Source organism: Pseudophryne corroboree, chromosome 9, assembly GCF_028390025.1.
Source record: "Pseudophryne corroboree isolate aPseCor3 chromosome 9, aPseCor3.hap2, whole genome shotgun sequence".
NCBI lineage: Eukaryota > Metazoa > Chordata > Amphibia > Anura > Myobatrachidae > Pseudophryne > Pseudophryne corroboree.
Window position 1 is genome coordinate 29,480,985 of NC_086452.1, and position 144,179 is coordinate 29,625,163.

The window sequence follows — 144,179 nt, forward strand, 5'->3', positions numbered from 1 at the left end:
TTTCAGGGCCCTTATCCAGCTTTTCCAATAAACTGAAAAGGTTCTGACAAAACAAAACATTTTCCTAGAAGTTTTCATTTTTCTAATACATGTAAGACAAGAACCTGGGACAAACATACCTGCCCTCAAACACTATTCCAGTGTTCTTGTCACATATCCCCCTCCCCTGTTTCGACCTAGGGGCCGGAACACTTGTAGCCCCCAAACAGAAGATGCGGGACAATGCATCTGCATTGGCCAATTGTGTACCCGGTCTATGTTCAACAGTAAACTTAAAATCCTGCAATGCTAGAAACCATCTAGTTACCCGAGCATTCTGACCTCTATTTACATACATCCATTTTAAAGGGGCATGATCTGTCACTAGTCTGAATTGTCTACCCAAGAGGTAATATCTCAAGGTATCTAGTGCCCACTTAATGGCCAAAGCCTCCTTTTCCACAATGGCATACCTTTTTTCATGCTCATTGAGTTTCCTACTCAAATAAATGATAGGGTGTTCTTCCCCATCTCTGGTTTGGGACAACACAGCCCCTATCCCTACCTCTGAGGCATCTGTCTGTACAACAAATTCTTTTGAAAAATCTGGTGTTATCAATACCAGTTGTGAACACAAAGCCACTTTTAATGTTTGGAACGCTTTTTCTGCATCAGGGTTCCATTTCACCATATTTGACTGCGTCCCTTTGGTAAGGTCTGACAACGGCACTGCTGTGGTCGCAAAATTGGGAATAAACCGTCTATAGTACCCAGTTATTCCCAAAAAAGCCCTTACCTGTTTTTTATTCACTGGACGAGGCCAGTTTTGAATAGCATCAACTTTATTCAATTGGGGACTAATCAGACCTCTGCCTATGGTGAAGCCCAAGTATTTGACCTCCTCAATTGCGAGGCAGCACTTCTTTGGGTTAGCAGTTAACCCTGCCTCTCTGATTGAGTCCAGTACTGCTTGTACTTTAACCAAATGGGACCCCCAGTCTGTACTGTGAATTACCACATCATCTAAATAGGTAGCTGCATATTTTCTATGGGGCCTCAAAATTTTATCCATCGCCCGTTGAAAGGTTGCTGGAGCCCCATGCAACCCAAAGGGTAACATCTTATACTGGTATAGCCCCTCCGGAACTGAAAAGGCTGTTTTTTCTTTTGCGCTATCAGTTAAAGGTGTTTGCGAGTAACCTTTGGTCAGGTCCATCGTGGTGAGAAACCTGGCTGTTCCCAGCCTTTCTATAAGCTCATCCACACGGGGCATGGGGTATGCGTCAAATTTGGACACCTCATTTAACTTACGAAAGTGATTACAGAAGCGTATGCTACCGTCTGGCTTCGGGATGAGAACTATGGGACTGGACCACTCACTGTTAGATTCCTCTATGACTCCAAGTTCTAACATGGTTTTAACTTCTTTAGAAACAGCTTCTCGCTGAGCTTCAGGAATCCTATATGGCTTTAAATGGACCCTGACCCCTGGTTCTGTGACAATGTCATGTTTTATTATGGTCGTTCGGCCAGGCAGCTCTGAAAATATCTCCCTATTTTGGATGAGAAATTCTTTAACCTGATTGTTCTGATTAGCTGATAATGTCTCTGACACCTTTACTGCGGGAAGCAACCGAGGTGAAGACACCGAAGGGCAAGGCTCCGCTGACAGAGACAACCTATCTTTCCAGGGTTTGATTAAGTTAACATGGTAGATTTGTTCGGGTTTTCTCTTTCCCGGCTGGTATACTTTGTAATTAACCTCATTCACTTTTTCCCTAATCTCAAATGGACCCTGCCATTTAGCTAGGAATTTGCTTTCCACAGTGGGTACCAAAATAAGAACTCTATCTCCAGGAGCAAATTTCCGTATCTTGGCACTCCGGTTATAAACCCTCTGTTGAGCACTTTGTGCCTGTTCCATGTGCTCTCTGACAATAGGTACCACGGCTGCAATCCTATCCTGCATTTGTGTTACATGTTCAACAATGCTTCTATAAGGAGTGGGCTGTACTTCCCATGTCTCTTTGGCAATGTCCAACAGCCCTCTGGGGTGTCTACCATACAACAAATCAAATGGAGAAAACCCCGTAGAGGACTGAGGAACTTCTCTGATGGCCATTAACAAGTAGGGCAACAAACAATCCCAGTTTTTCCCATCTCTATCAACAACCTTTTTTAACATACTTTTTAATGTTTTATTAAACCTTTCCACCAACCCGTCAGTTTGGGGATGGTAGATGGACGTCCTGAGGTGAGTGACCTTAAATAATTTGCACAATTCTTTCATGATCCTTGACCTAAATGGAGTACCTTGGTCAGTCAAAATTTCTTTTGGTATTCCCACTCTACTAAAAACCTGCACCAGCTCCCTAGCTATCGCCTTGGTTGTGATAGTGCGTAAAGGGACAGCCTCAGGATATCGAGTGGCATAGTCCATAATTACCAGAATATACTGATGGCCCCGAGCGGACTTTAACAAGGGCCCCACGAGATCCATGGCTATTCTGTCAAACGGGACCTCTATAATAGGCATGGGAACTAGTGGGCTCCTGAAATGGGGTCTAGGGGCATGATACTGGCATTCAGGACAGGAAGAACAATATTCAGACACTTCTTTATAAACCCCTGGCCAAAAGAACCTTTGTAAAACTCTTTCAGTGGTTTTTTCTGCCCCTAAATGTCCTGCTGTAACGTGACTATGAGCTAAATCTAGTACCATTCTCGGATAAGGCTGGGGAACTACCAGCTGTTCCACCACATCCTCACCCCTTTTGACAATGTGGTACAAGAGCTCATTACAGATGGCCATGTGGGGATACGTAACCCTGTCACCTGGTACCACAGGTTCCCCATTAACAACCTTAACATTCTCTCTAGCCTTTATTAAGGAAGGAACCTTTAACTGTTCAGACGCAAACAGATCCTTCTTTACCTCCAGGTCAGGCACGCTTTCAGTCCTAACTACTATGTCTCTGTTCCCAGCAAGAGGGTCCTCACTGGACTCCCCATCTGTCACTTACCCAGCCAAACTAGCAAAAGGCAAAGGGTCAGAAAGTTCTGAAGACACACGTACATCCATAAAATCACCGGTATTATCAACTGGCTCTTTACTTCTCACATCTGTTGATAAACGTGATTCCCACAGTTTCCAAAAATGAGGAAAATCCCTCCCTATTATGGCCTCATGCACCAAGGTGGGGACCAGTCCTACTTTAACAATTGCTAACCCACAACAAGTTTCAATATTCACTTCAGCAGTGACATAATGTTGGGTATCCCCATGTATGCAAGTTACCCCAATAGGTATTTGCTGGACCTTTAAGGGGTTCACTAACCCAGCTTTCAAAAGGGTAACTAAACTTCCTGAATCTAGCAAGGCCTCTACCCAGTTACCCTCTAAGAACACATCACACATTTGTTTTTCCAGCTCAGGTGAAGGTACCACAGTACAGGCTAACCTAGCAAAGAAAGACATTCTGCGACATTCAGAGGCAGCATCACATTGCATGGGTTCTTGCGTGACTGGCCAATTGGCAATAACATGACCTGGCATACCACACCTAAAACATTTAACCACATGATTATCAACCCGTTTGGGCAGCATAGACCATTCTAGCCCCATTGGCCTGTCTCCAGGGCCAGTGCTTACAGTCTCTCCAGCCTTGCGTTCTCTTAACCGCCCAGCAACGTTTCCCCACGGAACAGTCTTACCAGTCTTTACTGAAGGGCGCTGTCGAGGATCTATGGATTGCTGGGTGGTCATCAGTAGTTCCTCTGCTGCCAAATACCTCTCTACCATGTCCACTAATTGGTCAGCAGTATCCGTGTTTCCATGGCTCACCCACTTGCGCAGGACCATGGGCAAATATCTCAAATAGCGGTCCATGACGACTCTTTCAACCATCTGGGGACCAGTTAATGTCTCTGGCTGTAACCATTTTTTTGTTAGCTGAATAAGGTCATGCATCTGGGAGCGAGGAGGCTTCTCCATGGCGTACACCCAACGGTGCATCCGTTGTGCTCGTACTGACAGCGTGACTCCCAGGCGGGTCAGGATCTCAGTCATTAGTTTATCATAGTCCCGAGCCTCAGCAGGGCTTAAATCAAAGTACGCTTTTTGGGGCTCACCTGACAGAAAAGGTGCCAGCAGACTGGCCCACTGTGCTTTTGGGCAGTTCTCACGCTCGGCAGTCCTTTCAAACATGGTCAGGTAGGCCTCCACATCATCAGCCTCTGTCATTTTCTGCAGGAAGTGACTGGCCCGTATAGAACGAGAGCTGGTCGGAGCAATGATGGCCATATCTCCAATCCGGGCTGCAAGGCTCTGCACCACTTCTGTTAAGGCCTCTCTATCCTGACGCTGTTGCCTGTAAAGTTTGTCAATAGCCACCTGCTGCTGTCTCCTATTTTCCTCCATTGCCACCTGCTGCTGTCTCCTATTTTCCTCCATTGCCACCTGCTGCTGTCTGTTTGCCTCCTGCTGTAGCTTGCAGCAAGGCGTTGAGCAGTTCCTCCATATCGACAGACTTTTCAGGCAGCTTTGTAGCTGCTTTCACCCAGGACATATATCAAATCCTCAGGGCGAGTCTCAGTAACTTCACACTGGGCTGTATCTGCATAAACCACAGTTTTCTGCAGGCCTCATAAAGCTGCTGCTTTCACTTATGCGCAGAACGGCATGCTCGCATTCCCCACCATATTGTAACACTGTAAGGGTACAAGGTGCCGTTTCCTGGGGTAAATGGCAGCACGCAGCAGCTGAGGAATCACACAAGTCCAGTTTGTGGTGCAACTGGCCACAGACAGTTTTATTAAACAGAAAATAAAACAAACACCAAAAGAAAATACCTTGCCTGTCCGGCACTAACTAAACACAAGACGTTCCTAACTATCACTAAACAAAAACACAGAGTTCTCCAGTAAACACTGTATAGCTCACTTGTATAAGGATGCTCCTCTCACAGAGATTCTGCAATCTCTCCCCAGGCAATCTGCACACACTAATCAGGCTAGCAGCCCTAAAAGGCTCTTGCACAGCTGAAAGCCCTGATTAGCCCTCTGTGAGGCCAAAGACCCGAACTGGGCCCAATGTCTGGAACTTGCCCTATCTCTCTTTCAGGGCCCTTATCCAGCTTTTCCAATAAACTGAAAAGGTTCTGACAAAACAAAACATTTTCCTAGAAGTTTTCATTTTTCTAATACATGTAAGACAAGAACCTGGGACAAACATACCTGCCCTCAAACACTATTCCAGTGTTCTTGTCACAATATATATATATATATATATATATATATATAGATCAAAAATGAGGCGGCACTCAGAGATTCGTTGAAAAGCAAACAGGTGTATATTCAAATCATCACATCACATCAACGTTTCGGGGAACAAATCCCCTTCATCCTGATGAAGGGGATTTGTTCCCCGAAACGTTGATGTGATGTGATGATTTGAATACACACCTGTTTGCTTTTCAACAAATCTCTGAGTGCCGCCTCATTTTTGATCTACATATGGGGGTTGCCAAACCCAGATGGAGGGCACCAGAGTAAGCAAGCCCTAGGGGGCATCCAGAGTGCTGGTGTAACGCTGTATGGAGATATATATATATATATATATATATATATATATATATAAATGTGGGAAGGGGCATCACAGCACGGGCTTTCTCTGGGAACAATCCAGTCATGCCCCTTCACCACAATGCATACGCCTTATGTCCATATTGGAAAAATGGGGTGGAGGGCGCCAATTTTCTCTCTGGCACAGGGCACCAAAAAGTCTAATTACGGCTCTGATCTAAAGAGTGGTATCACATAAAAGATGAGTACGATGAGTGCCGCACTTCCCCTGACCATTGTCTAATTTCCATTTAATAAAAAAACCTCTGCAATTCAGACAATGCTTTGGTCTTGCAAGAGCCAAATGTTAGGATTGTCGGATGATACTCATCATTGAGAAAATGGACAAATTAAGGGGGCAATTCAGAGTTGATCGCAGCAGCAAATTTGTTAGCAGTTGGGCAAAACCATGGGGGTCATTCCGAGTTGATCGCACGCTGCCGTTTTTTGCAGTGCAGCGATCAGGTCTCTACTGCGCATGCGTATGCACCGCAATGCGCAGGCACGTCATACGTCATACAGGTACACAGCGGATCGTTGCTGAGCTATGTATTTAACGAAGAATCCATTCGCACGGGCGATCGCAAGGAGATTGACAGGAAGAGGGCGTCTGTGAGTGGCAACTGACCGTTTTCTGGGAGTGTTTGGAACAACCAGGCGTGTCCAGGCGTTTGTAGGGCGGATGTCTGACGTCAATTCCGGGAACAAAAAGACTGAAGTGATTGCAAGGGCTGAGTAAGTCCCGAGCTACTCAGAAACTGCAAAAAACTTTTTCGTCCCGCTCGGCTGTACACGCGTTCGCACACTTGCAAATCGAAAATACACTCATCCATGGGCGGTGACTATGCGTTTGCATGGCTGCTAAAAGTAGCTAGCAAGCGATCAACTCCGAATGAGGGCCATTGTACATGTGTTCAGAGATTCTTATTTTTAGCTTTCTTTTGGTGAAGTTTTTACTGACAGACTGTGGTTCCAGTGTCCGGATCCCTTCCGCTACACTCCGTGCGGCCGGTGACATCATAGCCGAGCGACGCAGCACTCAAGTTGTCTCACACAGCACCTGGCCGAAGCAGGATACCGCTGGTTAGAGTAAGGACAGGGACAGCGCAAACACAGCTCACACTGTGCCACCAACGCATCCCCAGGATTGTGCCCTGACAAATCACACTTTTTCCTAAAACCTCATGAAAAGAGCTGCAAACACACTGAAATGCATTGTTTTTATTGTATTTATTTTTCTTGACTTAGGTTTGATTTCAAATTCTGCTAAGTAGCAGACTAGCATTTCAAATTCTGCCATCCTGAATCGGTACCTTAATTGTTAATTTTCTCAATACACAGAATATCTTTTTAACAGTGCTTGCCTACTAACAAATAATTAATCCATGAGCTCTTCCTCACAGACAACCTCAACCTTCTGCCAACAACAGAAACATGGCTCCCACAATAGGACACTAACACAGTGGTCTCCACTTCCCCCACATCTCCAGGCCTGAAAGCTTGCAAGGAGGTGGGGTTAGAACACTGTTTTCTGCACGTTGCACACTTCTACTGTTCATCACTTACAATCCCATCATTTGAAGAACACAGTGCCCTGAATTTATGGACCACACCAACAATTCCTTGAACATTTCTCTTCTTGGTTCCACCATTTCTTATCCTCTGACATAGTGATAATTACTATCATCATCATAAGTGATATCAACTCCCTACTGATTATCCACATTCTGATTGTGTCTCCAAACTACTCACCCAAGCCTCCTCTCGTGGTCTCACCACTATGACCATTGTCTCCAGACTTTGCTCAGTGTCTGCTTTCCACAACTTGCATTTCCCACTCCCTGACCATCATCTGATTTCCTACAGCATGTCCTCCACCACCCCAACATCTCTGGTCTCTAATTCCAACAGGAACACTAAGAAAATTTTCTGCCTTGAATTGTCCACCTATGAAATCAATACAGGAGGGTTGATGCAACTGAGCCACGCCCCATAGGGTGGAAATCGATTTGTCCAACTTTGACTTACACACATCTCTACAAAACTAATCCTCAACCGTAAGCTAGAATGAGCCAGATCCTATCAAATAAAAATATGTATAAGATTTCTGACCACGTAAATTAAAGCAAAGGTGTATATGCGTTAGAACTAGGGAGTGACCTTGCAACATTATCCTCCCCCGTATCTGCTCCCTCCCCACCTTTATTTTAATGATCCTGCAAACCGTACCATTTCATGAGGACGCTACGGTCCTAGAGCAGCAACCCATACCTTTATTGTGGCGTAATCAGCAGGTATACACACATGCATTGCCCTCATATAACACTCATAACGCATGCTTTATATCAGTTGTACAAACAGCTTCATTTAAGGCTGTTTAGTCAGATTGTTGTGCGTTTGCGTACTTTATTTATTTATTAACAGTTTCTTATATGGCGCAGCAAATTCCGTTGCGCTTTACAATTGGAAATAATAATATAACAAAACAATGTTGTAAGAAAACTGGGTAATAACAAACAGTCATAGAGGTAGGAAGGCCCTGCTCGCAAGCTTACAATCTACAGGGAAATAGGCATGTAAAGGATCTTTAAGCTGTATTGCATGTTACTTTTTATACCGTGTCCTTTTGGTATAAGTTCAAGATACCAGCTGTCGGGATCCCAGCAGTTGAAATATCGACGCCGGAATCCCAACACCCGACAGAACACGGGGGCGCCGGAATCCAGAACAAGTAAACATCTTGACAGGGTTACTGTTTGACTGCATGTGAGGGAAGATGGGTGTGTAGGGTTTAAATGCCACCCGGGGGGAGGGTTAGGGTTAGGCACTAAAGGTGGAGGTTAGGGTTAGGCATTAAGGGTGGAGGTTAGGGATAGGCATTAAGGGTGGAGGTTATGGTTAGGCATTAAGGGTGGAGGTTAGGGTTAGGCACTAAGGGTGGAGGTTAGGGATAGGCATTAAGGGTGGAGGTTAGGGTTAGACATTAAAGGTGGAGTTTAGGGTTAGGCATTAAGGGTGGAGGTTAGGGTTAGGCACTAAGGGTGGATGTTAGGGTAAGGCACCCCCGGTGGGAGGTTAGGATTAGGCACCACCGGTGGGAGGTTAGGGTTAGGCACTAAGGGTGGAGGTTAGGGTTAGGCACTAAGGGTGGAGGTTAGGGTTAGACATTAAGGGTGGAGGTTAGGGTTAGGCATTAAGGGTGGAGGTTAGGGTTAGGCACTAAGGGTGGAGGTTAGGGTTAGGCACCCCTGGTGGGAGGTTAGGGTTAGGCACCACCGGTGGGAGGTTAGGGTTAAACACTAAGGGTGGAGGTTAGGGTTAGGCACTAATGTTGGATGTCAGGGATAGGCTGTGGTAAAGGAGGGGTAGGGTTAAGGGGGTAGGGGTTGTGTGAATACTTACCTCACCCCTGTTGGGATCGTGACTATTGGGATGCTGGCATTGGTAGTGTGACCGCTGGAATCCCATCCGCCAGTTTAGTATACCGATCCCTACTTTCTATTTAGTATAGTATGTAAGTAAGTAAAAATGTAAAACAATGAGAAAACAAAAGGAAGCAAAATAGGAAAGCAGTTACTATTGTTACTGTTATTACATGTATTTTCATTTTTATATAATTATAGTAACAGTGACTGTTTATTAGGTGGATGTGACGTGTTTCCCCCAGAATGACCTTTTTAAAATAAAATTCCTTATTTAATAGGAATAGTGCGTATGATGCATCCATTTGTTCTGTGTTTACTGCGTGTCCATCTGGCTGCCACATCCACAGCAGAAGTCACCTCCTGATCTTCTCACAGGCACGTTCCTGGGTATTTTCTCATAATGTCTCATCCTAATACCGCAACGTTATCATGATCTGGACAGTGTTGGAAGTTGGAAACGCGCCAGGATCCAGCACATGGTGCTGAAATATAATTTGAGACCACAAAATGGAAAGTCAAAGGGTTGTTTTTTTTACTATTATTTTATATTTCAGGGTTCATTCATTCACTGGTGTCTAAGTGCTCGTTATGTTCACTGTGGGTGTGTTATAACCAACCTGTGGCCAATTGAAGCTTTCGAAAATATCAAGGGGGAGATTCAAATGTTTGAAAAGTCGGTTGGGTGTCTGTTTTTTCCTGTCTATTAGATAGGAAAAAATAGACTCCCAACTGACTTTTCAAACATTTGAAACTCCCCCCAAGTGTCTGACCAACTGACTCAACGAGTGATAAAATTCATATTGAGTGATAAAACTTGTTGTGTTTGACAAATGGTGCTCCAGCCAATCAGCTCCAAACTGTCATGTGTTCAGATCCTAACTGTCATGTGTTTGAAAACTGACAGTTTGGAGCTGATTAAGACGCTTGCGCAGACTGAATAAAATCGCTCTATGCGTTCTTTTGCTCAGATAGGTCAGACTGAGGAACAGCCCCCAGTTCTAAGAAGGAGTGAAAACAAATCTGCAAATAATTAAAATACTGGCTTAGCAAATACATTTATTATAAATAATATACATCTAAGAATGAAATAAATATATATATATATATATATATATATACTGTTGTATACACCACATTAAAGAAATCTGTAGCTGTCAACATGGAGGAATATTCGCAGCTGAAGGCCATTATTTGAGTGACAATGTGCTGAATTTCCCACCTAATTCTCTATGCACATTTTAGATAACTTTGTACAGTATGTGTGAATATTGTATCATAATGGTTCTATTCGCGCCAGGTACAGCACACCTGACTGCATGTGTCATTTTTAAATTATGTTAGAACGCAAAGCATTGTTATTTTAACATCAATACTTGTTGAGAATAACTTGTCACAGCCTTTTTAATGACTGCTCATATTTCTTTTTCATAGACGGAATATTAATGGTAAACCTACTGTAAAATAACCCTTTTATTGCCAGAGGACAGTGCCAAATTTGCACTTTTGGGTGGCCAGAAAATTTTACTAATTTTTTTAACCTCTTCAGAGATACTGGCACATATGTGTACGTTTACAGTTGTTTCAATTGCAAAACATTTTGGAAGTTTGAACTAAATCGGTTAATATATATATAAAAAAATATTCTTAACTTGAAATGTATTAACTTTTCAATAAAATGTTTTTTAAAATTCTTTCAAATATATATCTCTAAAATTAAAAATTCATCCCTTAATAGGTTAATTTATTCTGACTCCTTAGATGTGTAGGAATTTGAAATATATGTAGATATTGTAATGTAATTGACTTAATTTTATTTTTTTCATTTATTGACTCTTTGAATTTTTATTTTTAATTGTGGTTTTTTATAGCTTGTGTTGTGTTAAAAAATGTATTTTTTACTTTATTTTTAATCGATGTGTGTATTTTTATTTTTAATTGATGTGGTTTTTATAGCTTGTGAATGCTTATATAGGAGCTAGCCATTTCCCAGTACAGCCATCTTTATTTATTAACAACATTTTTAACTTGCAATTCCCATACTCCATAATTTAAAATTCACATGAACACAATAAAAAGGTGCACGTTTGCCATCTGGATGAAGTTTGGAGTGAATTTTATGGCCTCAGCAAACTTTAGGTTATGTGGGTGTCCAAGGTTTTTAATTCCAAATTATGAAAGTTCTAGCACAGATGTCACTCACTTGCATTCCTATGTTAAAACATTCTCAAGAAACTACACACTGGAAAAGATGGTTATTGATCAATGGGTCGACAGACAGAAGGCCGCAAGTCTATGTCAACACCAAGTGGTCAACATGCTCAATGTCAACATGGTGAAAAGGTCGATAGGGTGGAATTGGTCGACACATGAAAATGTCAACATGAGTTTTAAATGTTTTTTTGGTATCAAAATTTCCCTTTCTAATACATATTTCCGTCTGAGAAACCCAGGATTTAATATTTGTACATTTTTATCCTACAATTTAGATAAATCTATTTTTATTTTGAAAGGATCAAAAGAAAGTACAGCAAAGTACAACAAATGACAGAAGTTTACATTGTACATAATATCGATGTTAAAATACAATATCTCCAATCTGATATTTCTAGTGTAAAAGACTAAAGTTTCACTCAATAAGAAACTGTACAAGAAGCATTATTTCATAAAAGTGGAATGCAGACATAATAGTGCAAGGAGATATTATCCTGTAATAAATGTCCCGTCGCTATTACAATAATGAGACAGCATAAAATAAGATACAATGGGGGGTATTCAATTGTTTGAAAAATCAGTTGGGTATCTGTTTTTTCCAATCTAATAGATATGAAAAAACAGACACCCAACCGACTTTTCAAACAATTGAATATTCCCCATTATATCTAAATACTTCAAAGGAAAATAGTAGTATTACACACAAGTTTAGACAAAGGGAAACACATGAGGAAGACAAGGGGTATAGTGACCTGATAGAAGGGTTACACTTTATGCTAGTGTTTAGATTCGGAACATTGAAAGTGTGCTCAAAGTTTTTTCAATCCTTAAAGTTTATTAAAACCGGAACCCCGGCTGGTCAAAGGGGAATGATTTGTAAATATACAACAATATAGAGTTAGATCAGCATAAGATTATTGTACCAGATTTGTCCTCGGAGAATGTGGAGTTGTCTGATATGTTCCTGTAAAGGTACCAATCTGTAAATTCACATATCTTGAATATACCTTGTTTGGTCTGTGCGTCAAGGAAGTCTATAAAAGGTGACCACTTAGAGTAAAACTTTTTTTACATTTTTGTTCAAGTCAGGTAGAGTAACTTTCTTATCAAAATACAGGAGCTGAAGGAGATTAGTCTTAACTTCTGCTGAAGAGGGTGTGGATATTTTTGTCCAATGACATAAAATACATTTCTTAGCTACAATAACTATTATTGTAAGAGGAATCAGGGTGGAACTTCTAAACAGGCTAATGGGTCAGGAGATAAGCCGAGTTGGCATATGTCTTTTATGAAACCTACTAATTTTCCTGCAGTCCCAGAGGCAGTGCACCAACCCACCTGAAGACATTCGACACTTCCAACACTCAACAGTTTCAGAAGCAACCATGTATTATCTTGTGCAGGGGATATATATGCCCTAAAAAAAATTTAATATGGACTTTTTGCAAGTATGACTACTGCAACCTACGCAGTGTGGGATCATAATGCTGAACTAAGTCTCCACTGTCTGACAGGGCAGGCATAGCAACAGACCAGGACAAAGCTGTTTTACATTGACAAATGTCAGCTGATGCATCCACAAACAAGACATATAAATGTTTTGTCTTGTAAGGAACAGATAAGATTCGGATCAATAAAGATATGAGACTATCCTTAATATTTAATTGTGGTTTTGTACAGGTGGATAACATGTAGTGTCTTGCTTGTAAATACATAAAAAACTGATTCCGAGGAATTTCGTATATGTGTTGCAGCTCCGAGAAGGAATATAGTGTGGCTCCAGGATCAGAGACCTTGGAGAAATTACTTAAACCTTTTTCCCTCCACATATAAAAGTTGAATTCGACATTGATGCGGGGAATGAGGGATTGCCCCATAAGGAATATAGGGAGAAGATAGATGATTTGTTCAATTTGATCCAGACATAATATGTATCCTTAAAAGGATATTGGAGAGAATAGTAGGAGGAATATATTTAAGGGGAGACTGTAGTAATGCTGGTGGAGAATATGGGTGAAACAGTACAACATCCAGACCGGGAACTGTGTAGGTAGACCTGTCAAGTAAACAATCGAAAATATATCTAAAAATTATTGAAAGGGAATAAGCCAAAAGGTCGGGAAAACCAAGACCTCCATTTTGGTGGGTCAAAGAAAGTTTAGATTGTGCTATTCTCGATCGCTTGCCTTGCCACAAGTATTTTGTCATGAGACACTTGATATGTTTGAAATCTGCTTTATGAATACTAATTGGGAGCATTTGCATCAGGTAAAACAGTTTGGGAAATATTATACTTTCTATGACATCCAAGCGACCCAGAAGTGATAAGGAAAGATGTTTCCAACCTTCCATGAGTTGAGATATTGTTTGAATGAGCTTGGTGAATTTGGCTTTGTATAGATCAGATAAGGAGGCAGTAATGTGGATTCCCAGGTATTTAATTTGTACCGCACTCAATTTAAAAGCTTTTACCTCGGCCGAATGTGTCTATACTATCCGAAATTTGGAATAATCTCTGATTTATCAAAGTTGATCTTGTAGCCTGCTATTGACCCAAATGAAGATATAATATCTAGAATATTTGGTAATGAGGTAGATGGATTAGAGATGAACAAATGTATGTCTTCAGCGAATAGGGCTACTATCAAAGAAAGTTTCCCTACAAGCATGCCAGTAACCAAAGAGGATTCACGGAGGGCAATGGCTTATGGTTCAATGGCAATGGCGAACAAGTGAGGGGACAAGGGGCAGCCTTGTCTAGTTCCTCTCTGTATAGGGAAGGGAGCCAAGAGGAATCCGTTGCAGGATACTGGAGAATGTGAACTTACATATAGAGTCTTTAGTAAGGCTATAAATTGAGGAGGAAATCCAAATTTATCCAAGGTCTTATATAAATAAGCCCATGTTATGGGTTGGGTATGCATGACCGTCGGTCACCATACCGACACCGGGATCGCAACATCGAGATAGCCAGCAGGGGGGAGGGGGTAATGGCGCAACAAGCCCCTTGCGGGTTTACAACAGGTTCTATTCCCATTTTACCAGGGAATTGTCCCTGGTAGTTGGCATGCCGACTGCCGGGATTCTAAGGGTGCATGACCACCAGTCACATAACTACATCCCCATGTTATCATATCAAAGGCCTTTTCTCCGTCTAATGATAGGATAATAGAAGATGGGGGCAACCGAAAATTGCAAAGATTGGACAGCTGATAATAGTCTACATACATTTAAGACAGAGTGTCGACCTCAAATGAATCCGGGAAGGTCGATGTGTATCAGAGAGGGTAATAGTAATTTCACTCCATTCACTAACATTTTTCTGAGTAGTTTATAATCAGAATTTAACAAAGAAATCAACCTGTAAGATGCAGGGTGCAAAAGATCCCTTCCTAATTTAGAGAGTACTTTGATAATGGCAGAGTTAAAATATAACATTAACATTATTTTTTTATGTAAGAGTAACAACAACCTTGACTTGAACCCGCTTAAAACAGTAGAGATGGTGGTGGACTTTAGAAGGAAAGCAACTGATATGCCCCCGCTTGTGATCACCAGCAGCGCAGTCCCATTGGTGGACTCCTTCATGTTCCTAGGCTCTAAGATCTCCTGAGACCTAAAATGGGGGTCCAACACTGATAGCATCGCAGGAAAGGCGCACGAGAGGCTGTTCTTCCTGAGGCAACTCAGGAAATTCAACTTCCCAAAGAAAATGCTGCTCCTCTTCTACTCTGCAATCGTAAAGTCAGTACTAAGCTCCTCAATCATAGTCTGGTACGGCTCCATCAGTGAAAAAGACAGACGCAGGCTCCAAAGAGTAGTGAGGATGGCGGAAAAGATCATCGGAACTGACATACCCTCTGTTCAAGACCTGTACCAATCCAGGCTCAAGAAACGTGCAGAGAAGATTGCGGGTGACCAGCTACATCTAGGATATGACTTGTTCAAACTGCTACCGTTGGACAGGCGCTACAGGACCATCCCGGCCAAGACTACCAGGCGCTCAAAAAGCTTCTTACCCAAAGCGGTCCACCAGCTGAACAAAGACTAGCATGCCCAAACAAGTAAACTGATAAAGTAACACTACTTTATGTATGTTGTGTGTTATATGATATGCTGTATGATGATATGCTATATGTCCCCCCCCCCTCATGTTGGGTTCCAGTATGAATGGTCGACAATGTTAAAGTCGACACTCATTAGGTCGACCACTATTGGTCAACATTGTCATGGTCGACATGGACTAATGGTCGACACATGAAAAGGTCGACATGAGTTTTTTTACTTTTTTGGTGTCGTTTTATTATTATTATTATTATTATTATCCTTTATTTATATGGCGCCACAAGGGTTCCGCAGCGCCCAATTACAGAGTACATATGCACATAATCAAAACAGGAAAACAGTGACTTACAGTTGATGACAATTTAGGACAAGTACAGGGTAACTAAGCATAAATACACCAGTAAATGACAGAGAAGTTCCAGGTGGCCAAAAAACTGCTTGATTTGGGCAGTTGAGGATTATTAAAGTAAGAAAAGGATAAGCACATGAGGGAAGAGGGCCCTACTCGTGAGAGCTTACAATCTAAGGGGAGGGGTAGACAGACAGGGGTGACACAAATGGGGTACATAGAGAGCGTAGAACAGAGGGTTAGGATGAGATTTGGCTGGGTTTGGTAAAGAAATGGGTCTTAAGAGCCCATTTGAAGTTTTGTAGAGAGGTGGAGAGTCTGAGGGGGAGAGGTAAAGAATTCCAGAGGAAGGGAGCAGCACGTGAAAAATCTTGGAGATAGGAGTGGGAGGAAGTAATCAGAAGACAGGAGAGCCGGCGTACATTAGCAGAGCGAAGAGGACGGGTGGGAGAGTAAAGGGAGATAAGGTCAGAGATGTAAGTGGGAGAGGAGTGGGTGAGTGATTTGTAAGTGAGAGTGAGAAGTTTGAATTGGATTCTGAAAGGGAAGGGAAGCCAGTGAAGGGCTTGTAGGAGAGGGGAGGTGGACGTAGTGCGTTTGGTGAGGAAGATAAGCCGGGCAGCAGCATTGAGGATAGATTGGAGTGGAGAGAGGTAATTGTCAGGGAGGCCAGTTTTCTGCATAAAGTGACGGGGAACCCCAATTAGTGCAATCCAAGTCTGATCAAAGTCTTTGCAATCTTCGGATCCATTAATTTATACAAGTCGCTACCTAGTCCAAATTCCAAAAACTCACGTCGACCTTGTCATGCATCAACCATTGTCATGTCAATCTTTTGTCCATGTTAACCTTTTGATCACATCGACCATATAGTGTCAACATTTTCACTGTCGACGTAGGCAACCCTGTCTGATGGGCGAGGGGAGAGGACATGGAGCCGCATTTTAGTAATCATGGCACCGCCCCACGCAGTCTAAAGCTGCTGTTTGCTGCATTTTAATGCCTGGGAGCTACACGTAATTTTGAGTATCCAGCCGAATGGTCAACAGTTACCATATCAACATTCATAAGGTTGACACAAAAATGTCGACATCAGAATATCAACGTGGTTCACACTGTTGACAGGTACCAGGTTGACATCCTCAAACTGATGACAGGTTCACAATGTTGACATCTGAAATGTGCCCATAACTTTACAACATTTGCAGGAGACCGACAGGGTTAGGAACCGCCGGGAGGATCAGGGTTGGGCAATGGGGAGCCGTTACAGTTAGTCTGTGGGGGGGGGGGGTATGTTTACGGATTAGGGTTAGGGATCGGGGAGAAATACTCACCGGAAAATTGCGGCATCATAAGTCTGCACTGGAAGGGACTGTCAGCACTGCTAGCATTTGCTAGAAGATACTGCCCCTACTGCCAGGAGAAGGACAAAGACCACTAGGCATGGCTTGTTGACAGGTCATTATGTTGATACAGATGGAGCCATCTTCACCTTGGCCTTTAATTAGTGATGTGCACCGGAAATTTTTCGGGTTTTGTGTTTTGGTTTTGGATTCGGTTCCGCGGCCGTGTTTTGGATTCGGACGCGTTTTGGCAAAACCTCCCTGAAAACGTTTTGTCGCATTCGGGTGTGTTTTGGATTCTGGTGTTTTTTTTACAAAAAACCCTCAAAAACAGCTTAAATCATAGAATTTGGGGGTCATTTTGATCCCATAGTATTATTAACCTCAATAACCATAATTTCCACTCATTTCCAGTCTATTCTGAACACCTCACACCTCACAATATTATTTTTAGTCCTAAAATTTGCACCGAGGTCACTGGATGACTAAGCTAAGCGACCCAAGTGGCCGACACAAACACCTGGCCCATCTAGGAGTGGCACTGCAGTGTCAGACAGGATGGCAGATTTAAAAAATAGTCCCCAAACAGTACATGATGCAAAGAAAAAAAGAGGTGCAATGAGGTAGCTGTGTGACTAAGCTAAGCGACCCAAGTGGCTGACACAAACACCTGGCCCATCTAGGAGTGGCACTGCAGTGTCAGAGAGGATGGCAGATTTAAAAAATAGTCCCCAAACAGCACATGATGCAAAGAAAAAAAGAGGTGCAATGAGGTAGCTGTGTGACTAAGCTAAACGACCCAAGTGGCCGACACAAACACCTGGCCCATCTAGGAGTGGCACTGCAGTGTCAGACAGGATGGCAGATTTAAAAAATAGTCCCCAAACAGCACATGATGCAAAGAAAAAAAGAGGTGCACGAAGGTCGCTGGATGGCTAAGCTAAGCGGCCCAAGTGGCCGACACAAACACCTGGCCCATCTAGGAGTGGCACTGCAGTGTCAGACAGGATGGCACTTAAAAAAATTAGCCCCAAACGGCACATGATGCAAAGATAAATTAAAGAAAAAAGAGGTGCAAGATGGAATTGTCCTTGGGCCCTCCCACCCACCCTTATGTTGTCTAAACAGGACATGCACACTTTAACAAACCCATCATTTCAGCGACAGGGTCTGCCACACGACTGTGACTGAAATGACTGGTTGGTTTGGGGGCCCACAAAAAAAGAAGCATTCAATCTCTCCTTGCACAAACTGGCTCTACAGAGGCAAGATGTCCACCTCCTCCTCATCGTCCGATTCCTTACCCCTTTAACTGTGTACATCCCCCTCCTCACAGATTATTAATTCGTCCCCACTGGAATCCACCATCTCAGGTCCCTGTGTACTTTCTGGAGGCAATTGCTGGTGAATGTCTGCACGGAGGAATTGATTATAATTAATTTTGATGAACATCATCTTCTCCACACTTTCTGGAAGTAACCTCGTATGCCGATTGCTGACAAGGTGAGCGGCTGCACTAAACACTCTTTTTGAGTACACACTGGAGGGGGGGCAACTTAGGTAAAATAAAGCCAGTTTGTGCAAGGGCCTCCAAATTGCCTCTTTTTGCTGCCAGTATACGTACGGACTGTCTGACGTGCCTACTTGGATGCGGTCACTCATATAATCCTCCACCATTCTTTCAATGGTGACAGAATCATATGCAGTGACAGTAGATGACATGTCAGTAATCGTTGGCAGATCCTTCAGTCCGGACCAGATGTCAGCACTCGCTCCAGACTGCCCTGCATCACCCCCAGCGGGTGGGCTCGGAATTCTTAGCCTTTTCCTCGCAGCCCCAGTTGCGGGAGAATGTGAAGGAGGAGCTGTTGACGGGTCACGTTCCACTTGACTTGACAAGTGTCTCACCAGCAGGTCTTTGAACCTCTGCAGACTTGTGTCTGCCAGAAAGAGAGATACAACGTAGGCTTTAAACCTAGGATTGAGCACGGTGGCCAAAATGTAGTGCTCTGATTTCAACAGATTGACCACCCGTGAATCCTGGTTAAGCGAATGAAGGGCTCCATCCACAAGTCCCACATGCCTAGCGGAATCGCTCCATTTTAGCTCCTCCTTCAATCTCTCCAGCTTCTTCTGCAAAAGCCTGATGAGGGGAATGACCTGACTCAGGCTGGCAGTGTCTGAACTGACTTCACGTGTGGCAAGTTCAAAGGGTTGCAGAACCTTGCACAACGTTGAAATCATTCTCCACTGCGCTTGAGACAGGTGCAATCCCCCTCCTTTGCCTATATTGTAGGCAAATGTATAGGCTTGAATGGCCTTTTGCTGCTCCTCCATCCTCTGAAGCATATAGAGGGTTGAATTCCACCTCGTTACCACCTCTTGCTTCAGATGATGGCAGGGCAGGTTCAGGAGTGTTTGCTGGTGCTCCAGTCTTCGGCACGCGGTGGCTGAATGCCGAAAGTGGCCCGCAATTCTTCGGGCCACCGACAGCATCTCTTGCACACCCCTGTCGTTTTTTAAATAATTCTGCACCACCAAATTCAATGTATTTGCAAAACATGGGACGTGCTGGAATTTGCCCACATGTAATGCACGCACAATATTGGTGGCATTGTCCGATGTCACAAATCCCCAGGAGAGTCCAATTGGGGTAAGCCATTCCGCGATGATGTTCCTCAGTTTCCGTAAGAGGTTGTCAGCTGTGTGACTCTTATGGAAAGCGGTGATACAAAGCATAGCCTGCCTAGGGACGAGTTGGCGTTTGCGAGATGCTGCTACTTGTGCTGCCGCTGCTGTTCATGCTGCGGGAGGAAATACATCTACCCAGTGGGCTGTCACAGTCATATAGTCCTGAGTCTGCCCTGCTCCACTTGTCCACATGTCCGTGGTTAAGTGGACGTTGGGTACAACTGCATTTTTTAGGACACTGGTGACTCTTTTTCTGACGTCTGTGTACATTCTCGGTATCGCCTGACTAGAGAAATGGAACCTAGATGGTTTTTGGTACCGGGGACACAGTACCTCAATCAATTCTCTAGTTCCCTGTGAATTAACGGTGGATACCGTAAACACGTTTAACACCACCCATGACTGCTGTGATATTTCATCTTCCTCGCAAAGGACAATTGGACAGTCAATTGCTTACTGGAAGTAGTACAAGTGGTCTTCCGACTTTCCCTCTGGGATGACGATCGACTCCCAGCAGCAACAACAGCAGCGCCAGCAGCAGTAGGCGTTACACTCAAGGATGCATTGGAGGAATCCCAGGCAGGAGAGGAGTGGTCAGACTTGCCAGTGACATGGCCTGCTGGACTATTGGCTTTCCTGTCTAAGGAGGAAATTGACACTGAGGGAGTTGGTGGTGTGGTTTGCAGGAGCTTGGTTACAAGAGGAAGGGATTTAGTTGTCAGTGGACTGCTTCCGCTGTCATCCAAAGTTTTTGAACTTGTCAATGACTTCTGATGAATGCGCTCCAGGTGACGTATAAGGGAGGATGTTCCTAGGTGGTTAACGTCCTTACCCCTACTTATTACAGCTTGACAAAGGCAACACACGGCTTGACAAATGTTGTCCGCATTTCTGTTAAAATAATTCCACACCGACGAGGTGATTTTTTTTGCAATTTGACCAGGCATGTCAATGGCCATATTCGTCCCACGGACAACAGGTGTCTCCCCGGGTGCCTGACTTAAACAAACCACCTCACCATCATAATCCTCCTTGTCAATTTCCTCCTCAGCGCTAGCAACACCCATATCCTCATCCTGGTGTACTTCAACAGTGACATCTTCAATTTGACTATCGGAACTGGACTGCGGGTGTTCCTTCCAGCACTTGAGAGGGCGTGTAAATGGTGGAAGGCGCCACCTCTTCCCGTCCAGTGTTGGGAAGGTCTGGCATCGCAACCGACACAATTGGACTCTCCTTGGGGATTTGTGATTTAGAAGAACGCACAGTTCTTTGCTGTGCTTTTGCCAGCTTAAGACTTTTCATTTTTCTAGCGAGAGGATGAGTGCTTCCATCCTCGTGTGAATCTGAACCACTAGCCATGAACAGAGGCCAGGGCCTCAGCCGTTCCTTGCCACTTCGTGTGGTAAATGGCATATTGGCAAGTTTACGCTTCTCATCAGACGCATTTAATTTAGATTTTTGGGTCATTTTACTGAACTTTTGTTTTTTGGATTTTACATGCTCTCTACTATGACATTGGGCATCGGCCTTGGCAGACGACGTTGATGGCATTTCATCGTCTCGGCCATGACTAGTGGCAGCAGCTTCAGCACGAGGTGGAAGTGGATCTTGATCTTTCCCTATTTTACCCTCCACATTTTTGTTCTCCATTTTTTAATGTGTGGAATTATATGCCAGTAATATATCAATAGCAATGGCCTACTGTACCGTACTGCTATATATTATATACTGGTGGTCAGCAAAATTCTGCACTGTCCTCCTACTATATATACTGCGCACAACTAAAATGCACCACAGGTAAGGATGGAGAGTATTCTTGACGACACAGAGGTAGGTAGAGCAGTGGGCTACTGTACCGTACTGCTATATATTATATACTGGTGGTCAGCAAAATTATGCACTGTCCTCCTACTATATATATACTGCGCACAACTAAAATGCACCACAGGTATGGATGGATAGTATACTTGAAGACACAAAGGTAGGTAGAGCAGTGGCCTACTGTACCGTAATGCTATATATTATTTACTGGTGGTCAGCAAAATTCTGCACTGTCCTTCTACTATATATACTGTGCACAACTAAAATGCACCACAGGTATGGATGGATAGTATACTTGACGACACAGAGGTAGGTAGAGCAGTGGCCTACTGTACCGTACTGCTATATATTATATACTGGTGGTCAGCAAAATTCTGCACTGTCCACCTACTATATATACTGCGCACAACTAAAATGCACCACAGGTATGGATGGTTAGTATACTTGACGACACAGAGGTAGGTAGAGCAGTGGCCTACTGTACCGTACTGCTATATATTATATACTGGTGGTCAGCAAAATTCTGCACTGTCCTCCTACTATATATACTGCGCACAACTAAAATGTACCACAGGTATGGATGGATAGTATACTTGACGACACAGAGGTAGGTAGAGCAGTGGCCTACTGTACCGTACTGCTATATATTATATACTGGTGGTCAGCAAAATTCTGCACTGTCCTCCTACTATATATACTGCGCACAACTAAAATGCACCACAGGTATGGATGGATAGTATACTTGACGACACAGAAATAGGTAGAGCAGTGGCCTACTGTACCGTACTGCTATATATTATATACTGGTGGTCAGCAAAATTATGCACTGTCCTCCTACTATATATATACTGCGCACAACTAAAATGCACCACAGGTATGGATGGATAGTATACTTGAAGACACAGAGGTAGGTAGAGCAGTGGCCTACTGTACCGTACTGCTATATATTATATACTGGTGGTCAGCAAAATTCTGCACTGTCCTTCTACTATATATACTGTGCACAACTAAAATGCACCACAGGTATGGATGGATAGTATACTTGACGACACAGAGGTAGGTAGAGCAGTGGCCTACTGTACCGTACTGCTATATATTATATACTGGTGGTCAGCAAAATTCTGCACTGTCCTCCTACTATATATACTGCGCACAACTAAAATGCACCACAGGTATGGATGGATAGTATACTTGACGACACAGAGATAGGTAGAGCAGTGGCCTACTGTACCGTACTGCTATATATTATATACTGGTGGTCAGCAAAATTATGCACTGTCCTCCTACTATATATATACTGCGCACAACTAAAATGCACCACAGGTATGGATGGATAGTATACTTGATGACACAGAGGTAGGTATAGCAGTGGACTACTGTACCGTACTGCTATATATTATATACTGGTGGTCAACAAAATTCTGCACTGTCCTCCTTCTATATATACTGCGCACAACTAAAATGCACCACAGCTATGGATGGATAGTATACTTGATGACACAGAGGTAGGTAGAGCAGGGGACTACTGTACCATACTGCTATATAATACTGGTGGTCACTGGTCAGCAAAATTCTGCACTGTCCTCCTACTATATATACTGCGCACAACTAAAATGCACCACAGGTATGGATGGATAGTATACTTGACAACACAGAGGTAGGTATAGCAGTGAACTACTGTACCGTACTGCTATATATTATATACTGGTGGTCAGCAAAATTCTGCACTGTCCTCCTTCTATATATACTGCGCACAACTAAAATGCACCACAGCTATGGATGGATAGTATACTTGACGACACAGAGGTAGGTAGAGCAGTGGACTACTGTACCGTACTGCTATATATTATATACTGGTGGTCAGCAAAATTCTGCACTGTCCTCCTGCTATATATATACTGCGCACAACTAAAATGCACCACAGGTATGGATGGATAGTATACTTGATGACACAGAGGTAGGTAGAGCAGTGGCCTACTCTACCGTACTGCTATATATTATATACTGGTGGTCAGCAAAATTCTGCACTGTCCTCCTACTATATATATACTGCGCACAACTAAAATGCACCACAGCTATGGATGGATAGTATACTTGACGACACAGAGGTAGGTAGAGCAGTGGACTACTGTACCGTACTGCTATATATTATATACTGGTGGTCAGCAAAATTCTGCACTGTCCTCCTACTATATATATATACTGCGCACAACTAAAATGCACCACAGCTATGGATGGATAGTATACTTGACGACACAGAGGTAGGTAGAGCAGGGGACTACTGTACCGTACTGCTATATAATACTGGTGGTCACTGGTCAGCAAAATTCTGCACTGTCCTCCTACTATATACTACAATGCAGCACAGATATGGAGCGTTTTTCAGGCAGACAACGTAGATATTTTCAGCACACTGAGCACAGATATTTGCAGCACACTGAACACAGATATTTGCAGCACACTGAGCACAGATATTTGCAGCACACTGAGCACAGATATTTGCAGCACACTGAGCACAGATATTTGCAGCACACTGAACACAGATATTTGCAGCACACTGAGCACAGATATTTGCAGCACACTGAGCAGATATTTGCAGCACACTGAGCACAGATATTTGCAGCACACTGAACACAGATATTTGCAGCACACTGAACACAGATATTTGCAGCACACTGAGCACAGATATTTGCAGCACACTGAGCACAGATATTTGCAGCACACTGAACACAGAAACTGAGAGAACGCTGCACATCCTCTCCCTATCATCTCCAATGCACGAGTGAAAATGGCGGCGATGCGCGGCTCCTTATATAGAATACGAATCTCGTGAGAATCCGACAGCGGGATGATGACGTTCGTGGGTGCTCGGGTTAACCGAGCAAGGCGGGAGGATCCGAGTCTGCCTCGGAACCGTGTAAAATGGGTGAAGTTCGGGGGGTTTCGGATTCCGAGGAACCGAACCCGCTCATCTCTACCTTTAATAGGATTAACTGAGCCAGGGCAGTCAGACTTAATCCCCTGCAGTAATGACTTAATCCCCTGATGTATTGATCTCTCTGTATTGTATTGCAGCTGAGAACAATAGATGAAGGGTTTATGGTAATAAACCATGGTGTGCCTAGGCGCAGCAGAGAAGCCAAGATGATCATGGCTCCATCTATATATCATCCGGGTAGACATGATGACTGCCGACATGGTCACTGTCAACATGCTAAGCGACCCTGACAACAGTCTCATGTCAACCTGACTGTCCACAAGTCATACCACACCGACGACCCCACCTATGCAGTATTATACAGCGGGGGCAGGGCTAGAATATGAAATTTAATGCAAATTGCATAATGTAACCTCACGCCTACTTCAGTCGGGAAGTGGTTCGGCATCGATAGTCTTACTAACTCTGTCAGGAAGCTGGGAGAGCGTCCCCCTCCCCAAATTTGGACTTTCGCAGACCTTCCAGGAGAATTGGCAAGTAGGTCTAATACTATTGCTGCTTTAAACCCAGAAACACTGACAGTTGACAGCTCTGAAAAACTGTCACTTGGTAAATAAGCCCCTAGAATTATCCCCTGGAGTAAGCAATGGCCCCCAGCAAAGCCCAGCAGCTCCTTGTGGTACACAATCACTATGGGGCAGCTGCCTCCATGTGTTCAGGAGAAGACCTGACCTCATCCTGAATGCCAGCCAGGATCCTTCTGATGAGCTGAATCTCTTAGCTGGGAATTCAGATTTTACAGCAATGGCCATTACCTAACTGTTCTGGCACCCAACAGGTTAATCCACGTTATTTAAAATAGTGAATGATGTAACGTTTCTAGTCCGTCCTATGCTAGGATTTAAATTATATAGACGTCCGGCACATTGAGTAATAACCATGACAGACAATTGTATGTACAAATTTATCAATGAATACTTACTGTGCAAGCTCTGATATAAGACTCACCACAGCATTAGTAGTCACTGACTCAATACTAGATTACCGTAAAAGTCATAATTCACAAACTCTTCGGCAGGAACATTAATCAGACCCTGGGCAGTGGTGATCCATGAATCTTATTATCTTTGCATTTTAAGTAGTTTCTGTATTTCTGAGTATCCTGGTTTAATCTAGAGATGTGCGCCAACCCCTGTGTTTTTGTTTTGGATCTGTATATTTTTCTTTAAATTGATCAAAACAGATAAAATCACATCATTGTTTTGTTCCTACAGTATTATTAACCTCAGTAACATTCATTTCCACTCATTTACGGTCAGTTTTGTCCACTTCACAGCTCCCAATATGGGGGTCATTCCGAGTTGTTGGCTCGCAAGCTGCTTTTAGCAGCATTGCACACGCTAAGCCGCCGCCTACTGGGAGTGAATCTTAGCTTATCAAAATTGCGAACGAAAAATTAGCAGAATTGCGAATAGACAGTTCTTAGCAGTTTCTGAGTAGCTCCAGACTTACTCTTCCAGTGCGATCAGTTCAGTCAGCTTCGTTCCTGGTTTGACGTCACAAACACACCCAGCGTTCGCCCAGACACTCCTCCGTTTCTCCAGCCACTCCCGCGTTTTTCCCAGAAACGGTAGCGTTTTTTCACACACTCCCATAAAACGTCCAGTTTCCGCCCAGAAACACCCACTTCCTGTCAATCACATTACGATCACCAGAACGAATAAAAAACCTTGTAATGCCGTGAGTAAAATACCTAACTGCATAGCAAATTTACTTGGCGCAGTCGCACTGCGGACATTGCGCATGCGCATTAGCGACTAATCGCTCCATTGCGAAAAACAAAATAACGAGCGAACAACTCGGAATGACCCCCATTGTTTTCATCCAGTTTAGGACAAAAGGTTGCACCAAGTTAACTGGCTGACTAAGGTAAGTGGCAGCAGTGGGTGGCACAGACATGTAGCAGTTCAACTAAACATGGCGCATCTAGAAACCAGAATGGCAGTGCAGTGGCAGACCGTGGCAGTTTAATAAACTATACCACCCCATAGAAAGTAATCAAATGTTTTCATTAAACAAGAATTAGCTCAGAGACCCGTGGGAATTACAGAGAAATGGAGGTGGAGTATATAGAGGAAGGCAGGAAAAGGAATGATTGATTGATTGATTGATTGATTGATTGATTGATTGATTCATATAAATTAACATGTGTGAGGCACCACATAATTTCTTGTTAAAAATGTGTTGCAAATTAGTAATGCAAACGTCCCCAAAAAATACTGGTATGAGTCGTTGGGTCGACACAACTTAGGTCGACAGTCATTAGGTCAACAACTATAGGTCGACACAACTTAGGTTGACAGGGTCACTAGGTCAACATGGTCATTAGGTCGACATGTACTAGGTCGACAGGTCAAAAGGTCGACATGAGTTTATTTACTGTTTTGGGTGTCGTTTTCTTCGTAAAGTGATGGGGAACCCCAATTAGTGCACCGTGTCCCCTCGCATGGATCGCTTCGCTCGCCATGCTTCGGGCAAGGTACTTCGCTCCGCTGCTGATGCGCTCAGCACAGGTTACCGTTCCCAATTGTAGTCCACGTGGATCGTAAAGTATGAAATAGTCCAAAAATTTTAAAAAAATGTGAAAACCTCATGTCGTCCATTTGACCTGTCAACCTAGTACATGTCAACCTAATGACCATGTCGACCTAGCAACCCTGTCGACCTAATGCTTTTCGACCTATCCTATAGTGGTCAACCTAATGACTGTCGACCTAAGTGGTGTCGACCTAATGACTGTATCCCAAAAATACAGCCCATTGTGAAAAGAAAAGTGGTACAAGATGGAATTGTTCTTGGGTCCTTCTACCCACTTTTATGAAGGGCATGCACAGTTTAACAAACCAAAAACTTCAGCAAAAGGGACTGCCACTTTTGTGGCATAAGTGCTTGGTTTTTTGGGCCCCCACAAAACAATAATTTTGGAAGGACTACCTCTGATCACTAATGAGGAGGTTGATGATGAGGATGTTAATCACAAAATATTATCATTTTGTAAAATAAATTTAATGAACTTGCCGCAAATGGCGTAACATGTAGGAGATGCCTAGATGGTTTACATCCCTACCTCTACTAACTCTGGCCTCACTAAAGGAGCAGACGCCTTCACAAACATTGTCAGGATTTGGGGGGAAATAATCCCACACCCAAGAGATGGTTTTATTGGTTTTATGCCCAGGCATCACAATGGCTTTCTTTTTATCAAGGGCACTGGTGGATGATTTACACAAATAACAACATCAACATCCTCATCATCCTCAGTAGTATCAGATAGTAAACAATTATCCACTTCCAAAGTACAGTAGCATCCTTAATTTCTATTATGTCATCATCTTCACTTGTACTGTTCATCCCCACATTTGCAGATGGGGCAGAAATGGTGGAAAGAGGCCAATGAGGCTTCTCTATGAGAAATGTCAGACTCACACATAGCTAACGTGGACAACCCTCAGGGATTAGTGAACACACAGTTTGTTCTCCAGCCTTGGTGTTCTTTTCTTTGGGCACTGAATTGTTGGTTTTTTAATGTAACACCTCTACCTCTTTTGTTAACAGTGTGAAATATTTTGATTTTAGGTCCCCTTTCCTAAACTTTCTGCCTCCTGGACCACCTTTACTAGATGTTGTAGTACTATTATGACTGGCAGCAGCCATAGCACTAGTGCTTGGTTGCTGCTGTTGACTGATAATGATCCATATTGACTATTTATGTGAATGCAGTGGGGTACAGCGCCTACAGCACCCACAAGGTATACATAAAAAAATCAATGAAAGTATCTCTTCCTTGAACTTTTTTTGCAAATGACAACTCACACTGCAGACTAACAGTGCCTATATTATGTGAACACAGGGGGTCATTCCGAGTTGTTCGCTCGCAAGCGGATTTTAGCAGATTTGCTCATGCTAAGCCACCGCCTACTGGGAGTGAATCTTAGCATCTTAAAATTGCGAACGATGTATTCGCAATATTGCGATTACACACCTCGTAGCAGTTTCTGAGTAGCTTCAGACTTACTCGGCATCTGCGATCATTTCACTGCTTGTCGTTCCTGGTTTGACGTCACAAACACACCCAGCGTTTGCCCAGACACTCCCCCGTTTCTCTGGCCACTCCTGCGTTTTTTCCGGAAACGGTAGCGTTTTTTCCCACACGCCCATAAAACGGCCTGTTTCCGCCCAGTAACACCCATTTCCTGTCAATCACATTACGATCACCAGAACGATGAAAAAGCCGTGAGTAAAATTCCTAACTGCATAGCAAATTTACTTGGCGCAGTCGCAGTGCGGACATTGCGCAAGCGCATTAAGCGGAAAATCGCTGCGATGCGAAGATTTTTACCGAGCGAACAACTCGGAATGACCCCCACAATGAAGTACAGCCTGTGGAGTCACAATGCAGTGGAGTATGGCCTGTAGAGTCAAAGTACTTGTATTTATGTGAACAAATGCAGTGGGGTACAGCACACAAGTTGTACAAAAAAATAACACTTTCTTTTTATTTTTTGTTAAAATGACAACTTACACTGCGGAGTCACAGTGCTTATATGTATGGACACAGTACGGCTCAGCACCTATTGAACTTTATTGAACACACAAGTTGTGTAAAAAAAAACTTTCTGTTTTTGCACAAATGACAACTCACACGGTGCTTATATGTATGAATGCAGTGGGGCAGAGCCTGGCCTGAACACACACAAGCTTTTTTTTTGGGCAGCATGGATGGCATAGTGGTTAGTATTATTGGCCAGCAATGAGGTCATGAGTTCAATTCCTGGGCATGGCACATTGGTGGAGAGTTTGCATGTTCTCTCCATATTTGTGTGTTTTCTCTAAAAACATACTGGTAGGTTAATTGACTTTTGACAATAAATTAACCATAATGTTTACTAGAGCTGGTTTGTTTATGCTAAAAACCACACACACACGAACTTTGGGGTCCCTATTTGAACTGAGTCCCAGCTCTGAACACTTTGGGGTTCCAAGTCGCTTTGGGGTCATCCCGCCAATTTGGATCTCTGATCAAAAAAAGGGATGTGTGTGTTTTGGATTGAATGTAAGTAGGGCTATTTTTGGGCCAGAACACTCCAAAACACCATTCCTGAAGGTCTTTTCTAAAATGCCGTCACCAGGAACGGCGTTCCGGAACGTCTGCGGCCCGGCCCGGCACTTCCATGCTGCTGCTATCTTCACTTCCCCTGTGTCTGTGAGCCTGCCTGAAAGAAAGAGAGTGCAGTGTAAGTCTCTCCTTCCCCTCACTGTGTCCTTCCTCCGGCGCCCAATCAAAGCTTGCGGACCAGCAGCGGCAGACCCTGATTCGCTGCCGGCCTGCAAGCTTTGATTGGCTCCTAAGCCGGGCGGCATAATACAAATAGCCACCAGAGACTGGACACATCGTGGGGAAGGATAGATGTGCACTGAGCTCTCCTCCCCACAGGCAGGCTCACAGACAGGAGACATGGAGGCAGCAGCAAGAGGGGTGAGCCCTACAACTGGTGGCTATGTGTAACTCGCACTACTGGTGGCTATGTGTAACTGGCACTACTGGGGGTTATGTGTAACAGGCAATACTGGGGGTTATGTGTAACTGGCACTACTGGGGATTATGTGTAACTGGCACTACTGGGGGTTATGTGTAACTGGCACTACTGGGGGCTATGGCCCTCATTCCGAGTTGTTCGCTCGCAAGCTGTTTTTAGCAGCTTTGCACACGCTAAGCCGCCGCCTACTGGGAGTGAATCTTAGCTTATCAAAATTGCGACCGAAAAATTTGCAATATTGCGAAAAGACTTCTCTGTGCAGTTTCTGAGTAGCTCGAGACTTACTCTTCCAGTGCGATCAGTTCAGTGCTTGTCGTTCCTGGTTTGACGTCACAACACACCCAGCGTTCGCCCAGACACTCCCCCGTTTCTCCAGCCACTCCCGCGTTTTTCCCAGAAACGGTAGCGTTTTTTCACACACTCCCATAACACGGCCTGTTTCCGCCCAGAAACACCCACTTCCTGTCAATCACATTACGATCACCAGAACGAATAAAAAACCTTGTAATGCCGTGAGTAAAATACCTAACTGCATAGCAAATTTACTTGGCGCAGTCGCACTGCGGACATTGCGCATGCGCATTAGCGACTAATCGCTCCGCTGCGAAAAAAAAATAACGAGCTTTCAACTCGGAATGACCACCTATGTGTAACAGGCACTACTGTGGGCTATGTGTAACTGGCACTACTGGGGGTTATGTGTAACAGGCACTACTGGGGGCTATGTGTAACTGGCACTACTGGGGGTTATGTGTAACAGGCACTACTGTGGGCTATGTGTAACTGGCACTACTGGGGGTTATGTGTAACAGGCACTTCTGGGGGCTAAGTGTAACAGACACTACTGGGGGCTATGTGTAACTGGCACTACTGGGGCTATGTGTAACAGGAATTACTCGGGGCTATGTGCAACTGGCACTACTGGGGGCTATGTGTAACAGGCACTACTGGGGGCTATATGTAACAGGCACTACTCGGGGCTATGTGCAACTGGCATTACTGGGGGCTATGTGCAACTGGCACTACTGGGGCTGTGTGTAACAGGAATTACTCGGGACTTTGTGCAACTGGCACTACTGGGGGCTATGTGTAACAGGCTCTACTGGGGGCTATGTGTAACAGGCACTACTCTGGGCTATGTGTAACAGGCACTACGAGGGTATATGTGCAACTCGCACTACTGGGGGCTATGTGTAACAGGCACTACTGGGGGCTATATGTAACAGGCACTACTCTGGGCTATGTGCAGCTGGCACTACTGGGGCTATGTGTAACTGGCACTACTGGGGGCTATGTGTAACTGGCACTACTGGGGGTTATGTGTAACAGGCACTACTCGGGGCTATGTGCAACTGGCACTACTGGGAGCTATGTGTAACAGGCACTACTGGGTGCTATGTGTAACAGGCACTACTGGGGGCTATGTGTAACAGGCATTACTGAGGGCTATGTGCAACTGGCACTTCTGGGGGCTATGTGTAACAGGCACTACTGGGGGCTATGTGTAACAGGCACTACTGGGGGCTATGTGTAACAGGCATTACTGGGGGCTATGTGCAACTGGCACTTCTGGGGGCTATGTGTAACAGGCACTACTGGGGGCTATGTGTAACAGGCACTACTGGGGGCTATGTGTAACTGGCACTACGGGGGGGGGGGGGTATGTGTAACTGGCACTACTGGGGGCTATGTGTAACAGGCACTACTCTGGGCTATGTGTAACTGGCACTACTGGGGGCTATGTGTAACAGGCACTACTCGGGGCTATGTGCAACTGGCACTACTGGGAGCTATGTGTAACAGGCACTACTGGGTGCTATGTGTAACAGGCACTACTGGGGGCTATGTGTAACTGGCACTACTGGGGGCTATGTGCAACTGGCACTTCTGGGGGCTATGTGTAACAGGCACTACTGGGGGCTATGTGTAACAGGCACTACTGGGGTCTATATGTAACTGGCACTACGGGGGATATGTGTAACTGGCACTACTGGGGGCTATGTGTAACTGGCACTACTGGGTGCTATGTGTAACTTGCACTACTGCAGACAATGTGTAATTGGCACTACTGGGGGCTATGTGTAACAGGCACTACTGGGGTCTATGTGTAACTGGCACTACGGGGGATATGTGTAACTGGCACTACTGGGGGCTATGTGTAACTGGCACTACTGGGGGCTATGTGTAACTTGCACTACTGCAGACAATGTGTAATTGGCACTACTGGGGGCTATGTGTAACTGGCACTACTGGGGGTATTATGTGTTTAAAAAAAAGTTTATGCACCAATTGATGCCCTGCCCTTTTTGTGCTCCACCCACATCACCGCCCACTTCTGCCCCGCCCACAGTTCCTGAACCTATTTTCCTACAAAAATAGCACTGCATGTAATTCCCTCTCTGGTGATTTCGGGTATCAAAACAGGTCAAAATTACATGATTTTAGCTGCTTTTATAAAATTGAAAAGAAATCCAGATCCAAAGCAAAAATCTATATATTTGAGGGTGGTTTTGTCAAGACCAAAACATGACGATGATTTAGAACCAAAACTTGAGGGTCTGTGCACATCGGTTTATGTGAGTCCATGTGATAGGGAATACAGAGTGTAAGCTCCACTGGGGCAAAAAAATATGATAAATAGCCACCAGTGGCGTAACTAGGGGGGTGCGAGCAGGGTACACGCCCTGGGCACTGTGGCAGTCCCAGCAGAGGGGGGCACCACTGACACTTGCATGGCCCACTCACCCACTGTATCACCATTGCGCTCACCACCGCCGGAGCTCCGCCCGTCCTCCCTCCGTAGGTGGATTCAGGGGTGGAGGTGATCGCAGCACACAGCCCCAAGCCGCCACGTAGTACTGGACTCTTCCCTGCCCTCTGTCACCGGTGCTCTCCTCCTCAGCCTGCCCTAAGAATGCGCTAAGCCCACGGCCAGCCCATGCTCCCAATGCGGCGCTGCGCGGGAAGCCGAGGCCCAAGGTGGGGAGCCGCTGTCTGCTCTGCTCTTGCAGTCTCTATACTGTCCGTGGAGGAGACACTGTTACCTCTCCAGCAGTCAGCTTGGGAGCCGAAGGGAGGTTGCTAGATGCAGCCAGGAGGTGGTGAAGCAATCTGTGTTTGCATGAGGGGTGTAGCCGGAGGCTGGGGTCTGGGCCAAGCAATGTCCCGGTGGGAGATGATGGCATGGCTGAGAGACACAGGGGGGAGATGGTGTGGCTGAGAGATGCAGGGGGAGATGGTGTGGCTGATAGACGCAGGGGGAGATGGTGTGGCTGAGAGGCACAGGGGGGAGATGGTGTGGCTGAGAGACGCAGGGGGAGATGGTGTGGCTGAGAGACGCAGGGGGAGATGGTGAGGCTGAGAGGCACAGGGGGGAGATGGTGTGGCTGAGAGACGCAGGGGAAGATGGTGTGGCTGATAGACGCAGGGGGAGATGGTGTGGCTGAGAGGCACAGGGGGGAGATGGTGTGGCTGAGAGATGCAGGAGGCAGGATGTGAGTCTGGTTGAACCGCTGTTGTATGATGCTGACCTTGTCAATATTCATACATAAACAGGCATCTTCTGGACGTTGCGATCTCCTACATGAATAGTGAATAACGACTGAAGACGCCGGCTGCCTTAGAGGATACATTTCTTCAGAGGTTCCACAGTGCGATCAACCATCATATAGGTAAGGTGCGTGTGGAATTGAAAAGAGTGTTCCCAGTGTGATGAGAAACAGGTGGCATGTCATACTGGCACGTCCCATTTTTAGTGACCACACCCATGTGTGTATGCGGTCATGTCCATTTTTCAGCACGCACATAACTTTTGGGGTATTTTTTTGGGGGGACATACTTAATCTTGCCCTGGACTCCAATAACATTAGTTACACCTCTGATAGCCAACATCTATGTTTCCTGCTCAAAGACTGCCCTCTCTGTATCACCCATGTTTGGCTATCCCTCCCCTACAGATTGTGCGCACTTATAAGCAGGGCCCTCTTGTACTCTTGAGTCTTCCTCTGCTTACCAACACCATTATCTCTTCCCACATGGCATTCTCTTTGCAATCAGTGGCCCTGACCCTCCAACTGGGGTACAGATTCAGCCCGCGCTCGTTTTCTAGAAACTACCATGTATATATTTGTTGTTGTTTTTTCTAATCTGACATGTATATATTGTATTTTTTTTACTATTATGTCTGTAATGTACTTTTGTGTACAGTTTAAGTAATCCTATGCAGTGGCAGTACTGTGGTCGGTAACACCCAGTGTGTCCAAGGAAGCACCCCCGAAAAGGGGGCATGACCTCATGGATAGGGGTGTGGTCTCGTGGACGTCCCTGCTGACATCATTACAGGGGCCATGGCCTTGTGGGAATCCCCCAATTACCTCACTACGGGGGCATGCCCAGCAACCACAGACTCTGGGGTCTATTCATAAAGCAGTGAAAAGAGTGGAGAGGTGAGCCAGTGTAGAAGTTGCCCATGGCAACCAATCAGCATTGACGTAACAGTTATAATTTGCATACTATAAAATTATACAGAGCAGCTGATTGGTTGCCATGGGCAACTTCTTCACTGGCTCAATTCGCCACACTTTCACTGCTTCATGAATAGACCCCTCTGTCTGCACTGCCAGCTCCTTCTCAGTGACAGGAGCCGAGTGCTACAGGCAGGGTCTCTATAATGGCCCTGGCATTGTAGTTAATGGGGGCGTGGTCATGGCTCAGGGGGGCATGGTTTAGCGGCACACCCCCATGTTTCTGTATGCCTGGTAGCCAAGCAGGGCGGCTGGAAGGCTACACTGCTTGGCCAACCCCGATCTCCATGTGCCAGGCAGCCGAACAGAGTGGCAGTAAGCAGCACTGCTCAGCCAGACCAGGTCTCTGTGAGGCCAGCCCTGCTCAGTACCACCGGCCTGACTGCCATGCTTGCAGCTGCTACTGTGTGAGGGGAGGAGAGCGCAGCACCTTTCCTGACCCTCACTGCTCAGTGAAGTCCGGTCTCTCGTGGCGGCGGCGTGAATCTCAAATAAGGCGCCGGTTCATTAGCCAATCAGAGCTTGCGAACCAGCAGCCACAGCTCCTGATTGGCTGCCAGTCTGCAAGCCCTGATTGGCTAACGAACCTGCGCCTCATTTGAGATTCACACCGCTGCTGGAGACCGGACTTTACTGAATATTGAGGGGCAGGAGAGGTGCTGCGCTGCGCTCTCCTCCCCTCTCCTCACACAGCAGCAGTGAGCAGCAGGGAGGAGGAGGGGAGGAAAGAGATATGCACTGTGGGGAACTTGTGCATCTGGCATTGTGGGGCATATGTGCATCTGGCACTGTGGGGAACTTGTGCATCTGGCACTGTTGATCATATGTGCATCTGGCACTGTTGATCATATGTGCATCTGGCGCTGTGGATCACATGTGCATCTGGCACTGTGGGGCATATGTGCATCTGGCACTGTGGGGTATATGTGCATCTGGCACTGTAGGGCATATGTGCATTTGGCACTGTGGGGTATTTGTGTATCTGGCACTGTGGGCATTTGTGTATCTGGCACTGGGGGCATATTTGTATTTTGCACTGTGGGGGCATATGTGTATCTGGCACTGTGGGGCACATGTGTACCTGCCACTGTGGGACATATGTGTATCTGGCACTGTGGAGTATATGTGTATCTGGCACATTAGGGCATATGTGCATCTGGTACTGTGGGGCATTTGTGTATCTGGCACTGTGGGGCATATGTGTATCTGGCACTGTGGGGAATATGTGTATCTGGCACTGTGGGGCATATGTGCATCTGGCGCTGTGGATCATATGTGCATCTGGCGCTGTGGATCACATGTGCATCTGGCACTGTGGGGCATATGTGCATCTGGCACTGTGGGGCATATGTGCATCTGGCACTGTGGGGCATATGTGCACCTGGCACTGTGGGCATTTGTGTATCTGGCACTGGGGGCATATTTGTATCTTGCACTGGGGAGGCATATGTGTATCTGGCACTCTAGGGGCATATGTGTACCTGGCACTGTGGGACATATGTGTACCTGGCACTGTTGGGCATATGTGTATCTGGCACTGTGGGGGCATATATAACATAGTAACATAGTATCTGAGGTTGAAAAAAGACAATTGTCCATCGAGTTCAACCTATTTGGGGTCTCCTATGCATGATGATTTGACTAAAATTTCTGACTGATGCTGCTGTCAGCCATTTTATCCCTATTTATAGTAACGATAATGCATGACTATGCACCATACCCCTGGATATCCTTATCCATTAGGAATTTATCTAACCCATTCTTAAAGGTGTTGACAGATTCCGCCATTACAACTCCCTCCGGCAGGGAATTCCAAACATGTATTGTCCTTACCGTGAAAAAGCCTTTACGCCGTATTGTGCGGAATCTCCTCTCCTCTAACCTGAGCGAGTGTCCACGAGTCCTCTGTGTTGATCTAACCAAAAACAAGTCCCGCGCAAGCTCTGTGTATTGTCCCCTTATATATTTGTAGATGTTGATCATATCCCCTCTTAGTCTCCGCTTTTCCAATGTAAACATGCCTAGTCTTTCAAGCCTTTCCTTGTATTCCATCATCTCCATGCCCTTAATTAGTTTGGTCGCCCTCCTCTGTACCTTTTCAAGCTCCAGGATATCCTTTTTGTAGTACGGTGCCCAGAATTGTACACAGTATTCAAGGTGTGGCCTCACTAGTGATTTATATAACGGGAGTATAATACTCTCGTCCCTAGTATCAATACCCCGTTTATGTGTATATGGCACTGTGGGGCATATGTGTATATGGCACTGTGGGGCATATATGTATCTGGCACTGTGGGGGCATATTTGTATCTGGCACTGTGGGGGCATATCTGGCACTATGGGGTCATATCTGGCACTGTACGAGCATATCTGGCACTGCTGGGGTCATATGTGTATCTGGTACTGTGGGAGCACATATGGCCCAGTGGGGGCATATGTGTATCTGGCACTATTGGGGTCATATGTGTATCTGGCCCCCCTAAGTGTATCACACCCCCATTTTCATTGACCACACCCCATGTGGCATCTGGCCACACCCATTTTTTGTCACGTGCGCACACACAGTACCACTAAGAATTTTTCTTCTACTTGCACCACTGAGTAAGCAAGCACCTTTTCTGATGCTGCAGACCCCTTGCAGCATTTATAAGAAAGGATAATACTAATGATAACAATGATGATTATACAGCATTTCAAAATACCATAAGTCTTAGCTATTACTTAGAGAGAAAGCAGGCAGAGCGTGTCATACTCACATTTATATGTCTGGTGAAGTTGTCTCACCCCCGATTGATGGTATAAATATTCTATGTTCCTTTATTCCCTGTCCTGGAAGAAAGAATTGGCCTGATTTTCACCTCATAAACTTTCACAACAGCAACTGGTAAAGTATATGAAACTTTTGCATTAGTAATAGATTAAGTGGAAATATTATGCGTGCAGAAATTAGAAGATCCTATGAATTGGTGTCTCGTTCAAAATATGCTGATTTTAAACTTAAGGACATTTCCCAATTATGTTCTGTAAAAATAGACTGCAGCATTGGATGACACACATCTTCTCCCACTGGCAGTTGTATAACTATTGCCTGTCTAATGTTACAATAATTATAGATTATAGACTTACGGTAGCTGTAGTGGCTGCGAATCATGGGGTCATTCCGAGTTGATCGCTAGCTGAAAATGTTCGCTGCGCAGCGTTGATGCAAAAAAAGGCACTTCTGCGCATGCGTTTGCGGCGCAATGCGCACGCACAATGTACTTTCACAACGGCGATGTAGTTTCACACAAGGTCTACCGAAACTTTTCAGTCGCACTGCTGGCCGCAGAGTGATTGACAGGAAGTGGACGTTTCCGGGTGTCAACTGACAGTTTTCAGGAAGTGTTCGGAAAAACGCAGGCGTGGCAGGACAAATGCAGGTGTGGCTGGGCGAACGCAGGGCGTGTTCATGACGTCAAAACAGGAACTGAGCAGTCTGAAGTGATCACAAGCGCTGAGTAGGTCTGAAGCTACTCTGAAACTGCACAAAATTATTTTGTAGCCGCTCTGCGATCCTTTCGTTCGCACTTCTGCTAAACTAAAATACACTCCCAGTGGAAGGCGGCATAGCGTTTGCACGGCTGCTAAAAACAGCTAGCGAGCGATCAACTCGGAATGACCCCCATGTCCCTCTGGCTGCTGTTGTTGCTGCGGCTATTCACTGTTCTCGTCAATGCACTAACTTTTCCCATAACCCGAGGTTGTCAGAGTATCTCTCTGTGAGACAGATGCATCACAGCTTGGAGAGATGGGGTCTATTCAGAGCCGGCCCTAACCAATATGATGCCCTAGGCAAGATTTTGGCTGGTGCCCCCTAGCACCACCGCTAGTTCTGCAGAAGATGCCTGGCATGAGTCAGCTGGCAGCTCTGCTAACGTCGGGCACCTTTTGTCTATGAAAATGCATCTTATTTGCATTACTATGTGGCTAGGCTGCACAAGCAGCTTCTGCTGATTAAAATGATATGCGGCATGCCTATATTCTGTGTGCGTCTGCGGCTGTATCTGCATACGAAATGCTACATTACAGTGATTTCCAGGAATACACTGCAACGTAGCATTCGTATGCAGATACAGCCGCAGTCACACACAGAATATAGGCATGCCGCATATCATTTTAATCAGCAGAAGCTGCTGATGCCCTTTAAGCATACCAAATGCCCTAGGCATTTGCCTAGTTTGCCTATGCCTAAGGCCGGCTCTGGGTCTATTTACTAAGCCTTGGGTGGAGATAAAGTGGACGGAGTTAACGTTCCAGCCAACCAGTACCTGACAATCTATTTTATCTTCAAACGTTGATACATCTCACTTAAATTCTATGTAAATAAAAATGTATGTGCACACTATATGTACTTAGGCAAGATCATAGAACAGTGCCACAATGACCCTGGACATTAATGTAAACAATGGTCTTTTTATATACTGTATACTGTATTGAATACAGTTTTAATATGTAACACTATAGATTGTCTTTAGTATAGGCTGTATCAAACATATTTAAATCTTTTAAATAAAATAAGTGGTCAGGAAAAGGTTAAACATACCATAATAAATAAACAAATAAACAAACAAACATAATATAACCAGTATTGCACTTTCTATGCACACATTCTCCCACCTCATGGTACGGCTCCTGTCTCTTCTTCCTGCTAGCTAGTTTCTGGTCCAGTGCACTGATTGAGGACTCAGATCCATACACACAGCATACTTGGTAGAAGAAGTTGCTACCACTGGACATATGCAGCAGCTCTGCTCTGTCCCTTACACTGCATGATGTGGCGGAAGTTCTAGTACTCGTATTATATACCATTGCTATTTTTGTCAGAATTCAAGCCACTTGCCTAGAGGAGGGGGTTTCTGGGCAACTGGAAACCCTCCCTGCGTTTGCCTATGAGGTCACTTCTGTAGAAACACTCAGAATATCTGTACAATGCATAGAAGGGGGTATATGTACTAGATGCTTAGGAATATGGGCCCTCATTCCGAGTTGATCGGTCGCAAGGCGAATTTAGCAGAGTTACACACGCTAAGCCGCCGCCTACTGGGAGTGAATCTTAGCTTCTTAAAATTGCGACCGATGTATTCGCAATATTGCGATTACTAACTACTTAGCAGTTTCAGAGTAGCTTCAGACTTACTCTGCCTGTGCGATCAGTTCAGTGCTTGTCGTTCCTGGTTGACGTCACAAACACACCCAGCGTTCGCCCAGGCACTCCCACCGTTTCTCCGGCCACTCCTGCGTTTTTTCCGGAAACGGTAGCGTTTTCAGCCACACGCCCCTGAAACGCCGTGTTTCCGCCCAGTAACACCCATTTCCTGTCAATCACATTACGATCGCCGGAGCGAAGAAAAAGCCGTGAGTAAAAATACTTTCTTCATAGTAAAGTTACTTGGCGCAGTCGCAGTGCGAACTTTGCGCATGCGTACTAAGCGGATTTTCACTGCGATGCGATGAAAAAGAACGAGCGAACAACTCGGAACGAGGGCCATGATCAGATAAATCTTCTTACTTAAGTAAAATATAACAGGTATCAGAATCAATAATCTTTGGAATATTAATAGGGCTAGACCAACCTGTAGCCAATCAGAACATTAGAACTCAAACACGGTTTGGTCAACCTGTAGCCAATCAGGGCATCAGAACACACACACAGGACTAGACTAACCTATAGCCAATCAGAACAGGGCTAGACAAAAAGTAGCCAAACAAATCATTAGGGGTGGGATGTACTAAGCCTAGTTTTTGTGGGTATTTACCACATTTCCAAATATACTAAAGCCCCGACGGTGGGGCTCTGATGCAGGGGGTAACGCTAGCTATAGCTGCCATTACCCTATAGAAGCTTGTGGGCATCTTACCACATTGTGCTGTTTGAGGGATCGGATCCATCACAGCATGCCTCTCGGCCGCCAGTTCCTTCTGCGCATTTGCAGACGGACCTCCAGGTTATAAACCCAGAAGCAGGCCCGGCGCTACCCGCTCAGCGAAGGGATGCAGTGCAGGGAGGCGCTGGGACGGATAGGCGCTTCCCCTGCTCTGCATCCCTTCCCTGCTGCGCCGTCCTGTCCTGTCCCCCCCCCCCCCCCTCCTGCTGCTGCTGCTGCCAGTGCTGTGTCTGTCACTGTATGACAGGCACTGGCAGCGGGCACCTGCAGCATGAAAAGCCTCCTCCCTCCCCTCCCCTCCCCCATACCTCCCAACTGTCCCGATTTTCGCGGGACAGTCCCGTTTTTTGGGGACTGTCCCGCTGTCCCACCCGCGGGTCGCAGTGTCCCGCGGTGGGGGGGGACAGTTGGGAGGCTCTGTCTCTCGCTGCCCTGCTTAGCAGAGCAGCGGTGAATAGACGCTGTGCGCATGCGCACAGCGTCTATTCAGTGCAGACAGGGGGAGAGCAGGCATGCCAGCGGCTCACGGAGCGCTGGGCATGCCCCCTCAGTGACGAAATCGGGGGCGTGGCTCGCGATCGCGGATCCAACCGTGAAGCCACGCCCCTTTTCAACAGGCCACGCCCCCTTTCGGGAGCGCTTCGCCGCGCGTGTGTCCCTCTTTAAAGCAGCACAAAGTTGGGAGGTATGCCCTCCCCTGTGCTGTCACTGCTGTGTGACAGCGCCGAGTACGGGACAGAAGGGGGCGGAGCTACACGGGACGGGAGGGGCGTGGCTAAACGGGCCAGAAGGGGGCGGAACTACACAGACCAGGCTGCTGTACAGAGGGAGACTGGCTTAGGTAAGTAGAGGGTGAGAGAGAAGTGTGTGTGTGTGTGTATATGCCTGAATTGTGTGTGTGTGTGTGTGTGTGTGTGTGTGTGTGTGTGTGTGTGTGTGTGTGTGTGTGAGGTATGTCTGTGCGCGCGCTTTATGGACGCTACTACTGCGGGGGCATTACGTATGACGACGCTACTACTGGGGGGGCATTACATGTAAGAACGCTACTACTACTGGGGGGGCATTACGTATAAGGACGCTACTACTACTGGGGGGGGCATTACGTATAAGGACGCTACTACTACTGTGGGGGGGGCATTACGTATAAGGACGATACTACTACTGGGGTGCAATACGTATAAGGACGCTACTACTACTAGGGGGGGCATTACGTATAAGGACGATACTACTACTTGGGGTCATTATGTATAAGGACGCTACTATTACTGGGAGGGCATTACGTATAACAATGCTACTACTGGGCGGAGCATTATGTATAAGGACGGTACTACTACTGGGGGCGCATTACGTATAAGAACGCTACTACTACTGGGAGGGCATTACGTATAAGGACGCTACTACTACTGGGGGGACATTACGTATAAGGACGCTACTACTTCTAGGGGGGAATTACGTATAACGACGCTGCTACTGGGGGGGGCATTACATGTAAGAACGCTACTACTACTGGGGGTGCACTACGTATAAGGACGCTACTACTACTGGGGGGTATTACGTATAAGGACACTACTACTACTGGGGGTGCACTACGTATAAGGATGCTACTACTACTGGGGGGCATTATGTATAAGGATGCTACTACTACTGGGGGGCATTATGTATAAGGATGCTACTACTACTGGGGGGCATTATGTATAAGGATGCTACTACTACTGGGGGGGATTATGTGTAAGGATGCTACTACTACTGGGGGGCATTATGCATAAGGATGCTACTACTACTGGGGGGGATTATGTATAAGGATGGTACTACTACTACTGGGGGGCATTATGTATAAGGATGCTGCTACTACTACTGGGGGGGATTATGTGTAAGGATGCTACTACTACTGGGGGGGCATTATGTATAAGGACACTACTACTACTGGGGGGGCATTATGTATAAGGACGCTACTACTACTGGGGGGGCATTATGTATAAGGACGCTACTAGTACTGGGGGGGCATTATGTATAAGGACACTACTACTACTGGGGGGCATTATGTATAAGGACGCTACTAGTACTGGGGGGGCATTATGTATAAGGACACTACTACTACTGGGGGGCATTATGTATAAGGATGCTACTATTACTGGGGTGCATTACATATAAGGACGCTACTACTACGGGTGGGGCATTACGTATAAGATTAATAAGATTGTGCTACATTGTGACGTAATTTTAAATGGGGGTACTATTGTATGGCCATGCCCCTTACTTGTGAGACCACACCCCTTTTCCCGGCGCGCGCCAAAGGAATATGGGAGGGCGCAAATTTATAGTTTGCAGGGGGGCGCCGAACACCCTAGCACCGGCCCTGCCCAGAAGTCCAGAGACCAGAGGGCATCTCTTATCAGGAGAGCTGTCCTGTGTGATACTAGCTTTGTGCTGGGCTGAGGAGAAGAGCTGCTGCTGCCAGGTAAGGGGGAGGGAGGGCTGGGTAATTAGTATCCTCTCCACCCCCCCTTCTCGACACAACTGCCCCTGAGTAGCCACCATGAGACTGCTCATCAGTCCTGTCAAAGACATCAGAAGCCAATGAAACATATCTAAAGACCCTTAAATGGGTGTGTATCGTGTTACCGACGGCCAACGCCGCAATCCCGGTTGCAGAGTGCCGGCGTGGGGGGAGTACAAGAAGCCCCTTGTCAGCTCGCTGCGGGCTCGGTGGCGACCTGCGGTCACCACCTTTTCTATTCACACTCTATGGGTGTCGTAGACACCCACGAGTGGGAATAGTCCCTGTTGGTCAGCATGCCAACTGTTGGGATTGTGAAAGGGTGGGATGTAGGGGGAGGACATGTGACCGGTGGTCTCCCGACCGTCGGTCACATAACCACATCCCCTTTAAACAAGTCTTCACTCTACCCTTACATAAAAGCCTGAGAGCAGAAGCAGAGGCCTGGGATTGGAAATATATATATATATATATATATACTAGCTGGTGTACCCAGTATGAATGCCAAATTGATTTCTCACAAATATTTAAAATGCCCGCTCTAATATATATTGTAAATGCCTGCACATCTTATTACCAAATCCCATAAATGTGCGCTGTACATCGCACAACACTGCATCCCATAAGAGAAAACAATACACCCACACATTATCTGAGTTCCAAAGCTCATTGATGTATATATTTGTTGTTAAAAGGATATGGATTCAATATATATTACAAAGTACAGTATACCTATAGTTTCATGAATACAACTCACACAGTAAACAGTTAGAACATAGTTAAAACACAGTTACATATAAATACAGTTAAATTCCAGCGATACAATTACCAGATCTTTCTCATATAAGTTTGTCCCTCCATATGACTCTCTCTTCCTCTCTTTCCTCTGTAAAATCATGCAAGACCTCCATCTCTGTCTGAGTTCAAAAAGCAAGTAAGTCTGAGCCCACCAGAGACAGGAACTACCTTCCTGTGTGACTAGTTCCTGGGGGAGGGGTCTCTCTCTCCTTCATGATTGAGTCACTATTCTCTTTGTATATGCTGATCAGGTTCAGCCCTGAAGACTGCCAAAGGGGCTGACCTGAGTTCTCTGTCCACTGTATCATTCATTGTTCTAACAAAGTGATTTTAGCTTTTATACATTAAATCATAATTATCCGCTGCAATGTCCTACAACTTAATAACAAGTATCAAATTAATCTACACACCAATCTGCTTGTTTTAAAAGTAAACATGACAGGTGTATCTAGTTCCGTTCAAATAATACACATTCATGACAATAATTCATTAGGTGATTTTAAATCACCATGATGTCTGGCACTTGATATTATTATAATTATGTACTGTATGAAATAAGTGTCGAATCCATTTCTGTGGCATGTCCGTGTAAATGCGTGTGTTACCATATATTGCTGTGCTCGCTGCGCATATTTGCAAGTATAGCGACTTAAATGTGTGTGGTTTGTATGTTCTCTTTATGTAATATTTTTGACTTTGACAGTCCACCCTTTGGCAGTAAAAAATAACTGCCATCAATTATTAACATAAGAAAAAAATATTTCATACCATTATCGGTGACCTAGAGACAAGTATGTATGCACTTCGCAAATCAGACACTTGACTATATTTGGGGAAGACAGGGAGGAGGACGAGACATCCTCTATATGCACTCGGCGGTCACGGGACCACTGGTTGGGTGTGGGACAACATTCAACCTATAGAGTATGCTGGGACAGTGCTTTGGCCTATAATGTCTGATTTGCGGCGAACATTTCACACATACATGTACCTACGTCTTTGTACACTGATGTTTGGATTCTATTGAGGTTCTGCTGGGTAGGTAAAAAAGACACAAACAAATCGTGACAGTGACATATAAAATTTTCGTGATCTACATATTCCTATCATTTTCTGAACATTGTTTCCATTTCTGGAATGTATGCTAGGTCTGTTTAATCATTGAACAAGGGTTATAAGTAGTGTCCTTCCTAAATAACATAAACCTTCGGAGTTCGGGGAGAGCCACTCATAAACCTTTCTTCCACATATGTTAGTGAGCTCTTTATCTGCAGTGTGTGAATAGCCATTGTCTGACTGTTCCTGATTACCTCTGAACTCCATAACTACTAGGCCTTTGATTTTCTCTGACTTTAACAAACTGATCGGCTAATCGTGGGATCCTATAAGGAGATCACTCCTTCCTACAGAACCAGTTCCAGTCCCACACTCGACTCCTCATAAAAAAACCTCGCAAAAATAGAATATCCTGAAAGAAAATGTTTGTCAGCGGGAAAGAGAGAAAAGAGAAATGGAACAAAACAACTCTTGTTCATAACAAATCAATTACAATGACTGGTCTTTCTGCAATCCTTTAGTACGCTCAGGTAGTGTTCAACAGTGCCGTCTCTCAGTCTTCATGGAACAGAGTCTCTGGTGATACTTTTGCGATCTCTTTGCCTTGCTCTTTGAATACACAGTTCACTTGGAACACACAGTTCACTTTGCTCTCCATCTTGCTCTTTGAACACACAGTTCACTAACTCGATGAATGTGAGCAATAAACTACTTTGTCACAAGTTCTCTCCGGGTCAGCGACCTTCTTGCAGTGGGACGAGTGGACCCAAATCTCTCTTTCGGCGACCTTTAGTGCTGTCAACAAATCTTGGTATGGTCCTTCCCACCCGTCTATTAGGCAACCTGAGCGTAAGGACAATCACACAGTCTCTTGGTTCATAATCAATACAGTTAGCATTTGGCAAACCAGCAATCAACAGTTTCAAGTTCTTTTGTCAAGTTATCAAATGCTGGCTCATCTCAACAAGGTACTATACTGTCACCTCATTGGTGTATTTCTGATCATTGTGCGGATCAATCATGACATGAGGTTGTCTTCCAAAAACAACCCAACAAGACACAAATACCAAAACAAAAACAAATTTCGAAGAGGGTGATTCGTTGAGTGAAGATCTGGGAGTGGTTCAGAAGCTACATAATACTAGTGGCAGTATCTATGATCACAATAGTACAATTTCAAGCTTTGCTAAACCTTTAGGGGTACCATTATCTACACACAAATTTCTGCGCAATTTTTCTTTGCGGTAAACACAGCAGCATCCGTGGCGGCAGGAAATGCCTCTACCCAGTTTGAGGAAACATCAGTGCACACCAATACATAACAATAATTCCTAAAGGGTGTTAACTGTACGAAGTTTATTTGTATTTCCTGAAAAGAGCCGTCTGCAGGAGGGATATGGGATGGCTCTGTTGGTATTGCTTTACCAATATTCTTCCACAAGCAAGTAAGACAGGTCATTGCTCTCTTACCTGTATGAGAATAGAATCCTGGTGCACACCAGTAGGCTCTCATCAGCCTGTACCTACCCTCTTTGCCTAGATGAGTCAGACCATATGCCACCTCAGCTAGACTTGGAAGGTATGCTCTGGGGGCTACTGGCATACCGTGTCCACCTGCCCACAGTCCTGAGGACTCCTGGCCATACCCCTTTGTCCTCCAGACTGCCTCTTCCTGCAGGGAACACAAATATTTGTATCTTAATTTAACTATCGTGTGTTTGCAATGTAGAGTACCATGAGCATAACTCAAAAAGAAAAGAAAAAAAAAACATCTCTAGAGGAGAGAAAGAAGAAGAAAATGAAAAAGAAAATGTCAGGTTTGCCATTCACCAACAGGCATATCAGTGTCTATACGAAATTTCCCTTCACCAGTATTCCCATTCTCCACCCTTTGTGCATGACAAGGCACACTGCAGTAATACTGGTGTCATCGTGCTGTTGAGATATACTGGGTTTGGGCAGAACTCTGAAGGACCTAGGCATGTGGAGTTTGAACTGTACTTGGGTCCATGTATTGTACCACCCTGTGTGAACGCAAAAGATGAAGAGGAAACTGTAGAGAAACAGAATAGAGGTTGGTGACAGATGAGTTTTGTAGAGGTGAAGAAGATTTTATAAAAATTTGACAACTGGATTGGGCACTACGAGGAAGTGATTCTCTACTTGGTCTACTCCCCTTAAAAAAACATTTCTGTGTGTCTTATCTCTACTGGGACTATCCCAGCCATCAATCCAGTGTCCTGTCCATCCTAAGTTCATAGGGAACCCGGTATCTGTGAGTTAATTTCCTCTACCTGTGATGGACATGCATCTAGAACAGCGAAATGTAACATTAGTAAGTTGCATTTATTCTGTTCTTCCCATTAACCGAATCTGTGTTTTCTATATGGCTCGTGATTCTTTACTATATGTCCCTTGGTCCCGTCTATGTGTTTAATAATGTGGCTTGTGTTTTCTGTCTAGGGGATCTATATTGACTATGTGTCCTACTACTCCTACAATCTCTGGCAAAATGCCCTTCCTTCGTACAAGTGTAACATATTATTGACCATTAGGGATCTGGGGTTTGGACTGATGGGTCTTTCCTGTATGTGCCAGTATACTTATCGTCCTCAACCTCTCCACCTGTTGTTCTCTGCGCCTAACACTATTCTTGTGATGTTCAATAGCACACTATCTAAGATTAGCTACTGTGACCTTTCCAATTTTGCAAAGAAGTCTGCACCCTGAAACTCAATGCCTTATTGAGCCCGTCCATTTGCAGAGACAGCCACCTTCCATTTGCCAAATTAGTGTTTACCAGTCGTCTTATCCAGATGGAGAGTTTTCTATTACTGCAAAAGACAAAAAAAAATAAAAAAATGAACAAGCTTCTAGGTCATGCGAAGTATTCATTCAATCCTTCTCATCCCGTATTAAGGGTCTGTACATGGTCCATCAAACATTTCCGAGCTCATCTTTACTAGGGGCATTACTAGGAACGAATTCTTCTTATATGGTAACTGAAAGAAATACCCAGGGGTTACCTTGTCTCTGCCCGTTTTCCTGCTGGCAAATACTAATGTGCGGACAGGTTTTTCTCCATTTCTGACGTTACTTTCTTGATTTTTTTTTTTTTTTTAATTTTTGGATTTTACTATATATGTACACGAATGATACCATACTTACCTGTTCCACTGGTCTCAGCCACTTCCCCCACAGGCTACTGCTGTTCTTTTACCGGTTGGATACTCCTCTGGGTGCATGAGAAATGGCTGAAAACGATCAGGTCACCTTCTCCTCCTGAATAAAACTTCAACATTCATTAGTATATATATATATAGGTTACAGTCATATTTTTCATTTTTTTTTTATTATTTTCTATAGTTTGTACGCTGGCCGTAACTGCTTCCACATCTACATAAGGCGGTGTACTTGCATTCTCTTTATTTCCTCTTCCTACTTATTTATTGTTGCTACAAGTTCAAACAGTTCTCATATTTCCATTCTTGTCTTATATGACTTTGGTTAAACATACCACCTGCAATACCTTTGGATCAAACTCACCAAACCCTCTTGCTGTCACAGGTTTAAACAATTTGTATGTCTGACCCTTTGTTTTTGGGATTTTATCAGATATATTCTTATCCTTAAATTCTGCAATACCTCTGGTTCAAAACTGCCTACCTTAGGGAATGGTTCCCTATCTCCCGCAGTCATACGTTCCCATTCATTGCATAAAACTTCTGTGTGTGGTCCATGCTTCTCACACATTATGAACCTCACTGACCCCCTGGGCCGCGGTATGTCAACCTGAACCCTGGTTGAACGTCCCTTACTTGAGCAACTGGCCCCCATATTTTGCAGGTATTGCCCTTTCGGCTAATCCCACAAAAAACCAAAATACTCAATATAAGGCAAGGTGAAAGTTCTCCGAGCGCTCTTCACCCGCTCACCGCCCACGTTGGCCAGTACTACCATACACTGTCGATAGCGAAGGCAATTTACCCAATTTAGGGCCCTATGTAACCTCTATTTACTGGAAGTTTCTGGGAATAACTTAGCCTTTCCAGTAAATATAAGCTGTTGGAGATTTCCTAAGAGAGACCAGCGAAAACTCCCTAAACCTTTATTATACACAAATCACGCTTGCGTATGCTATATACAGCGCTAATGATACCGCGATATTACGCAAAGCTCGTAAAAAGGGTATCACGTTGCGCTAAATATTGCACCCATGAACGCGCGGTCCAATCGCACAGCGTATAGGTACTTGTTACTTATCCGCCGTACGACCACTGGAATCGATTTTCAGGCTGCGAGACCTCAGCCAGAGCGTATAAAAAAAACTAAATGGGTAAACCTTCGCTAACCCCCTGGGCCGCGGTACTCTAACACAATTGCCTACCTTGCTCCTTTGTACTTAAATCTATATTAACATGAGTCAGCTGCCTCACGCCACCAAGTCTCCACTCACTTGATGTACCACTCGACGGGATCCCGAATTCCCTGGGTCCACTACGTTCTTTGTTACGTTCGCTCACTAACGTTCGCTCACTCAAATACACTTTGGTTTTTTTTTTTCTGTACAGAAAATTATCTTTCATTCAGATAAACAGCTTTACTCCCAGAGGCAATACAGTAAAAAAGGTTTTAATTAAACTAAATCTTGGAAACCGAGCAATTTGTGCTAATGAAGCGTGACTACTGTCCCGCCCCTAAACTAAACGATGCTATTGTGTAATTTGTACTAAGCGGTCGTACCCTTACGCACGTTGCGTAAACACGCGACCGTGCATATGTATTTACGTTGCGTATGCAGTCCCGTACTTTGTCCGAGACACGTGTACAAAAACCGTACGTCCGCAATAGTATAAATCCCACACTTCTATAAATGTAAGCGATATTACCTATAATCGCTCACTTAACACAACACAGTTTCTTTCTGTATAAACCTTTTTAACCAGGCCAGACTGTGTTTGTGTTTTACGGTTACTTCCTTAAATATTTATTTTAGTTTTAACTATATAGCAACAAATATATCCGGTTTCACACAGATCTATAATGACTCTAGCAATAATCAATAATTTAAATGATATGATTCAGATTGGATAGCCATCTTGCAGAACATACATTGATATAAACACCCACATAATTATAATAATATTATATATATGTATCATTCACTGGTCTCCTGTGAAACTTATTTACCCATTTAGTGCTTCTAATTTGCATATCAAAGCTGTTTGCTTTTGACTGCCTGTTCAAGAGGTTGTTCACTGCTAAGAAAAAGCAGTTACACAGGTTAATTAACATTTCAATGGCTATCTTATAGCAAGCAGAGTTACCTAAATCCTAGAGGTAAAAGAAAAAAAAAAAACTTTGTTTTTTTATCTGTGTGTACTTCTTACATCAAGTATTCATCTCACTATTAACTTTCACTAAGCCCCATTGAAACTATTTGTAATTGTCTATGGCATGGGTTAAATAAATGCATTGGTAACTCATAAATTGTGTTTCATGTGACAAAGGAAAGCTGATTATTCTTGAGCAGACTGAAAATCAGCCATTTAGAAAAAATGACCTTCCCAAAATGGCCGCTGCTCCTCCCCCTTCCACATCCATGAGGGTTACACAAAATGGTGGACAGGCCATGTGGTTAGTCCAAAATGGAGGACAGACCATGCGGCTTCCTTTGTCACAAAGAAATCACACACCATGCAAGCACCTGAAGTTATTTTAGGCCTGAGTTAAAAAAAAAACACTATATCAAGGCTATTGCAGCAACTTTTAAATGTACTTTTAACCCTACTTAACAGATAAGCAATCCAATCTGAATCAAACACAATATGACTTATTTGAACCTTGTTTTGCAACAATAAAAATAAATTTTAGCATCTTAAATATTATGAGAAACGCATTGTCCCTTAAATTTCATATCAGCATCTTACTAATAACACAACACAATACACGTGGATGTGATTCGTCAGCATTTTGCGATGCGTCCATCATTAGCCGGTCGATCACAGCCGCGTTTGTAATGTACAGTGCATCATTAATAACGTGATATCCCGTGAGAGCCCCATCTATGAATGCCAAATTGATTTCTCACAAATATTTAAAATGCCCGCTCTAATATATATTGTAAATGCCTGCACATCTTATTACCAAATCCCATAAATGTGCGCTGTACATCGCACAACACTGCATCCCATAAGAGAAAACAATACACCCACACATTATCTGAGTTCCAAAGCTCATTGATGTATATATTTGTTGTTAAAAGGATATGGATTCAATATATATTACAAAGTACAGTATACCTATAGTTTCATGAATACAACTCACACAGTAAACAGTTAGAACATAGTTAAAACACAGTTACATATAGTTACAGTTAAATGCCAGCGATACAATTACCAGATCTTTCTCATATAAGTTTGTCCCTCCATATGACTCTCTCTTCCTCTCTTTCCTCTGTAAAATCATGCAAGACCTCCATCTCTGTCTGAGTTCAAAAAGCAAGTAAGTCTGAGCCCACCAGAGACAGGAACTACCTTCCTGTGTGACTAGTTCCTGGGGGAGGGGTCTCTCTCTCCTTCATGATTGAGTCACTATTCTCTTTGTATATGCTGATCAGGTTCAGCCCTGAAGACTGCCAGAGGGGCTGACCTGAGTTCTCTGTCCACTAAATCATTCATTGTTCTAACAAAGTGATTTTAGCTTTTATACATTCAATCATAATTATCCGCTGCAATGTCCTACAACTTAATAACAAGTATCAAATTAATCTACGCAACAGTCTGCTTGTTTTAAAAGTAAACATGACAGGTGTATCTGGTTCCGTTCAAATAATACACATTCATGACTAATTCATTAGGTGATTTTAAATCACCATGATGTCTGGCGTTTGATATTATTATAATTATGTACTGTATGAAATAAGTTTCGAATCCATTTCTGTGGCATGTCCGTGTAAATGCGTGTGTTACCATATATTGCTGTGCTCGCTGCGCATATTTGCAAGTATAGCGACTTAAATGTGTGTGGTTTGTATGTTCTCTTTATGTAATATTTTTTGACTTTGACACCAGCGTTGCCCGGGATTTTAAGACTGTCTTTTTACAAAATTAATTGTAAATATTAAACACAGTATAAATAACATTGTAGATAGCTGAATACCCGTGCTTTGCTACGGGATGAGGATGGTAAATTAGAATGTTAGTTGTTTGTTAATTTACATTGGTTGGAGATCTAGTATATAAGCATATCTCGCTTCCCTGACGCACTTTAGGGTATATTCAATTGCAGTCAAAAACTGCCATCTGTCGAAAAGACGGCACTTTTCGACTTTTTGAGGTCGAATCCTGATTCGACCTATTCAGAGCTTTTCGACAAGTCGAGGCATTTGACTTGTCGAAAAGCACGTGGCTCGGCGGAATAGCTGCCGATCCACGTGTTGATGTCGAAAAACGGGGCCAAATCCGACAGGTTTTGGCCACCTTTTCGACTATCTCAATCTGACATCAAAATGATGTCAGAATGAGATGGACCCGGAGGAGGCGAGGGGGGGGGGGGGGTAGCCGCTGGGAGACGGGGTGACAGGCTGCGGGCATACAGGAGATCAGCGCTACGATCAGCGCTGCAGCTGGATGTCACTCACCCGCCCGACCTCACGGCAGCTTCCACTCCATAGCGCTGATCTCCCCCCCCCCCCCCACCCCCGCGTGGTTCGCCCCCCCCCCCTCTCCTCCTCTGGGTCCCATCTAAAATTCGACTTGAAAAAGTCGAGTTTTTGATGGGATTGAATACATGTCAGAATGGATCCGACTTTAATTGAATATACCCCTTTGTGTAGTGGCCGGACCCCTTTTTGGTCCCCCAAGGGACCCTGCTCTTCCCACTATACAACTCTCAGTCTGTGGCTTCTTGCTGCCTCCATTCCCCTCCTCACATCATGTCACTGCTCCATTCTGTGCTGCTGGGGACCCTGCTCCTCCCACTGTATAACTCTCAGTCTGTGGCTTCCTGCTGCCTCCATTCCCCTCCTCACATCATGTCACTGCTCCTGTCACATGCAGCCCTGTCCTCACTGACACATCACTCAGCTCCTGATATACTCTGTGCTGCTGGGGACCCTGCTCCTCCCACTGTATAACTCTCAGTCTGTGGCTTCCTGCTGCCTCCATTCCCCTCCTCACATCATGTCACTGCCCCTGTCACATGCAGCCCTGTCCTCACTGACACATCACTCATCTCCTGATATACTCTGTGCTGCTAGGGACCCTGCTCCTCCCACTATATAACTCTCAGTCTGTGGCTTCCTGCTGCCTCCATTCCCCTCCTCACATCATGTCACTGCCCCTGTCACATGCAGCCCTGTCCTCACTGACACATCACTCAGCTCCTGATATACTCTGTGCTGCTGGGGACCCTGCTCCTCCCACTATATAACTCTCAGTCTGTGGCTTCCTGCTGCCTCCATTCCCCTCACATCATGTCACTGCCCCTGTCACATGCAGCCCTGTCCTCACTGACACATCACTCATCTCCTGATATACTCTGTGCTGCTAGGGACCCTGCTCCTCCCACTATATAACTCTCAGTCTGTGGCTTCCTGCTGCCTCCATTCCCCGCCTCACATCATGTCAGTGCCCCAGTGAAATTATCGATATTTTCACAGTTTCCTATATAGCGCAGCACATTATGTATCTCCTGATATACTCTGTGCTGCTGGGGAACCGTGCTACTTTTACTATATAACTATCAGTGTGTGGGTTCATGCTGCCGGCATTCCCCTCCTCACATCATGTCACTGGCCCTGTCACATGCAGCCCTGTCATCACTGAAATACAGTATCATGCATGTCTGTGCTGATGGCCCACCCCTAGGGGTGCTAGTGGTGTGTTAGCCCCACAGTGTGTGTTCCCAGAGTATAAGGTGTGTTCCCAGAGTGTAAGTCATATGTGTAGCAAATTTGGTGTAAATTGCTCCAGGCATTCCAAAGTTATGCTGTCTGCTGAAAAACTGTGTGCTGCTGCCTCACCCCTAGGGGTGCTAGGGGTTACTTACCCCCACAGTGTTTGTTCCCAGATTGTAAGTCAGATGTGTACCAAGTTTTGGTGTAAATTGCTCCAGGCCTTATTTGTATCTTGCACTGTGGGGGCATATGTGTATCTGGTACTGTGGGGGCATATGTGTACCTGCCACTGTGGGACATATGTGTATCTGGCACTGTGGGGTATATGTGTATCTGGCACTGTTGGGCATATGTGTATCTAGCACTGTTGGGGTATATGTGTATCTGGCACTGTGGGGCATATGTGCATCTGGCACTATGGGGCATTTGTGTATCTGGCACTGTGGGGCATATGTGTATCTGGCACTGTGGGGCATGTGTGTATCTGGCACTGTGGGGCATATGTGCATCTGGTGCTGTGGATCATATGTGCATCTGGTGCTTTGGATCAGATGTGCATCTGGCACAGTGGGGCATATGTGCATCTGGCACTGTGGGGCATATGTGCATCTGGTACTGTGGGGGAATATGTGCACCTGGCACTGTGGGGCATTTGTGTATCTGGCACTGTGGGCATTTGTGTATCTGGCACTTTGGGGCATATTTGTATCTTGCACTGTGGGGGCATATGTGTATCTGGCACTGTGCGGGCATATGTGTACCTGCCACTGTGGAACATATGTGTACCTGGCACTGTTGGGCATATGTGTATCTGGCACTGTGGGGGCATATGTGTATATGGCACTGTGGGGCATATATGTATCTGGCACTGTGGGGGCATATTTGTATCTGGCACTGTGGGGGCATATCTGGCACTATTGGGGCATATCTGGCACTGTACAAGCATATCTGGCACTGCTGGGGGCATATGTGTATCTGGCAGTGTGGGGGCATATCTGGCACTGTGGGGGCATATGTGTATCTGGCACTATTGGGGTCATATGTGTATCTGGCCCCCCTATGTGTATCACCCCCCCATTTTCATTGACCACACCCCATGTGGCATCTGGCCACACCCATTTTTTGTCACGTACGCACAGACAGTACCACTAAGAATTTTTCTTCTACTTACACCACTGAGTAAGCAAGCACCTTTTCTGATGCTGCAGACCCCTTGCAGCATTTATAAGAAAGGATAATACTAATGATAACAATGATGATTATACAGCATTTCAAAATACCATAAGTCTTAGCTATTACTTGGAGAGAAAGCAGGCAGAGCGTGTCATACTCACATTTATATGTCTGGTGAAGTTGTCTCACCACCGATTTATGGTATAAATATTCTATGTTCCTTTATCCCCTGTCCTGGAAGAAAGAATTGGCCTGATTTTCACCTCATAAACTTTCACGGCAGCAACTGGTAAAGTATATGAAACTTTTGCATTAGTAATAATAGATTAAGTGGAAATATTGGGGGTCATTCCGAGTTGTTCGCTCTGTAAAAATCTTCACATCGCAGCGATTTTCCGCTTAATGCGCATGCGCAATGTCCGCACTGCGACTGCGCCAAGTAAATTTGCTATGCACTTAGGAATTTTACTCACGGCTTTTTCTTCGTTCTGGCGATTGTAATGTGATTGACAGGAAATGGGTGTTACTGGGCGGAAACAGGCCGTTTTATGGGCGTGTGGGAAAAAACGCTACCGTTTCCGGAAAAAACGCAGGAGTGGCCGGAGAAACGGGGGAGTGTCTGGGCGAACGCTGGGTGTGTTTGTGACGTCAAACCAGGAACGACAAGCACTGAACTGATCGCAGAAGCCGAGTAAGTCTGGAGCTACTCAGAAACTGCACAGAGATGTGTAATCACAATATTGCGAATACATCGTTCGCAATTTTAAGATGCTAAGATTCACTCCCAGTAGGCGGCGGCTTAGCATGAGCAAATCTGCTAAAATCCGCTTGCGAGCGAACAACTCGGAATGACCCCCATTTTGCGTGCAGAAATTAGAAGATCCTATGAATTGGTGTCTCGTTCAAAATATGCTGATTTTAAACTTAAGGACATTTCCCAATTATGTTCTGTAAAAATATACTGCAGCACTGGATGACACACATCTTCTCCCACTGGCAGTTGTATAACTATTGCCTGTCTAATGTTACAATGATTATAGATTATAAACTTTCTATTGGTAGCTGTAGTGGCAGCGAATCATGGGGGTCATTCCGAGTTGATCGCTAGCTGCTTTCGTTCGCTCTGCAGCGATGAGGCAAAAAAAACGGCACTTCTGCGCATGCGAATGCGGCGCAATGCGCACGTGCGTCGTACTATTGCAACGAATGATGTAGTTTCACACAGGGTCTAGCGAAGCTTTTCAGTCGCACTGCTGGCCGCAGAGTGATTGACATGAAGTGGGCGTTTCTGGGTATCAACTGACCGTTTTCAGGGAGTGTTCAGAAAAACGCAGGCGTGGCTGGGCGAACACAGGGAGTGTTCATGACGTCAAAACAGGAACTGAACAGTCTGAAGTGATCACAAGCGCTGAGTAGGTCTGGAGCTGCTCTGAAACTGCACAAAATTATTTTGTAGCCGCTCTGCGATCCTTTTGTTCGCACTTCTGCTAAGCTAAGATACACTCCCAGTAGGAGGCGGCATAGCGTTTGCACGGCTGCTAAAATAAGATTTTAAACCTACCGGTAAATCTTTTTCTCCTAGTCCGTAGAGGATGCTGGGGACTCTGTAAGGACCAAGGGGTATAGACGGGCTCCGCAGGAGACATGGGCACTATAAAGAACTTTAGAATGGGTGTGCACTGGCTCCTCCCTCTATGCCCCTCCTCCAGACCTCAGTTAGAGAAACTGTGCCCAGAGGAGATGGACAACACGAGGAAAGGATTTTGTTAATCTAAGGGCAAGATTCATACCAGCCCACACCATCCACACCGTATAACCTGGAATATACGCAACCAGTTAACAGTATGAACAAAAATTAGTATCAGCTAAAGACTGATCTCAACTGTAACATAACCCTTATGTAAGCAACAACTATATACAAGCCTTGCAGATTTTGTCCGCACTGGGACGAGCGCCCAGCATCCTCTACGGACTAGGAGAAAAAGATTTACCGGTAGGTTTAAAATCTTATTTTCTCTTACATCCTTGAGGATGCTGGGGACTCCGTAAGGACCATGGGGTTTATACCAAAGCTCCAGACCGGGCGGGAGAGTGCTGACGACTCTGCAGCACCGACTGAGCAAACGCAAGGTCCTAATCAGCCAGGGTATCAAACTTATAGAACTTTGCAAAAGTGTTTGAACCTGACCAGGTAGCTGCTCGGCAAAGCTGTAAAGCCGAGACGCCTCGGGCAGCCGCCCAAGAAGAGGCCACCTTCCTAGTTGAATGGGCCCTTGCCGAATTAGTTAACGGCAAACCTGCCGTAGAATGAGCCTGCTGAATCGTGTTACGGATCCAGCGAGCAATAGTCTGCTTCGAAGCAGGAGCGCCAACTTTGTTGGCTGCATACAGGACAAACAGTGCTTCTGTTTTCCTCACCCGAGCCGTCCTGGCTACATAGATTTTTAAGGCCCTGACTACATCCAGGGACTTGGAATCCTCCAAGTCACCCGTAGCCACAGGCACCACAATAGGCTGGTTTATATGAAATGAAGAAACCACCTTTGGCAAAAATTGAGGACGAGTCCTCAACTCTGCTCTACCCACATGGAAGGTCAAATAGGGGCTCTTGTGAGACGAGGCCACCAATTCGGACACCCGCCTTGCAGATGCCAAGGCTAATAACATGACCACCTTCCAAGTGAGAAATTTCAATTCAACCGTTTGAAGAGGTTCAAACCAGTGAGACTTCAGGAACCGTAACACCACGTTAAGGTCCCAAGGTGCCACTGGGGGCACAAAAGGAGGCTGGATGTGCAGCACTCCCTTTACAAAAGTCTGGACTTCTGGGAGAGAAGCCAATTCCTTCTGAAAGAAAATAGACAGGGCCGAAATCTGTACCTTAATGGAGCCTAATTTTAGGCCCATATCTACTCCTGTCTGTAGAAAGTGGAGAAAACGGCCCAGATGGAAATCTTCCGTAGGAGCATTCTTGGCTTCACACCAAGAAACATATTTCCTCCAGATACGGTGATAATGTTTTGCCATCACCTCCTTCCTAGCCTTTATCAGAGTAGGGATGACTTCCTCCGGAATACCTTTCCCAGCTAGGATTCGGTGTTCAATCGCCATGCCGTCAAACGTAACCGCGGTAAGTCTTGGAACACGCAGGGTCCCTGTTGTAACAGGTCCTCCCTGAGAGGAAGAGGCCATGGATCTTCTGTGAGCATCTCCTGAACATCTGAATACCAGGCCCTTTGAGGCCAATCTGGAACAATGAGGATTGTTTTCACTATTTTTTGTCTTATGGTTCTCAATATTTTTGATATGAGAGGAAGAGGGGGGAACACATAAACCGACTGAAACACCCATGGTGTCTCCAGGGCGTCCATCGCTACTGCCTGAGGGTCCCTTGACCTGGCACAATACCTCAGAAGCTTCTTGTTGAGGCGTGACGCCATCATGTCTATGTGAGGAATTCCCCAAAGACTTGTTATCTCTGTAAAAACGTCCTGATGAAGTCCCCACTCTCCTGGATGGAGATCGTGTCTGCTGAGGAAGTCTGCTTCCCAGTTGTCCACTCCCGGAATGAAGACCGCTGATAGAGCGCTTATGTGATTTTCCGCCCAGCGAAGAATCCTGGTGGCTTCCGCCATTGCCACTCTGCTCCTTATCCCGCCTTGGCGGTTTACATGAGCCACGGCTGTGACGTTGTCTGATTGAATCAGAACCGGTAGGTCGCGAAGAAGATTCTCCGCTTGTCGTAGGCCGTTGTATATGGCCCTCAATTCCAGTACGTTGATGTGTAGACAAGCCTCTTGGCTTGACCATAGCCCCTGAAAATGTCTTCCTTGTGTGACTGCTCCCCATCCTCGGAGGCTCGCGTCCGTGGTCACCAGAACCCAGTCTTGAATGCCGAACCTGCAACCCTCCAGAAGGTGAGCACTTTGCAGTCACCACAGGAGAGACACCCTGGCCTGGGGGGACAGGCTTATCTTCTGATGTATTAGTAGATGGGACCGGACCACTTGTCCAGGAGGTCCCACTGAAACGTTGTTGCATGAAACCTGCCGAAGGGGATGGCCTCGTAGGCTGCCACCATTTTCCCCAGAACTCGAGTGCATTGATGAACAGACACACTTTTTGGTTTTAGCAAGTCTTTTACCATGTTCTGGAGGTCCTGGGCTTTTTCCATCGGGAGAAAAACCCTCTTCTGTTCCGTGTCCAGAATCATGTCGAGGAATGATAGTCGAGTCGTTGGAATCAATTGTGACTTTGACAGATTGAGAATCCAACCGTGTTGTTGTAGCACTCTCAGGGAGAGCGACACGCTCTTCTGCAATTGATCTCTCGATCTTGCTTTTATCAGGAAATCGTCCAAGTATGGGATAATTGGGACTCTCTGCCTGCGCAGGAGCACCATCATCTCCGCCATCACCTTGGTGAAAATCCTCGGGGCCGCGGAAAGCCCAAACGGCAACGTCTGAAACTGGTAATGACAGTCCTTTACAGCGAATCTCAGGTACGCCTGATGAGGAGGATATATGGGGACATGAAGGTATGCATCCTTTATGTCGAGTGACACCATAAAATCCCCCCCTTCCAGGCTGGAGATCACAGCCCGGAGCAATTCCATCTTGAATTTGAACTTTTTCAAGTACAGGTTTAGGGATTTTAGATTTAAAATGGGTCTGACCGAACCATCCGGCTTCGGGACCACGAACAGGGTTGAATAGTACCCTTTTCCCTGTTGGACTAGGGGAACCTTGACAATCACTTGCTGTTGACACAGCTTTAGAATTGCAGCTAACACTACTTCCCTCTCTGGGGAAGAAGCTGGCAAGGCCGACTTGAAAAATCGGCGAGGGGGCACCTCTTCGAATTCCAGTTTGTAGCCTTGGGATACAATATCCATCGCCCAAGGATCCACGTCTGACAGAACCCAGACCTGGCTGAAGAGTCGAAGACGTCCCCCCACCGGTGCGGACTCCCTCAGTGGAGCCCCAGCGTCATGCGGTGGATTTAGTAGAAGCCGGGGAGGATTTCTGCTCCTGGGAACTAGCCGGAGCAGGTGCTCTCTTCCCTCTACCCTTACCTCTGGCGAGGAAAGATGAGCCCCGACCTCTTCTGGACTTATGCGACCGAAAGGACTGCATCTGATATTGTGGAGTTTTCTTTTGCTGTGGAGGAACAAAAGGCAAAAAGGTAGATTTACCCGCGGTAGCTGTGGCAACCAGGTCCGCGAGACCTTCCCCAAATAAAACTTCACCTTTGTATGGCAAAACCTCCATATGCTTCTTTGAGTCGAGATCAACCGTTCATTGGCGGGTCCACAGGGCTCGCCTAGCAGAAATCGCCATGGCGTTGGCTCTCGAACCCAGCAGCCCAACGTCTCTTTGAGCGTCCCTCATATATAAGACTGCGTCTTTAATGTGGCCTAAGGTCAACAAAATGGTATCCCTGTCTAGGGTATCAAGGTCAGCTGACAAGGTATCTGTCCAAGCTGCAACTGCACTACACACCCATGCCGATGCTATTGCCGGTCTGAGCAAAGCACCTGTATGCGCATAAATAGATTTTAAAGTAGTTTCCTGTCTGCGATCAGCAGGATCCTTGAGGGCTGCCGTGTCCGGAGACGGTAGCGCCACCTTCTTGGACAGGCGTGTTAAAGCCTTGTCCACCCTGGGTGAGGATTCCCAGCGTACCCTGTCCTGTGCAGAGAAAGGATACGCCATAAGAATCCTTTTGGGAATCTGCAGTTTTTATCTGGAGTTTCCCAAGCTTTTTCAAATAACTCGTTAAGCTCATGGGATGGGGGAAAGGTTACCTCAGGTTTCTTTTCCTTATACATGCGCACCCTCGTGTCAGGGACCGAGGGGTCATCTGTGATATTCAAAACATCTTTTATTGCAATAATCATATAATTAATACTTTTGGCCACCCTTGGGTGTAACCTCGCATCATCGTAGTCGACACTGGAGTCAGAATCCGTGTCAGTATCAGTGTCTGCTATTTGGGATAGGGGATGTTTTTGAGACCCAGAAGGGCCCGGTGACCCAGTCAAAGCCGTGGATTGACTCCCTGCTCTTTCCCTGGACTCTGCTTTATCCAATCTCTTTTGCAATAAGGTCACATTTGCATTTAAAACATTCCACATGTCCATCCAATCATGAGTCGGCGTTGCCGACGAAGACACCACAATCATCTGCTCCACCTCTTTCTTAGCTGAGCCTTCCGCATCAGACATGCCGACACACTCGTACCGGCACCCCCACACACACACAGGGATATAGTTATAAGGAGACAGATCCCCAATAAGGCTCTTTGGAAAGACAGAGAGAGAGTATGCCAGCACACACCCAGCAACAACTGACACTGGAAAATAATCTCCCAGATAATAGCGCTTTTATGTTAATACACTCACTGCGCCTTACAAGTGCCCCCCCCCTCCCCCTCCTCTTTTCAGCCTTGTGTCACCGTGTTCAGCAGAGGAGAGTCCGGGGAGCCAGCTTCTCTGCAGATCTCTGTGGAGAAAATGGCGCTGGTTAGTGCTGAGGGACCAAGCTCCGCCCCCTCCAGCGGCGGGCTTTGGTCCCGCTCAAAGTATCACAAAACTAGTGGGGGATTTATAGAATTTTACTGCCTCCGCAGCCTCTAACCTTATAAATGCCAGATTTAGAGGTGTTTATTGCTGCCCAGGGCGCCCCCCCTGCGCCCTGCACCCATCAGTGCCCGCTAATCATACTTGCCTACCTGACCCTCTCCATGAGGGAGAAAATTATCTATTCCTGGACTTTCCTGGTAATGTATGATTGCCATCACCTGTGGTGAGCTAGGTAATTGATAAGAAAGGTGTTTCACCACAGGTGATAGCAATCATACATTACCAGGAAAGTCCAGGAACAGAGCATTTTCTCCCTCATGGAGAGGGTCAGGTAGGCAAGTATGCCGCTAATGTGTGTAGTGTGTGGGATGGCGCACAGCGTTACCGCTTACCTCAGGGAAGATCTGAAGTCTTCTGCCGCCTCTGAAGTCTTCTTTTCTTCTTATACTCACCCAGCTTCTGTCTTCCGGCTCTGAGGAGGACGGCGGCGCGGCTCTGGGACGAACACCGAGGGGAGACCTGCGTTCCGACTCCCTCTGGAGCTAATGGTGTCCAGTAGCCTAAGAAGCAGAGCCCATCACTTAAGTAGGTCTGCTTCTCTCTCCTCAGTCCTAGATGCAGGGAGCCTGTTGCCAGCAGAGCTCCCTGAAAATAAAAAACCTAACAAAAAGTATTTTTCAGAGAAACTCAGGAGAGCTCCCCTGTAATGCACCCAGTCTCCTCTGGGCACAGGATCTAATTGAGGTCTGGAGGAGGGGCATAGAGGGAGGAGCCAGTGCACACCCATCTAAAGTTCTTTATAGTGCCCGTGTCTCCTGCGGAGCCCGTCTATACCCCATGGTCTTTACGGAGTCCCCAGCATCCTCTAGGACGTAAAAGAAAAACAGCTAGCGAACGATCAACTAGGAATGACCCCCCATGTCCCTCTGGCTGCTGTTGTTGCTGCAGCTCTCTGCCAATTACACTATTCACTGTTCTCGTCAACGCACTAACTTTTCCCATAACGCGAGGTTGTCAGAGTATCTCTCTGTGAGACAGATGCATCACAGCTTGGAGAAATGGGGTCTATTTACTAAGCCTTGGGTGGAGATAAAGTGGACGGAGTTAAAGTTCCAGCCAACCGGCTCCTAACTGTCATTTTTCAAACCCAGCCAATCACCTCCCGTTAGGAGGTTATTGGCTGATACTTTATCTCCGCCCACTTTATCTCCATCCGAGGCTTAGTAAATAGACCCCAAAGTACCTGCCAATCTATTTTATCTTCAAACTTTGATACATCTCCCTTAAATTCTATGTAAATAAAAATGTATGTGCACACTATATGTACTTAGGCAAGATCATAGAACAGCGCCACAATGACCCTGGACATTAATGTAAACAATGGTCTTTTTATATACTGAATACTGTATTGAATACAGTATTAATATGTAACACTATAGATTGTCTTTAGTATAGGCTGTATCAAACATATTTAAATCTTTTAAATAAAATAAGTGGTCAGGAAAAGGTTAAACATACCATAATAAATAAACAAATAAACAAACAAACATAATATAACCAGTATTGCACTTTCTATGCACACATTCTCCCACCTCATGGTACGGCTCCTGTCTCTTCTTCCTGCTAGCTAGTTTCTGGTCCAGTGCACTGATTGAGGACTCAGATCCACACACACAGCATACTTGGTAGAAGAAGTTGCTACCACTGGACATATGCAGCAGCTCTGCTCTGTCCCTTACACTGCATGATGTGGCGGAAGTTCTAGTACTCGTATTATATACCATTGCTATCATTGTCAGAATTCAAGCCACTTGCCTAGAGGAGGGGGTTTCTGGGCAACTGGAAACCCTCCATGCGTTTGCCTATGAGGTCACTTCTGTAGAAACACTCAGAATATCTGTACAATGCATAGAAGGGGGTATATGTACTAGATGCTTAGGAATATGATCAGATAAATCTTCTTACTTAAGTAAAATATAACAGGTATCAGAATCAATAATCTTTGGAATATTAATAGGGCTAGACCAACCTGTAGCCAATCAGAACATTAGAACTCAAACACGGATTGGTCAACCTGTAGCCAATCAGGGCATCAGAACACACACACAGGACTAGACTAACCTATAGCCAATCAGAACAGGGCTAGACCAAAAGTAGCCAAACAAATCATTAGGGGTGGGATGTACTAAACCTAGTTTTTGTGGGTATTTCCAAATATACTAAAGCCCCGACGGTGGGGCTCTGATGCAGGGGGTAACGCCAGCTATAGCTGGCATTACCCTATAGAAGCCTGTGGGCTTCTTACCACATTGTGCTGTTTGAGGGATCCGATCAGATCCGTCACAGCATGCCTCTCGCCCGCCATTTCCTTCTGCGCATTTGCAGACGGACATCCAGGTCATAAACTCAGAAGTCCAGAGACCAGAGGGCATCTCCTATCAGGAGAGCTGTCCTGTGTGATACTAGCTTTGTGCTGGGCTGAGGAGAAGAGCTGCTGCTGCCAGGTAAGGGGGAGGGAGGGCTGGGTAATTCGTAGCCCCTCCACCCACCCTTCTCGACACAACTGCCCCTGAGTAGCCACCATGAGACTGCTCATCAGCCCTGTCAAAGACATCAGAAGCCTATGAAACATATCTAAAGACCTTTAAACGGGTGTGTATTGTGTTACCGGCGGGTTTTGTTCACACTCTATGGGTGTCGTAGACACCCACGAGTGGGAGTAGTCCCTGTTGGTCAGCATGCCAACTGTTGGGATTGTGAAAGGGTGGGATGTAGGGGGAGGTCATGTGTCCGGTGGTCTCCTGACCGTCGGTCACATAACTACATCCCCTTTAAACAAGTCTTCACTCTACCCTTACATAAATGCCTGAGAGCAGAAGCAGAGGCCAGGGATTGGAAATAAATATATATATATATATATATATATATACTGTGTGTGTGTGTGTGTGTGTGTGTGTGTGTGTGTGTGTGTGTGTGTGTGTGTGTGTGTGTGTGTGTGTGTGTGTATATATATATATATATATATATACTGTGTGTGTGTATTTATATATATATATATACTAGCTGGAGTACCCGGCGTTGCCAGGGATTTTAAGAATGTCTTTTTACAAAAATATACGTAAATATTAAACACACAGTATAAATAACATTATAGATAGCTGAATACCCATGCTGTGCTTTGCTATGGGATGAGGATGGTAAATTAGAATGCTAGTTGTTTGTTAATTTACATTGGTTGGAGATCTAGTATATAAGCATATCTCGCCTCCCTGACGCACTTTGTGTAGTGGCCGGACCCCTTTTTGGTCCCCCAAGGGACCCATCTCTTCCCACTATACAACTCTCAGTCTGTGGCTTCTTGCTGCCTCCATTCCCCTCCTCACATCATGTAACTGCCCCTGTCACATGCAGCCCTGTCCTCACTGACACATCACTCATCTCCTGATATACTCTGTGCTGCTGGGGACCCTGCTCCGTCCACTATATAACTCTCATTCTGTGGCTTCTTGCTGCCTCCATTCCCCTCCTCACATCATGTCACTGTCCCTGTCACATGCAGCCCTGTCCTCACTGACACATCACTCATCTCCTGATATACTCTGTGCTGCTGGGTACCCTGCTCCTTCCACTATATAACTCTCATTCTGTGGCTTCTTGCTGTCTCCATTCCCCTCCTCACATCATGTAACTGCCCCTGTCACATGCAGCCCTGTCCTCACTGAAATACAGTATCATGCATGTCTGTGCTGCTGGCCCACCCCTGGGGGTTCTAGTAGTGTGTTACCCCAACAGTGTTTGTTCCCAGAGTGTAAGTCATATGTGTAGCAAGTTTGGTGTAAATTAGTCCAGGCATTCGGGAGTTATGCTGTCTCCTGAAATACTCTGTGCTGCTGTCCCACCCCTAGGGGTGCTAGGGGTGTCTCTCTCCCACAGTATTTGTTCCCAACTTGTAAGTCATATGTGTACCAAGTTTGTTGTAAATTGGTCCAGGCATTTGGGAGTTATGCTGTCTCCTGAAATACTCTGTGCTGCTGCCCCACCTCTAGGGGGTGCTAGGGGTGTCTAACCCCCACAGAGTTTGTTCCCAGATTGTAAGTCAAATGTGTACCAAGTTTGGTGTAAATTGCTCAAGGCCTTCCACAGTTTTGCTGTCTGCTGACAAAGTCTGTGCTGCTGTTCCACCTAGAGATGTGCACCGGAAATTTTTCGGGTTTTGTGTTTTGGTTTTGGGTTCGGTTCCGCGGCCGTGTTTTGGGTTCGAACGCGTTTTGGCAAAACCTAACCGAATTTTTTTTGTCGGATTCGGGTGTGTTTTGGATTCGGGTGTTTTTTTCAAAAAACCCTAAAAAACAGCTTAAATCATAGAATTTGGGGGTCATTTTGATCCCAAAGTATTATTAACCTCAATAACCATAATTTCCACTCATTTTCAGTCTATTCTGAACACCTCACACCTCACAATATTATTTTTAGTCCTAAAATTTGCACCGAGGTCGCTGGATGACTAAGCTCAGCGACCCAAAAGGCCGACACAAACACCTGGCCCATCTAGGAGTGGCACTGCAGTGTCACGCAGGATGGCCCTTCCAAAAAACACTCCCCAAACAGCACATGACGCAAAGAAAAAAAGAGGCGCAATGAGGTAGCTGTGTGACTAAGCTCAGCGACCCAAGGGGCCGACACAAACACCTGGCCCATCTAGTAGTGGCACTGCAGTGTCAGGCAGGATGGCCCTTCCAAAAAACACTCCCCAAACAGCACATGACGCAAAGAAAAAAAGAGGCGCAATGAGGTAGCTGTGTGACTAAGCTCAGCGACCCTAGTGGCCGACACAAACACCTGGCCCATCTAGGAGTGGCACTGCAGTGTCAGGCAGGATGGCCCTTCCAAAAAACACTCCCCAAACAGCACATGACGCAAAGAAAAAAAGAGGCGCAATGAGGTAGCTGTGTGAGTAAGCTCAGCGACCCTAGTGGCCGACACAAACACCTGGCCCATCTAGGAGTGGCACTGCAGTGTCACACAGGATGGCCCTTCAAAAAAACACTCCCCAAACAGCACATGACGCAAAGAAAAAAAGAGGCGCAATGAGGTAGCTGTGTGAGTAAGCTAAGCGACCCTAGTGGCCGACACAAACACCTGGCCCATCTAGGAGTGGCACTGCAGTGTCACGCAGGATGGCCCTTCAAAAAAACACTCCCCAAACAGCACATGACGCAAAGAAAAAAAGAGGCGCAATGAGGTAGCTGTGTGACTAAGCTCAGCGACCCAAGTGGCCGACACAAACACCTGGCCCATCTAGGAGTGGCACTGCAGTGTCAGGCAGGATGGCCCTTCCAAAAAATACTCCCCAAACAGCACATGACGCAAAGAAAAAAAGAGGCACAATGAGGTAGCTGTGTGAGTAAGCTAAGCGACCCTAGTGGCCGACACAAACACCTGGCCCATCTAGGAGTGGCATTGCAGTGTCACGCAGGCTGGCCCTTCAAAAAAACACTCCCCAAACAGCACATGACGCAAAGAAAAATTAAAGAAAAAAGAGGTGCAAGATGGAATTGTCCTTGGGCCCTCCCACCCACCCTTATGTTGTATAAACAGGACATGCACACTTTAACCAACCCATCATTTCAGTGACAGGGTCTGCCACACGACTGTGACTGAAATGACGGGTTGGTTTGGACCCCCACCAAAAAAGAAGCAATTAATCTCTCCTTGCACAAACTGGCTCTACAGAGGCAAGATGTCCACCTCATCATCATCCTCCGATTCATCACCGTGTACATCCCCCTCCTCACAGATTATCAATTTGTCCCCACTGGTATCCACCATCACAGCTCCCTGTGTACTTTGTGGAGGCAATTGCTTCTGGTGAATGTCTCCATGGAGGAATTGATTATAATTCATTTTAATGAACATCATCTTCTCCACATTTTCTGGAAGTAACCTCGTACGCCGATTGCTGACAAGGTGAGCGGCGGCACTAAACACTCTTTCGGAGTACACACTTGTGGGAGGGCAACTTAGGTAGAATAAAGCCAGTTTGTGCAAGGGCCTCCAAATTGCCTCTTTTTCCTGCCAGTATACGTACGGACTTTCTGACGTGCCTACTTGGATGCGGTCACTCATATAATCCTCCACCATTCTTTCAATGGGGAGAGAATCATATGCAGTGACAGTAGACGACATGTCCGTAATCGTTGGCAGGTCCTTCAGTCCGGATCAGATGTCAGCATCAGCAGTCGCTCCAGACTGCCCTGCATCACCGCCAGCGGGTGGGCTCGGAATTCTGAGCCTTTTCCTCGCACCCCCAGTTGCGGGAGAATGTGAAGGAGGAGATGTTGACAGGTCGCGTTCCGCTTGACTTGACAATTTTCTCACCAGCAGTTCTTTGAACCCCTGCAGACTTGTGTCTGCCGGAAAGAGAGATCCAAGGTAGGTTTTAAATCTAGGATCGAGCACGGTGGCCAAAATGTAGTGCTCTGATTTCAACAGATTGACCACCCGTGAATCCTTGTTAAGCGAATTAAGGGCTCCATCCACAAGTCCCACATGCCTAGCGGAATCGCTCTGTGTTAGCTCCTCCTTCAATGTCTCCAGCTTCTTCTGCAAAAGCCTGATGAGGGGAATGACCGGACTCAGGCTGGCAGTGTCTGAACTGACTTCACGTGTGGCAAGTTCAAAAGGTTGCAGAACCTTGCACAACGTTGAAATCATTCTCCACTGCGCTTGAGACAGGTGCATTCCACCTCCTATATCGTGCTCAGTTGTATCGGCTTGAATGGCCTTTTGCTGCTCCTCCAACCTCTGAAGCATATAGAGGGTTGAATTCCACCTCGTTACCACTTCTTGCTTCAGATGATGGCAGGGCAGGTTCAGGCGTTTTTGGTGTTGCTCCAGTCTTCTGTACGTGGTGCCTGTACGCCGAAAGTGTCCCGCAATTCTTCTGGCCACCGACAGCATCTCTTGCACGCCCCACTCGTTTTTTAAATAATTCTGCACCACCAAATTCAAGGTATGTGCAAAACATGGGACGTGCTGGAATTTGCCCAGATTTAATGCACACACAATATTGCTGGCGTTGTCCGATGCCACAAATCCACACGAGAGTCCAATGGGTAAGCCATTCTGCGATGATCTTCCTCAGTTGCCGTAAGAGGTTTTTAGCTGTGTGCGTATTCTGGAAAGCGGTGATACAAAGCGTAGCCTGCCTAGGAAAGAGTTGGCATTTGCGAGATGCTGCTACTGGTGCCGCCGCTGCTGTTCTTGCGGCGGGAGTCCATACATCTACCCAGTGGGCTGTCACAGTCATATAGTCCTGAGTCTGCCCTGCTCCACTTGTCCACATGTCCGTGGTTAAGTGGACATTGGGTACAACTGCATTTTTTAGGACACTGGTGAGTCTTTTTCTGAGGTCTGTGTACATTTTCGGTATCGCCTGCCTAGAGAAATGGAACCTAGATGGTATTTGGTACCGGGGACACAGTACCTCAAACAAGTCTATAGTTGGCTCTGCAGTAATGATGGATACCGGAACCACGTTTCTCACCGCCCAGGATGCCAAGGCCTCAGTTATCCGCTTTGCAGCAGGATGACTGCTGTGATATTTCATCTTCCTCGCAAAGGACTGTTGGACAGTCAATTGCTTGGTGGAAGTAGTAAAAGTGGTCTTACGACTTCCCCTCTGGGATGACCATCGACTCCCAGCAGCAACAACAGCAGCGCCAGCAGCAGTAGGCGTTACACGCAAGGATGCATCGGAGGAATCCCAGGCAGGAGAGGACTCGTCAGAATTGCCAGTGACATGGCCTGCAGGACTATTGGCATTCCTGGGGAAGGAGGAAATTGACACTGAGGGAGTTGGTGGGGTGGTTTGCGTGAGCTTGGTTACAAGAGGAAGGGATTTACTGGTCAGTGGACTGCTTCCGCTGTCGCCCAAAGTTTTTGAACTTGTCACTGACTTATGATGAATGCGCTGCAGGTGACGTATAAGGGAGGATGTTCCGAGGTGGTTAACGTCCTTACCCCTACTTATTACAGCTTGACAAAGGCAACACACGGCTTGACAAATGTTGTCCGCATTTCTGTTGAAATATTTCCACACCGAAGAGCTGATTTTTTTGGTATTTTCACCAGGCATGTCAATGGCCATATTCCTCCCACGGACAACAGGTGTCTCCCCGGGTGCCTGACTTAAACAAACCACCTCACCATCAGAATCCTCCTGGTCAATTTCCTCCCCAGCGCCAGCAACACCCATATCCTCCTCATCCTGGTGTACTTCAACACTGACATCTTCAATCTGACTATCAGGAACTGGACTGCGGGTGCTCCTTCCAGCACTTGCAGGGGGCGTGCAAATGGTGGAAGGCGCATGCTCTTCACGTCCAGTGTTGGGAAGGTCAGGCATCGCAACCGACACAATTGGACTCTCCTTGTGGATTTGTGATTTCGAAGAACGCACAGTTCTTTGCTGTGCTTTTGCCAGCTTAAGTCTTTTAATTTTTCTAGCGAGAGGCTGAGTGCTTCCATCCTCATGTGAAGCTGAACCATTAGCCATGAACATAGGCCAGGGCCTCAGCCGTTCCTTGCCACTCCGTGTGGTAAATGGCATATTGGCAAGTTTACGCTTCTCCTCCGACGATTTTATTTTAGATTTTTGAGTCCTTTTTTTACTGATATTTGGTGTTTTGGATTTTACATGCTCTGTACTATGACATTGGGCATCGGCCTTGGCAGACGACGTTGATGGCATTTCATCGTCTCGGCCATGACTAGTGGCAGCAGCTTCAGCACGAGGTGGAAGTCGATCTTGATCTTTCCCTATTTTTGGAACCTCAACATTTTTGTTCTCCATATTTTAATAGGCACAACTAAAAGGCACCTCAGGTAAACAATGGAGATGGATGGATACTAGTATACTTATGGATGATGAGTGACTGCCGACACAGAGGTAGCTACAGCCGTGGACTACCGTACTGCGTCTGCTAGTATAGACTGGATGATAATGATATAAAAAATATATATATATCACTACTGCAGGACAGGTATATATTATATAATGACGGACCTGCTGGACACTGTCAGCAGCAGACTCCTAAACTACTAGTATGAAGAAAATAGAAAAAAAAAAACCACAACAGGTAGGTATACAATTATGGACGAGCACTGCCGACACAGAGGTAGCTACAGCCGTGGACTACCGTACTGCGTCTGCTAGTATAGACTGGATGATAATGATATAAAAAATATATATATATCACTACTGCAGGACAGGTATATATTATATAATGACGGACCTGCTGGACACTGTCAGCAGCAGACTCCTAAACTACTAGTATGAAGAAGATAGAAAAAAAAACAACCCACCACAGGTAGGTATACAATTATGGACGAGCACTGCCGACACAGAGGTAGCTACAGCCGTGGACTACCGTACTGCGTCTGCTAGTATAGACTGGATGATAATGATATAAAATATATATATATATCACTACTGCAGGACAGGTATATATTATATAATGACGGACCTGCTGGACACTGTCAGCAGCAGACTCCTAAACTACTAGTATGAAGAAGATAGAAAAAAAAACCCCACCACAGGTAGGTATACAATTATGGACGAGCACTGCCGACACAGAGGTAGCTACAGCCGTGGACTACCGTACAGCGTCTGCTAGTATAGACTGGATGATAATGATATAAAAAATATATATATATCACTACTGCAGGACAGGTATATATTATATAATGACGGACCTGCTGGACACTGTCAGCAGCAGACTCCTAAACTACTAGTATGAAGCAGATAGAAAAAAAAAACCCACCACAGGTAGGTATACAATTATGGACGAGCACTGCCGACACAGAAGTAGCTACAGCCGTGGACTACCGTACTGCGTCTGCTAGTATAGACTGGATGATAATGATATAAAAAAATATATATATATCACTACTGCAGGACAGGTATATATTATATAATGACGGACCTGCTGGACACTGTCAGCAGCAGACTCCTAAACTACTAGTATGAAGAAGATAGAAAAAAAAAACCCACCACAGGTAGGTATACAATTATGGACGAGCACTGCCGACACAGAGGTAGCTACAGCCGTGGACTACCGTACTGCGTCTGCTAGTATAGACTGGATGATAATGATATAAAAAATATATATATATCACTACTGCAGGACAGGTATATATTATATAATGACGGACCTGCTGGACACTGTCAGCAGCAGACTCCTAAACTACTAGTATGAAGAAGATAGAAAAAAAAAACCCACCACAGGTAGGTATACAATTATGGACGAGCACTGCCGACACAAAGGTAGCTACAGCCGTGGACTACCGTACTGCGTCTGCTAGTATAGACTGTATGATAATGATATAAAAAATATATATATATATCACTACTGCAGGACAGGTATATATTATATAATGACGGACCTGCTGGACTTTGTCAGCAGCAGACTCCTAAACTACTAGTATGAAGAAGATAGAAAAAAAAAACCACCACAGGTAGGTATACAATTATGGACGAGAACTGCCGACACAGAGGTAGCTACAACCGTGGACTACCGTACTGCGTCTGCTAGTATAGACTGGATGATAATGATATAAAAAATATATATATATCACTACTGCAGGTATATATTATAATATAATGAATGACGGACCTGCTGGACACTGTCTGTCAGCAGAATGCGTTTATAGAATTAAAAAAAAAAACACCACACGAGTGTTTAACTTTTTCAGGCAGACAATATACTGGTGGTCACTGGTCAGTCACACTGGCAGCAAAAGTGTGCACTGTTATGTACTCCTGCTATAACTGCTCCCCAGTCTCCCCCACAATTAAGCTGTGTGAGCAGTGAGCACTCAGCACAGTCAGATATACATTAGAGATGAGCGGGTTCGGTTCCTCGGAATCCGAACCCGCCCGAACTTCAGGGTTTTTTACACGGGGCCGAGCAGGCTCGGATCCTCCCGCCTTGCTCGGTTAACCCGAGCGCGCCCGAACGTCATCATCACGCTGTCGGATTCTCGCGAGGCTCGGATTCTATATAAGGAGCCGCGCGTCGCCGCCATTTTTCACACGTGCATTGAGATTCATAGGGAGAGGACGTGGCTGGCGTCCTCTCCGTTTATAGAGATTCGAGAAGAGAGTGAGACAGTCTCACTAGAGAGAGACACAGTAGTAATTTTGGGGAGCATTAGGAGGAGTACTACTACTACTAGTACTTGCTGAAGTGAAGTGATAGATAGTGTGACTGTATTGTATTATCTGACTTGTGGGGGAGACACTGACAGTGGGGAGCAGTTAGAGTCTGAGAGCAGGACTCAGGACTCAGGAGTACATATACTACATATAACGTACAGTGCACACTTTTGCTGCCAGAGTGCCACACCAGTATAATATATATTGTGATTGTATGCTTAGGAGTACTACTTGCAAGTTGCTGATAGTGTGACCAGTGACCTGACCACCAGTTTAATAATCACCACCAGTTTAATTAATATATATATATATAATTGTATATAATTAATATATATATAATATTATAATTGTATACCACCTACCCGTGTTTTTTTTTTTTTTTCTTTCTTCTTTATACTTACTACTATAGTAGCTTACTGTAGCAGTCTGCGGTGCTGCTGAGCTGACAGTGTCCAGCAGGTCCGTCATCAGTCATTACATAATAAATATATATACCTGTCCGGCTGCAGTACTAGTGATATTATATATACATATATATATTGATTTCATATCATTATCATCCAGTCTATATTAGCAGCAGACACAGTACGTTAGTCCACGGCTGTAGCTACCTCTGTGTCGGCACTCGGCAGTCCATCCATAATTGTATACCACCTACCCGTGGTTTTTTTTTTTTCTTTCTTCTTGATACATACTACTATAGTAGCTTACTGTAGCAGTCTGCGGTGCTGCTGAGCTGACAGTGTCCAGCAGGTCCATCATCAGTCATCATTACCTAATAAATATATATCTACCTGTCCGGCTGCAGTACTAGTGATATTATATATACATATATATATTGATTTCATATCATTATCATCCAGTCTATATTAGCAGCAGACACAGTACGGTAGTCCACGGCTGTAGCTACCTCTGTGTCGGCACTCGGCAGTCCATCCATAATTGTATACCACCTACCCGTGTTTTTTTTTTTCTTTCTTCTTGATACATACTACTATAGTAGCTTACTGTAGCAGTCTGCTGTGCTGCTGAGCTGACAGTGTCCAGCAGGTCCGTCATCAGTCATCATTACCTAATAAATATATATCTACCTGTCCGGCTGCAGTACTAGTGATATTATATATACATATATATATTGATTTCATATCATTATCATCCAGTCTATATTAGCAGCAGACACAGTACGGTAGTCCACGGCTGTAGCTACCTCTGTGTCGGCACTCGGCAGTCCATCCATAATTGTATACCACCTACCCGTGTTTTTTTTTTTCTTTCTTCTTGATACATACTACTATAGTAGCTTACTGTAGCAGTCTGCTGTGCTGCTGAGCTGACAGTGTCCAGCAGGTCCGTCATCAGTCATCATTACCTAATAAATATATATCTACCTGTCCGGCTGCAGTACTAGTGATATTATATATACATATATATATTGATTTCATATCATTATCATCCAGTCTATATTAGCAGCAGACACAGTACGGTAGTCCACGGCTGTAGCTACCTCTGTGTCGGCACTCGGCAGTCCATCCATAATTGTATACCACCTACCCGTGTTTTTTTTTTTTTCTTTCTTCTTGATACATACTACTATAGTAGCTTACTGTAGCAGTCTGTGGTGCTGCTGAGCTGACAGTGTCCAGCAGGTCCGTCATCAGTCATCATTACCTAATAAATATATATCTACCTGTCCGGCTGCAGTACTAGTGATATTATATATACATATATATATTGATTTCATATCATTATCATCCAGTCTATATTAGCAGCAGACACAGTACGTTAGTCCACGGCTGTAGCTACCTCTGTGTCGGCACTCGGCAGTCCATCCATAATTGTATACCACCTACCCGTGGTTTTTTTTTTTTCTTTCTTCTTGATACATACTACTATAGTAGCTTACTGTAGCAGTCTGCGGTGCTGCTGAGCTGACAGTGTCCAGCAGGTCCGTCATCAGTCATCATTACCTAATAAATATATATCTACCTGTCCGGCTGCAGTACTAGTGATATTATATATACATATATATATTGATTTCATATCATTATCATCCAGTCTATATTAGCAGCAGACACAGTACGGTAGTCCACGGCTGTAGCTACCTCCGTGTCGGCACTCGGCAGTCCATCCATAAGTATACTAGTATCCATCCATCTCCATTGTTTACCTGAGGTGCCTTTTAGTTGTGCCTATTAAAATATGGAGAACAAAAATGTTGAGGTTCCAAAATTAGGGAAAGATCAAGATCCACTTCCACCTCGTGCTGAAGCTGCTGCCACTAGTCATGGCCGAGACGATGAAATGCCAGCAACGTCGTCTGCCAAGGCCGATGCCCAATGTCATAGTACAGAGCATGTCAAATCCAAAACACCAAATATCAGTAAAAAAAGGACTCCAAAACCTAAAATAAAATTGTCGGAGGAGAAGCGTAAACTTGCCAATATGCCATTTACCACACGGAGTGGCAAGGAACGGCTGAGGCCCTGGCCTATGTTCATGGCTAGTGGTTCAGCTTCACATGAGGATGGAAGCACTCAGCCTCTCGCTAGAAAAATGAAAAGACTCAAGCTGGCAAAAGCAGTAGCACCGCAAAGAACTGTGCGTTCTTCGAAATCCCAAATCCACAAGGAGAGTCCGACTCCAATTGTGTCGGTTGCGATGCCTGACCTTCCCAACACTGGACGTGAAGAGCATGCGCCTTCCACCATTTGCACGCCCCCTGCAAGTGCTGGAAGGAGCACCCGCAGTCCAGTTCCTGATAGTCAGATTGAAGATGTCAGTGTTGAAGTACACCAGGATGAGGAGGATATGGGTGTTGCTGGCGCTGGGGAGAAAATTGACCAGGAGGATTCTGATGGTGAGGTGGTTTGTTTAAGTCAGGCACCCGGGGAGACACCTGTTGTCCGTGGGAGGAATATGGCCACTGACATGCCTGGTGAAAATACCAAAAAAATCAGCTCTTCGGTGTGGAAGTATTTCAACAGAAATGCGGACAACAGGTGTCAAGCCGTGTGTTGCCTTTGTCAAGCTGTAATAAGTAGGGGTAAGGACGTTAACCACCTCGGAACATCCTCCCTTATACGTCACCTGCAGCGCATTCATAATAAGTCAGTGACAAGTTCAAAAACTTTGGGTGACAGCGGAAGCAGTCCACTGACCAGTAAATACCTTCCTCTTGTAACCAAGCTCACGCAAACCACCCCACCAACTCCCTCAGTGTCAATTTCCTCCTTCCCCAGGAATGCCAATAGTCCTGCAGGCCATGTCACTGGCAATTCTGACGATTCCTCTCCTGCCTGGGATTCCTCCGATGCATCCTTGCGTGTAACGCCTACTGCTGCTGGTGCTGCTGTTGTTGCTGCTGGGAGTCGATGGTCATCCCAGAGGGGAAGTCGTAAGACCACTTTTACTACTTCCACCAAGCAATTGACTGTCCAACAGTCCTTTGCGAGGAAGATGAAATATCACAGCAGTCATCCTACTGCAAAGCGGATAACTGAGGCCTTGGCATCCTGGGTGGTGAGAAACGTGGTTCCGGTATCCATCATTACTGCAGAGCCAACTAGAGACTTGTTGGAGGTACTGTGTCCCCGGTACCAAATACCATCTAGGTTCCATTTCTCTAGGCAGGCGATACCGAAAATGTACACAGACCTCAGAAAAAGAGTCACCAGTGTCCTAAAAAATGCAGCTGTACCCAATGTCCACTTAACCACGGACATGTGGACAAGTGGAGCAGGGCAGGGTCAGGACTATATGACTGTGACAGCCCACTGGGTAGATGTATGGACTCCCGCCGCAAGAACAGCAGCGGCGGCACCAGTAGCAGCATCTCGCAAACGCCAACTCTTTCCTAGGCAGGCTACGCTTTGTATCACCGGTTTCCAGAATACGCACACAGCTGAAAACCTCTTACGGCAACTGAGGAAGATCATCGCGGAATGGCTTACCCCAATTGGACTCTCCTGTGGATTTTTGGCATCGGACAACGCCAGCAATATTGTGTGTGCATTAAATATGGGCAAATTCCAGCACGTCCCATGTTTTGCACATACCTTGAATTTGGTGGTGCAGAATTTTTTAAAAAACGACAGGGGCGTGCAAGAGATGCTGTCGGTGGCCAGAAGAATTGCGGGACACTTTCGGCGTACAGGCACCACGTACAGAAGACTGGAGCACCACCAAAAACAACTGAACCTGCCCTGCCATCATCTGAAGCAAGAAGTGGTAACGAGGTGGAATTCAACCCTCTATATGCTTCAGAGGTTGGAGGAGCAGCAAAAGGCCATTCAAGCCTATACAATTGAGCACGATATAGGAGGTGGAATGCACCTGTCTCAAGCGCAGTGGAGAATGATTTCAACGTTGTGCAAGGTTCTGCTGCCCTTTGAACTTGCCACACGTGAAGTCAGTTCAGACACTGCCAGCCTGAGTCAGGTCATTCCCCTCATCAGGCTTTTGCAGAAGAAGCTGGAGACATTGAAGGAGGAGCTAACACGGAGCGATTCCGCTAGGCATGTGGGACTTGTGGATGGAGCCCTTAATTCGCTTAAGGATTCACGGGTGGTCAATCTGTTGAAATCAGAGCACTACATTTTGGCCACCGTGCTCGATCCTAGATTTAAAGCCTACCTTGGATCTCTCTTTCCGGCAGACACAAGTCTGCTGGGGTTGAAAGACCTGCTGGTGAGAAAATTGTCAAGTCAAGCGGAACGCGACCTGTCAACATCTCCTCCTTCACATTCTCCCGCAACTGGGGGTGCGAGGAAAAGGCTCAGAATTCCGAGCCCACCCGCTGGCGGTGATGCAGGGCAGTCTGGAGCGACTGCTGATGCTGACATCTGGTCCGGACTGAAGGACCTGACAACGATTACGGACATGTCGTCTACTGTCACTGCATATGATTCTCTCCCCATTGAAAGAATGGTGGAGGATTATATGAGTGACCGCATCCAAGTAGGCACGTCACACAGTCCGTACTTATACTGGCAGGAAAAAGAGGCAATTTGGAGGCCCTTGCACAAACTGGCTTTATTCTACCTAAGTTGCCCTCCCACAAGTGTGTACTCCGAAAGAGTGTTTAGTGCCGCCGCTCACCTTGTCAGCAATCGGCGTACGAGGTTACATCCAGAAAATGTGGAGAAGATGATGTTCATTAAAATGAATTATAATCAATTCCTCCGTGGAGACATTGACCAGCAGCAATTGCCTCCACAAAGTACACAGGGACCTGAGATGGTGGATTCCAGTGGGGACGAATTGATAATCTGTGAGGAGGGGGATGTACACGGTGATATATCGGAGGATGATGATGAGGTGGACATCTTGCCTCTGTAGAGCCAGTTTGTGCAAGGAGAGATTATTGCTTCTTTTTTGGTGGGGGTCCAAACCATCCCGTCATTTCAGTTACAGTCGTGTGGCAGACCCTGTCACTGAAATGATGGGTTGGTTAAAGTGTGCATGTCGTGTTTATACAACATAAGGGTGGGTGGGAGGGCCCAAGGACAATTCCATCTTGCACCTCTTTTTTCTTTAATTTTTCTTTGCGTCATGTGCTGTTTGTGGAGTGTTTTTTGGAAGGGCCATCCTGCGTGACACTGCAGTGCCACTCCTAGATGGGCCCGGTGTTTGTGTCGGCCACTAGGGTCGCTTATCTTACTCACACAGCTACCTCATTGCGCCTCTTTTTTTCTTTGCGTCATGTGCTGTTTGGGGAGTGTTTTTTGGAAGGGCCATCCTGCGTGACACTGCAGTGCCACTCCTAGATGGGCCCGGTGTTTGTGTCGGCCACTAGGGTCGCTTATCTTACTCACACAGCTACCTCATTGCGCCTCTTTTTTTCTTTGCGTCATGTGCTGTTTGGGGAGTGTTTTTTGGAAGGGCCATCCTGCGTGACACTGCAGTGCCACTCCTAGATGGGCCCGGTGTTTGTGTCGGCCACTAGGGTCGCTTATCTTACTCACACAGCTACCTCATTGCGCCTCTTTTTTTCTTTGCGTCATGTGCTGTTTGGGGAGTGTTTTTTGGAAGGGCCATCCTGCGTGACACTGCAGTGACACTCCTAGATAGGCCCGATGTTTGTGTCGGCCACTAGGGTCGCTTATCTTACTCACACAGCTACCTCATTGCGCCTCTTTTTTTCTTTGCGTCATGTGCTGTTTGTGGAGTGTTTTTTGGAAGGGCCATCCTGCGTGACACTGCAGTGCCACTCCTAGATGGGCCCGGTGTTTGTGTCGGCCACTAGGGTCGCTTATCTTACTCACACAGCTACCTCATTGCGCCTCTTTTTTTCTTTGCGTCATGTGCTGTTTGGGGAGTGTTTTTTGGAAGGGCCATCCTGCGTGACACTGCAGTGCCACTCCTAGATGGGCCCGGTGTTTGTGTCGGCCACTAGGGTCGCTTATCTTACTCACACAGCTACCTCATTGCGCCTCTTTTTTTCTTTGCGTCATGTGCTGTTTGGGGAGTGTTTTTTGGAAGGGCCATCCTGCGTGACACTGCAGTGACACTCCTAGATGGGCCAGGTGTTTGTGTCGGCCACTAGGGTCGCTTAGCTTAGTCATCCAGCGACCTTGGTGCAAATTTTAGGACTAAAAATAATATTGTGAGGTGTGAGGTATTCAGAATAGACTGAAAATGAGTGGAAATTATGGTTTTTGAGGTTAATAATACTTTGGGATCAAAATGACCCCCAAATTCTATGATTTAAGCTGTTTTTTAGGTTTTTTGGAAAAAAACACCCGAATCCAAAACACACCCGAATCCGACAAAAAAAAATTCGGTGAGGTTTTGCCAAAACGCGGTCGAACCCAAAACACGGCCGCGGAACCGAACCCAAAACCAAAACACAAAACCCGAAAAATTTCCGGCGCTCATCTCTAGATGATATTATCATGCAGCACACTGAGGCTGAGCACAGATATGGTATGTGACTGTGTATCGTTTTTTTTCAGGCAGAGAACGGATTTTAAATAATAAATAAAACTGGTGGTCACTAGTATAACTATCAGCAAAACTCTGCACTCTCTGAGTACTCCTAATGCTCCCCAAAATTACTAAAATTAAATTACCAGTAAATCAAGTGTCTCACTCTCTATCTAAACGGAGAGGACGCCAGCCACGTCCTCTCCCTATCAATCTCAATGCACGTGTGAAAATGGCGGCGACGCGCGGCTCCTTATATAGAATCCGAGTCTCGCGATAGAATCCGAGCCTCGCGAGAATCCGACAGCGGGATGATGACGTTCGGGCGCGCTCGGGTTAGCCGAGCAAGGCGGGAAGATCCGAGTCTGCCTCGGACCCGTGTAAAAAGGCTGAAGTTCGGGCGGGTTCGGATTCCAAGGAACCGAACCCGCTCATCTCTAGTTCCACCCTTAGGGGTGCTAGGGGTCAGGGGTTAAAGTGAGGGGGAATGAGGTGGAACTGCGTTCCACTGCCTCTAATGGTAGGGGGAACTAGTTCCACCACCTCCTTTTCCCTGCACAGTAATTCCAACAGAAAAATCTGCCCCATCACCTACATCAATAGATGTGTTACTGATGAGCTGCAGCCACCTCCCCCTTCCTCAGTTCCTGGTGGCTCCATGGTCCTCCTCCATCTACAGACCACCCCTCCTGGTACTCACGCTGTGTCTGTTGGACAACATTCATCCCCTCCTCAAGGCCCAGTAGCTTCCTTTTCCGTTAAGGCGAATGTGAGGTTATGCTGTCATCGATGATGAAGTGAAGAGGAGCCATGAAGAGGAGCAGGCTCTGTGCATCTTGAAGACAAGATGAGAGGGGGCTGGAGCGACAATAGAAGTGGGATACAGGCCATGGAGCTGCTGGAGGGACACAGGCGGTGAGCTGCTGGAGTGATAGAGGCAGAGATGTGTATAAGGGGCACTACTATTGTGGACATTATGTGTAAGAGGCACTACTACTGTGGGCATTCTGCATATAAGCAGCACTACTACTGGGGGCATTATGTGTAAGAGGCACTACTACTGTGGGCATTCTGCATATAAGCAGCACTACTACTGGGGGCATTATGTGTAAGGGGCACTACTACTGTGGTCATTATGTGTAAGGGGCACTACTACTGTGGGCATTCTGCATATAAGCGGCACTACTACTGGGGGCATTATGTGTAAGGGGCACTACTACAGTTGGCATTCTGTATATAAGTGGCACTACTACTGTGGGCATTTTGTGTGTAAATGGCACTTCTGTGGCCATTATGTGTATAAGTGGCACTACTGTGGTCATTATGTGTAAGGGGCACTGCTACTGTGGAAATTGTGTATAAGGGGCACTACTGTGGGTACTGTATATAAGGGGCACTACTGTGTGGCATAACATGTATAGAGGTACCACTGTGTAGTGCAGTGTGCATAAAGGTCACCACTGAGTGATGTAACCTGAATAAGGGGCATTACTATGCGGTGTAATGTGAATAAAATTGTGCTACTGTGTGGTGTAATTTGAATTGGGGATACTATTATGTGACCACGCAGCATCTTTGTGAGATCAATGTCCCTTTATAAAGTATGGGAAGTAGGGCACTAATTTATAGTTTGCAGGGGGGTGCCCAAAACACTAGCACTGGCCTTTGCTCCGCTTAATGTTGGGGGGGGCTGGGTAAATGAGTTCCACCACCTCTCCAGGACCACATTTTAAGCCCTGCTAGGGGTGTATTCCCCCCATAGTGTTTGTTCCCAGATTGTAAGGCATATGTGTACCAATTTTTGAGTACATTGCTCCAGCAATTCCGGAGTTATGCTGTCTCCTGATATACTCTGTGCTGCTGTCTCCCCCCTAGGGGTGCTAGGGATTTCAAATTGTTTTAGTTGCCTCCGCCGTGTTTTAATACGCTCGTATGTCAAATTTCACGATCTTCACTTGTAAACTGTGGATTTGTATAGAAATACAGACAGAAGGACAAATTTTCGCATTTATATAGTAGATAAATACATAGAACATTATTTTCCATATAAAGTGTGTTTAAACGCAGCATTATCCAGGATACACTAACATAACTGTTTTGTGCTAGATCACTATTAAGGAATGAAGTATATTCCTGTACAGCATATTTTTTAATTAGTTTTATTTATCTCCATATTTGTTAAATGCTGCAGAAAATAATGTGAGGTGCCAACATTTTTAACCACTGGTATATTTTCTTACACATTTATAGAGAAGCCGATATGCCTGGTATGTAATGGGAACTTCATTCCAGGATATACATCAGTTTGATGGAAAGTCACAATAAAAGTCTCCAGACGGTTATCTAATGCAGTGCTTTGTACTGTGGAGACATGAGCTAGCTTGGGTTAGGGCAGAGAAGAAGATATCCCAGAACTCCTTAAGGAACAACTAAGAAAGTAAAAGCATTTTTTTAAATGTACAGTATCCTCTAAAATGTTTTCTTTATTGGTGTTGTGTGCAGGAACGATGAGTTTAAATAATGGAAGTAGGGCTGTAACTACGTGTGTGCCAGCGGTGCCTGGCACACAGCGCAGTTGCCTTGAGGGCGCAACTGCCCGCATCCTTGACCTAAAGTCAGCGGCATTGCACTGAGTCAAACTGACTCATTACAAGCCGCTGTATGTGCTGCTGCCGGAGAAGAGCAGCTCTGGGGGCAGGGGAGAAGGAGGAGTGTTGGGGGACTCGGGAGCCGCAGCAGCACACTGTAATTGGTGGCGGCGCCGCTGCAGCTGTCCCTCTCCTTCCACATTGGCTGGCTGTGATCACTCCCTCCCTGCTCCCTGACGGAAGTTCCACGATCGCTTCCTCCCGCTCCCTGCCCCACACATGGACGCTGGCCAGATGCGACCACCAGCAGCCAGAGCCGACCCCATGCATACTTCCCTGACGCCAGACAGAAGACCCTCTCAGTCTCAGCGGCGGTGGGCAGCGGTAAGCAACACTGCTGGGGCTGGGGGAATATGTGTACCTGGCACGGGGGGGGGGGGTATTTGTGTACCTGGCACTGGGGGACATATGTGTACCTGGCATTGGGGCCATATGTGTATCTGGCACTGGTGGCATATGTGTACCTGGCACTGGGGGCATATGTGTACCTGGCTCTGAGGGCACGTGTAGGGAATGAACGGGCGGCCGCGGCAGTGACTAATGCCCATTATACATTATGCAACACACAGTAATGCCCATTACACATTATGCCACACCGTAATGCCCATTACGCAATATGCCACACACTGTAACGTCTATTACATATTATGCCACACACAGTTATGGCCCTGACACCATTTTATGCCCCACACACAATAATGCCCCTTACAAATTATGCTTCTAATTACTTTTAAATTACCTGCCTGTTGTCAGGGGTTTCATGCTTTGGGTTGCATGCTTGCTGGGGGCTCCTGCGCATTGCCAGAGGTCTCCAACACATTGCATGGGGCTTCATGCGCATTGTCAGGGGTCTCTTGCGCGTTGCCAGGGTTTTCGTGTGCATTGCCATGGGCTTAATGCGTGTTTCCAGGTGTATCCTGCACATTGCCAGCAAAGTATGGGAGGGTGGGTGCAGGCAGGCATCACTAAGTATACTGTGCTGCTAGCCCAGGGGCAAATGCAGGATTTTCCTGGGGGGTTTCTGTACATGATTGTTAGGTGTAAATGCTGGTTTTGTAGGGGAGGGGTGGTAGGTGAGTTTCATACACGTTACATAGAACACATACATGTACACACTCAAACTCAGACATACATGTACACACACATAGAACACATACAAATGCACACAGACAAACATATAACACACACAAACACATAGAACACACACACACAAAGACACACATATAACACATACACACAAACACATAGAACACACACACATAGAGCACAGACACACCTACATATACAGTATACAGTACCTGTCTCTCCCCCGTGCGCTCAGCCCCCGCAGTGGATTGAGATGCGCTGGGGGCTGCGCAAGGGCTTCTGTACATTGCATGTAAAAAAAAACTTAAAATGCCCGCCACTGGGGAGACAAGCGCTAGAGGTCAAATGCGACCTCTAGCGTTTGTCTCCTCCTTGGCGGTGGCCATTTTTGGTAGGACTTTTTACACTGTAATGTACGGAAGCCCTTCCGCAGCCCCCAACGCGTCTCAATTAAGCTTTAGTGGGTGGCTGGTTCCGTGGGTGCTCCTCTGTGTCCGTGGGTGCTCGGGCCTGGGAGCACCCACGTAATCGGTGCCTATGCTGGGGGTATATGTGTATCTGGCACTGCACACAACACATATGCTGTAATGTGTAAAAGGGGACTATACCTGCCGTAATGTGTAAAAGGGGAGCCTGCCTGCTGTAATGTGTTAAAGGGGACTCTGCCTGCCGTAATTTGTAAAAGGAGACTCTACCTGCCGTAATGTGTAAATGGGGACTTTAATGTGTTTAATGTGTGTAAGTGGCACTACTGTGTGGCATAATTTTAATAATATAGACTTCTGTGCACCGTAATATGAATTGGTATTACTTTGTTGCCACGCCCCTATATTTTTGGCACGTGCCTCCAGCGCGCACTCGTCATATTTAATTAGGGGGGTGCCAATGCCGTTTCTTGCACACAGTGCTAAAATGTCTAGTTACGGCACTGCCTGGAAGTACTCGCTAGTCAGAGCAGATGACAGCTTCCAGTTTGTGTTCCACAGTGGAACACAAATACCAGAAGTGGTCTGTGGTAGGACCGTCCCAGCGGTACATTTCCCACTGCCCCGGTGGGCCAATCCACCCCTGTAAATAGGCTCCTAAATCTCTCTGCACATGTTACATCGCCGCCACCTGCAGTATAGCATGGTGTTACCCAGGTGCAAAGTTGCTTGCACTTTTTGCTCTTCTCCCACCATTAGGCCCTCTGTGTTTAATACAGTATTTAGATAATGATATTGATGTGTAAGACACATAGGGGATACTTATCAGCCAGAACCCAATTAAAGAGCCAGTTTACAGCGATTGCTGTGAAAATGAACAGTGTTGCGCTGCTTTGCTGCTACTGTGACACTGGTTCGGAGTTGTTAGGGTTAACACCTGACAAAAGCAACCCTAGTGAATGCGTGTACATGTCGTATGGAATATAAATAGCACAGCAGTACAGGGTTTTCATGCAATGGCAAGTTTTATAGTGCAGTATAAAACAAAACATAAAAATAAATCCTAGACCATCTGGGCACTAACTGCACATTATAGATTCCCTCTCTCACTATGGTAGGACCTAATGCCCCTACGAATCCGCTCATCTCTACCACAAACACAGGCATATGCAAAGTACTTACAGTCAGTAAATTACAGTGTCTCATAACAGGCCTGCTGCATATTTCTCCAGGTAGTGAGAACCTGAGCCAAAATATATAGCCTTGTACAGGTGCAGGCACTAAATTATCCTGCCCTCATATACTGTACTTGATGTTCTACCCGTTCTTCGCACGGGAATTTCTGATTTTCATGGTTGTAAATATAAATAAGTGTTGAAAATTTGGTAAATCTATATAAATGTAAATTTAATACGTCTTAATGTAAGTAAATATTAATCCGTGGTTCTTGGCATTACCCAAGGAGCACCCATAGTAGATACGATAAATAGTGACAGGACCATTTTTGTAGTTTATTCATTTCTACACACTGGAGGTGCAATCCAAATTGTTATCCGATTCTTCATTTGGGCGTTATCGTTCAAACAATACAAGCCATGTATCGGTAATGACACCCCCCTTTTCATCCCCTTAAGGGGAGGTTTATTAAAATTCTGACAACGTCTCGGAGGAAGCTGCTGACTTGATTAGAGGTGGAGAAATGCGTAAGACGTCATCTACTGTGTCCGGTACCGGCACTCTCCACACGGTTACTTCACCCTTTACAAGCCCCAATTTAGACACTCCGGATATGGCACCATTAATGCGCTGAAGGCACCAGGAGCCGGGAGATCTCATTTCTGCCCATTTGGGGCTAACGAACTAGGTGATATCTAAATACCGATGTGTTTTATTGCTTCAAACATCTTTGATTGCAAACTCTGTCTTCATTCATTTTCAACTAACATTGTTCGAATACAAAAATTGGACTAAGAAGCTGATTAATCTCAGTGCATTGAAAAAGATACTGAAACAGCTGACTATAATTGCATGAAGTCCATAATCATTAGGACTAACGAACCATATGTGCATGACTACTAACCAGCTATCATAATTAAGTTTTAATTTGTTATGCTTATACATTACTCTATATGCGTATATAGCTTGTTTATTTAAAACTGGCCGGCACCTGTACATTTAGTTTTAATTGTTTTCATTAAAATGTACACACTCTTTTATTAGCGCTGTTGGGTGTCTGTTTGTCTTGAGTAACACGGGTTATTGCACATGAACGTGCATAACCCTTGTGGCTTACTGGTGTAAAAGGGTCGAGTTGGAATAGTCTGGGTCGAGTGACCCGGTATTCCAACTCGGGAAGTTTGCGGGGTTGAATACGTGTTCAACCTGGCAAACTGTGCAGTGTAAACAGTAGCCGGGTCGATGCGACCCGGCTTCCCGTTTACATTCTATGTGCAGGCAGCGCTTGGAGATCATGTGATCTCCAAGCGCCGTCCCCCGTCGCGTCACCGGCAACTTCACCAACCCGGCAATATGCCGGGCTGGCGAGTCCGGTCTAAAAGGGGGCTGACGCGGGTCGCAGCCGGGTAGCACCTATGTCAGGCTCCCGGCTGCAACCCGCGATTTCAGGTCTAAAAGCGGTATAAATGATCTTTAGGGGAAATTCAAATAGTTTTTTGGATGCTGGTGTAATACTCGACTTTACACTCATGTAAGTTGTCGGTATCAGGGACTGGGGGTAGGTACTGTATAACCATGGATCACCCAGGTAAGTACTTACTCCCAAGGATTAACTTTGCCGGGCCTTCAACCTTCGGTCTTTGCAGAGAGGCGAGCATAAATATTATCATACACCCTTCTTGGACGACACAATGTGTTAGCTACCTGGTACTGTACATTTTTAAGAGGAATACCCGTTTTGGTAAAGACTAATATACCGCAAACAGAGTTGCTACCACAGAACCCAATAAGTCAGTACTGTAACGTAACTAAAAACAAAACTTATCTAACTGCAATCGCGTTGTCTCCCTTCACCAACATTCCATGGGGTAACCTAGGCAAGGATTGTCACAGCAATAATACACTCTATAACGCTTTAAAATGGTTCAACATTCAACAATATTCTCTGAATATCTATGTTATTTTGCTATCTAGACCGTACAGAAAGCAGCGTCTACAGTGTCAACATTCCAGTCCGAGTACTCTTACTATCTCGTTGGTGCACATATGGTGAAGACGTTGTGGTACCAAATAAAGCAAGCATAAATCCTAGCTACGGGGTTGCTGTATCCTTCTGATCCAGCCTCAGTCAGTAGTCTCTAGAGACGCTCCCTATCCCCACCTACCGGGATGGTCGATCACGCCTCCCGCTGATGTCACCGGCGCCTCCGCAATGTCCCTGCTCTGCCTGGGTACCCCGCACACCAGAGATCACCGCCGCAGCCCTTCACCGATCGCCTGCGTCCTTCCTTCTCCAGCTCCGGTAACTGCTCGCGCTCCCTACGCAGCTCTCCCTTCAGTTCTCTCCCAGCAGCCACCGCGGGACTTCAACCGCCCCATCGCGAGCGGTCCTCGAGTCTCCTTCCCGCGCACGCTGCCAGCCTGTAAGCCCTTCTCCGGAGAGTTACTGTCTGTGAGTCCGTTCCCCTCTTTTTCTCAGCTTCATGCATCCCGGGCATTATTAGCTACAGTCTCGGTGATGTGGCCAGTGTCAACTCCCCTCCATGAGGAGGATATTAGTTAGGGGGATTTCTCTCCATGGGCGGGATGTATTAAGATACATCGCCACCCCTCGCCGCTTACCGCAGCGATGTTGATCAATATCGCAATGCGGTGACGGAGGCCCCGCGCGATACCTGTGAGGTGGTCTGCGGGGGGTCTTTGTCATCTCCCTCGGCTCTCCAGACTGCCAAGACGCCGGGAAGCAGCAGCAGGCTGCCCCCGGCACCTCCTCCTCCCCCATGCAGCCGGAAGGACCTCCGGCTGCATTGCTAGGGGGAGGAGGAGATTACCTTCCATGACCAGGGCTGCCTGGAGGAAGGTGTGCCGGGGGGAGGGGGGAGGCATCTGTGGCGGGGGCGGTGGTGTCGGTGGGTCGCGGCGGTCGGCGATAAGAAGCCCATAGGCTTCTATAGGATATAGCCATCCAGAGATGGCGATACCCTTGACGGCGAGGGGGTTTTACCGCATTTTTCTTTTAGTACATCCCGCCCCATGAGAGCAACTATAGTAACACTCCAGCATCTCTCCTGTGAAGGCATTTGTGTGTATGTATATATATATATATATATATAAGTGCTGGGCAAGATAACGCGTTATTAACGCGTTAACGCCATAAGGCAATAACGGCGATAATATTGTTAACGCCGTTAACGCTGCTGCGCCGGAAGAAGCCGCCGGAAGCAGTAATTCATCTGACCCCCTTGATGGAAAAGCCGCTGGATGCCACCGGAGAAGAGGAAGCGACCGGATGCCGCCGGAGAAGAGGAAGCCGCCAGCCGCCATAACCTTTTGAGACTGAGACATCTTGACAATATCTCTGTGAGTACTGGTTTTATACAGGGCCCTAGCAAAGGCTCAGGATTCCCTTATAGCTGCTCTTTAGCATTTAGTTTTTAGTTAGATAGGTAGCGATTAACTTAGAAGTTCTAACTAAGTTACCCAGCTCCGGCCATGCGCGCGCTACGGGATCCCACTCACCCAGTCCCACCGCGGCGCAGCTCCCGCTTGTGTTCTAAGCTAGAACACAAGCGGGAGCTGCGCCGCGGTGGGACTGGGTGAGTGGGATCCCGTAGCGCGCGCTGGCCGGAACTGGGTAACTTAGTTACGCGGCTGAGGAGAAACCTCGGTCGCGTGGGTTGCAGCGAGCAGGGCAGCCCTTCTCTTCTCTGGCGGGCGCCGCTGTGGGACTGGATGAGAATGGTCCCGCAGCGTGCGCGCTGACCGGCGCGCAAGTATCAGAGACAGCGCAGGAAGCACTTCTTATCACCAGGAAGCACTTCTCACCGGCGGCTATTCACTGTGGAAGCAACAACATCAGAGCCACCAAATAAAAAGTTAGCCCTATTGGCTGCTTCATCAGAGTCTGATTCTGAACAGGAGGAAGATTCAGTTGAGAACAGCGTGCGTCGATTCAGAGCGGAGCCCACCATCAGTACAGAGTCCTGTCCATTAGAGTGGTGGTCCAAACATGCAGGCTCACACAGCAGGCTGGCCTCCATTGCACAGAAGTACTTGGCCACACCTGCAACATCAGTACCCTGTGAAAGGTTGTTTTCTCTTGCTGGTCATATTGTACAGAAGAAGAGAGTTTCTTTATCATCTGAAAATGTAAATAACATTGTGTGTCTTAGCAACTGGCTTGGTGCAGAGCAGTAAATAGGTTACACACTAATATATCTGTCCAATCTGGTGGGAACAAAAATCTGGGAAAGAAAACAGATTTAGATTCTCAGAAAACATATTTTATTTTTTAATTTTAATTTTTAAAGTTTTTTAAATGCTACTGTGTTAAGGGAAAACTGCAAACCAAATGTTTTTGCAGTGTTGTTCATATAGAAGTATTAAAAGTGCGCAATACACCACTTTTGAATTCATTATTGACTTTAGTCGGCTAACAATACGATTAATCGCTATTAATCGCATGAAATCCTGCGATTAATTGCGATTAAAAATTTTAATCGTTGCCCAGCACTAATATATATATATATATCTCCTATATAATAGCCCAGATCTGTGACTTTGTGATTCATTTGCTAATGCTGGGCGGAGTCACAACAGTGGGCGGAGTTAGTCAAATGAGTCACAGATCTGGCCAAATCTACAGGAGACTAGGAGCAGAAACAGATAGTATGGGCATGGCACAGGCAGGGGTGCATACCTCCCAGCTTTCTGCAGGAGCTTTCTTCAGACAGAAGGAGGGACACACACTCGGCGAAAAGGGGGCGTGGCTTCACGGGAGGGCCCCGTTTTCGTCAGTGAGGGGGCATGCCCAGTGCTCTGTGAGCTGCTGGCATGCCCCCAGGGGCTGATTATGAGTCCGGGGGGGCCAGGGCACTTGAGACAGGGGAGCCCTATCTCATTGCTGTGCCTGCTGTGGGTTGGGGGCGTGGCCTAATCGCGGGACGCGAGGCCACGCCCCCTTACGCAAATTCCGGTTGTTGTTTTTTTAAATGGAATTTTGGCCCCTCAGCTAGGGGTAAATCCAGAGGAGGTGGTCGCTCCCACCTACACACCCGCACAGGCAGAAGAAAGCAGGGAGACTGCTGCCTCCCTGCAACACCACAGACCTGCCAATACGCAGCAGCGTGTGCTGACAGTAGCACAATGCTGCCGTTGTTGCTGGCAGGACGGGGGGGGGGGGGGGGGCTTCTGAGCTGGGACAGAGCTACTCGAGCCGTGGGGGCCCCTAAAACTGTGGGGCCAACGGTACGTACCCCCTGCCCCCCCCCCCTTAATCCGGCTCTGCTGCTGGAACCCCCCCTTAATCCATACCCCCTAATGCCCCCTCTCCCTCTGTCTCCACTATTCACCGCTGCTCTGCTAAGCAGAACAGCGAGTACAGGAGCTTTCCAACTGACCCCCCCCGTTACCGCGGGACACTGCGACCTGCGGGTGGGACAGCGGGACAGACCCCAAAAAATGGGACTGTCCCGCGAAAATCGGGACATTTGGGAGGTATGGGGGTGTGTGAGGGGGTATGCCGTACAGACAGACGGGCACCGGCTCACTGTGTGCTTGACCCCTCCCCTCTCTGGCGCAGAGGAGCGTCACTTTCTGGCACACTCCGCGCTTCTTAGCTGCAGTTTTGTGGGGCACCTGCCGCTGTGCAGGTTCCGTACTGCCTCTGTTATCTCCAGCCCCGGCAACCCCACCGCTAGCTGCAGCGCTGCCACCCACAGTGAGGTGCGCCCAGCTCCTTCACACACTTTAGCCGGCGGGTAACGCTGCAGAAGTCCGAGCTGCTTGCAGGCTCCGACCCCCTCCTCCCTCCAGCCGCAGCATCTCCTGGGGGCTAACCAGTCTCCCCTTACCACAGTGCCCGGCAGCTGCGCGAGGTCTGCGGTGTGTGACTGAGGAGGGGGGGAGGGATGCGGACGGGCAGAGGAAGCAGGACTCCAGCCTAAGAGAGTCAGCCATGCCAAGTCTCCACCAGCAGCAGATCCCAACAGGTTGGAGTGGAACAGCAGCAGCCAGCAGCAGTGACTCCGGTAAGACACATCTGTCTGTCACCACTGTTTTGTCCCTAATACCAATCTCTCCCGTGCCCTGTGTTCTGTCATGTCCCTGTCACCCCTGGCCTTGCCCTGCCACCCTTATCCGGGCCCTTTCACCCTTATCCTGGCCCTGTCACCCTTATCCTGGCCCTGTCACCCTTATGCTGGCCCTGTCACCCTTATGCTGGCCCTGTCACCCTTATGCTGGCCCTGTTACCCCTATCCTGGCCCTGTTACCCCTGTGCTTGCCCTGTCAACCCTATACTGGCCCTGTCACCCCTGTCCTGTTCCTGCCACCCCTACCCTGGCCTGTCACCACTATCCTGTCCCTGTCATTTCTGTCCTGGCCCCGTCGCCCCTGTCCTGGCCCTGTCGCTCCTGTCCTGGCCCCGTCGCCCCTGTCCTGGCCCCGTCAACCCTGTTCTGACCCTGCTACTGCATACCCTCCAACTACCTTTTTGGCAGGTACAGTACCCGCAGCGCCTCCAGACCTCTCCCCAATGCACCACACCTCCGCACCTTCCCCTCCACCCCTCCCCCACACGCTGTGCCTCCAGACCCCCTACACCACCCGCGGCTCCCACTCCTCCGCCCCTTCACCACCCACAGCACCTCCAGGCCCCCTCCACCATCCACCCCCTTTATATGTCTCCCCCCACACCTGCCCCCCTCCACCCGCAGCATCTGCAGACACCCTCCTCCATCCGTGGTCCCCCCCTCACCAACCCCTCCCCCACCAATGGCACCACCGCACCTGCCCCTCCACCACCAGCAGCCCCTCCGGACCTCCTTCCCTATGCGCCGTACCTGCCCCTCCCCTACCCATGGCGCCTGCGGACCCCTACCCCACCCCAGGCACTCCCGCCCCTTCCCATCCCACAGCACCTCCGGAACCCTTCACCCATCCACAACATCCCCACACCTGCCCCTCTCCCACCCATGGCACCCCTGCCCCTCCCCCACCTGCAGTGCCTCCGGACCCCTCCCCAATCTGCATCCCCCACTCCTCTGCCCCTCCCCCACCCGCAGCACCTCCCGACTCTTCCCCATCCGGGCCCCACCCCCACTTCTGCCTCCCCTCCACCCGCAGCATCTGCAGACACCATCCGCAGTCCCCCCCGCACCCGCTACATTCTGTACATCGTGCCCTGCAGGTGCTGTTCACGCCGTCGCAAGGGGCTGCGCCTCCTTCACCATTGCATGCCCTTTCATTGTGCAATATTTAACCACTAACAAAGGAATGCAGGTAATACTTTATATAATACAAATATTGAACCCCAGAAAGGCATGCAAGGGTTAAGGGGGCGTAGCCCCTTGCGACGGTGTGAAGAGCGCCCGTAGGGCGCGATGAAGCACCTAGTATATATATATATATATATAATCACTTTTCACTCTTCTTATTTATGCACACACAGAACACTTTTAAAAACACCGTAACTATGAATTATAGCGTGTATCACACACGCAGGGACTTAGCAGGGTATTACATAGGCGGCCGCCCATTACTTGGATGCACCCAAACACAACTGAATCTCCCCCTTCCCCCCAAGTGTCTTAATAATGAGAAACATTCTTGAAAAATGGAAAAATTTTAAGTAACAATCTTGATGTAAAAAAAACAACTTCTTTTCAAGCATTAAATCCATATTTAGTTTTCATTCCGGATAAGAGAATTAGAATAAAAGGTTTCTTGAGTGTTAACTTTTAAATAATAAAAAAATAGTAAACAAATGTGTGAATAAAATATCGAGCATATGTGACATCCAGGTAAGTGTGGGTGCGAGATGGTTGTGACTCTTTTCAGACGGAAGAAAAGAAGTTCTATTTATTAATATACTCCAAACAATAAACCATTTCATTTTACCATGCAGGAACACTGGAATACAAGCTGTTTAAGGCAGAGTGGTTACAGTAGCTCAGTAGCAAAACACTCTACTATGTCAGAACACAGAATGCCGAAACCAAAGGATTATTTTGTAAAGCACAACGTAAGCAGTTTTGTCTTAACAGAACAAATACATTTGTTACAAATAATTACAAATAAGATACAGTGTTACATTACTGAAAAGTAAACATGTTTACCAAAGGTTTCCGATAGTTTAACTCTTGCTCGGTTTAAACATTATGCTAATTTAACCCCTTTGCCTCCCCCCAAAACAAACACAAGTTACTTTCAGTTCAGTATACAGCTCCTACTGTATGTTTTTTTGGAGAGTAACAATTGTAGAGACCATTAAAGTGACGCTTTCTTATATCCGATAGAGTCCTAATGGTAGCTGCAAGCAGGGCTGTCTTTTTGAACAGAAGAAAGTTGGGTAGAACATATAGGGCGCTCCTTGTAATATGGACCTCCTGCTGCCTCTTTCTGACACCCCTGGATTAATCCCAAAAAACCCAAAATTGAACAAAGCTAGAAGGAGTGGATGGGTGCAGCAAGTTGGCGCTGGAATGAAAAAAGGACCTTGGTGGCTGATGATTCAGCCAAATGTTATTGGACTACATAAATTGGTATGATAAAAAGTGAAAAAAAAAAATAAAGAATACTTATCCTAAATGATTGGTTTGCTGAATCTTCTGGTCGTCGAGATGAAGGGGTTTTTTCTCCAAGAAGAATGAAATCGCAATTGTGGAATGATATAAAAAAAATAACAAATAATGGGTTTTGAGTCAAGGCCTCTTAAAAGTTTCAAATAGCACACTTCTGATAGTGAATTCAATAGGAAGATGGACTGCTTCCACTACAATGAGCCTCACTTACATAAAGTGGGTGAGGCTCAAAACATGTAAAGGTATCTTTCAATAGCAGTAATGTTGAAGCTTTAGGCGTACCAAATTAACAATAAGGCAGGTAGGTATACACTCATAAAGGTATCTTTTAGCTGAACTGCGTACCGGTACTCACTGGTAAAGGTGTCTTCCGTCTGCGCATAAAGGTATCTTTATCCAATCAGCATTCATAATGGAACACCCATAATTAAAACAGGGGGCTTTATTGGATAAAACAAATTAATACAGATTATAACAAATTATAAAAATGTAGCAGTGTCCCTTACTCATGTTTAGGCTACTCAGTACCCCTTATACACAATGCCCACAGTAGTGCCCCTTATCAGAGGTGTAGCTAGGTGTCATGGTGCCCGGAGCAAGGGTATCTTTTGAAACCCCCCTCCCCTGTATTGAATTGGGGGCATGTTACATTTGAAAAGAAAAGAAAAATGTAAATCCTAAATTGGTGCAGGCCCAGTTTCCTTTGACCAGAGGCGTACCTAGGGTTCTTGGAGCCCAGGGCAAGATGTAAAATGCCCCCGCGCGCGCCAAAAAAAATGGGCGTGACCACACACCAGAAAGGGTGTGGCCACGCTGCAGAAAGGGTGTGGCCACGCTGCAGAAGGGGTGTGGCCACTGAAAATGGCCCACAGTGCCAGTTACATTGCCCCACAGTGCCAGATACAATGCCCCACGGTGCCAGATACAATGCCACACAGTGCCAGTTACATTGCCCCACAGTGCCAGATACAATGCCCCACAGTGCCAGTTACTTTGCCCCCCAGTGCCAGATACAATGCCCCACAGTGCCGGATACATGCCCCACAGTGCCAGTTACATTGCCCCACAGTGCCAGATACATGCCCCACAGTGCCAGTTACATTGCCCCACAGTGCCAGTTACATTGCCCCACAGTGCCAGTTACAATGCAGTGTCAGATACATTGCCCCACAGTGCCAGTTACATGCCCCACAGTGCCAGTTACATTGCCCCACAGTGCCGGATACATGCCCCACAGTGCCAGTTACATGCCCCACAGTGCCAGTTACATTGCCCCACAGTGCCAGATACATGCCCCACAGTGCCAGTTACATGCCCCACAGTGCCAGTTACATTGCCCCACAGAGCCGGATACATGCCCCACAGTGCCAATTGCATTGCCCCCCAGTGCCAGATACAATGCCCCACAGTGCCGGATACATGCCCCACAGTGCCAGTTACATTGCCCCACAGTGCCAGATACAATGCCCCACAGTGCCAGATACAAGCCCCACAGTGCCAGTTACATTGTCCCACAGTGCCAGATACAATGCCCCACAGTGCCGGATACATGACCCACAGTGCCAGTTACATTGCCCCACAGTGCCAGATACAATGCCCCACAGTGCCAGTTACATTGTCCCACAGTGCCAGATACAATGCCCCACAGTGCCAGTTACATTGCCCCACAGTGCCAGATACAATGCCCCACAGTGCCAGATATATGCCCCACAGTGCCAGTTACATTGCCCCACAGTGCCAGATACAATGCCCCACAGTGCCGGATACATGCCCCACAGTGCCAGTTACATTGCCCCACAGTGCCAGATACATGCCCCACAGTGCCAGTTACATTGCCCCACAGTGCCAGTTACATTGCCCCACAGTGCCGGATACATGCCCCACAGTGCCAATTGCATTGCCCCCCAGTGCCAGATACAGTGCCCCACAGTGCCGGATACATGCCCCACAGTGCCAGTTACATTGCCCCACAGTGCCAGATACAATGCCCCACAGTGCCAGATACAAGCCCCACAGTGCCAGTTACATTGCCCCACAGTGCCAGATACAATGCCCCACAGTGCCAGATACATGCCCCACTGTGCCAGTTATATTGTCCCCCAGTGCCAGAAACAATGCCCCACAGTGCCAGTTACATGCCCCACTGTGCTCTCTCCCCCCCCTCCTCCTCCCCCCCAGTCACTTACCGAGTCACCGGCGCGGCGGCGCCGCTTGTTCTATGTGAGGGGAGGAGAGCGCCTCTCCTTCCCCTCACCGCTCCAGGACAGGTCTCCGGCGGCTGTGTGGCGCCGGTTCGCTAGCCAATCAGAGCTCGCGGACCGGCAGCCAATCAGGGCTTTCAGCGGCGATGAGGGGAGGGAGAGACGGTGCGCTCTCCTCCCCTCACATCTCGACTTTCGGTGTGACGGGGGCGAGTGGGGCATGATGCCCTGGCCGCAGGCGGCGCCCCCCTCTCCTCTCGCCCTACCCTAGATATGCCTCTGCCTTTGACGCCCACCATGCTCAAAACAGGAACAGTACATGCCGAAGGCATGCGTCAAAAATGTAGTGGTGTGGCCACAGAGTAGTACCAATTCACATTACACCATGCAGTAGTGTCCTTTAGTCACATTACACTGCATAGTAGTACCCTTATACACAACGCCACACAGTAGAGCCCCTTATACACGTTACACCACACAGGAGAGTCACTTATACATGTTATGCCAGAGCAGACCTGCTTATACGTGTTATGCCACAGTAGAGCCCCTTATACACATTATGCTAGTTAAAGCCCAATCCACACATTATGCCAGGTACAGTCCATTATTCACATTATGGCAGGTTGAGCCACTTATACACATTATACCAGGTAGAAATGATTATTCACAATATGCCAGGTAGATAATTTTTTACACATTATGCCAGGTAAAGCCTATTATACACATTACACCAGGTAGAGCCCATTAAACACGTTATGCCAGGTAGAGAATTTTATACACATTATGACAGGTAGAGCCCATTATACACATTATTTCAGGTAGATCCAGTTATACACATTATGCCAAGTAGAGCCCAATATGACAGATAGAGCTGCTTATACACATTATGCCAGGTAGACCCAGTATACACATTATACCAGGTAGATTCCATTATACACATTATGCCAGGTAGACCCAGTATACACATTATACCAGGTAGATTCCATTATACACATTATGCCAGGTAGACCCAGTATACACATTATACCAGGTAGATTCCATTATACACATTATGCCAGGTAGAGTATTTTATACACATTATATTAGGTAGAGCCAGGGCTTAAAGTGGTCCTGGAGAGGTGGTGGAACTCATTTCCCCCGTCACCTACTCCCCACCCATTAAGCATGGCCAGGGCTGATGGGAGGATGTTCATCCACCCTGCAAACTACAAATTTGTGCCCTAACCCACATAATGTATAAAGGGACAGTGTGCGCTGTAGGCCCCACAATAGTAACAATTCAAGTTCCGTCACACAGTAGCACAATCTTTATTACACTTCATAGTGCCCATATTTCATATTACAGCACAGAGTAGTACCCCTTACTCACATTATGATGACACACAGTACTGCCCCTTATATACAATGTGATGGTAGCAGTGCCCCTTATACACATAATGCCCACAGTATCAGTCCCACTTATACACATAATAATGCTCATAGTATCAGTGCCTTTTATACACATGCCCACAGTATCAGTGCCTACACATGCGCAGTTTAGACCTGATCGCCCGCTGTACATAAACGCAGCCTAACAATCAGGTCTGAATTAGCTTGTATGTACACTGCAGGGGGAGCAGATGTAACATGTGCAGAAAGAGAGGTAGATTTGGGTGGGTTATTTTGTTTCTGTGCAGGGTAAATACTGGCTGCTTTATTTTTACACTGCAATTTAGATTTCAGTTTCAGCACACCCTCACCCAAATTTAACTCTCTCTGCACATGTTACATCTTTCCCCCCCCCCCCCCTGCAGTGCATATGGGCCCTCATTCTGAGTTGATCGCTCGCTAGCCGTTTTTTGCAGAGCAGCAATCAGGTAGTCGCCGCCCACAGGGGAGTGTATTTTCGCTTAGCAAGTGTGTGAACGCCTGTGCAGCCAAGCAGTATGAAAAAGTTTTTTGCAGTTTCTGAGTAGCCCAGAACTTACTCAGCCCTTGCGATCACTTCAGCCTGTCCGGTCCCGGAATTACGTCAGACACCCACCCTGCAAACGCCTGGACACGCCTGCGTTTTCCCTACCACTCCCACAAAACTGTCAGTTGACACCCATAAACGCCCTCTTCCTGTCAATCTCCTTGCGACCGGTTGTGCGAATGGATTCGTCGCTAGTAGCCTTGCACAGCAACGATGCTGTTTGTACCAGTAAGATGCACATGTGCATTGCGGAGCATACTCATGCGCAGTAGTAACCTGATCGCTGCGCTGCGCAAATCTGCAGCGAGCGATCAACTCGGAATGACCCCCATGGTTTGCCCAACTGCTAACAAATTTGCTGCTGTGATCAACTCTGAATTACCCCCAGTGTAACTTATTTCAGCTGCAGGAAGAGACTTTGCAACTGCCACTGTCTTGTTGGATACTATCGGAGGTATCATGGAGAAAAAGGGATAGCCATCGACCATCGATGATTCGAAATCATCGATGGTCTATGACTGATGGTAACTACTTTTACCATCAATGGGGGAGAACCAGATGGTTTCCCACCATCGAAAATAAAGAGCTATCTATATCTATATATTTTTTTTCTTTTTTGTCCAGGGTGTCAGGAACTCAGAGCATAGCCCCACCCCCTGACACCCATGAAGCCACACCCCCAGGCCCTGATTGGCCCGCGTCTAGTTCAATACTAAAGTATTGGTTATCATCGATGGGCAAAACCATTGATGTTTCCCTTACAGATTGTTTTCCACCATCGAGGTTATCCACCGATGGTACCATCTATGGTAACCATCAATGGATAACCCACCGATGCCATCCCTATGAAGAAAACAGATGGGGAATGTTTCTAGTCTTTTCTGTATCCCTCTGGACGCTGCAATGCAAGGTAACTGATAGCATCTGAGTTGGTATCAGGATCCCAGCGCTTGGGACAGCGGACAGAAAACCGGCAGCGGCATCCTGACACATGTTCGGTAGGTATACTACCACTAATCCCTACCCACCTAACCCAAACCACCACTCCTCCCAACCACCGCAACCTAAACCTAACCTTCCCTCCCCACAGCCTAAACCTAACCTCCCCTCCCCACAGCCTAAACCTAGCCCACCCTTCCCCTGGTGGTGCCTAACCTTAACTCCCCTCCCTGCAGCCTAACCCTAACCTCCCCCCTCTCCCTGCAGCCTAACCCTAACTACCCTCCCTACAGCCTAACCCTATCCTCCCCCCTCTCCCTGCAGCCTAACCCTAACCCCCCCTCTCCCTGCAGCCTAACCCTAACCTCCCCCCTCTCCCTGCAGCCTAACCCTAACCTCCCCCCTCTCCCTGCAGCCTAACCCTAACTACCCTCCCTACAGCCTAACCCTAAACCTCCCCCATCCGATGCAGCCTAACCCTAACCACCCTCCCTGCAGCCCAACCCTAACCTCCCCCATCCCCTGCAGCCTAACCCTAACCTCCCCCATCCCCTGCAGCCTAACCCTAACCTCCCCCATCTCCTGCAGCCTAACCCTAACCTCCCCCCTCTCCCTGCAGCCTAACCCTAACCTCCCCCCTCTCCCTGCAGCCTAACCCTAAGCTCCCCCCTCTCCCTGCAGCCTAACCCTAACCTCCCCCCTCTCCCTACAGCCTAACCCTAACCTCCCCCTCTCCCTGCAGCCTAACCCTAACTACCCTCCCTACAGCCTAACCCTAACCTCCCCCCTCTCCCTGCAGCCTAACCCTAACCTCCCCCCTCTCCCTGCAGCCTAACCCTAACTACCCTCCCTACAGCCTAACCCTAACCTCCCCCCTCTCCCTGCAGCCTAACCCTAACCTCCCCCCTCTCCCTGCAGCCTAACCCTAACCTCCCCCCTCTCCCTGCAGCCTAACACTAACCTCTCCCTGCAACCTAACCCTAACTACCCTCCCTACAGCCTAACCCTAAACCTCCCCCATCCGATGCAGCCTAACCCTAACCACCCTCCCTGCAGCCCAACCCTAACCTCCCCCATCCCCTGCAGCCTAACCCTAACCTCCCCCATCCCCTGCAGCCTAACCCTAACCTCCCCCATCCCCTGCAGCCTAACCCTAACCTCCCCCCTCTCCCTGCAGCCTACCCCTAACCTCCCGCCTCTCCCTGCAGCCTAACCCTAACCTCCCCCCTCTCCCTGCAGCCTAACCCTAACTACCCTCCCTGCAGCCTACCCCTAACCTCCCCCCTCTCCCTGCAGCCTAACCCTAACCTCCCCCCTCTCCCTGCAGCCTAACCCTAACCTCCCCCCTCTCCCTGCAGCCTAGCCCTAATCCTCCCTCTGCACCCTGGCCCTAACCCGGCCAGGCATACTTACAATTGGGATACGGGGCCGGCATTTTGATCTTTGTCGGAGTTCCAGCGCCGGTCATCTGACCAGTGTCGGCATTCTGAATGCTGGCATCCCAATCGCCGGTATGGTGGCCGGATCCCCGGTATCCAGCCAGCAGCTGATTTCTATAATCAAGCTGTTACTTGCACAATGTTAGTCAGTAGTAAAATGTCAGATTGACATTTATTAGAATGGGTGAGTGCTGCACCATAGCGCTGGATGAGGGTGATTACACACATGTCCTGTCAATGTTACTGTGTTCCAGATCCTCATATAGCCCTAACGCTAGACACGGTGCATAGGTTTTGTTGCAGGTTCTTAGTGTGAGATGTATCAAATCTTTGAAAAGGACAAGTGGAGAAGTTTCCCATAGCAACCAACCAGCTCCTGGATATCATTTTATAGAATGTACATGATAAATAATAGCTAGGAGCTCATTGGTTGCGATAGGTAATTTCCCCATTTGTCCTATTTAGAAGGTTCCTATCCAAGTGTATCTGCAAATATAATTCTCGGACGAGTGGGTCCCATTAAATGCACAGGGCACGACCCAATTTCTGCCATCCTAGTGTGAAAAAAATGCAACTTCTGAAGATTGTTCTGCCTCTCCGCCCATTGTCATTTACTAAGCCCTAGATGGAGATAAAGTGGATGGAGGTAAAGTACCAGCCAATCAGTGTCTAACTGTCATGTCACAGGCTGGGTTTGAAAAATGACAGTTAGGAGCTGATTGGCTGGTACTTTATCTCCATCCAACAATAACTGCTGTGCCGGCCCACAGGGCTGCCCATAGCTGTCAGCAGCAAAGGATAATTAACTGCAAAGATAAACAATGTTTCTGTGTCTACGTTTCATTTCCAGGACCTCTCATTGTAAAGTAATGTGTTTATAAATGCAATATATTTGCAAGTACACTTTGATGTGAGTTAGCACTACGTGAAATATACAGTATCTGTGCCAAGCCTTGGCAGTGAAATGAATATAGAGCTGTACACACACACATGCGTCGGTTTCCTTTGTATACAGCTGCACACCGGCCGCACGCTTACTGACAAAGAGAAAGTTCAACTAAGACATGTTTCTCATTTGGAGCGAGATGTTCAGCTGCCTCCAAAGCCTGGAATGTAAGAATCCCCCGGTCTAGACTCATGAGCCGGATGCTGGGAAGGGGACACAACCCTGCACAGCCGATCTTTATATGAAGAGATCATTTGTTTCAATCTATACCTCATCTGTTGGGAAACTAATCAGCTCTTTCTGATTTAAGTATTATTTGTATGCGGATGATACTCAGATCTACCTATCCTCCCCTGATTTGTCACCATCTGTATTGGGCCGTGTCACTGAATGCCTTTCTGCCATTTCATCTTGGATGACATCTCGCCACCTCAAACTTAATATTTCCAAAACAGAGTTAATTATATTTCCACCGGTCAATAGTAGTTCCCAACCTGATGTCTCTATCATTGTTGAGAACTCGGCAATCACCCCTACCCCACAAGCTCGCTGCCTAGGTGTCATATTTGACTCAGAACTGTCCTTTGCTTCCCACATTCAATATGTCTCAAAATCATGTTACATACGTCTAATCTAAGAAACATCCATACTACGACCACACCTTGGCCCTCATTCCGAGTTGTTCGCTCGCAAGGCGAATGTAGCAGAGTTACACACGCTAAGCCGCCGCCTACTGGGAGTGAATCTTAGCTTCTTAAAATTGCGACCGACGTACGCGCAATATTGCGATTACAAACGAGTTAGCAGTTTCTGAGTAGCTTCAGACTTACTCTGCCTGTGCGATCAGTTCAGTGCTTTTCGTTCCTGGCTGACGTCATAAACACACCCAGCGTTCGCCCAGGCACTCCCACCGTTTCTCCGGCCACTCCTGCGTTTTTTCCGGAAACGGTAGCGTTTCCAGCCACACGCCCCTAAAACGCCGTGCATCCGCCCAGTAAAACCCATTTCCTGTCAATCACAATGCGAACGTCGGAGCGATGAAAATGCCGTGAGTAAACTTACTTTCATCATAGTAAAGTTACTTGGCGCAGTCGCAGTGCGAACATTGCGCATGCGCACTAAGAGAATTCTCACTGCGATGCGATGAAAATCTCCGAGCGAACAACTCGGAATGAGGGCCCTTACACAAGACACTGCAAAAACTCTAATCCATGCTCTCATCATCTCCCGCATTGAAAATTGCAATAGTCTCCTGACTGCTCTTCCCAAACATAGGCTCTCACCACTACAATCCATTCTGAATGCAGCTGTGAGGCTAATCTTCCTCGCTAGATGTTCATCTTCTGCAGATCCGCTCCGTCAGTCCCTCCATTGGTTACCTGTATTCTACCGTATTCAATATAAAATACTTTTACTCACACATAAGGCTATTAACCAAACTACACCACCATCTCTTCACTTATCTCAAAATATCTCCCAACCCGGCCCCTTCGCTCTTCACAAGATCTATGTCTCTCATCTACACTCATTACTTGCTCCCATGCGCGATTGCAGGACTTTCTTCGAGCTGCACCCACTCTGTGGAATGCCCTCCCACGCACAATAAGACTCTCCTCTAGTCTTCAAACCTTCAAGTTTCAGAGTAGTATGCAAACTAGAGATGAGTGGGTTTGGATTTACTCGATTCTTTTCGCCAAACTAGCGCAAGTTTGGCTTTATCTCATTGGCTATCCAAAACACATGAGAGATGATAGCCAATAACATGCTGTTTTTGAGATCTGAGTAAATCTGAATGGATGATTTCTAATGCAAACCTAATGATTTGCGAAATACTTCGATTGTTGGCCTCATCGGGCGACCAACGGACATTTTCATGGTTCCTTCATATGGAAGGAATGGGGAACTGTCTCCACCCCGGGGCCGTAGCGCCAACATCACGGCCAATACACTATGAGAAATCTCACTCTGTATGCCCGGCGGTATCTGCAGTGTCAGATAAAATTCCTCTCGGTCTGCACCCCCGTGGCAACTAATAACATTCTAGCTATAGAATGTAGAGATGTGCACTTGAAATTTTTCGGGTTTTGTGTTTTGGTTTTGGGTTCGGTTCCGCGGCCGTGTTTTGGGTTCGACCGCGTTTTGGCAAAACCTCACCAAATTTTTTTTGTCGGATTCGGGTGTGTTTTGGATTCGGGTGTTTTTTTCAAAAAACACTAAAAAACAGCTTAAATCATAGAATTTGGGGGTCATTTTGATCCCAAAGTATTATTAACCTCAAAAACCATCATTTCCACTCATTTTCAGTCTATTCTGAACACCTCACAATATTATTTTTAGTCCTAAAATTTGCACCGAGGTCGCTGGATGACTAAGCTAAGCGACCCTAGTGGCCGACACAAACACCTGGCCCATCTAGGAGTGGCACTGCAGTGTCACGCAGGATGGCCCTTCCAAAAAACACTCCCCAAACAGCACATGACGCAAAGAAGAAAAAAAGAGGCGCAATGAGGTAGCTGTGTGAGTAAGCTAAGCGACCCTAGTGGCCGACACAAACACCTGGCCCATCTAGGAGTGGCACTGCAGTGTCACGCAGGATGGCCCTTCCAAAAAACACTCCCCAAACAGCACATGACGCAAAGAAGAAAAAAAGAGGCGCAATGAGGTAGCTGTGTGAGTAAGATAAGCGACCCTAGTGGCCGACACAAACACCTGGCCCATCTAGGAGTGGCACTGCAGTGTCACGCAGGATGGCCCTTCCAAAAAACACTCCCCAAACAGCACATGACGCAAAGAAGAAAAAAAGAGGCGCAATGAGGTAGCTGTGTGAGTAAGCTAAGCGACCCTAGTGGCCGACACAAACACCTGGCCCATCTAGGAGTGGCACTGCAGTGTCACGCAGGATGGCCCTTCCAAAAAACACTCCCCAAACAGCACATGACGCAAAGAAGAAAAAAAGAGGCGCAATGAGGTAGCTGTGTGAGTAAGATAAGCGACCCTAGTGGCCGACACAAACACCTGGCCCATCTAGGAGTGGCACTGCAGTGTCACGCAGGATGGCCCTTCCAAAAAACACTCCCCAAACAGCACATGACGCAAAGAAGAAAAAAAGAGGCGCAATGAGGTAGCTGTGTGAGTAAGCTAAGCGACCCTAGTGGCCGACACAAACACCTGGCCCATCTAGGAGTGGCACTGCAGTGTCACGCAGGATGGCCCTTCCAAAAAACACTCCCCAAACAGCACATGACGCAAATAAAAATGAAAGAAAAAAGAGGTGCCAGATGGAATTGTCCTTGGGCCCTCCCACCCACCCTTATGTTGTATAAACAGGACATGCACACTTTAACCAACCCATCATTTCAGTGACAGGGTCTGCCACACGACTGTGACTGAAATGACGGGTTGGTTTGGACCCCCACCGAAAAAGAAGCAATTAATCTCTCCTTGCACAAACTGGCTCTACAGAGGCAAGATGTCCACCTCATCATCATCCTCCGATATATCACCGTGTACATCCCGCTCCTCACAGATTATCAATTCGTCCCCACTGGAATCCACCATCTCAGCTCCCTGTGTACTTTGTGGAGGCAATTGCTGCTGGTCAATGTCTCCACGGAGGAATTGATTATAATTAATTTTAATGAACATCATCTTCTCCACATTTTCTGGAAGTAACCTCGTACGCCGATTGCTGACAAGGTGAGCGGCGGCACTAAACACTCTTTCGGAGTACACACTTGTGGGAGGGCAACTTAGGTAGAATAAAGCCAGTTTGTGCAAGGGCCTCCAAATTGCCTCTTTTTCCTGCCAGTATAAGTACGGACTGTCTGACGTGCCTACTTGGATGCGGTCACTCATATAATCCTCCACCATTCTTTCAATGGGGAGAGAATCATATGCAGTGACAGTAGACGACATGTCCGTAATCGTTGTCAGGTCCTTCAGTCCGGACCAGATGTCAGCATCAGCAGTCGCTCCAGACTGCCCTGCATCACCGCCAGCGGGTGGGCTCGGAATTCTGAGCCTTTTCCTCGCACCCCCAGTTGCGGGAGAATGTGAAGGAGGAGATGTTGACAGGTCGCGTTCCGCTTGACTTGACAATTTTGTCACCAGCAGGTCTTTGAACCCCAGCAGACTTGTGTCTGCCGGAAAGAGAGATCCAAGGTAGGTTTTAAATCTAGGATCGAGCACGGTGGCCAAAATGTAGTGCTCTGATTTCAACAGATTGACCACCCGTGAATCCTTGTTAAGCGAATTAAGGGCTCCATCCACAAGTCCCACATGCCTAGCGGAATCGCTCCCTTTTAGCTCCTCCTTCAATGCCTCCAGCTTCTTCTGCAAAAGCCTGATGAGGGGAATGACCTGACTCAGGCTGGCAGTGTCTGAACTGACTTCACGTGTGGCAAGTTCAAAAGGTTGCAGAACCTTGCACAATGTTGAAATCATTCTCCACTGCGCTTGAGAAAGGTACATTCCACCTCCTATATCGTGCTCAATTGTATAGGCTTGAATGGCCTTTTGCTGCTCCTCCAACCTCTGAAGCATATATAGGGTTGAATTCCACCTCGTTACCACTTCTTGCTTCAGATGATGGCAGGGCAGGTTCAGGCGTTTTTCATGGTGCTCCAGTCTTCTGTACGTGGTGCCTGTACGCCGAAAGTGTCCCGCAATTCTTCTGGCCACCGACAGCATCTCTTGCACGCCCCTGTCGTTTTTTTAAAAATTCTGCACCACCAAATTCAAGGTATGTGCAAAACATGGGACGTGCTGGAATTTGCCCATATTTAATGCACACACAATATTGCTGGCGTTGTCCGATGCCACAAATCCACAGGAGAGTCCAATTGGGGTAAGCCATTCCGCGATGATCTTCCTCAGTTGCCGTAAGAGGTTTTCAGCTGTGTGCGTATTCTGGAAACCGGTGATACAAAGCGTAGCCTGCCTAGGAAAGAGTTGGCGTTTGCGAGATGCTGCTACTGGTGCCGCCGCTGCTGTTCTTGCGGCGGGAGTCCATACATCTACCCAGTGGGCTGTCACAGTCATATAGTCCTGACCCTGCCCTGCTCCACTTGTCCACATGTCCGTGGTGAAGTGGACATTGGGTACAACTGCATTTTTTAGGACACTGGTGAGTCTTTTTCTGACGTCCGTGTACATTCTCGGTATCGCCTGCCTAGAGAAGTGGAACCTAGATGGTATTTGGTAACGGGGGCACACTACCTCAAGAAATTGTCTAGTTCCCTGTGAACTAACGGCGGATACCGGACGCACGTCTAACACCAACATAGTTGTCAAGGCCTCAGTTATCCGCTTTGCAACAGGATGACTGCTGTGATATTTCATCTTCCTCGCAAAGGACTGTTGGACAGTCAATTGCTTGGTGGAAGTAGTAAAAGTGGGCTTACGACTTCCCCTCTGGGATGACCATCGACTCCCAGCAGCAACAACAGCAGCGCCAGCAGCAGTAGGCGTTACATGCAAGGATGCATCGGAGGAATCCCAGGCAGGAGAGGACTCGTCAGAATTGCCAGTGACATGGCCTGCAGGACTATTGGCATTCCTGGGGAAGGAGGAAATTGACACTGAGGGAGTTGGTGGGGTGGTTTGCGTGAGCTTGGTTACAAGAGGAAGGGATTTACTGGTCAGTGGACTGCTTCCGCTGTCGCCCAAAGTTTTTGAACTTGTCACTGACTTATTATGAATGCGCTGCAGGTGACGTATAAGGGAGGATGTTCCGAGGTGGTTAACGTCCTTACCCCTACTTATTACAGCTTGACAAAGGCAACACACGGCTTGACAAATGTTGTCCGCTTTTCTGGTGAAATACTTCCACACCGAAGAGCTGATTTTTTTGGTATTTTCACCAGGCATGTCAACGGCCCTATTCCTCCCACGGACAACAGGTGTCTCCCCGGGTGCCTGACTTAAACAAACCACCTCACCATCAGAATCCTCCTTGTCAATTTCCTCCCCAGCGCCAGCAACACCCATATCCTCCTCATCCTGGTGTACTTCAACACTGACATCTTCAATCTGACTATCAGGAACTGGACTGCGGGTGCTCCTTCCAGCACTTGCAGGGGGCGTGCAAATGGTGGAAGGCGCATGCTCTTCACGTCCAGTGTTGGGAAGGTCAGGCATCGCAACCGACACAATTGGACTCTCCTTGTGGATTTGGGATTTCGAAGAACGCACAGTTCTTTGCGGTGCTTTTGCCAGCTTGAGTCTTTTCATTTTTCTAGCGAGAGGCTGAGTGCTTCCATCCTCATGTGAAGCTGAACCACTAGCCATGAACATAGGCCAGGGCCTCAGCCGTTCCTTGCCACTCCGTGTGGTAAATGGCATATTGGCAAGTTTACGCTTCTCCTCCAACAATTTTATTTTAGATTTTGGAGTCCTTTTTTTACTGATATTTGGTGTTTTGGATTTTACATGCTCTGTACTATGACATTGGGCATCGGCCTTGGCAGACGACGTTGCTGGCATTTCATCGTCTCGGCCATGACTAGTGGCAGCAGCTTCAGCACGAGGTGGAAGTGGATCTTGATCTTTCCCTAATTTTGGAACCTCAACATTTTTGTTCTCCATATTTTAATAGGCACAACTAAAAGGCACCTCAGGTAAACAATGGAGATGGATGGATACTAGTATACTTATGGATGGACCAGCGACTGCCGACACAGAGGTAGCTACAGCCGTGGACTACCGTACTGTGTCTGCTGCTAATATAGACTGGATGATAATGAGATGAAATTAATATATATATATATATATATATATATATATATATAATATCACTAGTACTGCAGCCGGACAGGTATATATATTTATTATGTAATGACTGATGACGGACCTGCTGGACACTGTCTGCTCAGCAGCACCGCAGACTGCTACAGTAAGCTACTATAGTAGTATGTATCAAGAAGAAAGAAAAAAAAAAAAAACACGGGTAGGTGGTATACAATTATGGATGGACCAGCGACTGCCGACACAGAGGTAGCTACAGCCGTGGACTACCGTACTGTGTCTGCTGCTAATATAGACTGGATGAAAATGAGATGAAATTAATATATATATATATATATAATATCACTAGTACTGCAGCCAGACAGGTATATATATTTATTATGTAATGACTGATGACGGACCTGCTGGACACTGTCAGCTCAGCAGCACCGCAGACTGCTACAGTAAGCTACTATAGTAGTATGTATCAAGAAGAAAGAGAAAAAAAAACCACGGGTAGGTGGTATACAATTATGGATGGACCAGCGACTGCCGACACAGAGGTAGCTACAGCCGTGGACTACCGTACTGTGTCTGCTGCTAATATAGACTGGATGATAATGAGATGAAATTAATATATATATATATATATATATATATATATAATATCACTAGTACTGCAGCCGGACAGGTATATATATTTATTATGTAATGACTGATGACGGACCTGCTGGACACTGTCAGCTCAGCAGCACCGCAGAATGCTACAGTAAGCTACTATAGTAGTATGTATCAAGAAGAAAGAGAAAAAAAAAACCACGGGTAGGTGGTATACAATTATGGATGGACCAGCGACTGCCGACACAGAGGTAGCTACAGCCGTGGACTACCGTACTGTGTCTGCTGCTAATATAGACTGGATGATAATGAGATTAAATTAATATATATATATATATATAATATCACTAGTACTGCAGCCGGACAGGTATATATATTTATTATGTAATGACTGATGACGGACCTGCTGGACACTGTCAGCTCAGCAGCACCGCAGACTGCTACAGTAAGCTACTATAGTAGTATGTATCAAGAAGAAAGAGAAAAAAAAAACACGGGTAGGTGGTATACAATTATGGATGGACCAGCGACTGCCGACACAGAGGTAGCTACAGCCGTGGACTACCGTACTGTGTCTGCTGCTAATATAGACTGGATGATAATGAGATGAAATTAATATATATATATATATATATAATATCACTAGTACTGCAGCCGGACAGGTATATATATTTATTATGTAATGACTGATGACGGACCTGCTGGACACTGTCAGCTCAGCAGCACCGCAGACTGCTACAGTAAGCTACTATAGTAGTATGTATCAAGAAGAAAGAGAAAAAAAAAACCACGGGTAGGTGGTATACAATTATGGATGGACCAGCGACTGCCGACACAGAGGTAGCTACAGCCGTGGACTACCGTACTGTGTCTGCTGCTAATATAGACTGGATGATAATGAGATGAAATTAATATATATATATATATATATATATATATATAATATCACTAGTACTGCAGCCGGACAGGTATATATATTTATTATGTAATGACTGATGACGGACCTGCTGGACACTGTCAGCTCAGCAGCACCGCAGACTGCTACAGTAAGCTACTATAGTAGTATGTATCAAGAAGAAAGAGAAAAAAAAAACCACGGGTAGGTGGTATACAATTATGGATGGACCAGCGACTGCCGACACAGAGGTAGCTACAGCCGTGGACTACCGTACTGTGTCTGCTGCTAATATAGACTGGATGATAATGAGATGAAATTAATATATATATATATATATATATATATATATATATAATATCACTAGTACTGCAGCCGGACAGGTATATATATTTATTATGTAATGACTGATGACGGACCTGCTGGACACTGTCAGCTCAGCAGCACCGCAGACTGCTACAGTAAGCTACTATAGTAGTATGTATCAAGAAGAAAGAAAAAAAAAAAACACGGGTAGGTGCGGTATACATATACAATTATATATATATTATATACAATTATATATATATATATATATTAAACTGGTGGTGATTAATTAAACTGGTGGTCAGGTCACTGGTCACACTATCAGCAACTTGCAAGTAGTACTCCTAAGCAGACAATCACAATATATACTGGTGGTCAGTGTGGTCACAATGGCAGTGTGGCACTCTGGCAGCAGAGTGCCAGCAAAAGTGTGCACTGTACGTTAAAATATGTACTCCTGCTCTCAGACTCTATCTGCTCCCCACTGTCTCCCCCACAAGTCAGATATACAGTCACACTATCACTTCAGCAAGTAGTAGTACTCCTCCTAATGCTCCCCAAAATTACTAAAGTAAATAATACTGTGTCTCTCTCTACTCTAGTCTCACTCTCTATAAACGGAGAGGACGCCAGCCACGTCCTCTCCCTATCAATCTCAATGCACGTGTGAAAATGGCGGCGACGCGCGGCTCCTTATATAGAATCCGAGTCTCGCGATAGAATCCGAGCCTCGCGAGAATCCGACAGCGGGATGATGACGTTCGGGCGCACTCGGGTTAACCGAGCAAGGCGGGAAGATCCGAGTCGCTCGGACCCGTGTAAAAAAACCTGAAGTTCGGGCGGGTTCGGTTTCCGAGGAACCGAACCCGCTCATCTCTAATAGAATGTACTAGATAAATGATACACAGGGGTAAATTTACTAAGATGGGAGTTCTATTTAAGATGGGATGTTGCCCATAGCAACCAATCAGATTCCAGGTATTATATTTTAGAAGGTGCTAGATAAATTAGAAGTAGAATTTGATTGGTTGCTATGGGCAGCATCCCATCTTAAATAGAACTCACATCTTAATAAATTTACCCCACAGTCTTTGTTTGGTTGCTACCGTCAACTTTTCCACTTTAGAAAGTTTGATAAATCTCTCTCTACGTCACTCATTCAAAAAAAATATATGCCGCTTAATCATCATCACCCTAACATCACCCTAGGTGACCGCCTAAGTTACAATCCATTTACAGTATAATGGAAATATTCCCTCAACAAGTACAATTTGTAACTAATAATTCCCCTTTTAGGGTACATTTTCTCTTAACATGCAAATGATTTTTGTAGCGCTCAAAACCTCAGGGTGTAATATATGAATTGATATGGAAGGAGAAGAGTAATGTAAAAGGCAAATGTTTTATTTTTCAATATACACCATATAAATGAAAATGAAAAAAAATGAAAAAAATGAATAAATGAAAAAATGAAATATGAAAAAATATATAGAGAAATATATAAAGTAGATACAATAGAGTTCATGTATCTCCGTGTAAGTCAGCGAGCACTGGTACTTTTACATTACTCTTCCCCTTCCATATCAATTCCTATATTACACCCTGAGGTTTTGAGTGCTACAAAAATCATTTGCATCTTTGTATCTTTAGGGTGGTCACCCTTCCTACATTTCCTCTTAAGCCTTTTCAAATAATAACAGCCGGCATAAAATAATTTCCAGTTCAGGGTCATTAATTGTAACTGAGCGGCCAGGTGTGTCTTGCAAGATAACGCAGTATCTATGTCTCATGCTTTTATTTTGATTTAATTCATTCTGTGCTGTAAAACGTTGTCATCATGACGAAGCAGTTTCAGTGCAGAATATAGTCCTTGTTTTCCTCTATATTCTCAGGCACCAGAGATTGAGTGCATACTCTGGCCGAGTACAAGCCAGCCTCCGCCTGACTCTTACCGTCATAAACACCTGGCTTTTACCATGGATATTTGCGGACTTACAATGAGTGAGTCTTGCACAGTCTCACGTGTCCTTGATTCTTTGCAGTTGTGGATGCTAAGCCTTCTAGACCCCATTAATATAAATTAATAATGACATGTTAAATAGGACCGCCGTATGGAAAATATCTTTTCCCACTAGGCGTCACATTCTACAGCACGTGGATGACAGAAGGTGGGGGGACGATTTCCTGTGGGCCAGAATTGTTTCATATCTCGTGTTAAGAACGAGAACATCTATTTTTGTGATTTTACAATTCCTAGGTTCTGTTTGCTGATCCGCCCGGGTTGTTTGACTTAAAAAGGTAATGCGGTTGGGCAATTATTATCAATGTAGCAACAAGATAAAATTGGAACAAACGGGACAAGTTCAGTAACTGGTTGCATTCCAAAGTTATTTGAAAATAGAATTAAGAATCTTCATTTACTGTAAGTGTAGTATTAGAAAAGCAGATGAGATTGTTTTCCAAAGCCTTTGCCAAGAGAAATTACACAGATTACAGATTACGATGTTCATAAAATACAGAGGATGAGTGTTAGAACAGAGGAAAATTCATCTAGCAACAGGAAAGAGAAACGTTAGGTATACATACAACATGAACGTATATTTTGTATCTTGTTTCAATAACTATATATAAAGCTGTGTCTTTCATCTTTGCCGCTAGCTACGCCAAACCCGCGTCATTTGCTACGACTAGCATGCCCGCAGGTGTACGTTTACACTGTTGATTCGTAGGATTGTGTGGGTGCCTACACGCCTGTGAACGGGTCACATCCGGGCGCAGCTAGTTGCAATCACGTTGCGCCACACAAGCGACCATTTCATGGGTAAGCTGAAGGTGAAGGCCCAGAAATTAGAAGAGATGCCCATCACTGCCATCGCAAACGCCTCCGCAATTGCGTACACATTCGCAGCCTATGCGCAACAATGAGAAACACTGAGGCTAAAGGTTGGCCTATGGCTATGCAGACAGGGTGCGGCAATATTGACACAGGCACCGTGTTTTTGCATATACAATCTCGCACCGGACGGCAGATACATGCCTGCATTTTCCTAACCACTCCCTGTAAACTCCCCATTCACACCCACAAGCGGTCACCTCCTGTCAATCACTTGTCCATGAAATCTTTGTTGCGAGCGGGATTGCAGGAGGTCCTTGCAGCATGTGCATTACGATCGCAGCACATGTGCAATCTGCAGATAATAGCTCTGTTGCATGGACATTGGGGGTGATTCCGAGTTGATCGCTCGCTAGCTGCTTTTAGCAGCATTGCACACGCTAGGCCGCCGCCCTCTGGGAGTGTATCTTAGCTTAGCAGAATTGCGAACGAAAGATTAGCAGAATTGCGAATAGAAATTTCTTAGCAGTTTCTGAGTAGCTCGAGACTTACTCCTACACTGCGATCAATTCAGTCAGTTTCGTTCCTGGTTTGACGTCACACACACACCCAGCGTTCGCCCAGACACTCCCCCGTTTCTCCAGACACTCCCGCGTTTTTCCCTGACATGCCTGCGTTTTTCCGCACACTCCCAGAAAACGGTCAGTTTCCGCCCAGAAACAGCCACTTCCTGTCAATCACACTACGATCTGCAGAACGATGAAAAAACTTTGTTACGCCGTGAGTAAAATACCAAACTTTTGAGATAATTTACTTGGCGCAGGTGCGCTGCGTACATTGCGCATGCGCAGTTTGCGACTAATCGCTCCGTAGTGAAAAAAAATAACGAGCGAACAACTCGGAATGACCCTCTATTGGCCGTTGCGTACAAACATGAATTAGGGCCAGAGTCATCTACCACCTGGCAATACAGAATATCTTTTGCTGGAGTGGAAAAACAAAAGGCAAAAACAAAATAAAGTCGCACTCACTACATAAGTAATTGGATGTTTCTGAACATGTGCAGTACATACAAAAAAATAGGTAACAGAATTAAATTTTGCTCTCAATACGCATTTTGGAGATATCTCCGTCTTCACCCTGCACATTATAGACACTTTCTGTATTGTATAGCAACTGCTAGTATACTCTGTGTAGTGCACTCATTAAGAAGCTGTCTGTTGCTTTCAAGTCTCAAGAATGCTCTCTGTAATGTATATCAGTCATTAGAATGCTGTCTGTATTGTATGGCAGTCACTAGGATGCACTCTGTATCGTATGGGGGTCATGGGGATGCTCTCTGTAAGGTATAGTGGTCTGTAGGTTGCACGCTGCATTGTACAGATGTGTCCTCACACAGCTAACACAATATGCTAGATACTTGGTGGAATTGAGCCCCCAGGTCCTGTCTAGTGGCAGGTTTTTTTTGCGTATCTTTACACAAAAATGCATCTTTGTTGCACTGCGATGTGACTAGGATGGAATAGGAGACTGTGCTGATTAATGTGATATGCGACACTTCTATATCTGTGTGCAACTGACACCCCTTTTCCACTAGTGATGCGGGTCGCAGCCGGGAGCCTGACACGGGTGCTACTCGGCTGCGACCCGCATCAGAGCCCCCTCTCCCTTTATTGCATATTGCCGGGTTGGTGACGCTGCTGGCAACGCGGCAGGAGCGGCGCTGGGAGATCACATGATCTCCCAGCGCCGCCCTTCCATACACTGTGAACGGGAGCCGTGTCGCATCGACACGGCTTCCGTTTACACTGCACAGCTTACCGGGTTGAACTCGTCCTTGCAAAGGGAGCCGTTTCCACTAGCAAAAAACACGGGTAAATGCGCGCCTTGTTTTTTGAGCTAGTGGAAAAGGGGTATGAGTCTGTCTACGAAGCACAACCAATTTTGGTGTGGGGAAAAACGCAGCCACTTCATTGTAGCACTTCATATACAGATTCAGAGACTCAGTCGCACGCAGATATACAAGTGTCATGCTTCACATTACTCAGCGCAGTCTCCTGGTCCAGGGCCACTTGTAGTTCCTAATCTGGCACTGTGTGTTTCTAGTTGTGGTCATAAAGTAATACATACACAGGGTCCAATTTGAAGCACAGATACTGGATTTCCATCCTGGGAAAACGGTTCTTTATTGGGTACACTCCATTTTCACTAAGATTCTTTAATATTTCAGGAGCAGTTCCCATCTAAGAAGCAATCCCCTTTAAAAATGAGTTGTGTTTCTTTAATATAAATCAATCTGGTTACCTGTAATTGCAAATATAATTTTACAAAACTTTCCTTTGAGTTGTTATTCAAGATGCTATTAACAATTTTACATTTTGCTTACTGTCATGTGATCACCATGACAACCATAGGCACATGACACATGATTAGGCTTACCATACCATCTCTTTAATCCGTAACGTTTATGGATGACACAGATTCTGCGGCTGATGAAAACCAGGTGAAATGCAGGCCTGAAGTCAGCAGCCACAGATCCTGGTACCGACAACAATTGACTGACAGTCAAAATACCGAGGTCAAAATACCAACAAGGTCAAAATCCTGACATTTAAAATACTGACAAGGTCAAAATACCGACATTTAAAAAGTTGACAGGGCAAAAAGTCGACAAAAGTTTTTCATTGTTTTTGTGTGTGTGTGTGTCGACATAGGCCGACATGCGCACCGTATAAGTATTCCACGTCCACTCACCTGGCTCGCTGAGCTCACCATGTTCGGGAACGGAGCCTCGCTGCGCTCGACACACTATTATATTCCCCCTCCAGGTCCAATGGGATGGTAAAGTATGAACAAGTCGGTTTCAATGAAAAAATCATGAAAAACTCATGTCGACTTTTTCACCTGTTGACATTTTAAATGTCGTTATTTTGACCTAGTTGGTATTTTAAATGTCGGTATTTTGACAATGTTGGGATTTTGACCTTGTTGGTATTTTAACCATTGGTCATTTTGTAACACCCTAAGGGTATTAGAGGATGGACTGGCGTGGTTTGCCCACTGTTGTGGTCGTTTCTGGGGTTTCTTCCAGACTTAGCGCACACACAGCAGAGAGGGAGGCGGTGCCACAAACCCAACTCAGTAATTGACTCAATAAATAAAAATGTCTGTTGATTAATTGGAACTGTTCTGCAATCCAGCTTTAACATATGCGAATGGGATACGGTCGTTAGGTCGACACAGATTAGGTCGACAGTTATTAGGTCGACCACTGAAGGTCGACATACATTAGGTCGACATGAACAATAGGTTGACATGGTCATTAGGTCGACGGGTTAAAAGGTCGAAGTGAATTTTTCAAATTTTTTTATTTTTTTATTTTTTCATACTTATCGATCCACGTGGACTACAATTGGAAGTGTAACCTGTGCTGAGCGAAGTGGTAGCGGAGCGGTAGCGGAGCGGTAGCGGAGCGAGGCACCTTGCCCGAAGGTGAGCCATGCGTGGGGACACGGTGCACTAATTGGGGTTTCCCTTCACTTTACAAAGAAAACGACGCCCCAAAAAGTACGAAAAACGTGTCGACCTTTTGACCTGTCGGCCTAGTACATGTCAACCTAATGACCATGTCGACCTATTGTCCCTGTCGACCTAATGCATGTCGACCTTCCGTGGTCGACCTAATGACTGTCGACCTAAGTTGTGTCTACCCAACAACCCATACCCGTAACAAGTCTCTGTGTTATACTGATTTATTTAAGTGTTGTTACTACCAGATACCAATTCAGTAACTAGTTAAAATCCACAACAATCTGTAACTAAACTATGAGACTACATCCATCACTTGTACGATATTAACTTTTACAGCAAGGATATATGGCCCATGTATCTGTATTAAACGTTTGTGAGACCCGGGTTATAATCGTTTATTGGGGGTCATTCTGACACGTTCGCTCGCTGCTTTTTGTCGTAGCCGAGCGAACGGGTCCCCACTGCGCATGCCAGATGGCTGCGATTGCCTCTGCCTGATTGACAGGCAGAGGCAATCGCTAGGCGGGAGGGGGCGGAACGGCGGCGTTTGGCCGCCGTTTCGTGGGAGCGGTCCGGCCAACGCAGGAGCACTGGCCAGGAGCTACTCTTGAAGTGCAAAGGCATCGCCGCTGTGCGATGCCTTTGCACTTCTGCGGGGCGGAGGGCAGCACTGACATGCGGGGCGGACTAGCCCTGTGCTGGGCGTCGCCCCGCATGTCAGTGTAAATGATCGTAGCTGTGCTAAATTTAGCACAGCTACGATCAACTCGGAATGACCCCCATAATTTGTAGTGAAGTGAGGAGGAATAACCTTGGATATTAGTTAAAGAGCTGGTACAGTCCACTTGTGTCTCCTTGCTGAACCTGCCTGGAAGTATGTATAGCAGAGCTGACTGACTGAAAGTTTACAAGTGACCTGCTGGAGGTGGCGGCTGCAGCTGTCACTGGATATGCTGTAACACTGCAGTGGAGATGTCTGAGAATATCCCTGAAGAAGTACAATGTTCTGGTATCAACGTCTCTGTATACCATTAGCATTTTCCAGTGTCCTCTCTCAGAGCTACTTGACTGCAATTTCTCTGTTGAAGTGAAGTCAGTGGCACCTGAATGTACTGCAGCTATATCAGCAGTTAGATATATAATATTAGAAGTGCCTCTTTAGGATGTAGTGCTGTGTATAGAGTTAACAGATCTGATGCAGAGCGCTGCAGACGATTCACACAGATGCTGCAATCAGTCCTTCCTTCCCAGGCAGCCTGCAATCAGCTGGGCAGGGGCACACTACGTCACAGGCAGCCTGCAATCAGCTGGGCAGGGGCACACTACCTCACAGGCAGCCTGCAATCAGCTGGGCAGGGGCACACTACGTCACAGGCAGCCTGCAATCAGCTGGGCAGGGGCACACTACCTCACAGGCAGCCTGCAATCAGCAGGGCACGGGCACACTACCTCACAGGCAGCCTGCAATCAGCTGGGCAGGGGCACACTACGTCACAGGCAGCCTGCAATCAGCTGGGCAGGGGCACACTACCTCACAGGCAGCCTGCAATCAGCTGGGCAGGGGCACACTACGTCACAGGCAGCCTGCAATCAGCTGGGCAGGGGCACACTACCTCACAGGCAGCCTGCAATCAGCTGGGCACGGGCACACTACCTCACAGGCAGCCTGCAATCAGCTGGGCATGGGCACACTACCTCACAGGCAGTCTGCAATCAGCTGGGCAGGGGCACACTACCTCACAGGCAGCCTGCATTCAGCTGGGCAGGGGCACACTACCTCACAGGCAGTCTGCAATCAGCTGGGCAGGGGCACACTACCTCACAGACAGCCTGCAATCAGCTGGGCAGGGGCATACTACCTCACAGGCAGCCTGCAATCAGCTGGGCAGGGGCACACTACCTCACAGGAAGCCTGCAATCAGCTGGGCAGGGGCATACTACCTCACAGGCAGCCTGCAATCAGCTGGGCAGGGGCACACTACCTCACAGGAAGCCTGCAATCAGCTGGGTAGGGGCACACTACCTCACAGGCAGCCTGCAATCAGCTGGGCAGGGGCACACTACCTCACAGGCAGCCTGCAATCAGCTGGGCACGGGCACACTACCTCACAGGGCTGACTATTACACTGGGATCGAGATGGCCCACCTCCGGCTCTACCTAGCAAGTGAGCAGCACTTCCTAATCCACCTCTGGGATGTCTCTATCCATGGCTGCTGTTACTCACATGGACCTCCCACCAAAATGGTTACCTTAGCTCTCAGTCCTGATCAACTGTCTTCCCTCCAACTGTCACTGGTCATGTGACCTGCCCCTGACCTCCAGAGCTGCTGCCAAGGATGCTGGGAATTATCTGCCTGTATAATCAAATGTACATACTCTGCAGCGTGCCACACGTAATACCTCATAATACAGGGTATTACAAATGGTTGTCGGTATTTTTAACCATTGGGATTTTGAGTGTAGGTAAATTGACCGCATCCCCATGATGTAGTGAGCAGAGAGATCTTGAAACAACAAAGCAGAGTGAGCAGAGAGATCTTGGAAAGGTGTGGGACTTTTTTTGAAAGGATGCTTTAAAAAAAAAACAGGCAGACTCGCACAAAGGGGGTCTCTCAGACCTGATCGCACGCTACGTTTTTTTGCAGCGCTGCGATCAGGTCAGAACTGCACATGCATATGCTCCGCAATGCGCAGGCGCATCGCCTCCCCCCTGGCGATGGCGGTCGCCGGACAGCGACGGAATGAACGAAGAAAGCGATTGCACAGGCGATTGCAAGATTGACAGGAAGAGGCCATTTGTGGGTGTCACCTGACCGTTTCCAGGGAGTGTCCTGAAAAACCGCAGGCGTGTCCAGCCGTTGGAAGGGAGGTTTTCTCTGGGCCGGATAATCGCATTGGAAGAGTAATTCCTGAGCTGTGCAGAGACTGTACAAACTTTTGTTTGTGCAGCTCTCTGCACATGCGATCGCACCCCTGCACAGCGACTACCCCCCTCCCCCTGTAGGCGGCGACTATCTGATCGCAGGGATGCAAAAAACGCAGCCCAGCGATCAGGTCTGAATTAGGCCCAGTCCACACTTCCGGCAACTGGCTGTTACTTTATCCCATTATCTCTCTTCTATCATCAGATGACACTAGGGGGTAAATTTACTAAGATGGGAGTTCTATTTCAGATGGGATGTTGCCCATTGCAACCAATCAGATACCAGGTATTATCTTCTAGAAGGTGGAAGATAAATGAGAAGTAGGATCTGATTTGTTGCTATGGGCAACATCCCATCTGAAATAGAACTCCCATCTTAGTAAATTTACCCCCTAGGTGAGATCTACAACTGACTGACTCATACAGAATTCAAGTTACACTCTTTTTACAAAGAAAAAGAAAATCAGTTCTTCAGGTTGCTGTTCAGATTATTTTATTTTTTTGTACTTCACAGTCCTATAAATCTGCTGCACACATCGATTTTGCAAATGGACAAATGAGTTATAGGAGAATACTTTGGAATTAGCCTCATGTTTCAATGTTGCAAAGAGAAATTTCTATGGCATTGCACCTTTACAAAGTTCAGCCTTGGGGGGGGGGGGGGGGGGGGGGTGCGTGCGTGCGTGCGTGCGTGTGTGTTTTATGGTGAGTCTGGTTTCAAATCCAAGCTACAGTATATATTCCTAGAAGGAGAGCGATGTGATTTGTATAATTTTCTGGAATAAGTGGGATATCTAGGGATTACACCAAATAGCCAGAGCAGACATAATGATAAAAAGCTGACACATATTGGGCTTAATTCAGATCTGTTCGCTCACTAGCGTTTTTCGCTGCGCAGCGATCAGGTAACTACTGCGCATGCATATGCACCGCAAAGCGCAGGCATGCCGTATGGTTACAAAGCGGATCGTTGTTGTTCACTGGTTCTAGCGAAGAAACCATTGCACAGCCGTTCGCAAGGAGACTGACAGGCAGAGGGCGTTTATGGGTGGCAACTGACCATTTTCTGGGAGTGGGTGGAAAAACGCAGGCGTGTCAAAGCGTTTGCAGGGCGGGTGTCTGACGTCAGTTCCGGGCCCGGACAGGCTGAAGTGATCGCAGAGGCCGAGTAAGGTCAGAGCTACTCAGAAACTGCACAAGCTGTTTTTGTACCGCTCGGCTGCACATGCGTTCGCACACTTGCAAAGCTAAAATACACTCCCCTATAGGCGGCGACTATCTGATCGCAGCGCTGCAAAAAATAGCTAGCGAGCGATCAGGTCTGAATTAGGCCCCTTGTCTGTACTGCCGGCCAGAAGAGGAATGTAAATGAGAGTGGCAGCACAGAGGGAAACAGAGGGTCTGGAGCTGAGATCTTTCATAGGTGAAGAAGACGAGGAAGCTACAGAGGAGCGGATGGCAGCTCGTTAGCTGAGGCTACAAATCAATATTTTGCAGCCGCCAGGAGAACAACGGCAAATATACTGAGTGCTAGGGAAGCGCCTACTACCATCCTCTCCACTCCTCATAGAATACTACAATGTAAAAGTATGAAGCCGAGATCGTATCAGAAAATGATATATATCATGTGCGGCACAAAAGTTTCTTTGTGATGTTGACCCATTAATTTTGCATATAAACACACAAATTTATGGGGAAGCCGATGGACTGGGAGGCCAACATGGTTGTGTTTGTTATTAAAGCGCAACAGAATTTACTGCGCTATATAAGAAACTGTTAATAAATAAATAAAATCACCTGATGAAAAATTCATGTGATGGATGCAAGCATGAGGATGGAAACGGGTAGGACAGCAAAGCCGAAGGTCGATACACACTAGCAGGGTCAGACTGGCCCACAGGGGTACAGGGAAAACCACCAGTGGGCCCCACTGCCTGGGGCCTCACTCCTTCCTCTAGGTATCAGGTTTCAGACTGTACACTTGTATTATACATAATAGATATTGTAACAGGAGTCTTGCTAGAATGTGCTCTGCTACAAAAATTCCACCAGCGACCGACTCCAGGCTTGTGCAAAAACAACAAATACCTTTTATTCAGGTAGCTCAAAAACAAAGATATACATAAAAGAAAGATCACTGTCTTTAGTATAAACAACAAGGGAGGTTAGGCCCTGCCTCACTCCCTCTTACTAAATAAGGAACCGTTCAGGTCCCGGCATCCTGACACTAGTGACCCAGCCCTCCGGATCCCACTGTCCCTAGCAGGCCTATCACCTGGACACTAATTGCCATCAGGAGCCCTGACTCGTGGGATGGAGACTCTGCTTTATACCCAGCAGCCAGGTGCTGGCTGATGAAGCAGCTTCTTGGGCTAAGAAGCCTATTAGAATTGGTCTGGGCCAAATGGATGGGAACCCGGTCCATCCACACTTCCCACCTACCCCCAGGACAGTGTGAGTAGCTTCCAGGTGGCAAAGTACCTCTCCTGCCACAATATGTTTCATTACACTGCACAAGTCTATTGTGTATTTCAAGCCCCTATGGAGGCTGGCCACACTCCTTTTGTAGACTGGCCACACCCATAAGTAGGGGCCCCTATCAATGCATTCCCCCAGTGGGCCCTTCATGCCAGAGTCCGACACTGCACACTATACAGTAGTGCCAGAACCAATGGCAAATTTATAATGTGTGCATTGTGTCTGGTGCACAAGGGCCCCTGAGTCCAGCGGGGCCCACACTGCACACCCTGCCCCCATTTCTTAAATACTCACCTCTCCAAGTCCCCCATCGGCATGGGTTGTGGCTAAATTCAGGTGATCTAAAGGACCTCTGACACAGAGCCGGCCCTAACCAATATGATGCCCTAGGCAAGATTTTGGCTGGTGCCCCCTAGCACCGCCGCTCATTCTGCAGAAGATGCCTGGCATGAGTCAGCTGGCAGCTCTGCTAACGTCGGACACCTTTTGTCTATGAAAATGCATCTTATTTGCATTACTATGTGGCTAGGATGCACAAGCAGCTTCTGCTGATTAAAATGATATGCAGCATGCCTATGTTCTGTGTGCGTCTGCGGCTGTATCTGCATATGAAATGCTACATAACAGTGATTTCCAGGAATACACTGCAACGTAGCATTCGTATGCAGATACAGCCGCAGTCACACACAGAATATAGGCACGCCGCATATCATTTTAATCAGCAGAAGCTGCTGGTGCCCCTAAGCATACCAAATGCCCTAGGCATTTGCCTAGTTTGCCCATGCCTAAGGCCGGCTCTGCTCTGACATCACAACCATGTGACCCGCGATGCCAGGTGAAGGAGCATAGTCGGCTCAGGTTGCTGCGATTGTGATTGTTGAGACACCTGTTCTTGCGGGAGACTGGCCTACTCTTTTGTGATGGCCCCCTGAACTTCAGGAGAGTTGGCGAGCAGGGGTAGAAGACGTATAAGAACTCATTGACCTCTTAGCTTGGGTTTACCAGATGTTTACGTTATCTCATGTACAGATTTTTGGGTGAAAGAATGGGGACAGCCCTGCAAAAAATGGGGTTTATGGGAGTCCCAAGCCTGCAGAGAGAAGGCGCGCATTTGTGCAATATTAGCTGTTTATTTTTCCTAAAAGAAAAGATATACTCATGTTGTGTGATTGTGCTACAGATATACTTGAATATAAGGTAGGAAAAAAATGACCACTAACACTAACCCAACAATATCGATAGAAAAGGTTATTGAAATCAAAGTAGAAATGTTTTCCAACCACAGAGCAAATTGGCTTTTAAAAGCCTAATCGCAACAGACAGTTTCTTAGTGTCCCGTGTAATCCGCCCCTCGGCGTGGATGTGACTGTCGATGCTTCGTACTGGATTGCATCAGTTTATTATGGTTTTAGAATTACCAGCAAAAGTGACATAACATCAGGAGCATTATGCGAGCACAATACCCGCAGCACTTATATTATATTATACCATGTTTATTTCGGGAGATGAGCATTTTCATTTCAATTCTAACTGAAAGTGTTATCTCCACTTAGGAGGCAATTCCAAGTTGATCGCAGCAGGAAATTTTTTAGCAGTTGGGCAAAACCATGTGCACTGCAGGGGGCACTGCAGGGGGGGGGGGGGGGCAGATGTAACATGTGCAGAGAGAGTTAGATTTGGGTGGGTTATTTTGTTTCTGTGCAGGGTAAATACTGGCTGCTTTATTTTTACACTGCAATTTAGATTGCAGATTGAACACACCCCACCCAAGTCTAACTATCTCTGCACATTACATCTGCCTCCCCTGCAGTGCACATGGGGGGTCATTCCGAGTTGTTCGCTCGTTATGTTTTTCTCGCAACGGAGCGATTAGTCGCTAATGCGCATGCGCAATGTTCGCACTGCGACTGCGCCAAGTAAATTTGCTATGCAGTTGGGTATTTTACTCACGGCATTACGAGGTTTTTTCTTCGTTCTGGTGATCGTAATGTGATTGACAGGAAGTGGGTGTTTCTGGGCGGAAACTGGCCGTTTTATGGGAGTGTGTGAAAAAACGCTACCGTTTCTGGGAAAAACGCGGGAGTGGCTGGAGAAACGGAGGAGTGTCTGGGCGAACGCTGGGTGTGTTTGTGACGTCAAACCAGGAACGACAAGCACTGAACTGATCGCACTGGCAGAGTAAGTCTCGAGCTACTCAGAAACTGCACAGAGAAGTCTTTTCGCAATATTGCGAATCTTTCGTTCGCAATTTTACTATGCTAAGATTCACTCCCAGTAGGCGGCGGCTTAGCGTGTGCAAAGCTGCTAAAAGCAGCTTGCGCGCGAACAACTCGGAATGACCCCCATGGTTTTGCCCAACTGCTAACAAAAATCCTGCTGCGATCAACTCAGAATTACCCCCTTAGGTCCTCATTCCGAGTTGTTCGCTCGCTAGCTGCTTTTAGCAGCATTGTAAACGCTAGGCCGCCGCCCTCTGGGAGTGTATCTTAGCATAGCAGAATTGCGAACGAAAGATTAGCAGAATTGCGAATAGAAATTTCTTAGCAGTTTCTGAGTAGCTCGAGACTTACTCCTACACTGCGATCAACTCAGTCAGTTTCGTTCCTAGTTTGACGTCACACACACGCCCAGCGTTCACCCAGCCACTCCCCCGTTTCTCCAGACACTCCCGCGTTTTTCCCTGACACGCCTGCGTTTTTCCGCACACTTCCAGAACACGGTCAGTTTCCGCCCAGAAACACCCACTTCCTGTCAATCACACTATGATCAGCAGAACGATGAAAAAACCTTGTTAGGCCGTGAGTAAAATACCAAACTTTTGTGCAAATTTACTTGGCGCAGGCGCACTGCGAACATTGGCCCTCATTCCGAGTTGATCGGTCGCAATGCGAATGTAGCAGAGTTACACACGCTAAGCCGCCGCCTACTGGGAGTGTATCTTAGCTTCTTAAAAGTGCGACCGAAGTAATCGCAATATTGCGATCACAAACCTCGTAGCAGTTTTGGAGTAGCTTCAGACTTACTCTGCCTGTGCGATCAGTTCAGTGCTTGTCGTTCCTGGTTGACGTCACAAACACACCCAGCGTTCGCCCAGGCACTCCCACCGTTTCTCCGGCCACTCCTGCGTTTTTTCCGGAAACGGTAGCGTTTTCAGCCACACGCCCCTGAAACGCCGTGTTTCCGCCCAGTAACACCCATTTCCTGTCAATCACATTACGATCGCCGGAGCGATGAAAAAGCCGTGAGTAAAATTACTTTCTACATAGCAAAGTTACTTGGCGCAGTCGCAGTGCGAACATTGCGCATGCGTACTAAGCGGATTTTCATTGCGATGCGATGAAAAATACCGAGCGAACAACTCGGAATGAGGGCCATTGCGCATGAGCAGTTTGTGACTAATCGCTCCGTAGCGAAATAAAATAACGAGCGAACAACTCAGAATGACCCCCTTAGTCACATACTAGGTTTTATATTTTTTTTTCACCTCCCCATAATGTCTGATATATTTACTTTTCTCTGGCAATTCCCAGGAAATGTCAATATTTAATGGTATAAGGGGGGAAATATATTGTAGTTGCCGTATATATGTAATGTACAGGCTATAATGATGCTGCACTTTATACACCAGTGCTGGCATGTGTAAGCTCACCAGTCCCCGCAGGTGATCACTGAATAGATGCTGCACATGCCATGAGCTTGAGACTGCCCAGCTGCTCGGGGAGCGCTGGGCATGCCCCCCAAAATTATGATAACGGGGCCGCGCAGTGAGGTTACACCCCCTCAAAAGAGACCACACCCCTCACAAGAGGCCACACACCCTTCTTGGTCCCGACTTCAAAAGTTGGGAGGTATGCACGGTTACATTACAAGACTCTTCAGCAGAAGGGGAATACAAAGGAGGATTGCGCCCTTGGACAGCATTCAGCAGTGACTGTAGCAAATCACTATGAAATGAGTGGAGAGAGATCTGTCCTAGTTCAGCAGCCCCCTTTGTCTTTCTTTGTGCTCCTCTGGCAGCTGGAGCCCGGCGGCCAGTGCCTCCAATGTCTCTGGGAGTTATGCCACTGCACACAGTGGCAGATTAGCTCTGCAGTCAGTGGGTGTCTCAGTTGGAAGACCACCAGCTGCAGCATAAGAGACACAGTAGAGACTGCATAAAAAGTAGAGATGAGCGCCTGAAATTTTTCGGGTTTTGTGTTTTGGTTTTGGGTTCGGTTCCGCGGCCGTGTTTTGTGTTCGAACGCGTTTTGGCAAAACCTCACCAAATTTTTTTTGTCGGATTCGGGTGTGTTTTGGATTCGGGTGTTTTTTTCAAAAAACACTAAAAAACAGCTTAAATCATAGAATTTGGGGGTCATTTTGATCCCAAAGTATTATTAACCTCAAAAACCATAATTTACACTCATTTTCAGTCTATTCTGAATACCTCACACCTCACAATATTATTTTTAGTCCTAAAATTTGCACCGAGGTCGCTGTGTGAGTAAGATAAGCGACCCTAGTGGCCGACACAAACACCGGGCCCATCTAGGAGTGGCACTGCAGTGTCACGCAGGATGTCCCTTCCAAAAAACCCTCCCCAAACAGCACATGACGCAAAGAAAAAAAGAGGCGCAATGAGGTAGCTGTGTGAGTAAGATTAGCGACCCTAGTGGCCGACACAAACACCGGGCCCATCTAGGAGTGGCACTGCAGTGTCACGCAGGATGGCCCTTCCAAAAAACCCTCCCCAAACAGCACATGACGCAAAGAAAAAAAGAGGCGCAATGAGGTAGCTGACTGTGTGAGTAAGATTAGCGACCCTAGTGGCCGACACAAACACCGGGCCCATCTAGGAGTGGCACTGCAGTGTCACGCAGGATGTCCCTTCCAAAAAAACCCTCCCCAATCAGCACATGATGCAAAGAAAAAGAAAAGAAAAAAGAGGTGCAAGATGGAATTGTCCTTGGGCCCTCCCACCCACCCTTATGTTGTATAAACAAAACAGGACATGCACACTTTAACCAACCCATCATTTCAGTGACAGGGTCTGCCACACGACTGTGACTGATATGACGGGTTGGTTTGGACCCCCCCCAAAAAAGAAGCAATTAATCTCTCCTTGCACAAACTGGCTCTACAGAGGCAAGATGTCCACCTCATCTTCACCCTCCGATATATCACCGTGTACATCCCCCTCCTCACAGATTATCAATTCGTCCCCACTGGAATCCACCATCTCAGCTCCCTGTGTACTTTGTGGAGGCAATTGCTGCTGGTCAATGTCTCCGCGGAGGAATTGATTATAATTCATTTTAATGAACATCATCTTCTCCACATTTTCTGGATGTAACCTCGTACGCCGATTGCTGACAAGGTGAGCGGCGGCACTAAACACTCTTTCGGAGTACACACTTGTGGGAGGGCAACTTAGGTAGAATAAAGCCAGTTTGTGCAAGGGCCTCCAAATTGCCTCTTTTTCCTGCCAGTATAAGTACGGACTGTGTGACGTGCCTACTTGGATGCGGTCACTCATATAATCCTCCACCATTCTATCAATGTTGAGAGAATCATATGCAGTGACAGTAGACGACATGTCCGTAATCGTTGTCAGGTCCTTCAGTCCGGACCAGATGTCAGCATCAGCAGTCGCTCCAGACTGCCCTGCATCACCGCCAGCGGGTGGGCTCGGAATTCTGAGCCTTTTCCTCGCACCCCCAGTTGCGGGAGAATGTGAAGGAGGAGATGTTGACAGGTCGCGTTCCGCTTGACTTGACAATTTTGTCACCAGCAGGTCTTTCAACCCCAGCAGACCTGTGTCTGCCGGAAAGAGAGATCCAAGGTAGGCTTTAAATCTAGGATCGAGCACGGTGGCCAAAATGTAGTGCTCTGATTTCAACAGATTGACCACCCGTGAATCCTTGTTAAGCGAATTAAGGGCTGCATCCACAAGTCCCACATGCCTAGCGGAATCGCTCCCTTTTAGCTCCTTCTTCAATGCCTCCAGCTTCTTCTGCAAAAGCCTGATGAGGGGAATGACCTGACTCAGGCTGGCAGTGTCTGAACTGACTTCACGTGTGGCAAGTTCAAAGGGCATCAGAACCTTGCACAACGTTGAAATCATTCTCCACTGCGCTTGAGACAGGTGCATTCCATCTCCTATATCGTGCTCAATTGTATAGGCTTGAATGGCCTTTTGCTGCTCCTCCAACCTCTGAAGCATATAGAGGGTTGAATTCCACCTCGTTACCACTTCTTGCTTCAGATGATGGCAGGGCAGGTTCAGTAGTTTTTGGTGGTGCTCCAGTCTTCTGTATGTGGTGCCTGTACGCCGAAAGTGTCCCGCAATTTTTCTGGCCACCGACAGCATCTCTTGCACGCCCCTGTCGTTTTTTAAAAAATTCTGCACCACCAAATTCAAGGTATGTGCAAAACATGGGACGTGCTGGAATTTGCCCATATTTAATGCACACACAATATTGCTGGCGTTGTCCGATGCCACAAATCCACAGGAGAGTCCAATTGGGGTAAGCCATTCCGCGATGATCTTCCTCAGTTGCCGTAAGAGGTTTTCAGCTGTGTGCGTATTCTGGAAAGCGGTGATACAAAGCGTAGCCTGCCTAGGAAAGAGTTGGCGTTTGCGAGATGCTGCTACTGGTGCCGCCGCTGCTGTTCTTGCGGCGGGAGTCCATACATCTACCCAGTGGGCTGTCACAGTCATATAGTCCTGACCCTGCCCTGCTCCACTTGTCCACATGTCCGTGGTTAAGTGGACATTGGGTACAACTGCATTTTTTAGGAGACTGGTGAGTCTTTTTCTGACGTCCGTGTACATTCTCGGTATCGCCTGCCTAGAGAAGTGGAACCTAGATGGTATTTGGTAACGGGGGCACACTGCCTCAATAAATTGTCTAGTTCCCTGTGAACTAACGGCGGATACCGGACGCACGTCTAACACCAACATAGTTGTCAAGGACTCAGTTATCCGCTTTGCAGTAGGATGACTGCTGTGATATTTCATCTTCCTCGCAAAGGACTGTTGAACAGTCAATTGCTTACTGGAAGTAGTACAAGTGGGCTTACGACTTCCCCTCTGGGATGACCATCGACTCCCAGCGGCAACAACAGCAGCGCCAGCAGCAGTAGGCGTTACACGCAAGGATGCATCGGAGGAATCCCAGGCAGGAGAGGACTCGTCAGACTTGCCAGTGACATGGCCTGCAGGACTATTGGCATTCCTGGGGAAGGAGGAAATTGACACTGAGGGAGTTGGTGGGGTGGTTTGCGTGAGCTTGGTTACAAGAGGAAGGGATTTACTGGTCAGTGGACTGCTTCCGCTGTCACCCAAAGTTTTTGAACTTGTCACTGACTTATTATGAATGCGCTGCAGGTGACGTATAAGGGAGGATGTTCCGAGGTGGTTAACGTCCTTACCCCTACTTATTACAGCTTGACAAAGGGAACACACGGCTTGACACCTGTTGTCCGCATTTCTGGTGAAATACCTCCACACCGAAGAGCTGATTTTTTTGGTATTTTCACCTGGCATGTCAACGGCCATATTCCTCCCACGGACAACAGGTGTCTCCCCGGGTGCCTGACTTAAACAAACCACCTCACCATCAGAATCCTCCTGGTCAATTTCCTCCCCAGCGCCAGCAACACCCATATCCTCCTCATCCTGGTGTACTTCAACACTGACATCTTCAATCTGACTATCAGGAACTGGACTGCGGGTGCTCCTTCCAGCACTTGCAGGGGGCGTGCAAATGGTGGAAGGCGCATGCTCTTCACGTCCAGTGTTGGGAAGGTCAGGCATCGCAACCGACACAATTGGACTCTCCTTGTGGATTTGGGATTTCAAAGAACGCACAGTTCTTTGCGGTGCTTTTGCCAGCTTGAGTCTTTTCAGTTTTCTAGCGAGAGGCTGAGTGCTTCCATCCTCATGTGAAGCTGAACCACTAGCCATGAACATAGGCCAGGGCCTCAGCCGTTCCTTGCCACTCCGTGTGGTAAATGGCATATTGGCAAGTTTACGCTTCTCCTCCGACAATTTTATTTTAGGTTTTGGAGTCCTTTTTTTACTGATATTTGGTGTTTTGGTTTTGACATGCTCTGTACTATGCCATTGGGCATCGGCCTTGGCAGACGACGTTGCTGGCATTTCATCGTCTCGGCCATGACTAGTGGCAGCAGCTTCAGCACGAGGTGGAAGTGGATCTTGATCTTTCCCTAATTTTGGAACCTCAACATTTTTGTTCTCCATATTTTAATAGGCACAACTAAAAGGCACCTCAGGTAAACAATGGAGATGGATGGATTGGATACTAGTATACAATTATGGACGGGCTGCCGAGTGCCGACACAGAGGTAGCCACAGCCGTGAACAACCGCACTGTACTGTGTCTGCTGCTAATATATAGACTGGTTGATAAAGAGATAGTATACTCGTAACTAGTATGTATGTATAAAGAAAGAAAAAAAAACCACGGTTAGGTGGTATATACAATTATGGACGGGCTGCCGAGTGCCGACACAGAGGTAGCCACAGCCGTGAACTACCGCACTGTACTGTGTCTGCTGCTAATATATAGACTGGTTGATAAAGAGATAGTATACTCGTAACTAGTATGTATGTATAAAGAAAGAAAAAAAAAACCACGGTTAGGTGGTATATACAATTATGGACGGGCTGCCGAGTGCCGACACAGAGGTAGCCACAGCCGTGAACTACCGCACTGTACTGTGTCTGCTGCTAATATATAGACTGGTTGATAAAGAGATAGTATACTCGTAACTAGTATGTATGTATAAAGAAAGAAAAAAAAACCACGGTTAGGTGGTATATACAATTATGGACGGGCTGCCGAGTGCCGACACAGAGGTAGCCACAGCCGTGAACTACCGCACTGTACTGTGTCTGCTGCTAATATATAGACTGGTTGATAAAGAGATAGTATACTCGTAACTAGTATGTATGTATAAAGAAAGAAAAAAAAAACACGGTTAGGTGGTATATACAATTATGGACGGGCTGCCGAGTGCCGACACAGAGGTAGCCACAGCCGTGAACTACCGCACTGTACTGTGTCTGCTGCTAATATATAGACTGGTTGATAAAGAGATAGTATACTCGTAACTAGTATGTATGTATAAAGAAAGAAAAAAAACCACGGTTAGGTGGTATATACAATTATGGACGGGCTGCCGAGTGCCGACACAGAGGTAGCCACAGCCGTGAACTACCGCACTGTACTGTGTCTGCTGCTAATATATAGACTGGTTGATAAAGAGATAGTATACTCGTAACTAGTATGTATGTATAAAGAAAGAAAAAAAAACCACGGTTAGGTGGTATATACAATTATGGACGGGCTGCCGAGTGCCGACACAGAGGTAGCCACAGCCGTGAACTACCGCACTGTACTGTGTCTGCTGCTAATATATAGACTGGTTGATAAAGAGATAGTATACTCGTAACTAGTATGTATGTATAAAGAAAGAAAAAAAAACCACGGTTAGGTGGTATATACAATTATGGACGGGCTGCCGAGTGCCGACACAGAGGTAGCCACAGCCGTGAACTACCGCACTGTACTGTGTCTGCTGCTAATATATAGACTGGTTGATAAAGAGATAGTATACTCGTAACTAGTATGTATGTATAAAGAAAGAAAAAAAAAACACGGTTAGGTGGTATATACAATTATGGACGGGCTGCCGAGTGCCGACACAGAGGTAGCCACAGCCGTGAACTACCGCACTGTACTGTGTCTGCTGCTAATATATAGACTGGTTGATAAAGAGATAGTATACTCGTAACTAGTATGTATGTATAAAGAAAGAAAAAAAAACCACGGTTAGGTGGTATATACAATTATGGACGGGCTGCCGAGTGCCGACACAGAGGTAGCCACAGCCGTGAACTACCGCACTGTACTGTGTCTGCTGCTAATATATAGACTGGTTGATAAAGAGATAGTATACTCGTAACTAGTATGTATGTATAAAGAAAGAAAAAAAAAACACGGTTAGGTGGTATATACAATTATGGACGGGCTGCCGAGTGCCGACACAGAGGTAGCCACAGCCGTGAACTACCGCACTGTACTGTGTCTGCTGCTAATATATAGACTGGTTGATAAAGAGATAGTATACTCGTAACTAGTATGTATGTATAAAGAAAGAAAAAAAAAACCACGGTTAGGTGGTATATACAATTATGGACGGGCTGCCGAGTGCCGACACAGAGGTAGCCACAGCCGTGAACTACCGCACTGTACTGTGTCTGCTGCTAATATAGACTGGTTGATAAAGAGATAGTATACTACTAATATTATATATACTGGTGGTCAGGTCACTGGTCACTAGTCACACTGGCAGTGGCACTCCTGCAGCAAAAGTGTGCACTGTTTAATTTTAATATAATATTATGTACTCCTGGCTCCTGCTATAACCTATAACTGGCACTGCAGTAGTGCTCCCCAGTCTCCCCCACAATTATAAGCTGTGTGAGCTGAGCAGTCAGACAGATATATAATATATATAGATGATGCAGCACACTGGCCTGAGCCTGAGCAGTGCACACAGATATGGTATGTGACTGACTGAGTCACTGTGTGTATCGCTTTTTTCAGGCAGAGAACGGATATATTAAATAAACTGCACTGTGTGTCTGGTGGTCACTCACTATATAATATATTATGTACTCCTGGCTCCTGCTATAACCTATAACTGGCACTGCAGTAGTGCTCCCCAGTCTCCCCCACAATTATAAGCTGTGTGAGCTGAGCAGTCAGACAGATATATAATATTATATATAGATAATAGATGATGCAGCACACTGGCCTGAGCCTGAGCAGTGCACACAGATATGGTATGTGACTGAGTCACTGTGTGCTGTGTATCGCTTTTTTCAGGCAGAGAACGGATTATAAATAAAAGTGGTGGTCACTGGTCACTATCAGCAAAACTCTGCACTGTACACTACTGAGTACTCCTAATGCTCCCCAAAATTAGTAAATCAAGTGTCTAAACGGAGAGGACGCCAGCCACGTCCTCTCCCTATCAATCTCAATGCACGTGTGAAAATGGCGGCGACGCGCGGCTCCTTATATAGAATCCGAGTCTCGCGATAGAATCCGAGCCTCGCGAGAATCCGACAGCGTCATGATGACGTTCGGGCGCGCTCGGGTTAACCGAGCAAGGCGGGAAGATCCGAGTCGCTCGGACCCGTGAAAAAAAACATGAAGTTCTGGCGGGTTCGGATTCAGAGAAACCGAACCCGCTCATCTCTAATAAAAAGACCTTTGAATGAGGCCCATTGTAGCTGTTGTTTGCGCTATCTCTACCTATGTGCATTGTAAGGTGCTGTGGACACCTTGTGGCGCCAAATAAACGACAGAAGATAATAATGATTGTGTATTTACGGTGTAACATATGTGTGCTACATGAAACATACTATTTTTAGCTCTACACCGAGCCGCAGTCCTACTCTGATTTTTGGCTGGAGATAAAGACGTTAAAACCCAGATGCAGTAGATCTTTCGGCTGCCTGACATCTTCCAGACACGCTCAGCGCATACAGTATAATGCAAGCACAGTAAGCGCACAGCTGTCTGACAGTCTCTCTAAGACAGAGTGGGAGGTTGCTAGGAGCAACCACAGAGCACTGATCTGCAAACTGCCAGGTTCTGGGAGGATGTGAAGCAAAGTGAGAGGGGTGAATTCAGGGGTCACAGTTTTCTCAACAAGAAGGGCAATGACTGTGTGATAGTAAGAGACCACCGCAGACATCAAGAGCCCTCAAAGGCAGGAGCTTGTCAGCCAAGTTCTTCTTTCCGAGCAAGAAGACGTTCAGCTAAGCCAGAGCTGAGGTCAATGTCCAACTTGTTTGTTGGTCCCTAAGTGGGGATTTCAAAGAGTACTGAATATAAGAGACGGGACACGCATGGGACACTGACATGGGAACCACTGGGAAACGGTTCTTGTAGATTAAGGGAAAACTATTAAATTATTATATATATTATGCTCCGAAGAGCGCAGTGTCATAACACAATAAATATTTGGACTGTAGAGAGCAAAGTGCAATATCAGGAATGTACCAGGTCGGGTGGTTATTAGTTACGACATCTGTAGGATCTGGGAAAATGTAGAATGTTGATTGTATATTAAAAACTGAAATTTGTGTTTGTTTGAAAATAATTAATAAAGAGATTCAATAGACTTTGGTCAGAGAAAGCATATTGAATATAGGGGGTCATTCCGAGATGATCGTAGCAGTGCCCCCCCCCCCCCTTCCCCAGCAGAAGTGCAAAGGCATCGCAAAGCGGCAATGCTTTTACACTTCAAGAGTAGCTCCCAACCAGCGCAGGTGTAGCGTGCTGGCCGGGAGCTACTTAACGCTCCAAGGCCCACAGCGGCTGCGTGTGACGTCACGCAGACGCTGTGGCCCGTCCCCCGTTCGGTCTGGCCACGCCTGCGTTGGCCGGACCGTGCCCTGACAGGCAGTGGCATTCGCAGGGAGGGATGGGGGCGGCCCGCGTTCGGGAAAACGGCGGCATGATGCCCCTGTTTTCCAGGAGTGGCGAGGCTAAGGACTGCGTTACGAGAAGAAGTTATCTTGGCCACGCAAGCTGCACTGCGATGGCAAGGCTGAGTAAACTGAACCGATGGTGGCAATGTTCATCTGAGATGCGATCGCATTGCAAATGCAGGGAGGAGGTGGTGTGCAGGGAGGAGGTGGCATGCAGGGAGGAGGTGGTGTGCAGGGAGGAGATGGTATGGAGGCTGGAGGTGGTATGCAGGGAAGAGGTGGTATGGAGGGAGGAGGTGGTATGGAGGCTGGAGGCGTTATGCAGGGAGGAGGTAGTATGGAGGCAGGAGGTGGTATGGAGGGAAGAGGTGGTATGGAGGGAGGAGGTGTTGTGCAGGGAGGAGGTGGTGTGCAGGGAGGAGGTGGTATGTAGGCTGGAGGCAGTATGCAGGGAAGAGGTGGTATGGAGGGAGGAGGTGGTATGGAGGCAGGAGGCGTTATGCAGGGAGGAGGTGGTGTGCAGGGAGGAGGCGGTATGGAGGCAGGAGGCGGTATGCAGGGAGGAGGCAGTGTGCAGGGAGGAGATGGTATGGAGGCAGGAGGCGGTATGCAGGAGGAGGCGGTATGGAGGCAGGAGGTTATATGCAGGGAGGAGGTAGTACGCAGGCAGGAGGCGGTATGCAGAGAGGAGGTGTGTGCAGGGAGGAGGCGGTATGGAGGCAGGAGGCGGTATGCAGGGAGGAGGCGGTATGCAGGGAGGAGATGGTATGGATGCAGGAGCTGGTATGAGGGAGGAGGCGGTATGGAGGCAGGAGGTGGTATGCAGGATGGAGGTTGTGTGCAGGGAGGAGGTAGTATGGAGGCAGGAGGCGGTATGCAGGGAGGAGGCGGTGTGCAGGGAGGAGGTGGTATGGAGGCAGGAGGCGGTATGCAGGAGGAGGCAGTGTACATTTAGTAGGTGGTATGCAAGGAGTAGGTGGTGTGGACGGAGGAGGTTGTATAGAGGGAGGAGGTGGTATGGAGGCAGGAGGTGGTATGCAGAGAGGAGGTGGTTTGGAGGGAGGAGGTGGTATGGATGCAGGAGCTGGTATGAGGAAGGAGGCGGTATGGAGGCAGGAGGTGGTATGCAGGATGGAGGTTGTGTGCAGGGAGGAGGTAGTATGGAGGCAGGAGGCGGTATGCAGGGAGGAGGCGGTGTGCAGGGAGGCGGTGGTAAGGAGGCAGGAGGCGGTATGCAGGAGGAGGCAGTGTACATTTAGTAGGTGGTATGCAGGGAGTAGGTGGTGTGGAGGGAGGAGGTTGTATAGAGGGAGGAGGTGGTATGGAGGCAGGTGGTGGTATGCAGGGAGGAGGTGGTTTGGAGGGAGGAGGTGGTTTGGAGGGAGGAGATGGTGTGCAGGGAGGAGGTAGTATGGAGGCAGGAGGTGGTATGGAGGGAAGAGGTGGTATGGAGGGAGGAGGTGTTGTGCAGGGAGGAGGTGGTGTGCAGGGAGGAGGTGGTTTGTAGGCTGGAGGCAGTATGCAGGGAAGAGGTGGTATGGAGGCAGGAGGCGTTATGCAGGGAGGAGGTGGTGTGCAGGGAGGAGGCGGTATGGAGGCAGAAGGCGGTATGCAGGGAGGAGGCAGTGTGCAGGGAGGAGATGGTATGGAGGCAGGAGGCGGTATGCAGGAGGAGGCGGTATGGAGGCAGGAGGTTATATGCAGGGAGGAGGTAGTATGCAGAGAGGAGGCGTGTGCAGGAAGAAGGCTGTATGGAGGCAGGAGGCGGTATGCAGGGAGGAGGCGATGTGCAGGGAGGAGATTGTATGGATGCAGGAGCTGGTATGAGGGAGGAGGCGGTATGGAGGCAGGAGGTGGTATGCAGGATGGAGGTTGTGTGCAGGGAGGAGGTAGTATGGAGGCAGGAGGCGGTATGCAGGGAGGAGGTGGTATGGAGGCAGTATGCAGTAGGAGGCAGTGTACATTTAGTAGGTGGTATGCAGGGAGGAGGTGGTTTGGAGGGAGGAGGTGGTGTGCAGGGAGGAGGTTGTATGGAGGGAGGAGGTGGTATGGAGGGAGGAGGTGGTGTGCAGGGAAGAGGTGATATGGAGGGAGGAGGTGGTATGCAGGGCGGAGGTGGTATGAAGGGAGTATGTGGTATGCAGGGAGGAGGTTGTATGGAGGGAGGAGGTGGTTGGAGGCAGGAGGTGGTATGGAGGCAGGAGGTGGTATGCAGGGAGTTGGTGGTGTGCAGGGAAAAGGTGGTATGGAGGCAGGAGGTGGTATATAGGCAGGAGGTGGTATGGAGGGAGGAGGTGGTGTGCAGGGAGGAGGAGGTGTGCAGGGAGGAGGTGGTGTGCAGGGAGGAGGTGGTGTGCAGGGAGAGGTGGTATGGAGGTGGTTGTGTGCAGGGAGGAGATGGTATGGAGGCAGGAGGTGGTGTGCAGGGAGGAGGTGGTATGGAGGCAGGAGGTGGTGTGGGAGGCGGTGAGCAGGGAGGAGGTGGTATGCAGGGAGGAGGTGGTGTGCAGGGAGGAGGTGGTATGGAAGCAAGAGGTGGTATGCTGGGAGGATGTGGTATACAGGGAGGAGGTGGTATACAGGGAGGAGGTGGTGTGCAGGGAGGATGTGGTATACAGGGAGGAGGTGGTATGCGGGGATGAGGTGGTATGCGGGGAGGAGGTGGTATACAGGGAGGAGGTGGTATGCAGGGAGGAGGTGGTCTGCAGGAAAGAGGTGGTGTGCAGGGAGAGGGAGGACGTGGTGTGCAGGGAGGAGGTGGTGTGCGGGGAGTAGGTGGAGTGCAGGGAGAAGGTGTGTGCAAGGAGGAGGTGGTGTGCAGGGAGGAGGTGGTGTGCAGGGAGGAGGTGGTGTGCGAGGAGGAGGTGGTGTGCGGGGAGGAGGTGGTGTGCGGGGAGGAAGTGGTGTGCAGGGAGGAGGACTGTGCAGGGGGTGGTGGTATGGAGGCTGGAGGTGGTGTGCAGGGGGTTGTGGTATGGAGGCAGGAGGTGGTGTGCAGGGGGTGGTGGTATGGGGGCAGGAGGTGGTGTGCAGGGAGGAGGTGGTGTGTAGGGAGGAGGTGGTGTGGGAGGTGGTGTGCAGGGAGGAGGTGGTGTGCAGGGAGGAGGTGGTGTGCAGGGAGGAGGTGGTATGCAGGGAGGAGGTGGTATGCAGGGCGGAGGTGGTGTGCAGGGAGGATGTGGTATGCAGGGAGGAGGTTGTATGGAAGGAGGAGGTGGTTGGAGGCAGGAGGTGGTATGCAGGGAGTTGGTGGTGTGCAGTGAAGAGGTGGTATGCAGGAAAGAGGTGGTGTGCAGGGAGAGGGAGGAGGTGGTGTGCAGGGAGTTGGTGGTGTGCAGGGAGAAGGTGTGTGCAGGGAGGAGGTGGTGTGCAGGGAGGAGGTGGTGTGCGGGGTGGAGGTGGTGTGCTGGGAGGAGGTGGTGTGCAGGGAGGAAGTGGTAAGCAGGGAGGAGGTCTGTGCAGGGGGTGGTGGTATGAGGCAGGAGGTGGTATGCAGGGGGTGGTGGTATGGAGGCAGGAGGTGGTGTGAAGGGGGTGGTGGAATGGAGGCAGGAGGTGGTATGCAGGGAGGAGGTGGTGTGCAGAGAGGAAGTGGTGTGCAGGGAGGAGGTGGTGTGCAGGGGATGGTGGTATGGAGGCAGGAGGTGGTGTGCAGGGGGGTGGTGGTATGAAGGCAGGAGGTGGTGTGCAGGGGGTGGTGGTATGGAGGCAGGAGGTGGTGTGCAGGGAGGAGGTGGTATGCAGGGAGGAAGTGGTGTGCAGGGAGAAGGTGGTGTGCAGGGAGAAGGTGGTGTGCAGGGAGAAGGTGGTATGCAGGGAGGAGGTGGTATGGAGGGAGGAGGCAGTGTGCAGGGAGAAGGCATTATGGGTGAAGGAGGTGCTATTCATTGAGGAGGTGTTATGCAGGGAGGAGGTCTGCGCAGCGGGGAGGTGGTATGGAGGCAGGAGGTGGTGTGCAGGGAGAAGATGGTGTGGAGGGAGGAGGTGGTGTGCAGGGAGGAAGTGGTATGGAGTGAGGAGTTGGTATGCAGGAAGGAGGTGATATGGAGGCAGGAGGTGGTATGCAGGGAGGATGTAGTATACAGGGAGGAGGTGGTGTGCAGGGAGGAGGTGTTATGGAGGCAGGAGGTGGTATGGAGGGAGGAAGTGGTATGCAGGGAGGAGGTGGTGTGCAGGGAGAGGGAGGTGGTGGTGTGCAGGAAGGAGGTGGTGTGCAGGAAGGAGGTGGTGTGCAAGGAGGAGGTGGTGTGCAGGGAAGAGGTGGTATGCAGGAAGGAGGTGGTGTGCAGGGAGAGGTAGGTGGTGTGTCGGGAGGAGGTGTTGTGAAGGGAAGAGGTGGTATGCAGGGAGGAAGTGGTGTGCAGGGAGGAGGTGGTGCGCAGGGAGGAGGTGGTGTGAAGGGAAGAGGTGGTATGCAGGGAGGTGGTGTGCAGGGAGGAGGTGGTGTGCGGGGAGGAGGTGGTGTGCAGGGAGGAAGTGGTGTGCGGGGAGTAGGGGGTGCTCAGGGAGGAGGTGGTGTGCAGGGAAGAGGTGGTATGCAGGGAGGAAGTGGTGTGCAGGGAGGAAGTGGTGTGCAGGGAGGAGGTGGTGTGCAGGAGGAGGTGGTGTGCAAGGAGGAGGTGATGTGCGGGGAGGAAGTGGTGTGCGGGGAGGAGGTGGTGTGCCGGGAGGAGGTGGTGTGCAGGGAAGAGGTGGTATGCAGGGAAGAGGTGGCATGCAGGGAGGAAGTGGTGTGCAGGGAGTAGGTGGTGTGCGGGGAGGAGATGGTGTGCAAGGAGGTGATGTGCGGGGAGGAAGTGGTGTGCTGGTAGGAGGTGGTGTGCAGGGAAGAGGTGGTGTGCAGGGAGGAGGTGGTGTGCGGGGAGAAGGTGGTGTGCAAGGAGAAGGTGGTGTGCGGGGAGGAAGTGGTGTGCGGGGAGGAGGTGGTGTGTCGGGAGGAGGTGGTACGCAGGGAAGAGGTGGTGTGCAGGGAGGAGGTGGTATGCAGGGAGGAAGTGGTGTGCAGGGAGGAGGTAGTATGGAGGCAGGAGGTGGTATGCAGGGAGGATGTAGTATACAGGGAGGAGGTGGTGTGCAGGGAGGAGGTGGTATGCAGGGAGGAGGTGGTGTGCAGGGAGAGGGAGGTGGTGGTGTGCAGGGAGGAGGTGGTGTGCATGGAGGAGGTGGTGATCAGGGAAGAGGTGGTATGCAGGAAGGAGGTGGTGTGCAGGGAGAGGGAGGTGGCGGAGTGCAGGGAGGAGGTGGTGTGCAAGGAGGAGGTGGTGTGTGGGGAGTAGGTGGTGTGCAGGGAGGAGGTGGTGTGCAGGGAGGAGGTGTGTGCAGGGAGGAAGTGGTGTGCAGGGAGGAGGTGGTATGCAGTGAGGAGGTCTGTGCAGGGGGGAGGTGGTATGGAGGCAGTGTGCAGGGAGAAGGCTTTATGCGGGAAGGAGATGCTATTCTGTGAGGAGGTCTGCGCAGGGGGGAGGTGGTATGGAGGCAGGAGCTGGTTTGGAAAGAGGAGGTGGTGTGCAGGGAGGGGTTAGTATGGAGGGAGGAGGTGGTTTGGAGGGAGAAGGTGGTGTGCAGGGAGGAGGTTGTGTGCTGGGAGGAGGTGGTATGCAGTGAGGAGGTCTGTGCAGGGGGGAGGTGGTATGGAGGCAGGAGGCAGTGTGCAGGGAGAAGGCTTTATGCGGGATGGAGATGCTATTCTGTGAGGAGGTGGCATGCAGGGAGGAGGTCTGTGCAGGGGGGTGGTGGTATGGAGGCAGGAGGTGGTGTGCAGGGGGAGTTGGTATGGAGGCAGGAGGCAGTGTTCAGGGAGAAGGCTTTATGCGGGAAGGAGAAGCTATTCTGTGAGGAGGTGGCATGCAGGGAGGAGGTCTGCGCAGGGGGGAGGTGGTATGAAGGCAGGAGGTGGTTTGGAGGGGTGTGGTTCGTTTTATCGACAGTGTCTAGGTCGACAATGTTTAGGTCGACCACTATAGGTCGACAGTCACTAGGTCGACATGGATGGAAGGTCGACAGGGTTTCTAGGTCGACATGTGTTAGGTCGACAGGTCTAAAGGTCGACATGAGGTTGTTTTTTTTTGTCGTTTTCTTCGTAAAGTGACCGGGATCCCAAATTAGTGCACCGCGTCCCCTCGCATGGCTCGCTTCGCTCGCCATGCTTCGGGCATGTTGCCTTCGCTCCGCTACCGCTTCGCTCGGCACACTTTACAGTTCCAATCATAGTCCACGTTGATCGTTAAGTATGAAAAAATCCCCCCCCAAAAAATGTGAAAAACTCATGTCGACCTTTAGACCTGTCGACCTAGAAACCCGGTCGACCTTCCATCCATGTCGACCTAGTGACTGTCGACCTATAGTGGTCGACCTAAACATTGTCGACCTAGACACTGTCGATCTTCAGACAGGATCCCGGTTTGGAGGGAGGAGGTGGTGTGCAGAAAGGAGGTGGTATGGAGGCAAGAGGTGGTATGCAGACAGGAGTTGATGTGCAGGGAGGAGGTGGTGAGCTGTGCAGGGGGGGGTGCAGGGAGAAGGTGATATGGAGGCAGGTGGCGGTGTGCAGGGAGAAGGCTTTATGCGGGGAGATGCTATTCTGTGAGGTGGTGTACAGGGAGAGGGAGGTGGTGGTGTGCAGGGAGGAGGTGGTCTGCATGGTGATCAGGGAAGAGGTGGTATGCAGGAAGGAGGTGGTGTGCAGGGAGAGGGAGGTGGTGGTGTGCAGGGAGGTGGTGGTGTGCAAGGAGGAGGTGGTGTGTGGGGAGGAGGTGGTGTGCAGGGAGAGGGAGGTGGTGGTGTGCAGGGAGGTGGTGGTGGGCAAGGAGAAGGTGGTGTGCGGGGGGGAGGTGGTGTGCGGGGAGGAGGTGGTGTGCAGGGAGAAGGTGTGTGCAGGGAGAAGGTGTGTGCAGGGAGGAGGTGGTGTGCAGGGAGGAGGTCTGTGCAGGGGGGAGGTGGTATGGAGGCAGGAGGCAGTGTGCAAGGAGAAGGCTTTATGCGGGAAGGAGATGCTATTCTGTGAGGAGTTGGCATGCAAGGAGGAGGTCTGCGCAGGGGGGAGGTGGTATGGAGGCAGGAGGTGGTTTGGAGGGAGGAGGTGGTGTGCAGGGAGGAGGTACTATGGAGGGAGGAGGTGGTTTGGAGGGAGAAGGTGGTGTGCAGGGAGTAGGTAGTGTGCAGGGAGGAGGTGGTGTGCAGGGAGGAGGTGGTGTGCAGTGAGGAGGTCTGTGCAGGGGGGAGGAAGTATGGAGGCAGGAGGCAGTGTGCGGGAAGAAGGCTTTATTCGGGAAGGAGATGCTATTCTGTGAGGAGGTGGCATGCAGGGAGGTCTGCGCAGGAGGGAGGTGGTATGGAGGCAGGAGGTGGTTTGGAGGGAGGAGTTGGTGTGCAGGGAGGAGGTAGTATGGAGGGAGGAGGTGGTTTGGAGGGAGAAGGTGGTATGCAGGGAGGAGGTGGTGTGCAGGAAGGAGGTGGTATGGAGGCAAGAGGTGGTATGCAGGGAGGAGGTGGTGTGCAGGGAGGAGGTGGTATGGAGGCAGGAGGTGGTGTGCAGGGAGGAGGTGGTATGGAGGGAGGAGGTGGTGTGCAGGGCGGTTGTGGTATGCAGGGAGAAGGTGGTGTGCAGGGAGGAAGTGGTGTGCAGGGGGAGGTGGTATGGAGGCAGGAGTTGGTATGCAGAGAGGATGCGGTGTGCAGGGAGGAGGTGGTAGGGAAGCATGTGGTGGTGTACCGGGAAGAAGTGGTGTGCGGGGAGGAAGCGGTGTGCAGGGAGGAGGCGGTGTGCCGGGAGGAGGTGTTGTGCGGGGAGGAAGTGGTGTGCAGGTAGGAGGTGGTGTGCAAGGAGGAGGTGGTGTGCGGGGAGGAAGCGGTGTGCAGGGAGGAGACGGTGTGCTGGGAGGAAGTGTTGTGAAGGGAAGAGGTGGTATGCAGGGAGGAAGTGGTGCGCAGGGAGGAGGTGGTGTGAAGGGAGGAAGTGGTGTGCAGGTAGGAGGTGGTATGCAAGGAGGAGGTGGTGTGCGGGGAGGAGGTGATGTGCCTGTAGTAAGTGGTGTGCGGGGAGGAGGTGGTGCGCAGGGTGGAGGTGGTATGCAGGGAGGAAGTGGTGTGCAGGGAGGAAGTGGTGTGCAGGGAGAAGGTAGTGTACAGGGAGGAAGTGGTGTGCAGGGAGAAAGTGGTGTGCAGGGAAGAGGTGGTATGCAGGTAGGAGGTGGTGTGCAGGGAGGAGGTGGTATGCAGGGAGGATGTGGTATGCAGGGAGGAAGTGGTATGCAGGGAAGAGGTGGTATGGAGGCAGGAGGTGGTGTGCAGGGAGGAGGTGGTGTGCAGGGAGGAGGTGGTATGCAGGGAGGAGGTGGTATGGAGGCAGAAGGTGGTGTGCAGGAAGGAGGTGGTATGGGGCAGGAGGTGGTGTGCAGGGAGGAGGTGGTGTGCATGGAGAAGGTGGTGTGCAGGGAGAAGGTGGTATGCAGGGAGGAGGTGGTGTGCAGGGAAGAGGTGGTGTGCAGGGAGGAGGTGGTATGCAGGGAGAAGGTGGTATGGAGGCAGGAGGTGGTGTGCAGGGAGGATGTGGTGTGCAGAAAGGAGGTGGTGTGCAGGGAGAAGGTGGTATGCAGGGAGGAGGTGGTGTGCAGGGAGGAGGTGGTGTGCAGGGAGAAGGTGGTATGCAGAGAGGAGGTGGCGTGCAAGTAGGAGGCGGTGTGCAGGGAGGTGATGTGCAGGGAGGATGTAGTATACAGGGAGGAGGTGGTATGCAGGGAGGAGGTGGTATGCAGGGAGGAGGTGGTATGCACGGATGAAGTAGTGTGAAGGGAGGAGGTGGTGTGGAGGCAGGAGGTGGTGTGCAGGGAGGAGGTGGTGTGCAAGTAGGAGGTGGTGTGCGGGGAGGAGGTGGTGTGCAGGGAGGTGGTATGCAGGAAGGAGGTGGTGTGCAGGGAGGAGGCGGTGTGCAGGGAGGAGGCGGTATGTAGGAATGAGGTGGTGTTCACGGAGGAGGTGGTATGCAGGCATGAGGTCTGTGTAGGGGGGTAATATGGAGGCAGGAAGTGGTGTGCAGGGGGGAGGTGCAGGGAGAAGTTGTTATGCGGGGAGGAGGTGCTATGCAGTGAGGAGGTAGTATGCAGGGAGGAGGTATTTGCAGGGGGGAGGTGGTATGGTGGGAGGAGGTGTGTGCATGGGTATCCGTTCACATGGTCGACCATGTTATGGTCGACAGTCATTAGGTCGACCACTATTGGTCGACATTGACATGGTCGACATGGACACATGGTCGACACATGAAGGGTCGACACATGAAAAGGTCGACATGAGTTTTTTTAACTTTTTTTTCTTTTGGGGAACTTTTCCATACTTTACGATCCACATGGACTACGATTGGAACGGTAAAGTGTGCCGAGCGAAGCGGTAGCGGAGCGAAGGCACCATGCCCGAAGCATGGCGAGCGAAGCGAGCCATGCGAGGGGACGCGGTGCACTAATTGGGGTTCCCAGTCACTTTACGCAAAAAACGACACCAAAAAAGGTTAAAAAACTCATGTCGACCTTTTCATGTGTCGACCATTTTCATGTGTCGACCATGTGTCCATGTCGACCATGTCAATGTCGACCAATTGTGGTCGACCTAATGACTGTCGACCATAACATGGTCGACCATTTATACCAGAACCGTGTGCATGCAGTAGGTGGTGTACAGTGAGGAAGTGGTATGGAGGCAGGAGGTGGTGGTGTGCAGGGAGAAGGTGGTGTGCAGGGGAGGAGGTGGTATGCAGGGAGGATGTGGTGTGCAGGGAGGATGTGGTGTGCAGAAAGGAGGTGGTGTGCAGGGAGAAGGTGGTATGCAGGGAGGAGGTGGTGTGCAGGGAGGAGGTGGTGTGCAGGGAGAAGGTGGTATGCAGAGAGGAGGTGGTGTGCAAGTAGGAGGCGGTGTGCAGGGAGGTGATGTGCAGGGAGGATGTAGTATACAGGGAGGAGGTGGTATGCAGGGAGGAGGTGGTATGCAGGGAGGAGGTGGTATGCACGGATGAAGTAGTGTGAAGGGAGGAGGTGGTGTGGAGGCAGGAGGTGGTGTGCAGGGAGGAGGTGGTGTGCAAGTAGGAGGTGGTGTGCGGGGAGGAGGTGGTGTGCAGGGAGGTGGTATGCAGGAAGGAGGTGGTGTGCAGGGAGGAGGCGGTGTGCAGGGAGGAGGCGGTATGTAGGAATGAGGTGGTGTTCACGGAGGAGGTGGTATGCAGGCATGAGGTCTGTGTAGGGGGGTAATATGGAGGCAGGAAGTGGTGTGCAGGGGGGAGGTGCAGGGAGAAGTTGTTATGCGGGAAGGAGGTGCTATGCAGTGAGGAGGTAGTATGC

The 144,179-nt window shown here is 47.4% G+C and overlaps 1 long non-coding RNA gene across 1 annotated transcript; it reads right to left on the reverse strand.

Moving 5' to 3' along the window:
- Positions 1-8,002: 8,002 nt before the first annotated feature.
- LOC134956644 (uncharacterized) lies at positions 8,003-118,235 on the reverse strand. The gene is made up of 4 exons (XR_010186050.1): positions 118,192-118,235; positions 55,076-55,148; positions 37,324-37,396; positions 8,003-9,508 (listed from the first exon to the last, which is right to left on the reverse strand). It is a non-coding gene; the product is annotated as an uncharacterized LOC134956644 (long non-coding RNA).
- Between the last annotated feature and the right edge of the window lie 25,944 nt (positions 118,236-144,179).